The sequence below is a fragment of the Medicago truncatula genome, chromosome 5 (assembly GCF_003473485.1).
Source record: "Medicago truncatula cultivar Jemalong A17 chromosome 5, MtrunA17r5.0-ANR, whole genome shotgun sequence".
NCBI classification, from domain to species: Eukaryota; Viridiplantae; Streptophyta; class Magnoliopsida; order Fabales; family Fabaceae; genus Medicago; species Medicago truncatula.
In genome coordinates, this window is record NC_053046.1 from 39,021,154 (window position 1) to 39,141,125 (window position 119,972).

Consider the following 119,972-nt stretch of genomic DNA (forward strand, 5'->3'; position numbering starts at 1 on the left):
ATATATATATTATTTATATTTTATAGAACAACATTTCATAAAAAAAAAACATCATTTAATTGTTTATAAGAATCAAAATAGTAACTTTTTTTTACATATTATCGTAAAAAATAATGAATGTTCTCAATTATGAGTGATAAAAATTTAAAAAAATAAAAAATTATTTCTTGTTGACACTTTTGATGAATAAGATTTAGTTATTATAATAAATGATAAAAAAAATAATATTTTTCTTAAAAAAACAACTCATTTAACTATGAATTTAAAGAATGAGTGTACCGGTATATATATATATAATACTACATCCCTTAAACTGGGAAATTCAGATTAATTACAAACAGTTGTAACTACATATTTGAAAAGACCCTCATCCAATTAATTCATTCTTATGCGATTTGCGATGGCTCTGTTGTTCGTTCTTTTCAATCTTATGTCAAACATATGTTCAACATGTCTTGCAAGCCATTCGGGTTTACCAGTGAAGAAGAATACATTATATCCGAATAGCAACCCGAAGATTGCCCCACATGCATATCCGATTGCTACCGCTTTCCAGCCAAATCCTGATTCTTCTTCATCTTCAGATGTTGAATGAGGTGGCCGATCTTCCTCATTTTTGCATGATTTAGACAATGGAAATCCACATAACATTGTATTTCCTTCAAAAGAATCATTTCCAAATGTATTAAACTGTTGACCTTTAGGTATGATTCCCTCAAGATGGTTTTGTGAAAGGTTTAAGACTGAGAGGAAGTTCAAATTTGTCAAAGCCACAGGAATCTCACCCTTCAATTGGTTGCATGAGAGGTCCAACCACTCCAAATTTCTCAAATGACTCAAAGATTGTGGAATGCTACCTGTGATTCCATTGTTTGAAAGGTTAAGTCCTTTGAGAGAATTTAATTCTCCAATGACTTGTGGAATTTCACCTTCAAACATGTTATTTGATAAATCAATAGTTGTGAAAGCAGTCAATATCCTTGTTAGCTCCATGAAAAAACCTTTCACTGTGACCACAACAGAATCATTGTAGTAATAAGAGTCACCCATGTATTGCAAACCAATTTGGTCGTCACTCACATTCATCATTCCTTGAAAGTTCTTGATGCATGATGTTGGCAAGGGCCCACTAAAATTGTTGTTAGAGACATCAAAAATTCTCAACTTGGGAAATGTATGCTTGGTGCTAGAACAGGTGATTGCACCATGAAGATTATTTGATCGTAAACTTATCACCTGTAACTCTGGTAGAGTTTCTAGCCAATCAGGAAATGTATCCTCAACGTTGTTGTCACCAAGGTCCAAAACTTCAAGATATGAACAGTTAGCCAAAGATTGTGGTAATGGTCCTTCCAATTGGTTGCCATTCAACTTTATAGTCTCAAATGCATTTCCTTTGGTAAAGGTTCTAGGAATGCTTCCATAGAGGTTGTTCATTTGCATATCCAATACATGAAGAGAATTTAATGTTCCCAGGCATTGTGGAATCATACCTGTCAAATTGTTGTGAGCCAAATCGAGCATATAAAGGGAACTGGCATTGCAGAATGTTGAAGAAATGTATCCTGTGAAGTTGTTATTTGAGAGTGAAAAGTATTGAATGCCAGAAGGTGGAATTGGAAGATCTCCTTGTAACTTGTTGAAACTGAGGTCAACGGACCAAATGTCCTTCCATGAGTTTAAGAGCTTCTTATGAAACCATTTGGGAATTTTCCCATGAATGTTGTTGTTGGAGAGATCTAATGATTGCAGATTTGGTAGTTGCGCTAGGAATTTAGGAAAACTATTAATATTAGCAGAGGATAAATCTAATGAAAAAAGGTTGGGTAAGATGGAGTCAGCACTGCTATCAGTGTTGATAGCAAGAAAAGTATTGTGTGAAAGAACGAGGGAATTTAGTTTGTTTAATTTTGAAAATTGGTGAAAATCCACAACACCACTCAAGTTTGTTGATGACAAAATTAACTCGGTAAGATTTTGGAGTTGAAATATTGAATTTGGAAAATGACCTCGTAGGTTGTTATTAGAGAGATCCAAATATTGCAAAGAATATGTTGAAAACTCACCAATGAACCCTGTGAGGTGGTTGTCGCTGAGGCCCAACTCTAACAACGAAGGCAAAGAATAACACCAATGTGGAATTGTTCCATTTAACATGTTAAAGCTTAAATCCACAATACTCAATTTTGAACGTTTTGTGATTTCAATTGGAATTGGGCCAACTAGTTTGTTAGATGATAAATATAAATAAGAAAGATGAGGTAGATGAAAAAGTGATGATGGAACTTGGCCTGTTAGGTTGTTAGAGGAAAGTGCTAAATATTCCAATTTGATTAAATTTCCATAAACATTTGGGATGCTACCGCTAAAGTTATTCTCTGCAAGATCACAATGAATGAGGTGTTTGAGGTTTGAAAGTAATGGTGAGATCTCACCGTTAAGCTTATTTTGTGAAAGGTCCAAATATGTTAGTTGGGTGAGGTTCCACAAAGATAGAGGAACAATCCCATCAAAATTGCAATATGAAAGGTCTAATTGAGTAAGAGACTTCAATTGACCTATGGAATAAGGAATTTCACCTGAAAAAGCAGAGGAAGAGAGGTCCAAGTACCTTAGAGGAGTGCTCCAGTTGGACTTTGGAAGTTGACCACTAAGGTTATGATTAAATGACAAATCCAATCTTTGAAGATTAGGTAAAGAGAGGATGTCACTTGATATATTTCCTTGCAACACAGTGTTTCGTAGACTAAGAGAAACCAAAGAGGATGACAAATTCTTTAGCATTGACAATGAGCTCTCTCCGATTGAAGACATGTTCACTCCATTAAGATGAAGATCCCTTAAATTAGTAGCATTATGAATGAGTTTCTTCCAAATGAATGAATTGAGTTTCAATCCCACGTGCCAGTTTCTGCTGAGATCAAGTGATACTAATTTTGACAAATGAGAGATTGTGGAAGGAATATTACCATTGAGGTAACATTTTGATAGATTTAGATGTGTGAGTTTCACTAAATCTCCAACACCAATAGGCATTGAAGACAAAGAAAAATCATTAAAAGCCAAGTTGAGTTGTTGAAGGTGTTTAAGCTGAAAGATGGTGCTATTGGGATGTAATTCACCTTTTAGATTGTTGCAACTGAGGTCCAGACCAATCACGTGATCTGACATGGTGTCGCACGTGACACCATCCCACTCACAACAATCTGTACTGTTTTCCCAAGATTCTGTCTTGAAAGAAAAAGAGGAACAACTAGGACCAAAGTATGAAATAAAAAAAGGATCAGGTTTAGATGAAGTGTTGACAGAAAAAGAGTTTTTGAATTGTAACAAGGCAGAGTTGTCATGTTTGTTGCACAGTGAGAAAGTGTAGGAAGTAAAATGAGTAATCAACAACAACAAGAACAAGAAAAAGTGAAAGGTAAAAAAGGATCCCATTTAGAGAAACTTACACTTAATACTCTCTTCTCAGTATTCTTTCCTTTTTCCTTTATGATATGATTTTGGATGTACTAATTGATTTCCCTCTATTTAGTTATATTTATAAGATGGGTTTGTTTTGTAGTAAGTGCCGGTGCTTATCTTCAACCGTATGAGGCACTCCAGTTAGAAGACTGATTTTTTTGTGGTTGCAATTTTTTAGTGATGGAGTATTTTGAGTCCATTATACTAATTGACGATAACATTCATTTATTAGTATCTTAAAAAAACATTAATTAATTCATTAGTAGGGTCAACCAAACATTTATGAATTTCTTTTTGAGTAAAGTAATATTTTTTTATTGAAAAAATTACTTTAACAAATTAATTCTAAAGTTGAATGAAGAGTTACCTTTAATTTAAAAGAAATTAAGAAAATAAATTGAGCCAATGAATGAAAGGTATTTTGCGTAGAAAAACGAGTAAACGTTTTAGAAATTGAGTCTTGCGGTGCTCTTGTTAGGTAGTAGCTAGGGAATGTCTTCTTCAACCGTATGGAGCACTCCAGTGGAAATATTTTTTGTGGTTGCAATTTTAATGATACGATAATTAATTCATTAGCATCCACACAAATATTACAAGACTTGACTCTAGCCAAATGAGACAATTCCATGAAGAAAAATGATATTGGAACAGATACTTTTTTTTTTATAGAAAGATATTGGAACACATATGTGACATCAAACAAGAGACGTCTACACATGTCCTTTTTTAATATTAAAAAAAAACTTTTTTAAAATGGAGGAGAATTATTGTAACACAAAAATTAAGTTGTGATATTAACTTTTTTCACGCGCAATCCATAAATTTTTTCGAGGAAAGACTCGTCACCCTTGACCACATTGCGTGGCTAGTAGACATGTCATACATGGAACCATGATGATCTTGAGATTTTTGAGTAAATGACGTGCACCCACGCCAAAGGTTGACAGACAAGTCTGTTGTACCATAAACTCGACCACGGGTATGACCCCCTGCAGACTCGGTCCACAACCCAAGTTTTGTTCCTCCATCAGCCTCTTGCACACCATCTCTAGTTGTTTCATCAATCTGGGCTTGTACTGTACTCAAAAGGAACGAACTATGAAGTAGTTAAATTATAGTCTTAACCATTGATTTCAATTCAATAGTTATAAATATTGTTTCTTAGTTTTTGCTCTGTTTCTATTGTAAATATTGTTTGGACTTTGCTGGTTCTTTCTTAGTACATCTTGTGCTAGGAAAGACTCATTAATTTCGTAATATATTCCATTTTAGCTTCTTCAAAAAAATTCAATAGTTATGATTTTGCATCATATTCTGAGCACTCACCATTTTAGAGGAGGCAAATCCAAAAATAGTACATATGCCCAGGTGGAGGATCTGATGTATTAACAAATTTGCTCAAGATTTGTATCTCACTTTCTCAAAGGAATAGTGATGTCATCTTCTAACTTCACTCACTAAATATCTGTCAGAATTTGTATAGACCGTAAAGATTTTGAACTCTTGATTGAAGGGTGTTTCCTCACTATGAAAGGAAGTCATGTTGTCTTATTGCATTTATCATCTGGTTCAAAATATTGGATTAGCAAAAGGCAAGTAAGTTTTGACTCGACCTTAAAAGGTCAATATGTATACAGTAGAAACTCTTTAAATTAATACTCGGTAAATTAATAAACTCTCTAAAATAATAAATTTGTCCGGTCCCGACTTGGGCCAGTGTAAAAAATTGAATAATTCGATAAAATAATAAGATAATAATTTTTTGGGAGATCTCTTTATAATTTTCAGTCCCAAGAAAATCATAAATTAATAATTCATAGAAACTGAAAAAAAAAATATATTACCTTTTGTTGAAATATGATTCAATAGTTGTTTGTTTTCCTTTAAAGTTCAAGTCTATTTGGAGCTCATCTCTAACTTTTCTTATTGCATCCAATAGCTGAGGTGTTGTATTTTTGTATTGTATCATAAAGTTGTGAAGAGTGTTCGACGCCATAAGTGCTTCCTTTCGCGTAACAGGCTCCAAAGACACCGTATCATCTTCATCGTCATCCTCTGCATTGTTCTCAATGATAGTACGCACAATATATTCTAAACTCTGAACCTCCGAACATGCTTCATTTGCACCTGGGTAGTTCATTAGATTGTCGATATCCATCTTATTACAATAGCCACATTGATTGATCATAGTCTGGAGGTCTTGAGTTTCTTCATCAAAAGTGGATTCATCCAAATTTCCTACAACGTCACTAGCTGAACGAATTTTACAGTGTCGAAAGCAATTCGCTATTGTTTCTTTTCGAACATCTATCGTCCAAGCTGGGGTTGCCAAATTGATAGCAACAAGGACATTTATCTTCCCTGGATCAGATTGTCCCACCTCATAACCTTCCAATATTTTGCGGTAAAACCTTCTACGGTAATGCATCTTGAAAGCTTTTATTATCCCAGCATCGCAAGGTTGAATCTTTGATGTCATTTTGATCTGACATAGTTGATTTTGCAACACCTTTTAGATGAGAAGCCATCTCGTGAGTGAGATATGGTTTGAATACTTTTAACACATTCATGTAATTTATATATGCCAAACTTGCTTAAGAATACATTGAACATTCCACTTGTTTACATTTACTATACACTTCAAAAGTCAAAATTCATATTTCCAATGGATATGAATACAATATTTATTAATTTACATTGAGTCCCAAGATTTGGTGCAACGTAATTCTAAGAGACATAGACTAATTTGCCTTTTTGTTTGGTATGTACAGTATAATTACTTAAAAACTCTTTAAATTAATAATTATTAATTTATCGATAAATTAATAACTCTCTAAATTAATAAATTTCTCCGGTCCCGACATTATTAATTTATAGAGTTTATACTGTAGTAGGTGAGAAGGTTCTCTTGATTTTTAATATTCTTGCCACCAAATTATAGGATTTTAATGCATATTAATGGCTACTTTTTCTTTTAATTTGTGGATAAATTATTTTAAAGACATTTGATTTAACAATTTATGTTACATTGGCTAAATAGGTGGTACGTGAGTTAAGTAATTGAAAGAAGAATGATTAAATTGTAAATAAAATAATGTATATAAAGGGTAAAATTAGAAAGATAAAATCTACATTATTTTAGACAAATGTTAAAATTGTTAGATTGATTAGTGCTATTAGCTTGGTTCGAACGCATAATCCTCCATTTATGTAAGTGAGTTTTCAAGTGGTTATATCACTTTATCTATTGAAAAAATAGAAAGAAAAGTCATATCAAAAGTTAATAGTTCCTTTATATATAAAGTAGATTTAAAAAAAAAAAAAAAAAAAGTATAAAGTAGATATAGTTTTTATTTTTTATTTTTTATATAGTATAAAGTAGATATAGATTTGTTTCAAAAAAGGTAGATATAGATAACAGGTAGGTATATCGCATTCATTCAACAATTGGGTGACTACTCACTAATGAGTATTTGTTATGAATACTTTTTTTCTTTGGACATTTTTTCACATGAATTCCTAAAACTATTCCTTATACAATTACTTGGATCCCTTTTTTGGATCTACTTACATATACCTAGGTTCATGTTTTACAGGATATGTTGAAGTCAATTATCTACGCACATAAATAATCATGGACCCTATGCTACAAGAGAAAACTATTGAGGAACTTTCTCCACCACAGACAGACCCACTAGCCTTTATGAATTATGACTAAGATTTTCACATTCAGTAGGTAACTTTACTAAACAACTTTAACATGAGATGTCAAATAAAATTGTACTATCAATGTCACAGAATTATATTAATAATCAATGTCACTACTTCAGTTTCAAAGTAGACACCTCAAAGAACAAAAAATCTCATTCATCATCAGCTCCATAATCTTTCCCTCAAACTTGACAAGGTAAGTGCTTCTTATTCTGTTGCAACCTTGTCTAAATGACTAGAATTAGTTGTAGCAGTAAAATTATCACAATCTTGTTGTCGATTATTTCCTTCTTCTATGGTGCTACTGCTCTTACCTCTGATGGTTTGACTTTGATGTCACTCTTGACACGTTGGACCTTTGTTCCTCCGCTAATCAACTCTAGTTGGAAGGCTTCTGATTCCGATCCATGCTCATGGGTTGGTGTTCAATGTGACCATACTTATAATGTCATTTCCCTTAGCCTCACTGGTCATGGGATTATTGGTCAACTTGGACCAGAAATTGGTAACCTTTATCACTTGCAGAACCTTTTGTTGTTCGGTAATGGTTTCTCAGGAAACGTGCCTTCAGAGTTAAGCAACTGTAGCTTGCTTCAGAATTTAGATCTTTCTGAGAACAGATTCAGTGGAAGTATATCATATAGTTTGATAAAGTTGCAAAATTTAAAGTTTTTAAGATTGTCTTCCAATCTTCTGACTGGTAAAATTCCAGATTCTTTATTTGAAATTCAATCCCTTGAAGAAGTGAGCCTGCACAATAACCTTCTTAGCGGCAATATCCCAACCAATATTGGAAACATGACTAATCTATTAAGGTTGTATCTACATAGTAATATGTTTTCAGGGACCATTCCTTCATCTCTTGGCAATTGCAGTAAACTTGAAGACCTTGATTTGTCTTTCAACCGTTTGAGAGGTGAAATTCCGGTCAGTATTTGGAGAATTCAAAGTCTTGTGCACATCTTGGTTCACAACAACGATCTCTTTGGGGAACTACCTTTGGAAATCACAAACCTTAAGTGTCTAAAAAATGTCTCATTGTTTGAAAATCAGTTCTCAGGAGTCATACCTCAAAGCTTGGGAATCAACAGCAGCATAGTGAAGTTGGACTGTATGAATAACAAGTTCAGTGGTAATATCCCACCAAATCTTTGTTTTGGAAAGCATTTGTTAGAGCTCAACATGGGAATCAATCAACTACAAGGTGGCATACCTTCTGATCTAGGAAGATGTGCAACTCTAAGGAGGTTGTTTCTCAATCAAAATAATTTCACCGGGTTGCTTCCCGATTTTGCAAGTAATCTTAACCTGAAATACATGGACATAAGCAAAAACAATATTGGTGGACCAATTACATCAAGTTTGGGAAATTGCACAAATCTCGCATACATTAATTTGTCAAGAAACAAATTTGCAGGACTCATACCATTACAGCTTGGAAACCTTGTGAATCTTGTGATTTTGGATCTTGCTCACAATAATTTGGAAGGTCCTTTGCCACTTAGGCTTTCAAACTGTGCTAAAATGGATCGTTTTGATGTGGGATTCAATTTCTTAAATGGATCACTCCCATCAAGTTTGAGAAGTTGGGCACGCATAACTACATTGATTTTCAGAGAAAATTACTTCACTGGAGGTATCCCAGGGTTTTTGACAGAATTTAGCAACCTTCGTGAGTTACAACTAGGTGGAAATTTGCTTGGAGGCGAAATTCCTCGATGGTTGGGGACATTGCATAATCTGTTCTATGGATTGAATCTGAGTTCTAATGGATTAACAGGCAGCATTCCTTCAGAAATTGGGAAGCTAGGACTGCTGCAAAGTCTGGATATATCCTTGAACAATTTAACAGGAAGCATATATGCTCTTGAAAGTCTTGTTTCGTTAACTGATATCAATGTTTCTTACAATCTCTTCAATGGTTCTGTACCAACAGGTCTAATGAAGTTACTGAATTCCTCACCATCATCATTCATGGGTAGTCCTCTCCTATGTGTTAGTTGTTTGAGTTGCATTGAAACTAGTTATGTAAATCCATGTGTCTACAAGTCAACTGATCACAAAGGTATCGGTAATGTTCAAATTGTGTTGATAGAACTTGGATCCTCAATATTTATTTCTGCTCTGATGCTAATAATGATTCGAATGTATCTCCTTAAAAGATATAAGCAGGAATTCAAGATGTCTTGTTCCCCACTGGTCATGGTGTTGAAGGCTCTGGCTAAACTATATGATTGCTATAATTTTGGCAAAGGAATTGTGTGTAAAACCCAAATGACATCTGATCTTAAGCAGCAGTCGTATAGTGAAAGACAACCTGCTCCGGCGTCTGATCTTAATCTAAAGCCTGATATTGAAAGAGGAGCTGCTCCGGCATCCGATTTTAACAAATGGTCTTATTATATTGAAAAAGGGGTTGGAAGGATTGGAGTCACATATGCTCGCGAGTTCAATATCTCATGCAAAGAGAAGCCACTTACTCTTAAAGATGCAGTGTTGCAGGCTACTGAGAACCTAAATCAATGTTATATCATTGGCAAGGGAGGACATGGTACTGTGTACAAAGCCATAATTGGTCAGCATGTTTTTGCTGTAAAGAAGGTCGAATTTGGGTGGAACAAGAAAAAGCGGCTAAGTATCATACGCAACGAAATTGAAGTCCTTGGGATGTTTAAGCATCGAAATTTGATCAAACACGCAGACTACTGGATTGGAGAGGAATATGGTTTAGTCTTATATGAATTCATGGAAAATGGAAGCCTTCATGATATTTTGCATGAAAAGAAACCCCCACCACGATTAACGTGGAATGTTCGGTGTAAAATAGCAGTCGGAATTGCTCAAGGACTAGCATATCTGCATTATGATTGTGTTCCAAGAATAGTGCACCGAGACATCAAACCAAAGAACATTCTCGTTGACGACAATATGGAGCCTATTATAGCTGATTTTGGCACTGCCCTATGCAAGCAGATATCTGAGGATTCTAATAGTCATTCTACAACTAGGAAAATGCTTTCATCGCATGTTGTTGGTACTCCTGGATATATTGCACCGGGTAATTAGCTCTTTCAGAGCCAATAGTAAATACTAGTTTGATTTCTAGGATGTGATGATGACTTTATTTTGCAACAAAGCTTGAAAGTGGAGTTGTGCAAAATAGTATTCTCTAACATGTTTGCATTTTTGACAGAGAATGCATATGTTAATGTTCCAGGAAGAAAGTCTGATGTATATAGCTACGGAGTTGTTTTGCTTGAGCTAATAACCAGAAAGAAATTGTTAGTTCCCTCTTTAAACGATGAAGCAGAGGAGACCCCCTTAGTGATCTGGGCTAGATCTGTATGGCTGAAAACAGGCAAAACTGAGAAGATTGTTGATCATTACCTTGCAAGTGAATTTCCCAATTCATCAGCACTAGCCAAGCAAGTCTCTGCAGTCCTTTCATTGGCATTACGATGCATAGAGAAGGATCCACGAGATAGGCCGACCATGAAAGGTGTTATTCGTTTTTTTAATAACAACTTGTTTAAGCTGAGGTGTGATGAGGTTCAATATGGCGATGGACTTACAATTAAACTGATGGGAAACGGTAAGATTGAGTCTGTAAAATTGGTCAGGGTAGCTGCTCTAATTCTTCCAAAAATAACTTATGCTTGGCGTCATTTGACCTTCATTCCCTCTATCAATGGTCCAATACTTACCAAACCTTTCAACTGGTTTTTCCTATCGCGTTGGGGTCAATATAGACACCTGCAGAAATCCCTGGACCCACAGACCAAATCATACTACTATATAAACACCAATCAAAATGAGGACACTGTGCAACTTAGTGAATAGTGGTGTAAAAAACTTGCAGCATTTCAGAAATTGATGTGTACAATAACATAGGAACTTAATCTATCTATTTGTAATCTATAATCTCTAAGGGGCAGCCTATTAGAGTGCCATGTCAATATCCATAGTTAACCATTATTCAATATCAAATTTTGCTAACTATTCTAATATTTAGTGCTGATATGTCAGTTTTGGATTCAACAAATTTGTTTTTGTACATTTCTTCCTCCCAGAATTAACTTTGTTTCATTTAGGCCAAACTTGCACGGTGTTTCTGGAGGATTGCTTTCAAGCTTTTTATTTTTTTGATTATTATTTTGTAAGATCAAGCTTTTGATTAATATACACAACTTTGGCACATGTAATGACTTAGTTATTTTGTGCTGCCATTCTGAACTGTGACTCTTGCATGCTATAATGTTTTATTGAACTAGATGGAATATTACTATTGTTTCCATAATTTGAAAAAGTATTCTTGTTATTCTGTTTTGGTTGTTTAACTTACTATGGTGCATCTTGTTGGTAAAATAAAAAATAAAAAAATCTGTGAAGTGCATCTTTGAGTAAATTTACATGGTGGAGACAAATATTTGTAGATTAAATATGATATAAATGTTTGTTTGGAACATATAATTGTTATCTTATGAATCTTGCTAACTTATGCTCTTAGAGCATATGTTAAAAAACTCAAAAGTAGAAATATTCTCTTAATTTTGTACACTCAATTCACTAAAAATTAAATTCAATGCACATATTCCAACAAAATAATTTTTTATTTGAGTCTTTAATAAAATATTCTTTATTTAATTCATTTACTTGTGGCACAAGTCATCCTTATTGAATGGTATACCATAAACATGTTTTTTTTTTACTTGTGGCACAAGTCATCCTTATTGAATGGTATACTATAAACATGTTTTTTTTTGAGGTAACTATAAACATGCTTTTATGGTTGTGAATGTAAGTTTATGCGATAGATAAAAAGAGTGATATGTTTATCAACATTGTCCCTTTTTACATTGTTTGTTTATTACCTTTCCACAAATTTATGTTGATATATTTATCAATTTTATTTTGATCAGGCTTACAAGTAACACAACATTTTGATTCAAGCAAAACATTTAACCACGATGGTTTTTCAAGTTGTTACGAATCTCTTCTTGAAATCGAGCACGAGGTGATTTGATTCAAGCAAACATTTAACCACGATGGTACAAGTCATAATTGTATTAAATGTGATTTATGGGATAATTGATATAGTTGGGTTATTTTTAGTAAATGACTTTAAATTAACTGAAAAATACATCTAAATGCAAATTTGTGGTATGGAATCAAACCTTGAATATAATGGTTAAACCTCTTTGTCAAAAATAAAATATTGCAAGATGACTTGTATATTTAGAGATCAAGAGACATAAAGCTTATATCAAGAGGAGAGGTCTCCCCCCCTCAAAAACAAACAAAGGAGAGACATAAAATTGAGAAGACTTCATAAGAGAGAGTAATAAATGATCAAAGGTATGAGCCGGTCTTACTTCAACACAAATATAAATGAAAAATATTTTTGTACACTTATATAAATGTAAAAAAATAAATGAGAAAGAATTTCGTCACATCATTCAATTACTATCTCTTTTAATTTTTTCAATGTATGTGTATAAAATATGTCGAAATGAAAAGCATCAATTATTTGGATAAAAAGAAAGCACCCATAATCATTGACATGATAAGCTTAGCAAACCTTTGTTTTTTGTGTGTGAATAATGAAAAGGAGAAACACAGGGCCCTACGCTTAAAGAGAAAAGTACAACGAATAACATCCTCCACCAGACTACATGATATAGCACGTATGACAAAGATTTTTTATTCAATGAACAACTTTAACATGATATGTCAATTAAAAACTGTAAAAACAATATCACAAAGTTATACAAACAAGATGAAAATTGAATGAACTAGATAAAATAGGAGGAACACTAAGACACTGCTTGTTCAAAGTAGAACAATATCATTCATCAGCTCCCAAAGCTGTCCCAGAAAACGTGACAAAGGTAAGTATTTGTTCTGTTTCAAGTTGCAACCTACAAACCTTGTCCAAATGACTAGAACTAGTTGTAGCAGTAAATTCATTACACTCTTGTTGATTATTTCCTTCTTGCATAGTGGTTTGACTCTTACCTCTGATGGGTTGATACTGTTGTCACTCATGACACACTGGACTTTTATTCCTCCTTTTATCAAATCTACCTGGAATGCCTCTGATTCAACTCCATGCTCATGGGTTGGTGTTCAATGTGACTATAATCATCATAATGTCATTTCTCTTAACCTCACTAGTCGTGGGATTTTTGGTCAACTTGGGACAGAAATTTTGAACCTTCATCACTTGCAGACCCTTGTATTGTTTGGAAATGGTTTCTCAGGAAAAGTGCCTTCAGAGTTAAGCAACTGTAGTTTGCTTGAGTATTTAGACCTTTCTGAGAATAGATTCAGTGGAAAGATACCATCTAGTTTGAATAAGTTACAACTTTTACGGTTTATGAGTCTCTCATCCAATCTGCTTATCGGTGAAATTCCAGATTCCTTGTTTAAAATTCCATCCTTGGAAGAAGTAAACCTGCACAGTAACCTTCTTAGTGGTCCTATCCCGACCAATATTGGAAACTTGACTCATCTATTGAGGTTGTATCTATATGGTAATCAGTTGTCAGGGACTATTCCTTCATCTCTTGGTAATTGCAGTAAATTAGAGGACCTTGAATTGTCTTTCAACCGACTGAGAGGCAAAATTCCGGTCAGTGTTTGGAGAATTTCAAGTCTTGTGAACATCTTGGTTCACAACAACAGCCTCTCTGGGGAACTGCCTTTCGAGATGACAAAGCTCAAGTATCTAAAAAATATCTCATTGTTTGATAATCAGTTCTCAGGAGTCATACCTCAAAGCTTAGGAATCAACAGCAGAATAGTGAAGTTGGACGGTATGAATAACAAGTTCAGCGGTAATATCCCACCCAATCTTTGCTTTGGAAAGCATTTGTCAGTGCTCAATATGGGAATCAATCAACTTCAAGGTGGCATACCTTCTGATCTAGGAAGATGTGAAACTCTGATGAGGTTGATTATCAATGAAAATAATTTCACCGGGTCTCTTCCTGATTTTGAGAGTAATTTGAACCTGAACTACATGGACTTGAGCAAGAACAATATCAGTGGACCAGTTCCATCAAGTTTGGGAAATTGCAAAAATCTCACATACAGTAATTTGTCGAGGAACAATTTTGCAGGGCTCATATCGACAGAGTTAGGTAAGCTTGTGAGTCTTGTGATTTTGGATCTTTCTCACAACAACTTGGAAGGTCCTTTACCACTCCAACTGTCAAATTGTTCTAAAATGGATCAGTTTGATGTGGGATTCAATTTCCTAAATGGAACACTCCCATCAAGTTTGAGAAGTTGGAGAAATATAACCACATTGATTTTAAGAGAAAATTACTTCACTGGAGGTATCCCAGAGTTTTTGGCAGAATTTACCAACCTCCGCGAGTTACATCTTGGTGGAAATTTGTTTGGAGGCAAAATTCCTCGATCGATGGGAACATTGCATAATTTGTTCTATGGACTGAATCTGAGTGGTAATGGATTGACAGGTGGCATTCCTTCGGAAATTGGTTTACTCGGACTGCTGCAAAGTCTAGATATATCCTTAAACAATTTAACAGGAAGCATAGATGCTCTTGGAGGTCTTGTTTCATTAATTGAGGTCAATATTTCTTTCAATCTCTTCAATGGATCTGTACCAACAGGTCTAATGAGGTTATTGAATTCCTCACCATCATCATTCATGGGTAATCCTTTCCTATGTGTAAGTTGTTTGAATTGCATTATAACTAGTAATGTAAATCCATGTGTCTACAAATCAACTGATCATAAAGGTATCAGTTATGTTCAAATTGTAATGATAGTACTTGGATCCTCAATATTGATTTCTGCTGTGATGGTGATAATATTTCGAATGTATCTCCATAGAAATGAATTGAAAGGGGCCTCTTATCTTGAGCAACAGTCTTTTAATAAAATAGGAGACGAACCTAGTGATTCCAATGTAGGGACCCCATTAGAAAATGAGTTGTTTGACTATCATGAGCTAGTTTTGGAGGCTACAGAGAACCTAAATGATCAGTATATTATTGGAAGAGGAGCACATGGTATTGTGTACAAAGCCATAATTAATGAGCAGGCTTGTGCTGTAAAGAAGTTTGAATTTGGATTGAACAGGCAAAAGTGGCGAAGTATCATGGACAACGAAATTGAAGTCCTTAGGGGCCTTAGGCATCAAAATTTGATCAAATGTTGGAGCCACTGGATTGGAAATGACTATGGTTTAATCATATATAAATTCATTGAAAATGGAAGCCTTTATGAAATTTTGCATGAAATGAAACCCCCACCACCCTTAAGGTGGAGTGTTCGGTTTAATATAGCTGTTGGAATTGCTCAAGGACTAGCTTATCTGCATTATGATTGTGATCCACCAATACTGCACCGAGACATCAAACCAAAGAACATACTTGTTGATGACAATTTGGTGCCTGTTATAGCTGATTTTAGCACTGCCCTATGCAAGAAGTTGTTAGAGAATTCACATAGTTATTCTGAAACCAGAAAATTGCTTTCATTGCGCGTTGTTGGTACCCCTGGCTATATTGCACCAGGTAATTTACCATTCACTCACAATTAATGTTGATTCTGACACCCCTTTAATAGCCAGTAATACTTTGATATCTAGGATGTGATGACGAGTTTATTTTCAAACACAACTTGGAGGTAGAGTTGTGCAAGATAGTATTCTCTAACATGTTTGCATTGTTTTCTGTGACAGAAAATGCATATAAAGTAGTGCCGGGAAGAAAGTCTGACGTATATAGTTACGGAGTTGTTTTGCTTGAGCTAATAACCAGAAAGAAAATATTACTTCCCTCTTTGAATAATGATGCGGAGGAGATCCACATAGTGACCTGGGCTAGATCTTTATTTATGGAAACAAGTAAAATTGAGAAGATTGTTGATCCATTTCTTTCAAGTGCATTTCCCAATTCAGCAGTGCTAGCCAAGCAAGTCAATGCAGTGCTTTCATTGGCATTACAATGCACAGAGAAGGATCCACGAAGGAGGCCGACCATGAAAGATGTTATTGACTTTTATAATAACTACCTGTTTAAGCTAAGGTGTGATGAAGTTCAATATGGTATAGGACTTTCAATTAAACTGATGGGAAATGGTAAATTGCTGGCTCAAAAGGTTGTTGGCGTATTGAATCTAGTTCTTCCAAAAATAACCTATGCTTGGCCAATTTTGATCTTCCGTCCCTCTATCACCGGTCCAATACTTACCAAACCTTTCAATTGGTTTTTCCTATCACGTTGGGGTCAATATAGACACCTGCAGAAATCCTTGTATTCACAGCGCAAGTCACACTACTTTATCAACACCAATCAAACAGAGGCCACTGTTGAACGTAGTGAATAGTGGTGGAAAAATATTCTGAAAGTTGACAAAAGGGAAGTGGGAGCTTAAAAGAAATAGATGTGGATGGATAGTGGTCTGCACTCTGAAAGTGCCAACCAGGGATTGTTGGCAAATTGTACCAGGATTTATCTGAAAAATATGAATAAGTTACGAGCCTAGTGTATCTATTTATAATCTTTAATTTCTGATACGCAGCCTATTAGATTTAGAGTGCCATGCTAGCATCCATAGTTAACTATTTCTTGATTATCAACTTTTCCAACTAATCCACTCTTTAGTACTGATATGTTAGTTTTAGATTCCACAGATTTGTTTCTGTACATATGCACACTTCTTCCTCCAAGAATTACATCTGTTTCATTTTGGCCAAACTTGATATGCGGCCTATCTGGAGGATTTCTTTAAGCTTTTGATCCATACACACAACTTTGGCACATGTGAGTGAGTTTTTAGTCATTTTGCGCTTCCATTCTATACTGAAATACAGCTTTGAAATTTTTAACTAAATGACACTGATAAAAGTTGTTATAGATTTGATAGTGCAGTTCAAAATTGAACTTGGTTTGCATGCTCTTAATTCTGAACTGGAAAAACTATTGTGGATGAAATCCTTTCTATGTTATGTAGGTTTTTTCAAGAAAGAATTAGCTGCTTTAAAAACACAAATAAAAGTTCATGTGTTTGTTTTCTCCTGAATTTTGGAGCTTAAAAACTTCATCAAACAGTATAGGAAAAACAAATTATATTTCTGTAGCTATGCATGAATAACATTTAATTTGGTTTCTTAATTTCACATTCTTCTGTGTAAGCAATATAATTACCAAATCTATCATACCTTTATGTTGTTTTTTGGACCAAAATTGAAAAATTAATAGAAAAGAATGGTGTGAATACAGATTATTTAACAATCTGTTTGGAATTCTTATTTGAAACTATGAATGAATCAGCTTATGTTGGTATTATGGTGAGTATGAGAGTATGTTAGAATCACGGCGATCCACCGTGATTTTCCAAACATACATAGCAATCTACTTTGAAACTCCAAATCCCTTTCTGTTTATGAAACTAAAGTTAGGTTTTACTTTTTTTTACATGTACCTAAAACTTAAAATCGCTCAAGTCCTAAGAAATATTCTACAAAGTTAAACCCCTTTTTTTTTTTTTTAAATCAACTTATCATTCACGCACAAGCCCAATATCGAAAAGTATTTGACCAAATGGTTAAGGGATTCAAGCATCTATCATTTAGAATCCATCTTTGCTCCATTTAAGAACGCTTCATTTATCCCTTTTCACTTTATTGACGTGTGACATGTGGCAAGTATACAATCAACATGTGGCAACACATCAATAAAATGAAAAGGAATAAATGAAGCATTCTTAAATGGAGCAAAGATGGACTCCTCAAAACAAAAACAAAACTACCATTTATTGCACACCATGATTCTTGTTTTATAAGAACACAAAATAGATTATAAGAAAATAAAATAAAATAAAATAAAATAAGGATTAAACATATTTAACCTAAAAAGAAAACAACAAAAATAAAAACCCTTTTCATGTGTAAATTATATTTTCAAATATTAGTTAATATTAACAATATGAAAAAGTTTTAAACTAAAAGTCACATTTGAGATGAATGAATTAAATTTTAGTATACCATGACCATAGCCCATCACTAATATAGAGAAATACTAACCGATGTCTCCGAAACACTGATTTAGGAAACAAATATAGTAATATTGCATTGAAAGTTGTGCAATCAACTCTTCAAAAAGTATTACTTCTATTTTGATTTCTTTAACTAATATCCGGACACCGGTTAACAAGACCCTAAAAATTATTACGTGGGGACTCATATAATGTCAGTCTACTGTCCAACAACCTACACGTTGGCAACTTGGCATATTAATTAATTTACTTTTTCTCCCATAGTTGATTGCTTGGTTGACTCAGAACAAAATATTGTCATTCATAAACCCTATAACTTTGTGGTCTCTTTCCTTGTAATTTCCTTTATCAGAAGTTTCACAGAAATTCTAAGAGTTTACCATCCAATTTCCTTGTCATTCCTTCAAGATAGCTTAGTTTCAAAGTAAGCACCTCAAAGAACAAAACAATCTCAATCATCAGCTCTAAAATATTTGTGACCTGACAAGGTAAGTTCTTCTTATTATGCTGCAACCTTGTCTAAATGACTAGAATTTGTTGTAGTAGTAGAATTATCAAACTCTTGTTGATTGTTTCCTTCTTGCATGGTGGTTTTGCACTTACCACTGATGGGTTGACTCTGTTGTCACTCTTGACTCACTGGACCTTTGTTCCTCCTCTCATCAACTCTAGTTGGAAAGCTTCTGATTCAATTCCATGCTCATGGGTTGGTGTTCAATGTGACCATACCAACAATGTCATTTCCATTAATCTCACTAACCATGGGATTCTTGGTCAACTTGGACCAGAAATTGGAAACTTTTATCACTTGCAGAACCTTGTATTGTTGGGTAATGGTTTCACAGGAAATGTCCCTTCAGAGTTAAGCAATTGTAGTTTGCTTGAGTATTTAGACCTTTCTAAGAATAGATTCAGTGGAAAGATACCATATAGTTTGAAAAAGTTGCAAAATTTAAAGGTTATAGGACTGTCTTCCAATCTGCTGACTGGTGAAATTCCAGATTCATTGTTTGAAATTCATTCCCTCGAAGAAGTGAGCCTACACAGTAACCTTCTCAGTGGCCCTATCCCAACAAATATTGGAAACTTGACTCATCTATTGAGGTTGTATCTACATCGTAATATGTTTTCAGGGACTATTCCTTCAGCTATTGGTAATTGTAGTAAACTAGAGGACCTTAACTTATCTTTCAACCGTTTGAGAGGTGAAATTCCGGTCTTTGTTTGGAGAATACAAAGTCTTTTGCACATCTTGGTTCACAACAACAGCCTCTCTGGAGAACTACCTTTTGAGATGACAGAGCTCAAGTATCTAAGAAATATCTCATTGTTTGATAATCAGTTCTCAGGAGTCATACCTCAAAGCTTGGGAATCAACAGCAGTATAGTGAAGTTGGACTGTATGAATAACAAGTTCAATGGCAATATCCCACCCAATCTTTGCTTTGGAAAGCATTTGTTAGAGCTCAATATGGGAATCAATCAACTACAAGGTGGCATACCTTCTGATCTTGGAAGATGCGCAACTCTAAGGAGGTTGTTTCTCAATCAAAATAATTTCACCGGGTCGCTTCCTGATTTTGCAAGTAATCTTAACCTGAAATACATGGACATAAGCAAGAACAATATCAGCGGGCCAATTCCATCGAGTTTGGGAAATTGCACAAATCTGACATACATTAATCTGTCAAGGAACAAATTTGCACGACTTATACCATCAGAGTTGGGAAACCTATTGAATCTTGTGATTTTGGAACTTTCTCACAACAACTTGGAAGGTCCTCTGCCACATCAGCTGTCAAACTGTAGTCACATGGATCGTTTTGATATAGGATTCAATTTCCTAAATGGATCACTCCCATCAAATTTGAGAAGTTGGACAAACATAACCACATTGATTTTAAGAGAAAATTACTTCACAGGAGGTATCCCAGAGTTTTTAGCTAAATTTAGAAACCTTCGTGAGTTACAACTTGGTGGAAATTTGCTTGGAGGAAAAATTCCTCGATCGATTGTAACATTGCGTAATTTGTTCTATGGGTTGAATTTGAGTGCTAATGGATTGATAGGTGGCATTCCTGTAGAAATTCAGAAACTAAAAATGCTGCAAAGTCTGGATATATCCTTGAACAATTTGACGGGAAGCATAGACGCACTTGGAAGTCTTGTTTCATTAATTGAGGTCAATATTTCTCACAATCTCTTCAATGGTTCTGTACCAACAGGTCTAATGAAGTTATTGAATTCCTCACCATCATCATTCATGGGTAATCCTCTCATATGTGTCAGTTGTTTAAGTTGCATTAAAACTAGTTATGTAAATCCATGTGTCTCCAAATCAACCGATCACAAAGGTATCAGTAATGTTCAAATTGTGATGATTGAAATTGGATCCTCTATATTGATTTCTGTTGTGCTGGTAATAATAATTCAAAGGCGTTTCCTTAGAAAGGAATCAGATACGGAAGATCTAAAGCAATGGTATATTGGTAGGGGAGCTGGATTGATTGGAACCAGATATGCTTACGAATTCAACGTATCAGGTGAAGATAAACCACCTGACCTTCAGAAACTAGTGTTGCAGGCTACAGAGAACCTAAGTGATCAATATATTATTGGAAGAGGAGCACATGGTATTGTGTACAAAGCTTTGCTTGGTCAACAGGTTTATGCTGTAAAGAAGTTTGAATTCACAAGCAACAGGGTAAAGCGGCTACGTATGATGTGCAATGAAATTGAAGTGCTTGGAATGTATAAGCATCGAAACGTGATCAAATACGCTGACTACTGGATTGGAAAGGACTATGGTTTAGTCTTGTATGAATTCATGAAAAATGGAAGCCTTCATGATATTTTGCATGAGAAGAAACCTCCACCACTCTTTACGTGGAGTGACCGGCTTAAGATTGTTGTTGGAATTGCTGAAGGACTAGCATATCTGCATAATGATTGTGACACACCGATAGTGCACCGAGACATTAAACCAAAAAATATTCTTATTGATGACAATCTAGAGCCAATTATAGCTGATTTTGGTACCGTCTTATACAGGAAGTTGTCTGAAGATTCTTATGGTCATTCAGAAACCAGGAAAATGCGTTCATCGATCGTTGTTGGTACCCCTGGCTATATTGCACCAGGTAAATAGTTCTCAATCCGCGCTTACTGTTTATTCACGCAACGATAACTTTACTCCCTCCGTCCCTCAATAGATGACCTACTTGACAATATACATTATTGACTTGACATACTTTGACCATATTTTTCTACTAATTCACAAAGAAAAATAATATCATGTAAGATGTTGTTGGATTCGTCTCGATGAATATTTTTAAAATATTAAATTTTCATAATTTTTTTTTGTAGAGAATTGAAGATATCAAATATAAAACATATGCATTGGTACGTGTGTCAGAGTCAACTAGGTCATCTATTGAGGGACGAAGAGAGTATTATTTTTCAACATATCTTGAAATGAGTTGTGCAAGATAGTATTTTCTAACATGTTTACATTGTTTCCCGTGACAGAGAATGCATATGCAATAGTGCAAAGCAGAAAGTCTGATGTATATAGCTATGGAGTTATTTTGCTTGAGATAATAACAAGAAAGAAGGTGGTAGTTCCCTGTTTGAATGATGATACAAATGTGACCTCTTTAGTGAGCTGGGCTAGATCTGTATGGCTGGAAACAGGCAAAATTGAGTACATTGCTGATTCATACCTTGCAAGAAGATTTCCCAATTCAGCTGCGCTGACCAGGCAAGTCACTACAATGTTTTTATTGGCATTGCAATGTACAGAGAAGGATTTACGAAAGAGACCAATCATGAAAGATGTTATTGGTTTGTTTAAAATGCACTTGTTTAAGCGGTGTGACGAGGAAGAATATGGTGATGCGGTTGCAGCTAATATGCTCCCTAACATTCCATTTGTCAGCATTGACCACAATCTACATGGAGAAAGCAGTAGGGCAGCTGCCCAAAGACAAAGAGAAGTTATATTTAATATGGAGACGGATCCTATGGATTATTATAGTGACTTTGGCTTTTGGCAGGACACTGAACATGAACCTATGGATTATTATAGTGACTCTAGCTTTTGGCATGACATTGATCAATTTCTATCTGGATTCGGTGTTGAAGATGATTGGAATCTCAAACCAACAATTTGTATTGATGGGCTTTTAGTTAAACTGATGGGAAATGGTAAGATAATAGCTGAAAAGCTTGTGAAGGTAGCTGCTCTGAATGTTCCAAAAGTAACCTATGTTTGGCCTTGTTTGATTTTCCTTCCCTCTGGCGTTGGTCCAGTAGTTACCAAACCTTTCAATTGGTTTTTTCTCTCACGTTGGGGCCAATATATGCACCTTCAACAATCCTTGTATTATCAACCCAAATCATACTTCTTAAATGCCAATAAAATCAATGCCCTTCAGGACCTAGTTTTGGAGGCTACAGAGAACCTAAATGATCACTATATTATTGGCAGGGGAGCACATTGTAGTGTGTACAAAGTTATACTTGGTCAACAAGCTTTTGCTTTAAAGAAGTTTGAATTTGGAAGGAACAATAAAATGCAACTAAGTGTCATGTTCAATGAAATTGAAGTCCTTGCAATGTTTAAGCATCAAAATTTGATGAAATACGCACACTACTGGATTGGAGGGGATTATGGTTTAGTCTTATATAAATTCATGGAAAATGGAAGCCTTCATGATATTTTGCATGAGAAGAAACCCCCACCACCCTTTATATGGAGTGACCGGCTTAAGATTGCTGTTGGAATTGCTCAAGGATTAGCGCATCTGCATTATTATTGTATCCCACCCATAGTGCACCTAGACATCAAACCAAATAACATACTTCTTGATGATAATATGGAGCCTATTATAGCTGATTTTAGTACTGCCCTGCTATGTGACATGTCTGAGGATTCTTGTAGTCATTTTGAAACCAGGCAAATGTTTTCATCGCATGTTTTTGGTACCGGAGATTATACTACACCAGGTAATCAATTTTCAAAATAACTTACTATTGCTTTGCTAGGATGCTATGATATCTTTTATTTTTTCGACAAAGATTGAAAGTGGAGTTGTGCACTATAGTATTCTCTAACATGTTTGCATTGTCACCTGTGACAGAAAATGCAAATGCAGCAATGCACAACAGAAAGTCTGATGTATACAGCTACGGAGTTGTTTTGCTCGAGCTAATAACCAGAAAGAAAGTGTTTGCTCCCTATTTTGATGATGAAACAAAGGAGACCAGTTTAGTGTGCTGGGCAAGATCTATATGGCTGGAAACAGGCAAAATCGAGAAGATTGTCGATTCATACCTTGCCAGTTCATTTCCCAATTCAGTGGAACTAACCAAGCAAGTCACGTCAATGTTTTTATTGGCATTGCAATGCACAGCGACAGATCTGCGAAAGAGACCGACCATGAAAGATGTTATTGACTTGTATAAAAGCGACATGTGTAAGTGGAGGTGTGGTGAGGTGGAAGATGGTGATGCATTTGTAGCCAATACAACACTACAACCATGTAGTACTTGTAATATTTTCTCTGATGTTCCAGTTGTTAGTATTGACGACCATCTCCATGGAAAAGTTACATTTAATGTGGATGCCGAACCTCGAGATAATAGTGACTTTGGATTTTGGCAAGATGCGGATAAATTTCCACTGGGAGTCTATGATTGGGATGATTGGAAACTCATGTCTAGACCTGCAGTTGGTATCCATGGACTTGTAATTCAACTAATGGGAAATTGTGAGACAGAGGTTAAAACAGTGGTGGTAGCTGCTCTAATTGTTCCAAAAATAACCTATTCCCAGCCTTGTTTGATTTACCTTCCCTCTATCACTGGGCCAACACTTACACAACTTTTCAATTGGTTTTTCCTCTCACAGTGGGGTCAATATATGTACCAAAAGAAATCCTTGTATTATCAACCTAAATCATACTTTATACATGCCAATCATATAGACTCCCTTCTTTTTTCTTTTTTTGAGGGAATATAGACTCCCTTCTTGTCGCTACTATGGAGCCTCTTATATCTCTCATCTTGTGTAAGTAATATACTGTTGAGCTCCATTCTTATTTTTCCTTTTTATTTCTTCTAATAATGTGTAGAACTAGTTATCTACTTAAGTCACAAGTGAGTAACTGTTCAATTATTCCATTATCACCATTTACACTATCTTATTTATTCATGAAGACCTCTCTGATATTCTGCATTGATTGACCAAAGGGATGCAAAATTGTGTTGTGTGTAGTTTGCAAGTAGGATGAAATCGATTTCACTTACACTAAGATAGTGACCTGTCAGAGTGGACTAATATTACTTTTTTTTTAAACAAATAAGTAAATATTAGTTGTTGATATATTAAGTTAGTAATCATTATTAGAGGATAGAATAATCCAGGCTGGCCTCACTAATGGTTAGACTCATACCTAAAAAATAAGTCCCTGTGAGCTTAGCTTGATTTGGTCGGGACATTGCGAAATACATGCAGGGATCGAGGTTCTATCCCAACCATGTAGTCCTTCTAATATTTTCCCTAACACGCCAGTTGTCGGCATTGACTACCATCTCCATTGACAAAACAGCATGGGCTGCATCTCCATTGATATAAATATATGTGTGTATATAGGATATAGGTATCATGTATTTGGGGAACAAAATATTGTTAATTCATGATTAGGAGGTTAACCAACATATATGAAAATAACCAAATCTTAGCAAACTACACAAATGGATACTAGATATAACAGAAAATATATGACTTAATTTTATCTATCTCTGACTTTCTCTTGTAGGATTATAAGTAGATATGAACAGAACTGAAGCTGTACCTTTATTCGCATTGCAGATTGATCTTTTTCCTGAGAAATTGTTTTGCACCTGCTCAAAAGCAAAAGTATCATTTACAATTTTGTAAATGATAGGGATGAATTGAATTTAAATATCCTCTGAAACTACACCATACTAAAGCTGAATTTATTAATCAGCAGCTCCTTTTATGCATTTTGTCAAAAAGCTACGAGAAATTCTGTTGCTATGAATTATTCAATGCAAAGACAACAATAACAGTTTGACTGAACACAACTTAAGAGTAATGATAATAAGGAAATTGGAATGTAATTAAACATTGTCTTACCCTCTGAATTCAATTTGATTCAACCGAAGCGAATGTGATGTCAACAATAATGTCATTGCAATTCAACAGATTAGAATAACTTTTTTTTACAAAGAAATATAAGAAAAATTACAATCCAATAAGTTTAATTTATTTTTTTAAATTACATTCATTTGTACAGATAGTTCTCTGTCTCACTTCAACAATAGTCAATGCAACTGGAAGCATCTAATCTTTGAGAAAGCACATGTACAACCTCTGAAAACTTGGTAATAAAGGTTTAATTTACTCTCACAAACAAAGTCATTAATTTTGAGCCCTCATTTGAGCTCTAAATAGACAAGATAAGTAGATTAAATCAGAGTGATATGTTAACGAATTATATTTAGCTTTTTTAAACTTCATGCTAGAGACCAAAAACAATCTTTTTATATTTTATAAAAGTCAAATAGATATTTAGGAATTTGATCTATAACATTATATTATTTTCCATACACACCGGCCATAGATTGGACTCTAGATTAAATGATTATGAGACTCAAACATTGACCACTTGTGTCATGTTGATACTTATTATTTCATAAAGACTTGACATATTTAACCCAAAAAGAAGAAGAAAAAAACATTTTAATGTGTAAATAATATATATAATTTATAATATGAAATAGTTTTCAAAGTGAAAGTCACATTAAAAATGAATGAAAAATAATAATAATAGTACACCATAACCTATCACTAACTTGATAAAATAATATTTTACTTTGTCTCTTTTTTTACTGGGGAAGGTTAAATTTTATGTAGTGAATAACAAGAATGCCAAAGGCCAACTAATTTGTGGTATAATTGGATGAACAATTTCAGAAAAATACAAAACAATTTTAAGCTGTTACTATTATCAACAAATGTGTGTCAGAGAATAAACTTGTATGTTTGCAGTATTGACTTCATCTTATTTCCCATGCATGGTTGACGAAGACATATAGTGTGACTTCTTTTATAGATAATTCTCCCTAACTTTGTAACCAAACTCAAAGAACAAAACAACCTCATTCATGAACTTAGTTTCTTTCTCTGTAACTTGACAAGGTAAGTGTTTCTTATTTCATTGCAATTTACAAACAACCTTGTCTCAGTCTCAATGAAAAGAACTAGCTATAGCAGTAGAATTATCACACACTTGTTGACTATTTCCTTTTTGCATGGTGCTACTGCTCTTAACTATGATGGTTTGACTCTGTTGTCACTCATGACAGACTGGACCATTGTTCCTCCTATCATCGACTCTAGCTGGAATCCTTCTGATTCCAATCCATGCTCATGGGTTGGTGTTCGATGTGACCATGCCAACAATTTAATTTCCCTTAACCTCCCTAGTCAAGGGATTTTTGGTCGGCTTGGACCAGAAATAGGAAATCTTTATCATTTACAGAACCTTTTGTTGTTTGGTAATGCTTTCTCCGGAAAAGTACCTTCAGAGTTAAGTAACTGTAGTTTGCTTCAGAATTTAGAGCTTTCTGAGAACAGATTCAGTGGAAAGATACCATATACTTTGAAAAATTTGCAGAAGTTACAGTTTATGGCATTGGCTTCCAATATGTTGACTGGTGAAATTCCAGATTCTTTGTTTCAAATTCAATCCCTTGAAGAAGTTAGCCTGCACAGTAACCTACTTAGTGGTCCTATCCCAACAAATATTGGAAACTTGACTCGTCTATTGAGGTTGTATCTATATGGTAATCAGTTGTCAGGGACTATTCCTACATCTCTTGGTAATTGCAGCAAATTAGAGGACCTTGAATTTTCTTTCAACCGTTTGAGAGGCGAAATTCCGGTCAGTGTTTGGAGAATTTCAAGTCTTGTGCACATATTGGTTCACAACAACAGCCTCTCCAGGGAACTACCTTTCGAGATGACAAAGCTCAAGTATCTAAAAAATATCTCATTGTTTGATAATCAGTTCTCAGGAGTCACACCTCAAAGCTTGGGAATAAACAGCAGCATAGTGAAGTTGGACTGTATGAATAACAAGTTCAGTGGTAATATCCCACCCAATATTTGCTTTGGAAAGCATTTGCTAGTGCTAAACATGGGAATCAATCAACTTCAAGGCAATATACCTTCTGATGTAGGAAGATGTGAAACTCTGATGAGGTTGTTTCTCAATGAAAATAATTTCACCGGGTCTCTTCCCGATTTTGAAAGTAATTTGAACCTGAAATACATGGACATGAGTAAGAACAAAATCAGTGGACGGATTCCATCAAGTTTGGGAAATTGCACAAATCTTACATACATTAATTTGTCAAGGAACAAATTTGCACGGCTCATACCATCACAGCTGGGAAACCTTGTAAACCTTGTGATTTTGGATCTTTCTAACAACTTGGAAGGTCCATTGCCTCTTCAGCTGTCAAATTGTACTAAAATGGATCATTTTGATGTGGGATTCAATTTCCTAAATGGATCAGTCCCATCAAGTTTGGGAAGTTGGAGAAACATAACCACATTGATTTTAAGAGAAAATTACTTCACTGGAGGTATCCCAGGGTTTTTGCCAAATTTTAACAACCTCCGCGAGTTACAACTTGGTGGAAATTTGTTTGGAGGCAAAATTCCTGCGATCGATTTTATTATTGCGCAATCTGTTCTATGGATTGAATCTTAGTGCTAATGGATTGAAAGGTGACATTCCTTCAGGAATTGACTGGATAGGACTGCAGCAATTGCAAAGTCTAGATATATCCTTGAACAATTTAACAGGAAGCATAGATGCCCTTGGTGGTCTTGTTTCATTAATTGAGGTCAATATTTCTTTCAATCTCTTCCATGGTTCTGTACCAAAAGGTCTAATGAATTTATTGAATTCCTCACCATCATCATTCATGGGTAATCCTCTCCTATGTTGTTCGAGTTGCATTAAATCTGTTTATGTAAATCTCTGTGTCGACAAATCAACTGGTCACATAGGGATCAGTGAACTTAAAATTGTGACGATAGTACTTGGATCCTCGATATGTATATCTGTACCACTGCTAATAATAATTCGAATGTATCTCAATAGAGATGAATTGAAAAGGACCTCTGATCTTAATAAAAGGATTTCTAATAAACGAGGAGGAGGAAGGAAGCTGCCTGACCTTCATAAGCAAGTGTTGGAGGCTACTGAGAACCTAAATGATCGGTATATTATTGGTGGAGGAGCACATGGTATTGTGTACAAAGCTATAATTTGTGAAACTGTTTGTGCTGTAAAGAAGGTTGAATTCAGACGGAACAAGCAAAAGCGGCTAAGTATCACGCGCAACGAAGTTGAAGTCCTAGGGATGTTTAAGCATCGAAATTTAATCAAATGTTTGGACTACTGGATTGGAAATGACTATGGTTTAATCTTATATGAATTCATGGAAAATGGAAGCCTTCATGATATCTTGCATGAAAAGAAACCTCCACCACCATTAACGTGGGATGTGCGGTGTAAAATAGCAGTCGGAATTGCTCAAGGACTATTGTATCTGCATTATGATTGTGTTCCACCAATAGTGCACCGAGACATCAAACCAAAGAACATACTTGTTAATGACAATATGGAACCTATTATATCTGATTTTGGCACTGCTCTATGCAAGAAGCTGTCTGAAGATTCTAATAGTCACTCTGAAACCAGGAAAATGCTTTCGTCGCGTGTTGTTGGTACCCCTGGATATATTGCTCCGGGTAATTATTTCGTCATCTACAATTATTGTTGATTTTCATACCCCGTTCTTAGACAATAGTAATTTGATTTGTAGGATGTGATAATGACAACACAGCTCAAAATGGAGTTTTGCAAGATAGTATTTTCTAACATGTTTGCATTGTTATCTGTGACAGAGAATGCATATGATGTAGTGCCGGGAAGGAAGTCTGATGTATATAGCTACGGAGTTGTTTTGCTCGAGATAATAACCAGAAAGAAATTATTAGTTCCTTCTATGAATGATGAGGCAGAGGAGACGCACATAGTTACTTGGGCTAGATCTGTAATGATGGAGACAGGAAAAATTGAGAACATTGTTGATCCATACCTTGTAAGTGCATTTCCTAATTCAATAACACTAGTCAAGCAAGTCAATGCAGTGCTTTCATTGGCATTACAATGCACAGAGAAGGATCCACGAAAGAGGACAACCATGAAAGTTGTTATAGGCTTTTATAATAAGAACCTGTTTAAGATGAGGTATGATGAGGTGCAATATGGTGATGGACTTGTAGTGGAACTGATGGGAAATGGTAAGATTCAGTATAAAAAAGTTTTTGGCATAGCGAATCTAGTTGTTCCAAAAATAACCTATGCTTGGTCTAGTTTGATCTTCCGTCCCTCTATCACTGGTCCAATACTTACCAAACCTTTCAACTGGTTTTTCCTATCACATTGGGGTCAATATAGGCACCTGCAGAAGTCCTTGTACTTACAGACCAAATCATACTCATCATACTCTATAAGTATAAATACCAACCAAACCGAGGCCTCTTTCCAAATTAGTGAATAGTTGCTGAAAAATTTCAAAGGTGGGCGGCAAGAGCGTAGAGAGCACATCATAAATTTATGTGGATAGATGGTGGACTGGATGTGACAACCAAGGGTTATTTGCAAATTGTAACGGGATTTATGTGTACACGTCAAAACTTGATACACAATTTTGGCACATGTGAGTGACTTTTAGACATTTTGTGCTTCTATTCTGAACTTGACTCAACCGTGTTATCATGTTTTATGAAGATGTAAGAAGATTGCTGTTATTGTTTCCATAGTCAAATACAACTCTGAAATTTTTAATTCAACCATACCACACTGATAAAAGTTGTTGTAGATTTGATTGTGCAGTTCAAAATTGAACTTGGTTTGCTTGCTCTTAATTCTGAACTGGAAAAACTATTGTGGATGAAATCCTTTCATTAGTTCATGTGATTGTTTTCTCCAGAAATTTGGAGCTCCAAAAACAATGGACTAGATTAATAAGACTAGAGTCAAACATCCAAAATTTTGAGATCAAATTTGACGGCAAGTTAGATGGTTAATGCAGTTTAAAAATGTGTCGCAGCTAAAAATCATTAACTACAATTACAAGGGTGTATTTGAACACCAATTGTGGTTGATGAATATCATGTATGTATTACCAACTCTCAATTTTAAAACACTCACCTTCTACTATGTTTCGATGTTTGAAGCAAATTTACTTCTAAAATTATTTAGTGAAGTAAAGAAAAAACAAGGACTAGGCGACTGTAGGAAATACTACGTTTACATCCCAAGATTCAAACATCAAGCGATGTGTTTAGCATAAATATGAATTCTTATATGCTCACACTATCAAAATAAGATAGTATTTGGCACACACATACAAAAATATTTTTTTTAATAATAAAATGGAAATTGATAAAAAAAAATATTGAATGTTTTGAAGATAATATTTTATGTGTTAACCAAAAAAAAAAAATCTCTTTAAACGTGTCCAATCACTATTTATTTGGTCTTGTGATCATAGTAGAAAACCTTTTAAATACTATCATTTTATATTTTTCAAGAATAAAAATGATAGTTTTTCTGCATATACCTCAATTTGAATTCACTCATTTTTTTTCATATGTAGAAGCTAGATATCAAACAATATAATATAAGGTAATCAAAATTCTATCTCTTTATAACGACTCAACATAGAAATATTCAAAGACCAGAATAATCTCTCAATACATTAAAATTTTAAAATAATCTTTGATTGTGCACTTTGTTAGTCAAAATAGTCAATAACACTAAAATACTTTGTTAATACTGTCGTATTAGCTTGTTAAAAAAAATATTGTCGTATTAGTCCTTCAATATACATATTTATTATCATATCCGTGTGAAAGTTAATATTGACATTGAAATACTATTTTAATGTTAGAGACTATTTTGACTAACAAAGTATACAATTAAAAACTATTTTAAAATTTTAATACGTTGAAAACTATTATGACTACTCGTTTTACATTCACGAATCAAAATGACTATTACCTCTTAATATTAATAATATGAAATAATTTTAAGCTGAAAATCACATTTGAGAAAAATAAAAATTGCAGGTAAAAACATATTTACTTTTTAACAATAATAATATTTTTACAAATCCCCTAAAAAAACTAATAATATTTTCCTTTAAAAAAACAACAACAACAACAACAATAATAATAATAATAATAATAATAATAATAATATTTTGACACATAAAAACCCTAAAAATCTCAGAAACACAAATTGGATTAGAGTCAGCCACTGAACTTAACTGCCGGAAAACGCAACCGGAGTTTGCTCGTCGGCCGTCGGAAAATCGTTCAGGTTTTCATTTTTCTATCTGTTGAATCGCCCGTCACGATGCGGTACCATCGCGATTTGTGCCGCAAAACAGAAATGCTTCTTATTCTGCTTCCGAATTTAAGTTCGTTTCTGTTTTGCTTTTTTTTTTTTTGGATTTTTAAACGCAAGTTTTGGGTTTTATTATGTTTTTTTTAGCAGTTTTTCAAGTGTGAAAATGTTCATTTTACAAATTTTTCGGAATATTCTTTCACAAAGATGAAATGTTCATTTGAATTTTTGTTTTTTGTTTTTTTTGGAATTTTCAAGGCAAGTGATATTTTTTAATTATTTTTTGAAGTGTGAAATTTTCATGTTTGATAGCTGTTCTGATTTTAATAACATTTTATTTTCAAGATTAAACAGAGTTTTATTGTTAGGGGTGTTCATGATATTGCTCTAAATTTTAATTATGTTTGTGATTGTGATTCCAGGGTAGAAAGAAGCAGAGAAGAAAATGAATAAGGATAAGATTTTCAAGTTGGCAAAGGGGTTCAGGGGAAGAGCAAAGAATTGCATTAGGATTGCTAGGGAGAGAGTGGAGAAGGCGTTGCAGTATTCTTACAGGGATCGCCGGAACAAAAAGAGGGACATGCGATCTCTTTGGATCCAACGGATTAATGCTGGCACCCGCATTCATGGTGTATGTCTTCTTTCTCCATTTATCTATTTACTACTAACTCGTAATCTTTTACTCTTCAATACAATGCATACCAATGCAATGCACTGATTAGTTTGAGGAAAATAGTATTTCCTATACAAATATTCGAAAGCACAAAAAGATAGTGAAAACAATGTGTCATATGAAGCCGGACACGACACTGACACATCGACACCTGTAATAGTTTGAGAAAATGAATTTATTCAATGTAAGTCACGTTCAATTTGAAGAGTTGGTACTACATAGCTGTATATATGTAATTATTAGTGAAAATAGGAAATATAAGCAGAAAATGTTTTGCCATGTTAAACAAGCCTTAATATTTCTGCTGCTGTTTTCATCAAAGCTCTATTATTGATTAACATCTTGGTGATGGAAATATCATGATTATGGACCTTGTTCTCCTCATTCTGATATCTACATGTTCAACTTAAGTACTATATCCACTTGACATGTCTGACAGTAAAAACTACACTCTATATTTTTAAATTGCTGCTTATTTAAATAAGCCTTGCAGAATATATAGTCATACTGTATTACCATTCAAAAGAAAATTTCTGATTTGTCAATTGTCATGATGTTTGTTACCCGAGATTCTTTGCTTTAGCATTGTCTGGAAACTTTGGACTGATTTCCTACCCTTCATTTTTATGCTTATCTTTCTCCTGTTAGTCATATTTGATTTGCTAAATCACTTCAATCAGTGATTCCTTTCTCTAGTCTTAAAATATCCAGGATCTTCAAAAGTTGAATGTGATTGAATTTTGTCTGTCTATTGCAATCTTCTCAATTCCTTTTCACTTATAGTGTGTTTGGTAGAGGTTAAATTGAAATGGAGAGAGGGGAACGAGAGAATTAGTAGAGACACACGGAACTTCTACCGTTTGGTTTAGCCTAGATATTGAAGAGCGATTAAATTACCGCGTGTCTTGCCATTTATGTGAAGAAATTGGGAGAGAGAGCGTCTTCTTTCATCATTCCAACTTTGCCCCTGTCCTCAACGATTAATTGTAGCTCTGTTTCAAAACTTTGCTCTACATTTTCCCGAATGAACCATGGCATGGAATTCGTTCTTCGCCAACTAGGTGGCTTTGTTACCATCTATTGCATGTATTATCCCCATCTCGTGAGGACTCCTATTGGGTGAAAAAATTTAGTGGTATTGACGATTTTGTTAAAGCTCGGTTAGTTTTAAATGAGTTTCTTAGAAGCAAATTGGTTGACTTAGAAGGAAGTTTGAATTGTTAAGTGAACATGCATCTGGATACCAAAATGGCCATGGACTGCATACCATACGTGTGAGTGATACTTTTTATCCTCAAACATTAAGTTAATCCTGCATCTGGAATGTGTAAATTTTCTCGCGTTAATGCCTCCATGGCTCCTTTTATGTTTGAAGCATGGACCTATTCTTCTGCATAACTTTTTAAACAGCATGCAGTTTCGGTGTGTGTGATCTTCTGATATTTCCTTTGTCAAACTGATTTGCCTTCTCTTTGCAGGTCAATTATGGGAACTTCATGCATGGGCTGTTGAAGGAGAATATTCAACTTAACAGAAAGGTTTTATCAGAGATATCTATGCATGAACCCTATAGTTTCAAGTCATTGGTGGACATATCACGAAATGCATTTCCTGGAAACAAGAATGTGGTTGTCCCTCCAAGAAAGGTGTCCTTTTAGAGCAATTGGCACTTCAGCAAACATTTAGAGGTAGTTTATGTCAGAATGGTTAATGTATGTTTCAGGATTACACTACAAATAATGAACAGTTATGTATGCCTATGATTCATACTCTTGAGTAGTGCTTCTTAACCACATGATTTTCCCTCTCTGGTTTTCCTTTAACTTGCTTTGATTTCTGTAATATTGCACAATTACAAAAATGAAGCTTAGTTATGATCGCCATTAGGCTCAATGATAAAATAGAAAATTCTTCAACATTTACATATTTTCTACTCCTTAGTCCCTTCTAAACCAAAAATTACATCTCAATGGCATTAGGAGAGTTGATATTATGGCTCTCCTCCTCAAGGGAAAAAAATCCAAGTTTATTTCTGAAATCGAACATTTGGGAGGCAGCCAATATGTGTGTAAAAAGTCCGATGCCCCAATTCAGACTCATAGATTAGTTGAAAACGGAAAGCATGGCCAAAAAACTTCAATCAACTAAACTGGATTGTTGAAACTAAATGAATTCAAATTGCACCACACAAGAATAAATAGTTTAAACCAAATTCACACAGAGCTGTTTCTTTTTTTTTGAACATTTTTTTTACGCATTTCCTTTGAACATGTATTGCCTATAATAAAACATATGACATCAGACAATTCCGAAGAGATGGACCTCACTTTAACAATTTTATTAATGAATAATAATAGCAAAACTCTTTTCACTTAATTTACACCTTATGAACAATAATACCTCACATAATATCTAAAATATTGCCGTAAGATGCATCATATATATAGAAAAAATTATACAACAGAAGTTCAGCATGACAATATTGCATAGAATCTACTCTGCTATCCAGCTTATCCTTTTCCTTTGTTGCAAAAGCTACCCTTCTGAGCTAGCCTGTGTATTATTGTTTGTATGTATACCTCAAATTATTCCAGTCCACTACTATTTGTGATATTAAAAGACCACATATTACTATTTTTTTTGGGTGAATCACCACTTTTTGGCTTGTAATTGAATTTGTTATGCAGCAGAAGAACTTGATGAACAAAGCATATACCAAAATTTGTGATGTAAATATCCAGCAAAATAGACCCTTGAAATGATTTGTTCCTCGTAAAATGAATAAGAAAGTTGCATTTCCATAAGAAGGTAGCATTGAAGAATTTAGAGGAATGGATGGATGATGCTTCCTGTGTTGTTTTGATTTCGTTTCGTTTGGTTTCGCTTGGGGGTGTATGACAAAATGGGTTGGGGTGTATGAAACAATTATGTTGGGCTACCGGTTAATGGGCTGGGATTTATGCAGGGTGCATAAGGATGCCTTATGCATGATAACCGCACCCTTTTACACCCTGCTCATCTTCCATTTCAAATATCTTTCTACAACGTCTAGTCCAATGAGTTCCTTTACCACAGGCATGGTTGCAGGAACCCGTAACTCAAATGTTGAATCAGGTTCATCCAAGTTGCGCCATGAAAGAAGCTGTTTCCTTGCCTCTTTGATAGCTGCTCTTGTGGCACAGTGAACTGAAGCTGCTAGAAGTAGGGGCGGCTCGCCAGAAGCTGCAACACAAATTTCATTTAATTTTTTCAATTAAGAATTTTAAACTGACAAATATCATTTAATGAGAAAAGGTTTTAGTAGTTATTGAGAATTTCAAACTGGAAAACATGAACCTTTCACAACTTCATTCACTCACAAAAATAACAAAAGTTGCGACATGCTTACAAGTTACAACCAACATTACATTTTCTCATACAATGATTCAGATAAAATTGACTTGATTATTGTTATTTAACTCCCTATTTCAAGTATGAGTGCTGTGACATTATGAAAACAGTATTAAAAAAGGATTTGACTCGTCTAAAGCGAAAAATTTAAGCATTGATATTACAACACACTCGTTATTTATTATACATGTGTTTAATATCTTACCCTTAAGTTTAATCAATGGTTGATTATACTCATTTTACAATCTACAGTGAATTTCTCATTTTAGAAGAGCCGGATCCTAAAATAAATACTAATACGAAAACATAATTTAATGCATATCCAGAATTTTAAGAACTTGATCCATACCCTTTGAGGAAAGCACACGATGCTGGTTATGTCCACTGTTGAAAATTTCAACATTAAACTGTTGAGGGATAGTGTCTATTGTAGGGATTTTGTAGTTCCATGTGCCATCTGCCAACGATAAACCATTAATGTCTGTTTCATATTCTTCAAGCATGAAGAACCCCAATCCCTGGACAAAAGCTCCTTCAATCTGCAGGATGGTATCATATTGTTATTAGCTGATTCAAGAGAACAAACCAAATCGGTCTATCCCTTTGCGCATTTACCTTACAGTGTTTGGTCCAAGGGAGGGTACGAAAAATAACCCTCCTTGTTATGTTTGCAAAGGGAGAGGAGAGAAAATAAATCTAATCTACAAAAATAGAAGACTAAAAATATTAATAGCTGCGGAATAGAGGGATTAAATAAAATATTCTTGTGCCTCCAACTCTTATATTAAGATAGCCCTTGATTAGGGTTGAGCTTGTAGCATACCTGTCCTAAATCCACAGCAGGGTTGAGACTTTGTCCACAATCATAGATAATATCCGTTTGAAGAAATTTGGTTTCACCAGTCAGAAGATCTATTTCCACCTGAGAAATAATTTCCATTTTTTAGAATGATGGCATACAATAATTCAGCTCAGTTACTTCAGTAATACGATTGGTGTGACAATTTAAGTACTTTACATTTAATAAAAGTCGCTTTTAATGAACTTATACCATTAAGGTTTGAGATGTGCATAGAAAAACATATTACCTCACTTACTGCAGCACCATAATTAACGTACATCATCGAGTTATTGCTGGGTACGTAAAATGAAGACGCTGATAAGTTCACAGATTGCATGTATGCCTGCAGATTGATAAATAGTCAGCAAAAGAAGAAAAATAATTATCTGCCCTCAACTCCATTGCACATTTAGTCCCTCAGTATTTTCCAGTTTAAAACGGTTGGATATTCTCCCATAAATTGTGAACATGCTAAGTGCCACTTTCCGCACACATACTATTAGACCTCAACAGGAAAAGGTTGAGGCAATGTATCTCATGCACAATTACAAATACAAAGATATACCTCATGCACAATTATAAATACCATGATAGATGCATCAATATGAAATGAAAAATACAAGTTTCTATAAATAATGCAGACAACGGTGAAATTTAAACATAAATAGTTTTTTCATATGGATCGTAAAGAGAGAAACCAGATAAAGTACTATTTCCTTCATGTTAACACTCATGATTAGGATGTTCTCAAAACTTCTTGCTGAAGAGAAATCTATCAATATTTGAAATTAAACCCTGTTAACATAACAGTAATGTAGCTACCTGAAGAATAAGTGTCTCCCACTTGATAGAGCCCATTTCTTCCTGCAGCTTTTCCTTGAGAGGCTTCAACCTTTCAACCAAGATATTGCAGCTAAGCCTAACTGCTTCGCAGCTTGCCTCTGATGTAGTACTCCCAGCAGTGAATCCCCCTTGAATCAAGCTCACTGTATCAGCTTGTACAACCCTTACTTTGTCCAAGAGACTTCCAGTTCCATCATCACATTGAATTGTACCGAGGGCGAATGCAGCCATTTGTTTAACCTTTGTCCAGAGACCCTGACCAATTTCAATTCCACCAACTTCAACAACAACAGAACCATCCGACAGAATACTCACTTTTCCAGGAGTTGGTCTTAGAGTCAGTTGAATAACAACTGGTATTCGAGAAATTCCCTTTTTTTTCCAAGTACTAATTCTGTTAAACTCTTTCACCATCTTGATTCTTTGTTCATAATTTGCAGCAACGGCTAACTTACTCCATATTGAAGGCAAGGTATACTCAAAAGGTTCGCCTGAAGAATGCTCATAGAATGACTGAAGACTTGTGTGTGTGTGAAGATTAATGCTTCTCACAGAATCTACATCCATTGAAAGTGTAGCTGCAACATTTTCTACTATACCTTCAGCAATGAATGATCCCTGTAGTTCCCCGGGGCCCCTCATTGCAGATCTACTGGGAAGATTTGTTCTGCATACCTTTATATCAAAAGATAGCGCACCCCAGTCATACTTTTTTAGTCCACCAACTATGCTAAGTGGCAATGCTGCACTTATATCAACATATATACCAGCATTGATCAATATCTCAAGCTCCAATGCAGTGATTTTCCCATCATTCTTAAACCCGACACTGTATGTTATCTTCATGGGATGCCTTCCTCCCGCCATTATCATATCAGTCTTTCGATTTAGATACATCCTGACAGGGCGGCATAATTTCTGTGCAGCGAGTGCACAAGCTGTAGCAGTCTGCATGATATGGTTGTCAGTACTTCTTCAGACTTCAGATATATTTGTCTATATGTACATAATTTTCATGTGGTTTTAATAAGACTACTTGGATTTAATGTGGAATAATTAATGTTGAGCGGTCTCAAATTCAATTTCAAAGGGTATCTTAGATTTCTTTTCTTCATTAGCTTTTAATATCAGTGACTTCTCCAAACTACAGAAAATCCAGCAGTCATGTTTACACACTGCAATACTTAGCAGTTAATGGTACTACAAAAGTGATTTTTTTTTTATTAATTTTAAATAAATTAAAAAATTAAAACATAACTTCAGACTTACAGATATTGATTTTATGGCCTTTCCTCCAAAACCTCCTCCAACCCTTCTTGTTATTACTCGAACATTACTTTCAGGAATACCAAGGCATCTTGCAATAGTAGAATGAGTGAACTCAGGGCATTGACTTGAAGAGTAAACTGTAATGCAATTGTCTTCATCTGGCACAGCAAGTGCAGTTTGTGTTTCCAAATAGAAATAGTATTGAGACCCAAGTTTCATCTGGATTTTGCATTGAGATAAATAGATGACAATGAATAAATTTGACCAATAGATATATAACCAATTACACCTTAATTATACCGCAGCAAAATTATACATCTGATTAGAAACCAACGTAGATGACCATAAAGTTGTGAAATCAGAGAAGGATGTGAAAGAAAGAAGAAAAATAAATATATTCCATGTACCTCAGCAGAAAGAATCTTGCGATCAGCTTCTGCCATTCCTTTTGATATATCACCAACATGTTTTGGGTAGAGAAAAGGAGGAACTTCAAAAAAGCTTGATCTTTTAACAGCATCTTCAACAGATAGAATAGGTGGTTCAAGATTTTCAATATCGTAATCGACAATGGTCGAGTTTGCTGCCATATCTGCAAGTTTCTGACTATCTGCAACCTATAAAACCTATTGGTGAGTAATAAGGTAGTGTGTCGCACATCAATCTCCAAAGTAATGAGAAATAATCTCATAAATTGTTGGATCGGCAAAATGAGAGATTTAAGAACTAACCACAAAGGCTAGACGTTCTCCAACACATCTGGCAATCTCTTCTGTAAATAAAGGTTCTGTGCCAAATATTGTCTTTGCTCCAATGTTTTCCCCACCACTGGGAATGTCTTTACTTGAAATGATGTCTTTCACTCCATCCAGCTGCAATTCAGAGCTGAGTTTTATACTCCTTACCCTTGCCAATGGTTTTTCACTATAAATATATGCTCCATGCAGGCAATTTGGTGGTGAAGGAATGTCGTCCACAAATACAGCCTCTCCTGTGTACGATTCATTCATGAATATTTGATACTTGATAGAAATTAAAACAATTATTTAGAAAAATTCATATTTGACAAACACCGAATCAGAATAAAATAAGTGCCATGACTCATCCTCTAGAAAATGGAATTTTGCATGAATATAGATACCAAATTCTGTCATGTAAATATTTAAGCTCGCTACTTTGAAAAATTGGTAGAAATGCAAAGAAAGAAAATAAATAAATAATAGAAATCAGTCAGTATATTAAATAAAATCTTTCCTTAAAAAAAATTAATTCACATCTAAATGACACAAAACAAACCTGAAGCTTGAAGTGCAGCTCCCGATTTAATGATTGGCTTTCCAATGGGGTGATATTCATTTCCTGCTTCAAGGACTTGCTTCCCAGATGACAATAATGTTGGAGTTTTTTCATGATGGACCAGCTTCTGATTCTCTTCCAATTCAAAATCCTTCACATAAGGCCTTTTAGAATATCCGTTTACGTAAAAGTTGGTCTCTCCATCAGAATTTTCAATTAGAGAGTTAAAAAACTGAAAAACAAAACCAGCTGCTAAACTTGAACGGTAAGTTGTTTTTGTGTTTTCGTCTTTAGGTACAATAGTGGCTGTAATCAAATTGACAGCTTCATACACAATGCCAACAGTTAACATCTTTCCTATTAAAAACTCCTCAACATTTTTTGCTCTGATTGCTTGCTTATTCCCACAAGCACCAAAAGACAGCCTACAAGCATCTATCATGGACCCACCAGAATTTTCACTTGGAGACACCTCAACAAGGAAAGCAGCATTTAAGTATGGAAGGGCATTTCCAAGCGGTCTAGGAGAAGCTCGGTAAGTTTCAAAGTGGAATCTATTTCTTCGTTCCGAAGACGTACTTTTAATAGTTTCCAAACTTGGAATTTTAATGCTTAAAAGTATACTTTCCAAACTTAATGGTGGTCTTTCCAGAAATTCCTCCAATGTTATCCATTCAAATTGTGTGCCATTCATTATATGAACCATTGAGTTCACTGCAAGTAGTATTGTAACAATATCCGAGGGAAAATTGTTCTTTTGTGCCATCACCAAATTGCCACCTACACTGGCTGTATTCCGAATAAACCCAGTGGCAACTTTACTCATATGGTCAGCAATCTTTTCAAGTATCATTACAAAGTCTGAGATAAAGTCACTCTTGCTTTGCTGCTTTAGTACTTCAATAGCTTTAGATATGGTTACTGCTGCTCCAATTTCAATCCCTGATTGATCCTTTCTGATCTTTGAGAGCTCAGAAATGCCCTTCAAATCAATATATTTATCATAGCCTTCGTTATCTTTGTAATATCCCATACCAGTATTATTCGTGACAACTTTTATCCTGACTCCATTGGCATGGTTTAAATTCAAAATGTTCTGAAGCTCCTTTATACTGGTGGGCCTGTGCCAACTGTGTTTCTCAGAGGCTATGAACAAATCATTCTTTATTTCCTTCAAAAATATAGGAAATTTAACATTCTTGTGCTGGTGATCATATCGAGGCATTTTACTAAGCTGTAAGTCCTTGCTTTCTCCTTTTCTCCAGAAAGAGTTCAACCCCAAATCCTCCATATCAACATCAGCAGCAAAACTTTTGCAGGCATCAGCAATGGACCGATAACCAGTGCAGCGACAAAGGTTCCCTGCAATAGCCTTTTCAGCCTCAGAAACAGTAACTTTTGAGAACCCGGAAGGTGGCTCTTGACAATTAGTCTTCTTCTCGGCATTAACAAGAGTCCCGAAGAGTGAAACACACATTCCAGGGGTACAAAAGCCACATTGAGAAGCATGGAATCCTGCAAATCTTTCATGAATTGGATGCAATCCTTGTTTGCTATTTCCAATGCCTTCACTTGTTGTTATTGAACATCCATGTATGCTACAAAGTAGTGTGAGACAAGAGTTTGCCGTAAAATCCTCGACTCTGTCAACTAAAGGATCATATTTTGAGATTAAAACTACACAAGCACCACAACCACCTGCAACCAACAATGCCAAAATGTAAATTTCAAAGCTGAAATGAAAATTGAGCGCAATTTTTCATTACTTATTAAAAGTTAACATCAGAAAGAAAAAAAGTTAGTAACAATAATAAGAGGAACCATTATTGTCAAGAGAGATTGTTTTGCATATGCTTTGATTAAAACCCAGTCTCTATTATCAATTGTGGTGAGAGGATTTATACAGATCAGCACAAAACAGAATAGGATTAACAAACACAGAACTAATGCTGACAGTTGATGACAGAATAACCAACTGCTAACAAACTTTGAGTTGTTACAGATGATGATTATCCTATACTCTAATACACCCCCTCCAAACTCAAGTTGATTAATTGAAATTCAACACTGAGTTTGCTAAGAATTTCTGGAAAACAAGTGTAGAAAACAGGTTTGGTGAAAGAATCTGCTAGTTGATCAGATTGCTGGAACATGACTGACAATAAGTTGTTTGGAAATAACTTTCTTGCATGTAAGATAGGATTGTGGCAGAGGAGTATAACACTGAGATTATAACAAAATAGTGTGGGAATTAGAACAAACTATTCCCCTAGCATGCCGAAGAGATTGATCCAAACTATTCCACAACTAGATAGTGGAATTTGAACAGATTGCTATTGTCTCCGGATACGTTACATAGTATTATAAATGTAATCAAATAGCCCCTATGACGACATTATAGCACTGTCGAGTAAAATTTTAATAAACCGCTGTTTCTTGAGATACACAAAATGCTCAATTTTCGGCTTCAGTGCAACTGGTGTTTGTTTCTTAGCAGACCAGGAGATCAAATTAGGTCCACAATAAAATCATTGATATAACTGAAGGATATTATTATTATTTACACAATGATCAAAGTAATCCCACTTTCAGAAAGTAATTTAATTCTTCTATTATCTTAGCTTTGAATCTGTAAGCTTTTTAACAAACAACCATAAACATGCATCACAAATCATGAAATCTTCAAATTCTCAACCATCAAAAAAAAAAAAAAATCAACTTTTTATTGGAAAATAATTCCAATAAAAATTCATTCAGGATTTAACTAAGCTAACATTCATAATCATGAAAGTATGACATTAATTTCATTGAAACAGAAATAAAGCATAATAATTCATTAAAACTTCAAAAAGACAAAGTCAAACATAGAGAAAATAAAAACTAATGTATGATTATACCTTCACCACAACCGAGTTTAACACTCTTGAAGCGAGTTTGAGTACGCAAGAATTCAATCAAAGTGGTTGATGGGTCAACTTTGGATAGCTCAAATTTTTCACCATTAACACAAAAAATCAAACTTGTTGTTTGATTTTTCTCACTCTTATTCACTTCCATACTTCACTAAACTGGTTTTGAGTTTTCAGGTAAAAATAAGTTATAATGTAAGTGCATTCATTTGTAGTATTTATAATCGCTTATTGAGTAATAGTAATAGCTTATTGAGAATAAGAAGAAAAAAGTGGAAGTGAATTAAGTTAGTGAGACTGAGACGGCAGGGTAGCGTAGCGTGGGAACGTTTGAAGATACTCACTCACTCACTGTCCTTCCCACCGCCCCAATCTCACTCTTTACGGTCATGTGTTTCTTTCTCTACTTTCCACACAAATATTTTTTTAATTGACCTGAAGATGAATATTATACTATCCGATTGCGATCTTTAAGTTGAACTATGGTTAAAAGAGGTTTAACATTGTTGTATTCTCAAATGAAATTTAGAACGTTTTTATAAGTTTAACTTAATTGAAAAGGATAATGTATAATATATTCAAGAGTTTTTGAACTCCAAACACCACCAAATAAAATGAAATTTAAGACATTTACTTTTTATTAAAGAAAAATGACATTTGTTTGAAAAATGTTCATTTGATTTTTTGACTAAAAAAATATTTATTGTAATTTCTTTGTGATCACCTGGTGAATGACTTATAAGAGTTTTTCTACTTGCACTCTAATTAATCATGATTGCACCCCAAAATGACAAAATTATCCTTTCATAAAATTTGATTTTCAAAAAGCCTATTTCTTCTTTTTTGGTTACACCCCAAAACCATTCTTCCAAAACCATAATTCTCCAATCAATCGATTGTGTTCTGCGAAGATTTTCAAAACCATACTTTCTCACGTCTATTCATGATTTCAAAGAAAATTCGAAGCAAATCAGGTTAGCAAGTGTTGTTCTTCAATCGATTGTGTTTTTCTTATTATGGGTTCTCAGTTCTGATTTTGTGCTTTCCTTGTTCTGCGATTCACAGTTTTGCGATTTTATAAACTCAGTTTAAGTAGGCTCATGTAAACTCAGTTTAAGTAGGTTCATGTTAACTCAGTTTAAGTAGGTTCATGAAAACTCAGTTTAAGTAGGTTCATGTAAACTTAGTTTACATGAACCTACTTAAACTGAATTTAAGTTAACCTTGTCAATGTAAATTAAAACTGTAATCGTACAATGCATCATTGCAGTTGAAGGAAAAAAATTGAAACTAGCAAATAGAAGAAGAAATTCACTTACTTATATCCAATTGAGTATGGATGAAAAATATTTTGATTCACTCTTTAATTTTTATGGAGATTGATATTGAACATCAAATTGTTTGATCGATCGCTTTGTGGGGTGAAAGAGAGTGAAACTCACTGACAATGAATAAAATTAGGGTTTTAAAAAAAATTATATAAAAGGGCAATTTTGATATTATAAAAAAAAATTAAGAAAATTTGGATGTAACCAGAAAAACATGGGGTGTAAATAGAAAAACTCGACTTATAATCGACCAAAAGAATTATTCATTTCGTTTCTTTCGACTATAGAGAGAATGAAAAGAAAAGACTTGTTCTTATCTACCAAAAAGAGATACTTATTTCTCCTTTCTTAATTAAGGAATTTAAAGTATAAAATGTTACTTGAATAAATTAGCGTGGTTGGAATGTAATATAATTGTAGAGTTTGAAGGTGGCGAGTTGACAGTACGAACAATTTTACACATATAATTAATCAAAATATTTAGAATTGTCACATGAATTAATGTTTTTAATTTACGTGCTAATTCGAAATATTTTAACTGGTTATGTGTGTAAAATTATTTTGGACTATCAACTTACCACCGTTAAACTCGTGAAAAAATAGGGTGAGGAATGAGAAAAATGGTTTTTGAGAAATGTAAATGAATATGAACAAGGGCATTTTTGATATAATGATTATATTTTTACTGATAGATTTGGGTCTAAGCGGAGTTTTTTTAGGAGTGATTATAAAAAGTCTTTAATTAATTCCGGTCATAAAAATGTGTTATCGAACAACTTGTCTATTTTGTTCTGATAAACAATTTGTTTTGACAAGAAAATGGATGATAGAAACCTTTGAAACGTGAAAAGAGTAAACGAAAAAGCTTTTTTTCTTCTTTTTTTATAAGAAAAGAAAAAAGAGCATTGAATTTGACCAGTGTTAGTATTAGTAGCATTTTATAAGAAACCAAAAAGTAAAGATCACAATAGCAAACTCACAAACAAAGCAGAGCTTTTCCCTATAGATGAGGTGGCTGGCACCTTCATTTTCTATTTTTTATTGATTTAATGACTTTAACTTGTTTGAATTGACTATATGAAATATAATATACAATTCAAATTAATCATTAATATTATTTATACATATAATTCAATATTATGATGCATTGTAGATTTATTTTTCTTGCAATATTTGCAATCACTTTCTAAATGGCCTATAATCTATATCGTGATCTCATTCAGAATAAATAAAGAGTAATCCACTACTACACGTTTTTAATATAATTTTACTCCTTCGTTCCATCATTTTATTGAAAAAAACGTCTTATTCTACATGTCATTTTACAATATCCAATAAAATGTTGCTTATTTTAGATTATTGTAAAATTATCCCATTTTATCATATCAATAAATAATAATCAATATATGGTAAAAAGATTATTACTATTATTATTTGCTTATGTAATTTTATAATATTTATAATAATAAGCTAATCAAAATTTAAAAATTATCCCCCTAAAAAAAATATTAAAGTTATGTATATGTAATGAAACACAAAGTATACAGACAACCATGTCATGATATTTTATATAATTAAAATAAAACACAAATAATACGAGTCAAAGACTCTGCATCATGTGTTCTTTGAGCTTTTTATTTTATCATGGACTGGATTGTCATATCTACTAAACTTTTCTCATACTGAGATTTATACTTGAAAAATGAATGTCCATTGGTTTGGGCAAAATATATTAATAAACATAACAAATACTTTTATTTTGATTTCAAGTCAAAATAATCACAAATCTTTTTTAGTTGGGACTTCTTTTTCTTGCTTCATTTTCTCTTGTCATTATTTTTAAAATAACATCTTTGTCGCTCAATCGTTCCATTTTTGGTATTCAAAACATTAGTATATTATATGTTTCAAAAAAGTGAATTTGTTGTTAAAAATTGTAAGAAAGAGATAAACTCAAAATTTAAGAATCGTTAATTGAATCAAGGAAGAGTTAGTTTAAGAATCGTCATAATTGAATCAAAGCAAATTGAATTTTATCATTTAAGAACTTATGCTGTTGTAATAGGATTATAGGGTTTCTTTTATTGAGTTGTTGCTTGGTGTAGAGATATCGTCCGTTATAACTTTTAAGGCTCTTTTTGTATACTCTTTTTCCTCCTATGTAGGGCAAATGCACCTTATGCTAGTCTTGCTTAATAATATTTGCTGATTAAAGAAAAAATGCCGAGTATTCTTCTATTTCCTTTATTTCCACTAAATGGTTGTTGAACTAAAGAGTATTTTCTATACATCAATTATTATTGAGTAAATCATGCAAGTACCATTTAATTAATAGCATAGGCCCACTTATTTTGACAAGATTCAAATGAAATTTATCTAATGATAACCTGATAAGTGTCACAAATAATGCACTGGTTGTAGGGACACAGTCAACAGAAGCTGCAAGAAGCAAGGGTGGCTCACAAGATGCTGCACCAACATAATAACTTGAGCTTTCTCAAATTGATCAAAACCCAAAATTAACTTACATGCTTCAACAATCAATTATTCTAATTAGTTCAAATGATTCCATTTAGTGAGAGAAGCTTTTAGTTTTTGTAATTATGAATTTCAAACTGAGAATACATGAAACATTCTCATTAAATCACAAAAACAACATGAGCTGTTACATGCTTACAAATTACAGCCAACAACCCATTTTCCCATACTGTTATAAAGATAAATTGAATTGGTTTTTGTTATTGAACTCCCTATTTCAAGTATAAGTGATAGTATAAAATTATGAGGACAGACTATTAAAAAATGGTTTGACTCGTATAAAGTAAAACATAAAGCATCGATATTACAACACATTCATTATTTGTTACGCATTTACATAATATCCATCCTTGATTTGTTAGTTAATGGTTGAATGGTTGATAATATATTACTCACTTCATACTCTACGGTGAATCGCTCACTTTAGAAGAGCCTGATCCTAAAAAATCAATGATATGGGAGGGGGTAAACTGAAATATCGATGATATGGCAGGAGGTAAATAGAAATTCTCTCAAATTATAAGGGGCAAAAGTACCTTAAATTTTGTAATTTGATGACATGAAGGTCCAAAATCAAAGAATCTTCAAATTACAAGGTTGGAAATCTAAACAATTTTTTTTACAGGAGATAAACCGAAAATCGTTAATATTACAGGAGATTAAACATATATTAACCCTTTTTTTATATCAAGTCCTTTTACATGGTCCTTTAAAAAAAAGTAATTTTATATTATTTTTTTCTTTGGTGAAAACTACCTTTAAACAAACTTGTTACTTTTTTTCTCTCGTAAGTTTAGCTCAGTTGATAAAGACAAAGTTCGAGGTTCAGATCTCAACCACCAAAAAAAACTTGTTACTTTTTAGTTAAAAATGAAATTTGTGAAGTTTATGTGTTAACGTAATAAATTTTTATTATATTGTTCGTATTCCTGAAAAATAATAAGAGTGTTAGTGTATGTCTTTAACAGTAGTTTGTTAGTTGTAATAATGTAAGAGTTTTCTTTTGATCTAAATACACCACTCGATCACTAATATAAGCAAAAAACCATTTTTTAGATACATTCAATTAATATTGTATATAGTCTTTATTATATGTCACATTCATCATTAATTGAATATATCTAAAAATGAGATTTTTGCTTATATTAGTGACCGGAATGTGTATTAATTTATAAGTTGAAAAACATTAAGAAAAAATTGTCATAATTCTGACAATCCCAACTGATTTTAAGTTAATTTTTAACTATCTCATGTGTCCGTTAATGAGTTAGATTTTAAGTTGGTTATTTATATTTTAATTTTTTAAATATTTAAACCTAAAATAAACATAAATACCTTTTGACAAATTGATAATATTTTGAACATCGAAAACATAGATAAGATAAGAACATAATAATTGTTTTCTAGAAAACTACACTTAAACAGAAACAAAATTTATTGGGAGAACTTGTATATCATGTTTGGAACCATAAGTGTCTTTTTTTTGGGAAGGAAACCATAAGTGTTTGATTTTTGGATGTTTAGAGCCAAACAAGCTAAAACTTCAATCTTCAGTGATACGTTATTTGCAAAATAAATTTGAAGGATAAAAGAATATTCTATTATTTTGGTATATATTTTATTCAATTTTAAAGGATCAAAAGTGATTTTGCTTTTAGAATTTATTCCCCTTGAAGCTATAATTTATAGTATTTATTCATATCATGAATCACAAAGTAGTGATGTCAGGTGCATTTGAATGCAAATAATTATTTATTATTATAAAAAATAATAATATACACAAATAAAGCAAGAGACTATGCAACATGTGTTCTTGAGTTTTCATTTTATGGATTAGGTTATTAGATCTCGCTTTCTCATCCTGATTTTTCTCTTCTTCTTAAGACTTCGGTATATTGAGGAAAAACCTTTGAAAATTTAAAATTCGGCCAATTTATAACTTAAAAAGATAACGTTCATTTTCATTGATATGGGTCACTTGTATAATACATATAACTCGTTAAATAAATTATATAAAATAGGCCTAAGATATTGGTTAAATTAATTTATTCAAAAATTAATGAAAATTAGTCACACAAATATGTAAGTGACCGAAAAATTAGTTTATAGGTACTGTTTAATATTTACTCATATGGTTAGTTTTCAACGTTTATGGTATATTATCTAATATCATTCGAAGGTAATTTAGACCTCATCTAGCTAAGATATTTCATAAACAAAATAAATTTAATTTTTGACCCTTAAATTTCACAATTATACTATTTTGGTCCTCCAAATTTAAAACAAGCTATTTTGACCAAACTTTGAATTTTCTTTTTCTTTTATACATGACATGTTCTGATTTGTCGAAGTGAAAATTAATTAGGTGCCCCTAACATAGACAATAAAAGGGTCCAATGGTGGCCCTTTGAATGAGGACATGCTATAGTCAGTTAATATTTTTATATTCATTTTTATGGCGCTCTTTCTTTTTCGTCTGCAATCGAAATGGTTTTTATGGTTTTAATTTCTGGATTCTATTGATGAGTGAGAAAATAAAGTACCCATAAACATCCCTCTTTTTAATTGTTCGGATCCTTAACGGTTGTTCGGTTTATAGTTTAACCTCTTTTTTATTTATAATTCTTGTACCACTGAAACAAAAATTAAAGCTTCAATCTTTTCCTTTTAAAAAATCTCAACTTAAAAGCCACCATTGCAGCTAGTACCAACACAAGTATGATATTATTTTCCTTCAGGAAAGAGATCTATTGGGCATGTAATTCTTGTTTGAGATTGTTACAAATGTTGTTCATTATAGGAAAAAACATTTTATTATTGTTTAAAGTGAGGAAGAAAAGTTTCCTGTACATTTTAAATTGCCCAAAACCTCAAATTTATTTGTTATTCGGAAAGCTATTTATGCAACTGGAGAAAAAAAAATAATGAATTTTGGATATGCAAGATAGAAATCAGACCTTTTGTCAACAAAGAAGAAGATGGAAACCGGATCCACAAAGTTGGTACCCTTTATAGACGGTAATTTAATGAGGTTCATATGTGGTCCTTTTAAATGGAGGTCCATATTAGGCAATGGTTGACCTTAAGAATCGTTATAACTTATCATTTAAAAAATTTCTAGTAATAGCTAGAGAAATTCTAATATGATCAGAGGACCAAAGAAAAAGTATTTGGTCACACACACATAAAAAAATATATTTTTAATAATAAGGAGGAAATTGATAAAAAAAGATGATTGAATATTTTGATGAGAATCTTTTTATGTGTGTGTGTCCAAATATTATTGATTTGGTAACAAAAAAAAAACATTATTGATTTGGTCTTGTGACCATGGAAGAATATCTGGTAATAGCTATGCAATCTCCTTGGTTCAAAACATTAAAACTAGGGTTAATGGTGTTTTATCCCCTGTAAAATATTTTTTTTGATTTACCCCCTGTAATTTTTTTTTTGAATACCCCCTAATAGGTCATAAAAAAACGAAAAAAAGTGTCGTTTTTTTATGACCTATTAGGGGTATTCCAAAAAAAAAAAAATTACAGGGGTTAAAACACCATTAACCCTTAAAACTATATTTTTTTCTATGAAGCACCGACATAAACAAAGACACAAGACAATAACAATACTAACAATTTAAAAAACAAATTAATTGAAAGTAACCACTTTGCGTGATGTCATGTTGGACCCCAACACATGTCGGACACGGAATACGCATAGTGTTGTGATTCAAAGCATGCTTCATCATCTTTGTTAGTTCATATTCAGTAATTTCTATCATTCATACACAAGCCCTTTTGATGTTAGCTGTGGAAAACTCCAATTGTTGTGCTTAATCTTTTCTTCCATTAATCAGGCCTGTTAAGTTTAGAACAATCTATTTAAACGGATTAGTGTATAATATACTCTAATTAGAACTTTGAAATATATCAAAAATATTTTCCATTCCATACAGCCTTTCCTATACATCAATTATTGAATGCCACAAATAGGCCTGCCTTTTTTACAAGATTCAGATGAAATTCATTTAATGATAACTTTATACAAGTGTCACAAATAATGCATTGACATTGAATTATTGAAAGCTTTCATTTACATAATAATGATGTATGATTGAGTTCCTTTACTTGTTGTCCATTTTCCATTTCAAGTATCTTTGTACAATGTCTAGTCCAATGACTTCCTTTACTACAGGCATGGTTGCAGGGACCCCCAACTGAAATGCTGAATCTGATCCATCATCTGAGTTGCTCCATGATAAGAGCTGTTTCCTGGCTTCTTTGACGGCTGATCTTGTGGCACAGTGAACTGAAGCTGCTAGAAGCAAGGGTGGCTCACCAGATGCTGCATGCAAGCAACAAATATTCATGCATGATTTTAAACCAACATAATAACTTCAGCTTTCTCAATCTGATTAAAAGTCAAAATTAACATACATGCTGCAACAGTCAATTATTCTAAGATAGCTTATCAATCTGTCTGAGAGAGTTTACAGAAACATTTTATGTTCATAAGCTTTTTTTCAACTTAATTTCACAAGCTTTCCAAGATATATAGCTTATGAAAACAACTTATGTATGATATGAAAAAGTGGTTGGGGCTTTTACGGTAGGACAGACAGCTCTAAAAGTTGCGTCAAGCAAAGTGGCCAAACATGAGAAAGCGTGTTCTGACAATCAACATGTTTTTATACCATTTGCTTTTGACACTTTTGGCTTCCTAGCACCAGAGGTTGTTGACCTTCTACATAGAGTTCAAAGGGTCATGCAGAACAATGTCATGACTTCTAGGTCTATGAATGTTGTGTTTAAGAGGATTGATTTTGCTATCAAAAAAGGCCTAGCGGTGCAACTTGTTACCCGTTTGTCTTTCTATTCATGTGTATTTAATCATTGATATATACAGAATATGAAAACAATTTGACTTTATTTTAATTTTTTTTTAATAAAAAGAACTTGCATAGTTGCATAAGTACTTATGTGATAAGGATCATGCTATAAGCACTTAATTAAGTGGTTTATCCAAACAATTTATTTTTGTTTTCTTTTGTCAAGCAGTTTATTTTAAAGTTACTGTTATGGAGATAAAACATCAGATTTTTTCTTAATAATCCATAATGTCCCAGGGTGGAACTTTAGTGACCTTGGCCGGCAGTTGGCCGGCAGTATGTCGTGCTAGAGGTCGACGTGTTTAGGGTTTAGGTCGAATGAATGACTTGGTTTTTCCTTGGCCATTGTCCCTTCATAAGGTAGATGCGGCTTCCTGAAATCCGGCGGGGATCACACATCATTAAGGTCCCACAATTAGGTTAAGTCATGTCCCTCGCAGGCCTAATATCGTACTCGGGTCTTGTTCGGATCATGCATCATTGGGCCTAGTCGAGTACCAAAGGAGACGACCCGAGTACGGGGAGATGGGCTGATCGGAATAAGGATGGCCCAAGGACTTTCAGTTTTCTCTATGTTCAGCAAAGATTCTATGACGGTCCACCTAGTTTTTTTGGATGAACAGTTAGAAGAATGCTTTCAAGTAGGTTTATTCTGATAACAGTTAGCTAAATTGTTAAGCTCACAAAATTCCATGTTTCAACTTTCAAGCATAAGATACATGCATTATAAGGGGAAAAACAAAATTGTAGACAATATTTTAATACTTCAATTTTGGAGAAGTTTTTGGTCATACCCTTTGAGGAGAGAACTCTACGTTGGTGATGCTCACTGTTGAGGATTTCAACATTGAACTGATGAGGAATAGTGTCTATTGTTGGGATTTTGTAGTTCCATGTTCCATCTTGCAAAACCAAACCATCAAGGTTTGTTTCATACTCTTCAAGCATGAAAAATCCTAACCCCTGTATGAAAGCTCCTTCAATCTGCAAGATGCAATTATATGATTACCAAAGGATATCATGAAAACAAACCAAAGCATTCCATTCTTTCTGCATTTCACAATTTTATTTTACTTTAAAAAAAAAAAAACTCAATTATTTTGCAACTAAACAAGAAAATGTAAATAAACATATAACAGAAATCATCGTGGAGTCGATTTTTAATATAGTTATGATATCAAATTAGGTTTTCAGTTAGACATGTTGTGCCTTAGTCAGCCTTGCATAAAAGGCCTCACTGACGAAGCATTTACACAAAAGCAAAAACCGAATACTACACTGACATATAGACTGGTAAAAATTTAACAAAATTAAAGTGATTGAACGTAATCACATTTGTGTCGAACATTGGACGCACCTTCAATTTAAACTGTCGATGCTACATAGGGATTTACAATACGTATGTGTGCATTACCTGTCCTAAATCCACAGCAGGGTTGAGACTTTGTCCACAGTCATAAATAATATCTGTTTGCAAAAATCTGGTTTCTCCTGTCAGAAGATCTATTTCCACCTGAAAAGCAATTTCCATTATTTAGTGTAGCATTATATGATAATTTGGTTCATTTACTTCAGTAATATGGCTTGTGTGATTCGAGATATTATGCATAAGAAACAAACTCACCTCACTAACTGCAGCGCCATAATTGATGTACTTAACGGAATTACTACCGGGCACAAAATATGAAGAATCTGATAAATTCACAGCTTGCATGTATGCCTGTACATTAATGAACTGTCATATAAAGTTGCATAAAGATATCAACAGATTATCTCGCACCTCTTAAGAAAATTAGTTGATCATATTTAATTTTCTCAAAATAATAAAAAAAAGAAATTGTATTATCCAAATTGTTCCTCATGGAACTTGTTCAAAGTAGGGCTAGAGCATTTTTATTTTACACTAGTTACCTGAAGAATAAGATCCTCCCACTTGATAGAACTCTTTTTCTCTTGGAGCTGCTTCTTGATAGGTTGTAGTCTTTCAACCAAGGTATTGCAGCTAAGCCTAACTGCTGCACAACTTGCTTCTGATGTAGTGCTCCCGGCGGTTAATCCACCTTGAATCATACTCAAGGTATCAGATTGTACAACCCTCACTTTATCCAAAAGGCTTTCAGTTCCATTACACTGAATTGTACCAAGCGCGAACGCAGCCATTTGTTTCACCTTTGTCCATAAACCCTGACCCATTTCTATTCCTCCGACTTCAACAACAACAGAACCATCGGATAAAATACTAACTTTTCCTGGAGTTGGTCTTAGACTAAGCTCAAACAACACCGGTATTCGAGATATTCCCTTTTTCTTCCAAATGTTAAGTCTGTTAAACTCTTTCACTTTGTCTACTCTCGGTTCATAGTTTGCAGAAACAGCTAACTTGTTCCATATTAAAGGCATGGTATATTCAAGTGGTTCACCACAAGAATCATCATAGAATTTCTTTAGACTTGTGTAGGTGTGAAGATTAATGCTTCTAACAGAATCCACTTCCATCGAAAGTGTAGCTGCAACATTTTCTATTATACCTTCAGCGATGAATGATCCCTGCGTGTCACCTGGCCCCCTCAGTGCAGATCTACTAGGATGATTTGTTCTGCATAACTTTATATCTAAAGAGAGTGCACCCCAGTCATACTTTTTAAGCGCACCAGCTATTTTGCGTGGCATTATTGCGCTAACATCAGGATAAATCCCAGCATTGACCAATATCTCAAGGTCTAATGCAGTAATCTTTCCATTATTCTTAAATCCAACACTGTATGTTATCTTCATTGGATGTCTTCCTCCGGCCATTATCATATCTGTCTTTCGATTAAGATACATTCTGACAGCTCGCTGTAATTTTTGTGCTGCGAGTGCACAGGATACAGCACCCTGCAAATGACATGACATGTCACGCACACAAAAGGGAGAGGTTAAAGCATGTGATATACTTTAAAACAAGAAGAAAACAAAAATGACAAAGGATAAAAATATTTCATGTTGGTAAGTAAATAACACGCTACACAAAAATATGATGGAGAATCCCAACAAAGTACTATGAAGAAGCAATTGATTTCTTAGTGTATAATTGGTTCCACAGTTAGATCGGGCAAAATTTATTTTAGCGGTACAGATTTGATTTTTACATGTTCAGTTGTTCTGGAATAGAATTGTTTTTTCTTCAAGAACTTATTCTAACTTGAAGCTAGAATTTAGAGTTTTTGCTCCTAGAATGAATTTTTAGCCTCAAATTTATTGTTTAACTCACTTTTATATGAATGAATCCAAACATAAACCACTCTACCTTCAACTGACTTTCAGCGAGAATCGATTTTACACAAACAATTCGTTCAAAATCCACCTTTAGAGAATCAAGTCATACTAAAAAACTGATAGAACTTTTATAATAAAGAATAAAATTTATAAAAAAGAAGTGAAAACTTACAGCTATTGCTTTCATGCCCTTTCCTCCAAAACCACCTCCAACCCTTCTTGTAATTACTCTAACATTATTTTCAGGAATGCCAAGGCATCTTGCTATAGTAGAATGTGCAAACTCAGGGCTTTGACTTGACAAGTAAACAGTTATGCAATTGTCTTCATCGGGTACAGCGAGCGCGGTATGTGTCTCCATATAGAAATAGTATTGAGATCCAAGTTTTATCTGAGTTTCATTGATAGATGATGACGGTGAATATATTTTATAAATAAAAACAACATTCATTATTCATAAGCTAATTTAAACATTATATCAAGAACTACAAACAAACTTATTCTGCGTGTGTACCTCAGCAGAAACAATCTTGTGATCTGCTTCAGCCATTCCTTTTGATACATCACCAATTTGATTTTTTGGCCGTAAAAATGGAGGAACTTCAAAAAAACTAGATCTTTCAACAGCAGCTTCAACACTTAGGATAGGTGGTTCAAGATTTTCAAGACTGTAATCAACAACAGAGGAGTTTGCAGCCATATCTGCAAGTTTCTGAGTATCTGCAACCTAAAGAAGCCATTCAAAGACAAAATGGAAGTTGTAAATATTTTTTAATATTTTTATTCGGCCTATTAATCAGGCTCGTCAGGTTTAGATTAGAACAGTCTATATAAAAGAATCACTGCTTGTGATCTAATTACAACTTTGAGATATATCAGAAATATTTTCAACACAGAAGATAGTTCATTTTGGATAAAAATACGGGATTTAAGAACTCACCACAAATGCAAGACGTTCGCCAACACATCTAGCAATCTCTTCGGCAAATAAAGGTTCTGTACCGAAACTAGACTTTGCTCCAAGATTCTCCCCACCATCGGGAATGTCTTTACTTGTAAGGATGTCCCTCACTGCATCAAGTTCCAATTCATGCCCAAGTTTTATACTTGTTATCTTTGCCAATGGTTTTTCACTATAAATATATGCTCCATGTAGGCAATTTGTTGGTGATGGAATGTCATCCACATATACAGCCTCGCCTATATGTGATTTATTCAGAAATATGGACATGTTAACAGGAATAATATGTAAAAGAAATAATTAACAGGAATCTGTCAACAGCATCTAATTCAACACTTGATTTGAAACAAACCTGAAGCTTGTAGTGCAGCGCCAGATTTCGTGATTGGCTCACCAATTGGATTATACTCAGTGCCTGCTTCAAGGACTTGCTTCCCGGACGATAATAAAGTAGAAAATTTGTTATGCTTAATCTGCTTCTGATCTTTTATGTTAGAAGCCTCGGCCAAAGGCAAATGAGTATATCCATTTAAATAACCATTGCTTATCCTTGCAGGACTTTCAATCATTGAATTAAAGAACTGAAAAATAAAACCAACTGCTAAACTCGAAAGGTAACCATGTGTCGAAGTTTCATCTTGAGGTGTAATAGCGGCAGTATCCGTAAGCAAGTTGATAGCTTCATACAGGTTGCTAACACTTAATAACTTTCCTGATAAGAACTGCTCAACATGTTTAGCTCTGATTGCATGTTTATTCCTAAAACCACCAAAAGACAACCTACAAGTATCTATCATGGTTCCATCAGTATCCTTGCAAGGCGACACCTGAACAAGGAAAGCAGCATTTAAGTAAGAAAGCGCGTTTCCAAGCGGTCGAGGAGAAGCACGGTAGGTTTCAAAGAGGAATCTACTACTTCTTGTCTCCGAAGATTCGCTTTTATAGAGTTCTGTACTAGGAATCTTAATGCTTAAAAGCACACTTTCAAAACTTAACGGTGGTCTCTGAAGAAACTCCTCCAATGCAAGCCATTCAAATTTTGCACCAGTCATTATGTGAACCATTGAATCCACAGCAAGAAGTATAGTAACTATATCCGAAGGAAACTTATTCTTTTGCGCCATCACGAGATTGCCACCTACACTAGCCGTGTTCCGAATAAAACCTGTCGCAACTTTGCTCATATGATCAGCAATCTTTTCAAGTATCATCACAAAATCAGAGATAAAATCACTCTTGCTTTCTTTCTGTAATGCTTCAATTGCTTTAGATATACTCACCGCTGCTCCAATTTCAATCCCTGATTGATCCGTTTTGATTTTTGATAGCTCAGAAATTCCACTTATATCAATATACTTATCATAGCCTTGTTTATCTTTGTAATATCCCATACCAGTATTCTTAACAACAACTTTTATCTTGGTTTCATTGGCATGGTTTAATTCCAATAAACTTTGAAGCTCCTCTAAACTAGTAGGTTTATTCCAACTGTGTTTCTCAGAAGCTATAAACAAATCATGTTTGACTTCCTTCAAAAACATAGGAAACTCGATATTCTTGTGATCACGATCATATCGAGGCAACTTATTAAGCTTTGATTCTTTGCTCTCTCCCTTTTTCCAGAAAGAGTTCAAACCAAGATCCTCCATATCGACATCAGCTGCAAAACTTTTGCAGGCATCAGCAATCGGTCGGTAACCAGTACAGCGACAAAGATTCCCTGCAATAGATTTTTCAGCCTTGGAAACGGTGATTTTTGAGACACCAGGTGGTGGGTCAGGAAAATTGCTCTTGTCAGCATTGACAAGAGCACCGAATAGGGAAACAGACATTCCGGGAGTACAAAAACCACATTGAGAAGCATGGAATCCTGCAAACCTTTCATGAATTGAATGGAACCCTTTTTTGCTGTTTCCAATGCCTTCACTTGTTGTTACTGAACATCCATGTATGCTGCAAAGTAGTGTGAGACAAGAGCTTGCGGTAAAATCCTCGACTCTGTCGAGCAACGGATCATATTTGGAGATTAAAACTACACAAGCTCCACAACCACCTGCAACCAACCATCCCAAAGCATGAATTTCCAGAGTTGAAAAGAAAATTGAGGACTATCACGAGTTTAGCAATTACATTCTAATTCTTTTCTGAAATCTTGTGGTGAAAGAGATTCAATTTCTTCTTTAAAATATGAACAAAAAAATTATTGATAAGAGTTGAAGGATCATAGGATATGTATATAAACATTCCTTAGGCCTTAAACTATGATTAGAGTAATCAGAGTTTCAATATTTAACTCTTGTATATATCTTTGCTTCTGATTTGTTTATTTCACCAACTCAACTTACAGAATCATAAAAAGTATTTATATTAATCATACTGAAACATAAAGAAAGAATAATTCATTATCATTAGAATCAGTATCGAAATTGCTGAAACTTCAAAAAAACAATACAAAGTCAAACAAAGAAATAAAAAATAATTATCAAGTCTGTACTATCAAGCTTCTTGAAATTAAAGTATCAGAAACCAAATCCAAAGAAGGCAGAAAAATTCAATATATATACCTTCACCACAACCGAGTTTAACACTCTTGAATTGAGTTTGAGTACGCAAAAACTCAAGCAAAGTGGTTGAAGGATCAACTTTGGATAACTCAAACTTTTCACCATTGACACAGAAAATCAAACTTGTTTGATTCTCACTCTTCTTCAAGTCCATACTTCACTTATGATTTTCAGACAAATACAACTTCAAACTCTTATCTGTTTGTAAAATTTCAATCTTATAAAGAAAATGATAATATTTTATCTTATAAAAAATTATATTTTAGAAATGTGGTGGTGAGGTGAACAAAGTATCATTCTTATATCAAATATCATTATCAGTGTCACTAAGTTTCATTTTCAACACAATGAGTTAGTGAGTTTGTCAAAAAGAAAATCTTAAAGATTGCTTACGTCCACTATTTTGTCCTCTAATGGTTACCCATGAAATCCATGTTTCATAGTTTTATTTTATGTGTATAAAAATTAATTCTAGGAATATTCTCTTTTTTTACTACCACTCACTCTCATGGTGGAGAAATAAGAGTGTGCCACATACCAATGTTACTTTATAAATATTTTATTTGATATATGTTTTTCAAAATGTGTGCCACATGGTACACACGTGCTATCTAAATTTTTAAGTGGGTCTCATCATTTTATGTAAAATTCATTTTTAAAGTATTATATTCTATGAATTTTATTCAATAAAAAAGTGAATGTGAGAAGATTGAAAAAAGAATCCATAACACTCTTATAAAAAGTTAGTGAATAGTAATAATAATACTCCCCCCGTCCCAAATTGTATGACGTTTTAGGCATTTCACACATATTAAGAAATGCAATTAATATTGTGTGGAAAAGAGATATTTTGAGTTGTTTTACAAAATTGTCCTTAATAAATAATATGGGAAAGATAAATGAAAGAATTGAAAGAAGAGAATAATAAATAACTAAGGTTATAATAGGAAAAGTAACATTAATGTTGCATTGGTATTGTAAAGCGACATATAATTTGGGACAAAAAAAATTCCCTAAAGCGACATACAATTTGGGACGGAGGGAGTAGAAGAAAAGTTTTGTCCACGTTTAAAATTAGGTTGGTTCCATCTAATAAAAAAACTTACTCATGATAAAACTTACCTCCTAGTCTTACATAATACATATGTTGCGGACTGGTAGAAGAAATCCCATCCTATCCTAATCCTAATTAAACCAAGTGTAATGGGATATTTGAAAGTCAAGTTTAACATGTTGAACCATTAGAAGGGGGTGTTGAAAATAAGAGAAAAATGATGTGGAGGAGAGAGGAGGAGAGAGGAGTTGAATGAGTTCAACATTGTTGAACTTGGAGAGAGAATTATTTTGTGGATAAAGTGGGTGACATGTGTAATCTTCTGATTGGTTATCTGAATTTTTATCATCTTAATAATTTGAACTCAATTATTTGATTGTAAAATAATTTTTTTTAAATTTTTTTTTTATCTATAAATAGAGACTTGGTTAATTTGATTTGGACACAAAAAAAAAACCAAATTTTTCACTATCTTAATTTTGTTATTATCTTTTCTTTTGAAATTTTAATTTTTTTTAGTGAAAATAAATTATTTAAATAAATTTTGTTTTTCCAAAATAACTAAAAAAAAATTGTTAAGTGTTTATTATTTTAATTTAATTATAATCGATAATTGTAATTTTATGTAAAAAAACAAAAATATAAAATTATATAAGAATATGAAATAAAAAGTGGTGGGGAAGAGTGTTGAATGAAAAACTATTGGAAATGGTAAAAGTTGAATGAGCGTTGAATAAGAGAAAAAATGATGTGGAGTGTTGGGAATTGAAAAAATGGGTGTTGAACGTTGTTGAATGTTTTTCACCATTGTAGATGGTCTTAGATTAACCTTGTAGTGCTATGATAATTTTATCCTTGACATACGCGACATTCTTATGTACATTAATTTATGCCTCTAAAACTAAATGCATATTTTGTTCTTTGGTACACATAGCTGCAAGGTTCTAAGTTCAAATCTAATGAAGGTGTTAAGCTTTGCAATATCAACTTATATTTGAATACATTTACGTAAAAGTGAGTTGAACAATACATTTCAATGTAAAAATCATACTCAAATTTGATATAGACTTAAATAATCTAAGCTAACCTAAATAATGATCTAAGTCAAAGCAACTATAGGGCCGATACTTGACACCTTATTTAGTTGTATGAGATGACACTTAACCTTGTTGCATTTGAGACAAATGGAATTTCATTATAAACATCAAAGATTGCTTACCGATATTATTTTGTCCTCTAATGGTTACCTATGAAATCCTTGTTTCATAGTCTTATATGTGTACAAAAAGTAATACTGAAATATTCTCTTTTTACCATGGTCTCTCTAACATTCATTTGGGAAATTCCTATGGGTCTCCCTATTTTGATATGGAATCCATTTCTAAAATATGGACCACATAAATTGACTATTACTTTTTCCACCCTATTGCCTTCTCGCGCGCCCTGCAAAATTTTCAAAAATAACCATGGTCCGGATTATATAATGCGGACCAGATTGTTAGTGATTTCTGAAAAAAAATTAAATCCGGACCAGATGGTATGTGCTTTTTTGTGTATTTCTTTGATGTCAAAGGTCTCAGTTGACCGTTATATGAACCCCACACAAGTTGCAATGTTATTGCAGGGTTCATATGAACGGTCAACAATGACCATGACACCTCCAACACCCCTAAAAAACTAAAAACATTTGAAGAAAATGGAAGAAAAGATGTGAAGTGAAGAATGAAGGTATTTGTTGAAGATGGAAGCCTATTTATAGCTTAAAACAAGTCTTAGGTCATTACTATAGTCAATGAAAACATGTTAGTGGTTGTAACCGTCCAAACCCACATTAATGGCTCTCTTTCAAAAGAATCCAATGCTTAAGCTTTCCGAATTTTACATTCTGGAATGCCCTTAGCCCTACAGGAAGTGCCAACTTTTCTCTCGTTCACCATTATCGCATTAATCCGGAAAATATATTCCGAAAAACAGATGTGCATTCCGGATTTTATATTCCGGAATGCATCAGTCATGGCCGGTGGTCTGCACCACACATTTTTGTCGGTGGCCAAGTCAAAAAAACGCGTTTTACCACGTTTTTTTACTACATTTATGGCCTCCCAACTGTTTTTGACCCACCCCTCCCTATAAATATCCTTCCAAACCCCACCATTTCTCACATCATCCTCTCCCACCCTCTCCTCCTCTTCTTCCTTTTACAACCATCGTTTTCCAACGTTGGCCTTTCATAGATAAGGGTCTCGTTGAAAATTTTCAGGGTTTGTATGAACGGTCAATAAGGATGGAACCGCATTGCAATGAAGTGCGGTTCATCTGAGGGTCATGTGGGTCAGTGTGGTTCTTAACTTGGTATGTCTGGTCATAAGTTTGAGCACCCCCCCCCCCCCCCCTCCCTCAGGGGCATTCTTCTCTTCTTCCCGCCCTCCTCCTCTGGTTTTCCTCCAATAGGGAACCTACTGATATGTCCTATCACATAGCAGTGGTTAGGCTCTTACGAGATTAGAAATAGATTTAGGATCTTACGTAATAAGCTTAAAAAGCTTGAAAATTATTGTAATGTATTGTTCAAATATTAATAAAATGAGTTTTTTTTTTAATATTTGTGTCGTTTTATTTCTGTTTTTTATTTTATTCGCATTTTATTTTACGAATTGTAAAGCTTAAAATTGCAAAAATTCTGGTGAAACATTATTCCGGATTTTCAAATCCGGAAACATTTGCAAAATTCTAACATACAATTCGAAAAACAAAATCCGGACTAGGGGTAAAATTGAAAAAAAAAAATAGGGCGCGTGAGGAAAGGCATAGGGTGGAAAGAGTAAAACTCACTTAAATTTCACTCAATAGAATAGTAAGTGTTAAGCAATGTTAAAAAAGAGATTGTTCATAACACACATATGTGAATAAATTATACACAGTTTATAAATAGTGTTTATTCTCGTGAATTTAGCTCAGTTTATAAACAATACATAAAAGATGTAAGGTCCAGGGTTCAAACCCCGACCACCACCAAAAACAAAAAAAAACTATACACAGTTTCAAACTCTTTAAACACTTCATAAAAAAAACTAAACACTATTTATCATTATTAACAGATGAATAACAAATTTTTTTTACAATAGTGAAGGAATCACATATAGTAATTATATTTTAAAATGTATGTAGTCGATGTTCTAAAATCTACAAAATGTTCTTTTAATACAAATTATTTTATTTTTTTAGTTTTATTAGTAAATATCTTTAGAGGACTTATCAGCATGATTCATTAACTAAAATGAAATATTTGTAACTTAATAATTTAAATGAAACATGTTGTAAATAGAGCATTAATGAACTCCTTTTAACATTCTATGATCGGAGATTAGTTTTTATTTGTAATTTAATAAAATATATATGATGAATATATACCTTCACCACAATTTAACACCCTTGAACTGAGTTTGAGTGTGCAAGAACTCAAGCAAAGGGAGTGATGGGTCAACATTGGATAACTCAAACTTGTCACCATTGACACAGAAAATAACTCAAACTTGTCACCATTGATTGACACAGAAAACCAAATTTGTTTGATTCTTCTTACTCTTCTTCACTTCCGTACTTCACTAACTTTCAAACTCGTCTATTTTTGTGTTTCAGTTATAACTGGCTAAGGTTCTCCTTCATTATTTTTGTAAGAAAAAGTTTTATTTTTTATTTTTTAAAGTAATAACAATAATAATATGATAGAAATGTGGTGGTGAGTGGTGAACGTGTATTCATCGAGAAAGTTCCTCAAAACATGAGATAGATTAGAGATACCACTTTTCTACAAATAATAGAAGAAAGTTTTGCCACGTTTAAATTTGGGTTGGTTCCAATTAATAAAAGCCTTGTTAACAAATGTCTCCGACACTTTTTAAACATTTTAAAATAAACAATTAGGTTTTAAAAAATTAAATATTTCAATTTTTAATATATTAATTACACGCATTTTTATAAATACTTATTATTTATGATCTTAAAGAGTGTCTGACACCCATTACCTATATTAGTCTTATATAATACATTACATAGTGGACTGGTAGAAGAAATCTTAATCCTAATTAGATTAACCTTTGTAGTGTTGTGACCCGTTTATCTTTGACACACACGGCATTCTTATGTACATTAATAATTTATGCATCTAAAACTAAATGCATATTTGGTTCTTTGGTGATTAAAATTGATTTTGTTGTTTGTAAATAGAGTGATAAGCATCACATAAAACACACATAATTGCGAGGTTAGTAAAGGTGTTCAACTTAGTGATATGGACTTATGTTTGAATACATTTGTGTAAAAGTGAGTTGAACAATAAATTTCAATGTAAAAATCAGGCTTAGATTTGATATAGACTTAAATAATCTAAGGTAACCCAAATAATGATCCAAGTCAAAGTAACTATAGAGCCCATATTTGACACATTGTCTAGTTGCATGAGATGACACTTAGCATTGTTGCATGTGAAACAAATGGAAAAAAAATTCACGTGCTTAAAGTGACAAGTAACATTAAAGAGTAGCATGTAATACATTTATCTTCTTGCATGTAATTGTTTTAGTTGTCCTTCACCTATAAATAAATGTACGTGTACTCGATCATCAGTGTAGTTGAATAAATCAAGAGTTGGTGTGTTAAAGATAGTGTCTTTGTTTTCCTTCCATCTCCTTATTAGAGAGTGGTTCGGTGAGTTGTGAGGAAAAATAGTGACTAAAATTATCTTAGAATAGAGGAGCCCTTGAGCAAGGGAGAGCCAAATTTGAAACCTTCATTCTTTGTCCAAACTCCCAGAAATAGACATTGTCATCTTGTTCAAGAAGTCCAAAAATCTTTCAATACAAAAATTTACGGTCAAATTCCACCATGCACATCGTCAACAAGGATGTCTTCACATGCATTCCGATGAAGAATACCATCCACACCCTCTATTCAACTCAATAGACACCATCATCCACTTGTATTTTGACATGTGTCATTATTATGATGTCACCACGCCACACCACCTCACATCTTACCATCCACATCATTTGTTTTAGCCAACCACATGTTGCCACGTATCAACAATTACATATTATCCTTAGACAAAAAATTACCAAAATTACAGTTAAACCCCTAATCTTTTGTATTTTTACTTGCTTGCCCCTCAACTTTCTAAAGATTGCATTTTGAGCCCTTAACAATATCAAATTACAAATTTCTCATATTATGGAATTTATACTCTTAATTACCCCTGATCTAAAATTGTGATTGTTTTAAACAAAATAAAAAAAGTGCTTATTTATTAGATAATTCTTACTATGCTTTGTGGCTAAAATTAGTATAATCTTCCGCATTAGAAAAGAATTGTTTTACTTATGAGAAGATAATTGCAGTAATGTGAATGTGCAAGCATAGAAAAATCCTAACTAGGAAATATTTGGTATTTAAGCATGTCCAATAGCGACACACCGCTCTTTTATGGGAATGTACCTAGTGTATTATTTACAATCTACCATAATTATTCTAGTTATAAGGTACTTACTCCTATTTCATCCTTTTAAAAATGCCTCCAAGAAGACATAATGAGCAAACTCTTAGAAGATTTTATGTGTTAAAAAATAAGAAGAAAAATCTAGCAGCTAAAAGGATCCGTGAATCCACAACAAGCACTGTTGTGATCCCAACACAATTAAACTCTAACGGACCTAGTAGCGATTCATCATCATTGAGAAATTTTTGTCCACAAAAACAATCATTCAAAGACAACTACATCGAGAAGATATTCTTGCTTTTGAAGGAAAATTGAAGCCAAATGAGTTTGTTGATTGACTTCAAATTGTTCAACTCCAACAATATTAATCATTGGATGATGTTATTTGCCTTGCTTTTATAAAAAAAATGTTATCCATAGATATTTGTATATACTCACGGATACCTCTAAATCTTTATAGGCTTAATTGCACTTTTGACCCCCTATCTTTTCAAAAGTTGCGATTTTGGCCCTCTAACTAATTAAAATACAAAACAGTCCTCTATGTATTGGATCTTTGGCAGTTTTGGCCCCCAAGACCAATTTTGACTTGGTCTTCGCTGATGTGGCAATTTAAAATAAATAAATATTTTTTAAAAAGTAAAAAAAATTAAATTAAATTTTAAAAATAAAAAAATAATTTTTTTAATTACAAAAATAAAAAATATAATTTTTTAAATAATAAAAAAATACAAGTGGCGTCCACGTGTGCGTTGACCGAGTTAAAATTGGCCTTGGGGGCCAAAACTGTCAAAGATCCAATACATAGGGGGATGTTTTGTATTTTAATTAGTTAGGGGGCCAAAATCGAACTTTTGAAAAAATAAGGGGCAAAAGTGTAATTAAGTCATCTTTATATTACTCACTTAATGGATATCAGCTTTGCTATGAAGAAGGCACACATATCATATTTATCCAGCGAGGTGGATACAGATATCCATTTACATCTATAAACAGATCTCCTAATAAGGTTGAACTTTGCATTCCCGCGCATGTGGGACATAGATCAAATCCTTACCAATATCAACTAGATTAACCTTGCTTTTCAAAAAATTAATTAGAGTAACCTTGTAGAGATATGACCATTTAATGCTTGATATACCTAGTGTTGTGTGATAAACTCATAATGCGTTCTTTAAACTAATGTATGCCTTGTTTAGGTGTGCTACACCAAATTTATATACCATCGGCTATGGAAATTGTGGGGCAATGGTCGGACAATTGTTGGATCAAGGGGAGGGCCCAAATGTGATTTGGGAGTACGATTTTGTGTTCATTCTCCGCTAGTGTGTTGTATCTTCAAGGGTTTTAAGGTTTACTTTGTTGTTAGTTGGTAGCAAGACCAAGTCTTGAAATTAAAGCATGTTGTGTCTATGACCTCTAAGAATGATGTCCTTGATAATAAAGAGATGGATCCTTGACGTTCTTTTCATGGGGCCTTGAGCTCAAGTCGTAGAAGGATCATTTAAACACCTTTAAACTTGGGGCCGTCGAGAAAAATGATTTATAGATCCTTAAGATTGGAGGTCGTGAAGAATTATTAATGTCTTTTAAGGTTAGACTTGAGAATAATGATCAAGGCCTTTGAGGTTGGAGGTCGTGAAGAATGGTTGTAGGCATTTGAGGTTGGAGGCCGTGAAAAATGATTGTAGGCCTTTGAGGTTGGAGGTCATGAATGATAAATGGTCAATCTAATCCTTAAATTACCACCTTTTCACCAATTTGATGCCTAAACAATTAAAATCAATTAAAAAAGAAGAAGATAAAATTATGATTTTGTCCTTGTATTTTTATTGGAATTACGAAAATGCCACTGTTGTCATTTTTATATCAAGATTTGTGTGTTTGTTTATCATTTCTGATTTAGTTATATAGTAGTGACGGCCAAATAGACAAGCAATGTATAGATTAAGGACATGAGGGGTGTTATGGACACCTCTTTTTAACACTTATTCTTTTATTTGATGAATCTTTTATTTGATGAAATTTACATGAATACTTCACTTTAAAAATGTGTCGCAGCACTGACATCCACATCAATTAAAAGAAAAAGTGTTAGAAGGATTAGGGATATTTTAGTTGATGTTCATAGTCTAGATACATTGGGGATTAGTGCTCCTGTTCCTGTTCCTGTCCCTGTCACTGTCAAGAACAAACTTCATTTTCGTTCACTATGTCCTAAAACTCCACGCCGCAGCCGTTATCTCGTCCGCCTCGGTTTAGTTTTTCCGTCCCCATCCTTTGTACTGTGTTCATATTAATTATACAAGGTAATTTGTTTTCATATCTCGTTTTCTCCATTTTTTAAGCTTTTTTCATTGTTGTTGTCATTTTATATCATTTGTTACCTGATAGCTTTAGATAGATGAAAATAAACAAAAGAGCTTGTGAATTTTTATTATTTTGTTTGTGAAATTAGGTTATGTTGTCTGGTTTTTGATTCAGTAGAGCTTTTCAAATTGGGTTATAGCAGAGCTTCCTAGATGTTATTTTTCAGACCAAGTCATCTGATTCAATCGCACAGTTCAATAAGTGACAAAGTGGTTCGACCAGGGCTACCGGTCCGGTTTTTTTTTTATATTTTACCTAACATATGATAGCATAAAAATGGTTTGAATTCCGGTCCTTTAACTCCTTCACGAGAGTTTGAACTCTTGTTCTTCCACTCCTTTAACCCTAAGTTCGCAACTTCGCATTCTAACTTTCCAGCCACTTTTTTCCCCTTACTAGTTGCTCTTCAGAATGTCTCTTCTTGATTAGTTGAGAAGTTAATGGAATTATCTATCCTAAATCCTAAGATACAAAAGCATCAATATTCTCTAAATTTACCTCATATCAATTGATGAGATTATCATGATCATCGAAAGGTCCAATAAACTCTTCTCCGGCGTAGTTGTAAATTTGAGATTACAAATCATGAATCAGTCAGAAGATCTATTAGTGAATCAAATCTTATTATGAATAGTAAGATATATAGATGATGATCGTTAAATATAGGATACTTTTAGTAAAAACATTTGACATAGCAAAAATATTATTAGTTATACGAAGTTATACATCGCATATGAACCTCAAGGTATAAATAAAATGACAAAAGTGAAGTGATTGGTTATACTAAGTTGACAAAAGGTTACCGACTCAATGTTGTAATGGAATGTTTAAATAAAAATTACTGCTGTCAAAAATAAAAAATTTCATGTTTCTCCTTTGATCCAAACATACCTCAGATAGATGGCACTAACTATTTTAATTTGATATTGAAACATTGCACCAGGGATCTCCTAGGATTTTTTTTTCTTAAAAATTGTTTGTATTGGTTACTCTTCAGGGGTTGTAAAAGGTTGAGAGCTAAGGGAAAACGGTTAGTGGCAGATAATCTTGTTCTTCCAATGGGATGGAGATTATTCTCTTACAATAGCCTCTCTTCGTCTCTGATGAGGGTTGCAAAACCACATAGGGTACCACTCTCACAAAGGTTAAGACTATTATCGATTCTGTCATGCATGCCTTTGGAGATTTTTGCCTTGTTGAAATGTTGGTTTTAGGTCATTTTCAATGACAATGAAATGTCTTATCTGTGTTGCTCTTTCAGGTCAAAAATATTTTATGATTCAGGTCCAGTTGTACTGCAAAATTGTTGTAATAATGCCTCTCTGCTGAATTTTCAAGGTTACCTTTCAGATAGAATTTTTTTTAACTTGACTTGAACCTGTTGTGCTGTGGTAGTGTTATTATTAAAACCACCCGTTTGTTTTATTCATCGCTGAATTTGTGTAAGAACAAAATTCCTGGTCTAACATAAAATAGAAAACCCATTTTATAATATCTTTTTTAACTAATTCAAATGCATCCACATATTTCCACTAGGTTAGGAAGATTTAGCAATGTATATCCTTTGGTTTCCATCGTCATTTAATATGTTTTTCATTGATGAAGATTTTGCTGAGAATCATGAATGGAATAGGGTTATTCATTTCCATGTCTCTATTGGATGATCTGATTTACCGCCAGAGTTAAAGATCCTAATTTTGTATCGCTTTGATCTTATTTAAATTGATTTTATTAAAACAAAAATCCAATCATCAGACAACATGCTTCCTTTGTAATCTTCATACATACAATTGATATGTGTTATCTAGTGTAAGTTCCTCTGAGCTGATGGATTTGACTTGCAGTATTGAGATCGTATGCTCGTGGTGCACGCAAGCCCTATGATCTCTTTGGAAGTAGAAGACCAGGGGATGAAGACTTTAAGAAAACTTGGGCAAAGGAAATGGATGAAGATAACACTCTATGGACAGGAAGTGAGAATGAAAGTGATGAAGAAAAGGATTCAAAGAGTCGTCTTCATAAAGATATTAGGAAAGCAAGGCAGCAAGCAAAGGAACATGCTGATCTAGTTGATGCTGATGACAGTGATGAGTTAAGAAGTGTTTGGTCCGGCAGTGACGAGGAAAAGACATTGTGGACTGGGGATGAAATGGACACCGATGACGATGTTCCTACAGAAGCTTACCCAAATGAAAAAAGCGATAAGTACATAGATAAGATTTTCGAGTTTGATGAAATGCCAAAATACAGAACCATCTCTGAACTTTTGAAAGCCGAACAAGAACCTGAGGAGCTGTCGCCAGGAAAGCAAGCAAGGAAGATTGCAGTTGAGAATGCTTTGAAGAAATTAAAGAAAGGTCCAGACGGGAGGTATACAAATGCATGGGAAGTTATGAGTGATCTAGATATTCTAATTGGAGCATTTGAAAACGTTGTTTCGGGACCTGAGTATGAAGAGCTTAGACAAGGGGGTCCTAAACAGCTAAATATTCAGTTTTTTAAGGACATTCAAGCGCGAATGAGAGATCCAAATTACAAATTCTCACCTGAGTTAAAACTGAAACCGAAGAGTAAATTTGTTTCTAGAAAGAAATTTCAAAAGACAGAGTCTAGAAAAAGGAAAGCACGGAAGAGGTAAAGTTATAGCATGTTGTCTCAAAATCGAATTCAAAAGTTGAGCTTGTAGTGTTACTGTGCCTTTTAACTGTGTATGCAACTTAAGATATAAGAGTAATATATTGAAATTGATTGATCTTTTGTTATTTTTCCCTGAAATGGTATCCACTTATGCCATACATACTGTTGTGGAAGTAAACTCCTAGAAACAGGACTTACCTTCAAATTGTAGTTCAAATTATGTTTGGTTAGTTTTTTTAGAGTTTAGGGTTTAGGGTTTAGACCGGACGATTTCTTTATTCTTACAGATGTCAAAGTTTGGTAGCTCAAACCTCTTACCATTAGAACTTGTTTGGTAGTCAAGATAAGATAATGATGGTATATAATAGTTCTATCTTGTTTTAATTTATAATTTAATTTAATGACGCATGAACATGATATTGATCATATCACCTTATTACCTCTCTTGATTTATTTTTTTCTTTCATCAAATGCTGTAATCAATTTTTACTGCTCAATATTAACTTACGCATCCTTGAAATTCCCACGAAGATGTAAAATAGAAATGACTTTAGAAATTCAAGTATACTATATTCAAAGGTTGACTTGCAAACTTTGTTAACAGGGAGAATATTGTTATTGTTTAAAGATAATATTGAGAAGAATAATACAAAACCCTCACCAAAGAACAGTTGGAAGTTGGAAATTAAATCCTTAACTTTGCACAAACTTAATCAATATTACATGCATGTGGAGAAAGAACGTGACTAAACAATGCCTAGCAAATAAGTAAGGTATTCTTTAGAGACATATTTTGTTACAGGGAAACCCAATTTGAGATTTTCCTTGACATAAATCAATCCTTACACGAAAAGGAAGAACTAAATTGGAAGAAAATATAACCCATCAATGTGTATATATACGTAACATAACCCCATATTTCATTTCATTCACCAACAAGAGCTTAGACAAATTAAGCTACCTTTGCTAGAAACATAAAAGCTAAAGAGAAACCAATTAAGCAGAAAATGTCTTTTGATCAAAAGACACGTGAAGCTGATCGTATCTATGATGAATTTGAACCACCCTCTGATTGGGATCATGAGGATACAAGTGACACACTTATTCTTATGCTTCCAGGTTAGTTCATTTCTTTCTTCCTCGTGCCTTTTTCATATAATATATAGTTTATAAATATATGTTGGATTAAAATTTATTACTTAGCTATATTGTAAAAAGTAAAGAAATAAAAAAAAATGACTATAAAAAATGTCACATACAATGCATTGAATTTGATATTCAAATAACACAACTATGATTGGTAATACGTGCAGGATTTAAGAAGGATCAATTGAGGGTTCAAGTAACCTCAACCCGGGTGCTAAGGGTTAGTGGTGAAAGACAAATGAATGAGAAAAAATGGCGTCGATTTCGCAAAGAATTTTCAATACCACCTCATTCTGATACAAATAACATTGGTGCCAAATTTGAAGCTGGAATCTTATATATTAAGCTTCCAAAACTCATCAGCCAACAAAATATAGTTCCAACACCAACCAAACCAACAACACAACAAGAACCTCAAAAGCCTCAGCAACCAGCAACAATTCCTCAGAAACCAAACACTGCTCCTCAAGTTTCTGATCAGAAAAAACAAGTAGTGCAACAAGAACCAAAGAAAGAAATTGAAGAAGTGTCTCAAAGGAAGGGAAAAGGTAAAGCTGAGGAATTAAAAGAAGATATTGATGATGTGAATAACAAAGTTGCATCAAAAGTTGCTGAAAAAAAGTCATTGACTATGGAAATGGTTTCAAGACAGAGACAAGAATATGTGAATGCATTATGTGGTTTGGTTGATGAAGTTAAGAAGCAGAAGAAGCTGGTTAATTTGTTGGTGCTTGTGTTTTTGGTCTTGCTGTTTGGTCTCTATGTTAAGAATGTAATTAATTCATTTTTTTCAGGAGGACACAAAAACCAAGAGTTGTAATTTGATTAATTACAACTCAATTGTGTTATGATGTCAATAAGTACGGTATTGATAGAAGAATTATCAGCATGTGTAATAATTGTATAAGAATAAAGAATGTTTATGTTTCTAATTATTATCTGCATGTGTAATAACTGCTTAAACTATGATTTATAGCATGTTTGTTTTTACCGCAAATTGACAACATACACGCGTTTAATGTTTTTACGGCAAATTGACAACATACACGCGTTTAAAGTAGAAGCTAGCAACAGTGGTTTCATAATTTTCACGTTTAAAGTGCATTGGGAAGTGGAAATGAGCCTCCAAAAACTAATCCAAACACACATTTAGTGATGGACCGATTTGATCTAAAAAAGTCATCGTGAGTGCAATATGCGTAATTCATATTTTTCATCCATATTTTTAGATAATATGAGCCATTGGAAAAAGAAAAAAAAAAAAGTCATTTGCAAATTATTACCTTGAATGGTAACTCAAGGTCTTAGTTTGTGTATTCACATTAAGAAGTGAGAATTTTCATTCACTAGGTCCTAGTTTGTATATTCTCATAAACAATACCTTTTCAATAAGAAAAAACTTATATAATGTTATATTGGAGATTATACCCGTTTTAGCTGGGTAATAACTATATGGATATTGGAAATTGGAAATGAGCAAGGGATTTTTTTTTTTTTTTGGTCAAGTGGTAGCAAGGGATTTAATACCATGGAAATAGAATTTGAATTGATAAAAAAAATAATTTAAATGTACATTTTACGTATGACACTAACATCTATACAATTTTTTTTTTTTTTTTTTTTTTTTTTTATGTTGGGTCTAACTCACTCTTATAAAGTCGATTTGTAACGTGAGTAATGATAATTTTTTTAAGCCCTGACTTTATTTTTATTTGATACAGAAACACAATATTAAAAATTGGAAGTTATAGAAACCAATCCAATTTTTTCTTTTATGTAAAGCCAAATGCTCCAAAGTCTAGTTAACTAATCTATTTTTTTTTTTTTATATGAAACTGATGTGATAATTTTGATATGAGCTTGGTTCATGTTGTCTTGTTCCAACAAATTCACTACAAAAAGTAAATAACAATATTATTTAACTCATACGATATTCTTCCCCTTTTTTCCTTCTGGGCATTTAGAAGAGGTCATTTTCATTAAATAGTTTAAATTAAATAGTTAGCAGATTAAATTAAATAGTAAATGAAATAGTTTAAATAAAAATGATATTTTTAATGATATTGCTAATGATATTTTGGACACTATTTTTTCATAAGAAGCTATCGCACAATTTTCATTATTTTACAATTATTTTAATTTTGTATATTTGTTTATTATATTGGTGGTTGATTGATGTTATTTATGACATATATATTTGGAAGGTTTGTAGATACTTGTTAGATTATTATTATACACCATTGTTCAGAATTTTAAATTTAATTGCACATCCACGAAACTACATTCTCTAAATTTGTAACTATTTTATTTTGTGAGTTTTATAATATATGTAACTTGCTATAATGATAGAATTGCAGCAAGTAACAATTATGAATGATGAGTCGAAATATGCCAAGCTTCAAGAAGGAATGGGCTCCTGTAGCTTGAGCATGTCCCAAGCCTCAAGAGTTAATCTTTGCTCAAACACACCGAGTACTCAATCCGTCAAAACTTAATTAATATGCTCCACAATTAAGTGATAATGCAGTCATTTTTAAGGATAAGAAAAAAAATCAAATTCAATGAGCATTTTGCACATAAGTGCAAAACTTCATGAATGTATTTGCAAAACGTTATGTTGACTAACAGAAAAATTTAATGAAGGGGGTAAATTTATTAACGTTGTGCAGATTCAGGAGGGTAATTAAAGTTTTGTTAATTTTAAAAAAGTATTTGACGAAACTTACAATTTCATGGATAATTGCCTATTTATTCATATTACTTCCCTTTTTGCCTTCTGAGCTTCTAGAAAGATACTACCTAGTATTGGAAGCAACTTACAGAAGAGGTCATTTTCATTGTGTATATTAGGCATTGATCTTTCTTAAACTTTCTTTAATTATATGATATGATTAGTGCAAGTGACAAGGGATTCCTGTTGAAAATTAGGTCTTAAATAAAACGAATTTCATAAATCATATTTAATAATCATGAATCAACAGCAGAAGTAAATAAAATGTTGAACATGATTATGATCGGATCTACGACATGATTGATTTATCAAGAATATTAATAATTGTTGTTGGTGTCATTAAAAAATAAAAATTTAGATTATATTTTTTTGTTATATTTGTTGGTGTCGTTGAAATAAATAAACAAGGTTAATTTGGTTCGTTATAATTTAAAAGCAACAAAAATTTATATTTATATTTTTAATCAAAATCAAAATTTCTTGTTCAAAAAAAATTAAAATCAAAATTTCTTAAAAAAGAAAATATCATTCATAATTTTCAAACTTTAGTACAATGAAAAGAGTGGTATTATAGAATAGAAGTATAAATATATTAGTTTAAATTTCTATGATAGTAGTGGTGTTGTTTATTTTTCAATGAGATACTTAATTATTTTTTAGTTAATAATTTAAATAATATTATAAAAAGATTAAATTAAATAGTAGTAAATGTAATAGTTTAAATAAATGATAAATTTGGAATTAAAAAATTCAGCCCAAAAGGAATATGCCTTTTTATATCGGAACATATAACTATAGAAGATTATAGAATATTTCTTTCAGAAAAAAAATAAAAGACTGTAGAATATTATTTAGACTCTCTCAAAACAAAAAAAAAAACAAAAATTATTTAGAGTTGTTGTTACTCATGAGTTACCTTTTTTTTTATTTTAGGGCTTTATCCAAAAAGGGAGCCCTTCCAGAAATTCTCAAAGGCCCGAGGCAAGCTCAGGCCCAGAGAGGGTTTGGAAATAGTTTCCAACCAGCAATAGACGCGGCTCAGTTATTACCTCGTTAGCTACGTCATTGCCTCAGTTAATACATGAGTTACCTATTATGTCGTACATAAGATAAAACCATAGCTTATAGTTTGTATTTCACTCTATTTGAACGACGTTGCTCTTACTCCATCAATACTTCAAAATTCATACACCATCTCAGTGTAAGGTCAGTTCCTCATTAACCATCTCATTTTGCCCCCTAACTAAATAAATGGTATATGAATCGAAAAGATTAATGTTTTTGTCAATTTTCTATGATATCTCGTGTTGCTAAGGATTATTATTATTATTATTTTGCGATATTGCTAATGATATTTAGGACACTATTTTTTCATAAGAAGCTATCGCACAATTTTCATTATTTTAAATTTTTATATTTGTTTATTATATTGGTGATTGTTCGATGTTATTTATGACATATGTATTGGAAGGCTCGAGTGTGTTTTGCTTTGACCTCTCTTAACTCACTCCTCGTTGATATGCCTCATTATTTTCCAAGTAATACAAGCGTCAAATTATACGTGGATGGAGTGTGTCATTGGTGGGCGAAAATGAAATATATAATAAAGTATATTTGGTGTCATTTGACATGAGTAATGAGAGTTTTATTAAGGTTTAATAGCAGTTTTTGTCTCCTAAGAAAAAATTACAAAACCGCCCCCTAAGTTTTGCAATTGTAGCTGTTTTGGCCCCCGAAGACCAATTTTTAGTAAAAAAAAAAAACATGTGGCGCCTCACTTAAGGTGCTACGTCAGCATAGACCGAGTCAAAATTGGTCTTGGAGGCCAAAACTGCCACATATGCAAAACTTAGGGGCGGTTTTGTAGTTTTTTTTCTTAGGGGGCCAAAATCGCAACTTTGAAAAAGTTAGGGGCTAAAACTGCTATTAAGGCTTTTATTAAACACCAATAGTCTCAAACATTGATTCTAGATTATATATAAGAAAATTGGCATTGTTAAATTGGTTCATTGCTTGGATCACAAACTATGAAAAGACAAACAATTTTCACCTATCAATTTTAGAAAAAGTTGGTGTGAAAGAATCATGAATCAAACTCATGATTATTGGGCCATTATCCTTCGTAGAACATCATATCGGAGTGGGGAAAAATGATGACATATTCTTTTAAAAAGAAAATGACGAATTGTAGAGAAAATGTGGCATATAAGAAGAACTGGAGAAATTGCAGAGAATTCACGATTATCTTATGTGCCAACCAACAATCAATCACCCTTTGCATGCTTCAATCACCCTTTGAACACTTTATAACTATAAATTTTAGAAATCACAAATATATTATCATACAAATCTCTCTGTCCCGTCACCCTTTACATCCTTCTTTACATGATGAAAATACTTAGTTTATCACTTCTTTTTTATTAGTCAATATCGTATATTCATTTGAGTACGATTATTCTATTTTATAATTGTAGTCAAACGCATATGTGACATTGACTAATAGGAAAAGAAGTGACAAACTAATTATTTTCATCGTGTGAAGAAGGATGTGAAGGGTGACGGGGCAGAGAGATTCGCATGATAATATATTTGTGATTTCTACAATTTATAGTTACAAAGTGTTCAAAGGGTGATTGAAGCATGCAAATGGTGATTGGTGGTTGGTTGACACATAAGATAATTGTGAATTCTCTACCATTTCTTGGAACGTTTTGCTTCCTAAAAAATATAGCTGGGCAGCTCTAGACACATCCCCCAACTCATAGTATAAAATGATGTCTTTGTATCTATGTTCCAAGACCGTACAACTCCTACCAAATGATGATTGTATTTCAGATAACTGGATTACCAACATCTCATGTATTTTTTTCCCAACAAGAACACAAACCACCCATATTATTGCTCAAATATTTCTTTGGAATCTACCATGAGCCCCTTCAACTATCTGTTGGTGGCTCTTCATGGACGAAACTGGCAAGTGCACCAAATCGCAACAAGTAGTAAAGAAGTAAGTTGTATCGTTCTCTACAAAGATTGTCGTTCAACTCAATAATTAACAAAACTTATTTTAAAAGTGAAAAGTAATAAAAGATAAATAGAATTGCAGGGTTGAATTATCCTGCTCAATGCAAGATTAGGTTCTTGGAGGCTCAGCTTTATAGAGCTGTTTGCACCTCTCAAAATCGTCTCTGTCTAAACCCTTACCACTAAGCTAGTACCTGAAGTGTATATGGAAACCTAATTGAGCATGCAAGAAGATAGAAAAAAGCTATTAATTTGTCTGTTAGTAGTTATTTTATGACATGTTAAGTTAAAATAACTTCATTAAAGGAAAAATAAAATGCAAATACTTAATTGAGCAACTTAAGTTATATGTGACACCTACCATTTGTTCCTTTCAAGTAAGTGACGAGAAGTTTTTGTTTTTGTTTCTTTTCTATATTTTTCTTTCTATTGAGTGATGGTTTTTTTTTTTTTTTAAATATTGGTCTCGAGCTAAGTTAGAGTGGACTTAAAATTTAAAACTGACTACCGTATCAATTTATAATTTTTGGTTTGATTTTAGTTTTCAGGTTTATCGGTTTTATCCGAACCATTTACGTCTCTAATGAGATAGTCCATAAATCCATTTGAGAGTGAAAGACGCTAATATCATCAAAATGTTTACTACCAAAAATAGAATATATTCATATTCTATGTTTTTAACTTTTATTTAATAGCAGTTTAATAAATGCTAAAATCCCTATCTTTGTCTACTAATAGAGGAATATTCCTCTATGATTATAAACATTGCCAAAAACACAAGGTCATTCCTAAGACCAAAGCATATAATTTTTCTTGCATCATAGACTTGACTACAGAGAAACAATGTTTGCACGAAAAGAAAGTAATAAAACAAAATAATAAATTACAATTACCCATTTAAAATGCATAATATTGTCCAATCGAAGCATATAAAAGCACACTGGCATAGCTTTCATTTTCAATCATAAATAGAAAGAACCAAAACACAAAATAATATCAACAACAAATAATTTTTTGGCAAGTATGGATCAAAAGGCACAATCAACACCTGATCGTGTTTACAAAGATTTGCAACCATATCATGAATGGAATGAAGATGAAACAAGTGCCACTCTTGTTCTAATGCTGCCAGGTATATGTTTAACTTCTCTCACCTCCAATTTGTTTGGATTTTTCAGATTTCATAATCTTTTTGCCCTAACTTTTGTATGTATAAAATCATATCTTAGATAAATACATATTTTTGTATAATCGTATATTGCAAGCACATAATATTAGACATATCGGGCTAGCAAGTACAACTCATTTGGTAAAGAATTGCATAGATATTTCATATGTTGAGACGCGGATGAGTTTCACCGCATCACTCTTTGAAACAAAAAAGAAAATGAAATATTAAACATATCATGAGTTTAAAGACTATCACATTAGTGTTATTTAAACAATTAAAATTTGACAATGTGTTTAGCGCGATTCAAAATCGTGGTTAGTCATGTTCAATACTCCTTCCGTTTCATAATACTTGTCTATTTTGAAGAATAATTTTGTTTCACGATACTTGTCACTTTCAAGTTTCAATGCAACATTAATTATTGTCTTGTCAATAATACCCTTGCATATTTATTGCAGAGAGTGAAAAAAAATAGAATGAAATAATAAATGGTTAAGGGTATTATAGAAAACACACATATAATTTCATCAAAAATATCAAAATTTATTTAGTTTCTTGGTTACTGCAATTTCTCCAAAATGGATGTGTATTTTGAAACGGAGGGAGTATATGATTAATGAATATAACTAATGAGTTGTAACATATTGTCATACTCATTAATCATCAATTGAACCTAATCATTTAAATTGTTGTCCTAAATTTGTTGTCAAATATTTGTGTATCATTTCTATTTGTTTTAAGCCATTTCTCATTTTCTTCTATATGTATGTATATACTATCCATTTCAACAAAATCAGGATTCACAAAGGAACAATTGAGAGTGCAAGTGACTTCAAAAGGTGTCCTAAGGATCAATTGTGAAAGACAAGGGATTGAGAATATATGGCATCGTTTTGGCAAAGAATTTCCAATTCCTCCATATTGTGAAACCAATGACGTGAGTGCCAAGTTTGAACGTGGAGTGCTATCAATCATGTTTCCAAAGCTAATAACCCCAGCTAATAAGCCTCAAGAACAAGAACCTATCACAAATCCACCCCAAGAATCTTCAATGCCACAACAACTTAGTGATGAACCTAAGGCACCAACACAAGCACAAGTGGTTGATGATCAACAAGAGTCATCACCAAAGAAAGAAGAACCAATTAATGATGAAAAAGAAAATAACAAAATAGAAGAAAAAGTTGAAAATGATCAAAAGAAGGTGAGGACTAATGATGAGTTGCTGGAGACAAAAGAAGTTATTAAAACTGCTGAGGGTAAGGGAAAGAGACAAGGCAAGATGACACAAAGATTGAAAACAAGGATTTTAGATTTTAATATAAGTTTGAGATCAAAGGATGATAAGGATGTTAACCAATTAGGTTTTGGTGACACAAGGCCTAAGAAGGGGAAGTTATTGGTGAATATGATTGTGGCAAGCTTGTTGGTTTTGGTGCTTGGGGTGTATGTCAAAAATGCATTGTGGTCATCTCAAGGAGAATCAAAGGAATTTTAATCTCATATGCATATTCATTATTGTAAATGCATAAATAAACTCAATAAAGAAGTAAAACAACTACTTTGATTATGAAGATTGATCAAATCACACGGGCGTTTATATTTAATACTTGTACACCTCTTAACACATGTATTATAAACTCATTGTTGCATTGTAACCAAAAAAACAAGTTGTTGCATTGAAAGTTTATATATATCATTTCATTTTTTTTATATCAATCTTAAATTATTTATAAGTCAATGAGATAATGACTTGTTTGTTTTTATTGAACACGGAAATACAATTTTGCTATCCAACCAACCGGATAGACATCGGAGAATGTGTCTATATACTTACAAAAATTTGATTTGATTTTTGTCAAAAGGTTTCTTAAAGCATAATTATAGGTGCTTTGCAAAAGCACCGTGGTATAACTGAGCCAAATGAAAATATGTTAGAAAGCAACTGATATTTAGCATGCAAGCAAGTAAGAGCACCTCCAGCGGCTTCTTTTTCAAATTCGTCCGCCAGGTTTAACATCAAATATGAGTTTTTTATGCCAAAAATCATCCAAGGAGTTGGACAAGTGTAGTAATCGTTACTTCAGAAAGTAACGTTACTTTGAATAAAAAATGTAGTTGAGTAGTTTAAAATATTTGAGAAGTGTAAAGTAATATAATATATAATGTGGGTCTCATTTATACCACCAATATGGGTGGCATGGATGTGGTTGCTCTTAGCTTCCATAGTCTTTAAAATTAGGATTAAAATTCAGATCTTAAATCTCAACTTTTATATACTTTAATACGTGCCTATCAAACACTCGTAGGTATATACTTTGGAATAGTTTATTTAACTTTTAAGATACTTGAATATGTCATTTATCTTAGTTGGCATAGACATTGCCTAATATATGCAAATACAAGGGTCGGGTCTCGAACCCTGGATACTCTATTTATTTACTTTAAAAATTGAATTTCTATAAATTAACTTTTTGTAAGGAAGTCCCGTTATTTGACGGATATAAGGTTAGTTTATCTTTGTATACACCTTTCTTTTTATGGAAATGATATATGTTTCGACTAATTACTCACGAATCCATCTCGATGGCTAAATCAAATTGGTTGGCACAGTACCTTTGCCATATTCCACTATGTTTTCCGGATGGTAAGAGATTTTAATTGGTCGATGAAAAATCGTGAACCAGCAACACTATTTTTTATATGCATTATTCTTTATTTTTCACTACTAAATATTACTTTCCCTTGGTTCTTTATTATAGGAACATTTAGCAAAAATAATCATTAGTATAGAAAAGTTGTTAGGGTAATAAATTTATCTGAAAGTGTGGTAGTTTTACATATTTATTTCTGTAATTATTAAAATCATAAAAGAGAGAAAATATATTTAAAAATTTTTAATGACAAATTAAATAAGGTTATGTCCACAAGTCTTAACACAACTAATAAATGTACACACAAAAACAAAGAAAGGAAAATATTCTACTAACGTTCTACCATATTAGTCATACTTATTTTTTTTCACAATTTTTTACGTTATTTTTCTAGAAACAAGTCACCTAAAAAGTTGTTGGAAGGTACAATTTATATATGGGATAATTAGTTTGTCACAAATCAATTAATTAAGTTTAATACTTTTTATATGAATATACTTTTATTTTTTTTTCCCACCAGCTTGGTAATGAATTGATGAGTGCACTTGACATGCATGACTGAGTTTTACCGGATCAAATAATAGGTTGTTATGGTCGCAAGAGTGGAGGAAACACAGTTTGTGTTCAAACTTTGATATGCGTACATGTTTTAGTCTTACTTTACATATCTATAGAGATCACGATATTGTTGAAGCTCTTGGAAGAGATGGAATTATACCAAAAAGATATAGCTTTTATACTTTACGCAAGGTTGTTAAAGTAATAAAAGATGCTTTTGGCGTTGAACCTACACATGTTTGTAGATAAACTATGTTTGTGGATGATGAACTTAATTCAAGAAATACATTTGTGTTTAGACAAGCAGAGAATCAATTTGAAAGATTGTCAACAAAATCATAAGTGTCGGAGAACTTTTCAATGGTTTTCATGAATAAATAACTAGACTTTTGAAAATAATGTGTGACACAAAGAGTTATCATGAATAAATAACTAAACTATGGTTTTCTGGTGTTAATTTGGATGAACACATTTAGATTCTCCAAAAAAAAAAACCATGGAGTTCTACTCCCTGGTGTGAATTCACCAAAAAGAAAATTCGATTTTTTTTTTTTGTGGTTGGGCATTATCCCATTTCTTTCTAAAAAGAATAACTATAAAGGTGATATATAATCTTAGTGTAATTTTTTTCTTCAAATTGTACCCTTAATTTGAACTCTTTTATTGATAATTTATACTTTTTGAACAAATCAAGTAGTTTTGGTAAAAAAAAAAAAAAAAAAATATTTATACCTTTTGAACTAATCAAGTAGTTTTGGTAAAAGATTAAAAATCAACCAAATAATAGGATTTAAATTATAAATCAAATCTAGTTTCAATCTCAATAAAGCAAAATCTAAACCCATTCTTAAAATAAATATAACAATACCAAATGACAATTTATTCAAAACTTCAAGCTTAATTTTTATGGAAGCCGATTATGATCTTCATTCGAGAAAAGCATAGTGTTCGTACGACGATGATGATACTAATAATAGTAGTAATAATAGCTCCTCGTGTATTTATGATATTAATGGAAACATATAGAATAAATACAATAGTATCCATAAAATTTGGTTGGATAGGTACGCAACATCCAAATTATTCAATGTAGTGTCATATTTTTCTATAAATTTATTTAAAAATAAAATAAAATTGTAAATAAGTATAAGGGGTACCGATACTCAACCAAACTTCAGCTACCTAAGATTTTACCGACATTTTTTCAAAAAAAAATAAAAAAAATATTTTAGCAAGATTTAGCTCGTGTCTTGAGCTATATGCAAAAGCTCTAGACTGGTCTGTCGGGGAAGAGATTAACACCAAGAACAAAATCTTGGCTTTAGGTTTTAGCATTACCAAGGTATGAGGTTACCTCATTTGCTACCAAAGCATATTATTTTTCTTGATGCACCAGACAGACTAAAGTCATAAACAGAAATAACATAATGTTTGCACGAAAAGAAAGTAATAAAATAGTACATGAACAAAAATTTGCGTGCATAATGTATGCTAAATACGTCTCTCATCAAATCAATTACTATAAAAGGAATACCATGTCATGACCAATTCATATACCAAGAGGCAAAGGTACATAAAAGCAAAAGAGAAACAAAGCACAAATAATAAATGGATACAAAGACACAGCCAGAAGCTGATCGTGTCTATGAAGACTTTGAACCATATAATGAATGGGATAAATATGATGGTCGTTTCACTGTTATGCTACCAGGTAAAATGTTATTTCAAGTTTTCATATCTTGGACTCATCTTGTCAACAAAATGATTTTCTCCCAAATAATATACATTTTTTAGTGTAAAGTCACACAAAATAACTCATAAGACAACTATTTTCCATATTTAAAAGCCCTTTGTTTTTCATTAATTTGAAGGTGCATCAATTAAATTTTTATCTATTTTCATATCCAAAAAATACATTCTATATATTTTCTTAACATGCAGGATATAGAAGGGATCAAATGAAGGTTCAAGTGACCTCAAAACCTGCCCTAAGGCTGATAGGTGAAAGACCGACCTTCCAGAACAGATGGCGCCGTTTTAAATTAGAATTTCCCATTCCTTCTGATTATGACACGGACAGTGTGACTGCGACATTTGAGGGTGGCAAGCTAACTGTCAAATTTGCTAAACTTACTAATCCTAAGGAAACAACAACAAATCCACCAGAAGAAGCTCCAAGACCAAAGGAACCATCGCAAAAGGTTAATGAGCAAAAGGGTACACCAAAAGCTAAAGAAGAGAAAGTAGAAACAAAGGAAACAACAACAAATCCACCAGAAGAAGCTCCAAGACCAAAGGAACCATCGCAAAAGGGAACCCCAAAAGCTAAAGAAGAGAAAGCAGAAACAAATGAAACAACAACAAATCCACCAGAAGAAGCTCCAAGACCAAAGGAATCACCACAAAAGGCTGATGAGCAAAAGGGTGCTCAAGAGGGTACCCCAAAAGCTATAGAAGAGAAAGCAGAAACAAAGACTAACGATGTCTCTGATCAAACGACACCACCAAAGGAGAATGATACAATAACCGAAAAGAGAACAGAAGCTAGCATAGACAAAGTGGCGGAGAAAGTGAGGACTAATGGCTCAGCTGAGACAATAGAAGCAGCAACATCTAATTCTCCTAAAACCAAAGATGCCAAGTTTATTGCTAGATGCAAAACCAGGCTTGTAGATTTCACTCTCTCTAAGGCTCTCTGTAATCAGGATGAAAATGAAGCCCTTGGAAATTCGACCACAGGTCTTAAGAAGTGGAAGAGATTGGTTGCATGTGTCATGCTAATCTTATTGATCGTGGGACTTGGGCTTTATTGTAGAAATACATTTGGATCGTCTCAGGGAGAATTGGACCTCGAAGAGCTGTTATTATTTCCTTACTGATGTACTAATATTTGTAAACATTGCATTATATTATATTCATATGCGTTTAAATGCATATATCAAATAAAAGAATAAAATTATACATAGAGTTCAGACTCTGTAAACTGTACTTTAGTTCAGTTGTCATGTAGACATGCTGTATATTTCATAAACAGACATCTATATTCTCTTTTATTCCATGACATTTTATTACAATACGAAATATTCACATAACAAAAAGGTAACTTTATCATAATTTGTTTATTTCATTTCATCCATTCAGCTCACTATCGGATAGTAACTACATAACCAATCTCCTCTAAGGATGCTTGGGGGCAAAAGGGGGAAGCAAGCGAGAAAATGTAATCAAATTTACTTACAACAGGAACAAGAGACCTCAGAGCCCCCAGCACCAGTGGCTGACATATAACTCCGTTCCCAAACATCTGTAGGAACTGCTTCAGCGTGAGGAATGTGCCGAGGATGTTTTTCTCTCTTATCCCCCCTGAGCTGCTTTAGACCATGCTTAAGTGCTGGCAATAAGGCTTCCGTACATTCAGCAACAGCATTCGGGTTTCCCGGCATGTTAATGATCTGAATATTAACAAATCAAATACAACTTAGCCAGTAAATACAAGTCTTAAGTCACTCACTATATGTATGAATTCAGGTTATACTATTTATAGCAAGAATCAAATCATGCAAGATTTCGCTTACTAGATATGATACAGCACTAATGCAGCAGCAGTCAGAAACCAACTAGGACTCATGAATACCCAAGCCAAATGATTCAAAGATGTCAAATACACTTCGAGCATTTTTCATTTCAGAAAATATTATTTGTTTCCACTTTTAATTACAAATCTGTCATTCTGTCACCTCATCATATATTTACTGTCCAATTTTGAAACATTTATGCAGGCTGAAAACAAAACAAAAAAACTATTTGTACTATTTTCTCAAACAAGTCACAGACGAAGTAATTAGGAAAATTTAAAAGCAGATCCTATATGAAAAGTAGAAGCTTAAAAGCCTATATGATGATTAGAATTTTCCAAGCGAGAAGAGTGAAGAAAAAAGGCAATCTACGCACATCAAACTAATGTCAAACAGCACATGGAAACAAAGCAGAAATTCTTATCTTCTACGAGACTGTAGCAAACCACTCGGTACATTCAATGCCCCTTTTGGCATTAACTAATATCAAGTCTGCTCTTTAGTTTGGCATCAACTTTGTGACCTCTTCCAAATAATGATTAAAAGAGATGTATCTAGATGCCATTCAGCCTTATCCAACTTGGAAGACGATGATTTAACAATTATGACAATACTAGTGGATATAACTTTTTCAATATCATACAAAATGCTGATGCACATGAGATAGCATATCCAGATCTAGCGTTATTGAGAACAAACTCTAGGTTGCTCCATTCCTCTAGCCTCCACAGAAATTTTTTCTTTGGTTTGAAATGCACTAGATTCGCCCAATTCACAAGTAACAACAAAAACCTATAGCTAGCCTTATTGGACAACAACAAATATGTTCCGTAAAGAATTTGTAAGATATATAAAAAGAGCCGCAAAGCAATATCAATTGTACCAATAAAACGGTGAAATTGTTTTGTAGAGAGCCAAATTCATTATACTTTTAAAGTAGATATAGATTTTTTGTCGTTTTTTCCTTACCAAGGTTGATCCTCTGATTCCAGCTGCAGATCGTGAAAGCATTGCAGATGGAGTCACCTATTTATGCCAAGAAACGACAACAAAGACACATGAGAAGGTACTGGAAACAGTACTAAATCTATTAAGAAGCAGGACAGAGAATACATTTGATATCAACAAAATTAAGCTTAAACAATGATAAATATCAACAGAGAATACATTGTTTAATAGCATCGTTCAAAAAGACTGAAGAGCAAATTAAGAAAATAAAAGGCCAATCTTCCCTTAAACAATGATAAATATGATCAATTTTACTTGCATAAACTTTTATACACAAGCTCCTAACTAAATCATTTTTTTACTTTGTTATCAAGTCAATGTGTTTCAAATATCACTTCTAGTCCAAATCGATATCATTGCAAGGAGCTTGCTATTAGCAGTTTACAAACGCAGCATTATTCTAAATAAACAGGCTTCTTCCGTTTCAAAGTAACATAGACATAATGATAAAAATTTATGGCTGACAGACCAGCACAACCAATCAGTCTAGAAGTGTTCTTTGAACATTAATTTGGAAATAAAAACGGGTAAAAAAATCAGAAATTAAGAAAATGAGAAACCACGCCATGCAAAGGACATAACTATAATTTCCAAGTTGACTAACATAAGCATAGCTGCTGATACCTTTAAACTCTCTTGCATCATTACATACAAAAGACCAGGTGTTTCTTTTTCGATCAACTCTTTCGTAGCTTCCGGCGTTACATCTCGCGAGGTAAAGCCAGTACCACCTTGATTGGCAAAGACAAAAACAATGGACGTTAATTCAACACAACTATAAGTTTTACTCTAGGCAAGTTTGGAGGGGAGGGGAGGGCTTTGGATGAAATGAAGGATCAGATCAGGTGGAAAGAATCGAGTGTTTTGGCAGAGGAGGGCTTTGGGGGGTTTAATTTTCTTCATAATACAAAATCAACCTAATTCGGGGAAACTCAAAAGTTGTATTGGAGGAGGGTTTTGGAGGGTTTATATGAATTCTTCAAATTCAATCTATATTGTTATAATACTCTTAAAATTAAAAATTTATCAATTATAAACATTAATTTATCATTCTCTAAAAAATACTCTTCCAGAAAATGTGAAAGCTTTCTCAATTTTTCTTTATATTTCCCACCCCCCAAAGCCCTCCCCTCAAAACTCCCAAACAAAGCCTTACAGAAACTGATAGGTTAGATAGAAATGTACCAAGAGTAATTATAAGATCCATTTGTTCATTATCGCTCCATCTTCTTAGAATGTCCTGAATTTTTGCCACATTATCTGGAACAACAGAGGTTGCTACAACTTTGGCACCTCCTAGCCTTTCTGAAGAAGAATTAATAACAGAAACTGCCCTGGGACCACTGTTTAATTGGTAAAGTAGTCAGCAAACTTTGATGTTAATACCAATTATTTAAAAACTAGTTTGGACTGTCTGGTTGAACCAATTATGGTTCAATTACTCCACATATTATATTGTCCAGCTCAGTCTTGGTTTGACTAAAAATTTAACTAGTTGAACTAATCAAATCATGACTTAGAGATCTTGCTAGTTTGATATACAGCACGGATTTTAAAACATTGGCGAACATACATAATTGCATTTTTTTTTACTTTAAAAAGCTTGCTTTTATGTAATCTGATATCTTCAATCAAAATAACTATTGTTATATTACAGACTGGAAAATACTAAGAAACTTCAAGTAATCCATCTATTCCGTTCCATTTCCACTAACTTCGGTTTGGGGAAAATTCAATAATATGAAGCTTAAGCTGATACCATGTAGATTAAGCTGATTTCTAAAGCCAATAGATTAACACCTAAAACAGAAAAAACAAAACCAAAATGCTTATCTTCTAAAGCTCCAACTTCACAACTGTTGCAGAACACTCAGTACATCCAATGCCCCTTTTGGCATTGGCTAATATTGAATTTGCTCTTTAATTTGGCATCAATTTTGTGACCTCTTCCAAATAATGATTAAAAGAGATGTATCTAGATGCTGTTCAGCCTTATCCAACTCGGAAGAGGGTGATTTAACAATTACGACGATACTAACTTTTTAAATAACATACAAATGTTGTAGTACATGAGATATCATATCCAGATCTAGCTTCATTGAGAACAAAAGCTAAGTTATTACTCTATTCACAAGTTTTAAAATATTCAAAAGACACTCCCTAACCTTTGTATTCTCCTATTTATGCACATACTCTTTAACTAATCCAAATAACTAACTATAACTAATCCAGATAACTAACTTAACAACTCTTAACTACTCTAATTAGTCATTATTCTACATCCCAACACAACTCAAATGTTACACACAAGATAAGTGGCAATTCAATACTGCGAAGCCTGAGGTGATACCACATACATAAGGGCTAAGGCTGATTTCTAAAGTCAATAGATCCACACCTAAAACAGAAGAAACAACACGAAATTTTTATCTTCTAAGCTCCAACTTCAAGACTGTTGCAGAACACTCAGTACATCCAATGCCCCTTTTGGCATTGACTAATATCAAGTTTGCTCTTTAGTTTGGCATCAACTTTGTGACCTCTTCCAAACAATGATTAAAAGAGGTGTATCTAGGATTCTAGATGCCATTCAGCCTTATCCAAATGGGAAGATGATTTAAGAATTATGACACTACCAGTTGATATAACTTTTCCAAGAGCATAAAAATGCTATCGTATATAAGATATTATATAGAAATGTAGATTAATGAGAACAAACAATATGTTGTTCCATTCCTCTAGCATTCACAGAAATTTTTACTTTGATTTGAAGGGGTACACTAGATGCAACCAATTAACAAGTAACAATAAAAACTCATAGCTAGCCTTATAGGACAAGAATAAATATGTTAAATATGGCCAATAATCCATTAACCTTTTTATAATCATGTAAATTATTAGTTGTATATAAATGGTGAAGAATCAGAAGCATCTAGAAGTTACTTCATCGAGGAATGCAAAAAATTCGGTTTTAGCCTTAAATATTCCACATAAAATTGTTTGGATACCACAAAAATCAATCAATGTGCTCCGCTTGTTTAATAATGAAATCCAAATTGGTTACAAAAATGCTTAGTCCTGATCTTCCACACTATGTATGTCTCTTTGTTTGCATGCACCCATATGAAATATAAGATGAAGGTCAACAATACCTTCGATCAGGTCCAGCCCCCGCAGCAACTGTATCACTTACTGTAAGAATAGCCACTCTGAGGTCAGCACTGCCAGAAGAATCTGTAGTTATTTTATTTGATTTAATTCCTGGCGGAGCAAAGTTTGAGTCTGATGATATATGATTCTTGGCAAAATCCACAGGTGTTAGGTTGGAAATTATGATAGCGGCCACAGGAGTCCCAGCAGATACAACACTGCCTGTTGCTGGAAATTCCAAAAAGGCATTAGCTGACTTCATACTAAGTAGTCGACTGCTCCTCTGATGACCAGTGCTCTTGGCGACAAAACTGAAATTCATTGGCGGCAAGTAAAGCTCATTCATTAGAGAAACCCGGTCAAATATAGGCATAGCAATTATGCCTGTGGAAAACAAATACATGCGCAAAAAAACATGTGCCATAAAGAAAAGAATCAATAATGAAATTCATCATTAACTTACCCAGGGCTGCCTGTTCCATCATTGTCAGTCCATATAACAGTGGCACGATGATATTCTGGTCTAAATTGATCTGTCTTTATGGGTTGTTGAAGCCGAGCTTGTACCCTGCACAGAAATGAATGAATGAAATCATAGAGAAAGCAGGCATGCCATCACAACAACAAGTGTTCTTTTGAAGTTTATGTACCTCAGATGATGAGGATTTGTCCACCCTGCAAGCTGGCGTATAGCAGGGACCACAAAGAGATGAAAGCAAACTGAAGAACTGACAGGATTTCCAGGTAGTCCAAAAGCTAGAATTTTACTTTCTGTTGATTGAGAGTCAATCTCTGCAAAAGTAAACGGCTTGCCTGGTTTAATAGACACCTGGAAGAAAGATCAATCCTGAGTTAAGATAACATGATTTATAAAATCACACCCACCAAAGCATTAGATAAAATTTTACTATTTCTACAACTGCAGAAATACAACATACACATTGCGCCACCAAACCAAATTACAGGATTGTCGGAATAAACAATAATAATCAAATAAAATTGTGACATTACCTTATCAAAATGTAATTTTCCTCGCTTTTCAAGCAAAGGCCTAATAAAATCTTTGTCTCCCATTGAAACACCTCCTGAAGTTATGAGAATGTTGATTCCAGAAGCAAAAGCCTTATCCAAGATCCTTCCTTGGGATTCTTCATCATCCTTAGCGATACCAAGGTCCACAACTTTGCAGTGATGCTGTACTGCGGCTGCCAGAAGCATGGCACGATTAGAGTCCCTAATCTGCATAGGATCTATATATTAGCTTATGTTTGTTTTAATAATAACATAATTACATTAACCAAATAACTCTTGTAAACTACATCCAAAATCCAAACATATAGCCAACAAATGGGTAGTTGAGCAACATGGTAAAGCAAGTACAATGCTGTACAACAAATTTTGAACAACACGCACATATACATAGTAAAAAATTCATATCCTAAACATATATTTATTATAATCCAAATGCCTCAACAGGTTCGATTTAAGCTTCAATTGCTCGGCCTCAAGTGAGTTGATTGAGCATTAAAGCTCCAAGAGAATACTAACAATGTCCACAATAAAATTTGTGGCTAGTTCAACCCTCATTCATCAACATATTATGCTAAAATATAAGCACATAGTGACATTAATGTCTGCAATCTTGCTATGTGCTTTGGTTTTAGCTTAGCAGAGTAATCTGGATAAATATTAAGACATCCTTATCGTTTTTTTTTAATCTGATGAGTATTAGAACCTATAAAGAAATAAACAAAAGCGCTGGGGAAGGCTACGATGAAAAATGAAAACCAAACATGCATTAGCAGATTAATGATCTATTAAAGAAAATGTCCAAATTGGCAAATTTAGAAATTTATTCAAGCCATTGTCTCCCCTGTTACTGTTCTTTTAAATCAAATCTTCTCGGTAATATGAAGTTTATAGGTAATCTGCATTATATTACACTAATAATCATCGAAGAAAACTCAGGAGCTTACCTAGAACTTTGATTAAAGTTTAAAAACCAGCTTACACATCATCATAGTTTTAATAACTACAAACAATATTGTTCCTGCTACGCATCTTTGCAAAAATTTAATCAACTCATCTCACAAGTCCTAGTCCTCCATAACAATACCTGACCACGACTCAGATGCCCAGTAGATGGCTCCACAAGCTCATCGCCGGTAGAAAGAACAGCAATAGTTGGAGTAGGGTACACCTGCACCAAAGCATAAAGGGGCATATAAAAATTTCTACATAAAAGGAACTAAATAAAAACTATGTTCCATTATGGGAAGCTAACTTGAGTACAGACTACAGACTCTACCTTAACCGTCGTCGCACCAACTGCAGCGAGCAAGCCAATCTCGGAAGCACCTAATATTTCTCCAGATGTTAAGACCACTGCATCTTTCTCAATATCAACTCCCTATCAATCAACACTTTTTTGGATGAATGAACCACAAAATCATAGATCACCTAATATATCAAAACATCAATATTATAATACATAGAATGCTAGGTACTTAAAAAAGTGAAAGAATATGAAGTTAACTTATTTTGATCAACAAATAGAAGTTTATGTTCATGAATATTGAACTTGTGCGTTGTCTGATGCCATTAAAATAGTCACTATATAGATAGAGCAAGTTCCCAACGATTAGTGTATCTATAGTATACCAATTATTTATCTTATATGTATGTGACATCTGAGGGATTCAAGTTCCCACCATGTCACGCGTTTGATACAGTCACGAAATCTTAACCGGATAAAAAATCAGATGGCCCATGTTATAATTTTGGTAAATCAGCGAAAAATTAAACAAAAAAAAAGTTCCAATGTGATTAGTCAAACAGTCCAGACTCTGAGATTGCGTGTATGCAGGAAATCCAAATCTGGTGAATGAGAGGCCATAGCCTCAAAAACAATCCCACTCAAAACAGTGCATGTGTAATGTATTGTGCTTATTTTTATATACTCATAAAATTCAGGAGAATTAGGGTCTGTTTTGATTGGCTTATTTGAGCGTACTGGCATAAGCATTTGTAACATTTCATAAGTTGTTTTTAGATTATTTTTCCATAAGCTCTCCAGGATATATAGCTTATTGATTGAACGAAAACAGTTTAACTTTAGTTTATCTTATGTTGTAGAAAGAGCTTATCTATAGGCGCTTATGCTTAAATTTTAAGCTGCCAGATAAGTATTTCATACAAACAGGGCATTAATCTATAGGAGAGTTAACAACATGCATACATACCACTGGGCGTATATCATTGCCTTGATTGGTTTTGACCAATATTCTGACCCGGTCAATCTCATCCGAAGCACTGTTGACTTTTTCAGTATCTTCAACCTGAACAACTGCATCAGCACCATCAGGTATCGGTCCTGATCCAACACAACAAACAATCACAATTTATCCCCTGTTTGGATAAACAGCTTAATTTGTAGCTTCTAGCATAAGCACTTATTCAAAAGCTACTTCTATAACAAAAAAAAAAAAAAATTAAATTGTTTTCGTATAAGCTATAAATTGTTTTCATAAACTTTACAAACCTCCGGTCGTTACATAAGCAACAGTTCCAGGGGTCACAGTAACACCAACGGCATCATCACCAGCTCTTGACTCCGCAATCACCGGGTATTCTCCAGGCCCATCCGCAGCAACAACCGCATAACCGTCCTGTTCCAAAACCAAAAAGTTTAGATGAGTGAAGTGAAATGTGAAGAAATAAAGGAAGGAGAGGATAGTAAAAACGAAGAAACCTTGACGGAAGCAGGGTAAGGAGGTAAAGGATCAACGGCGTGAACGTTTTGTGCTAAGACTTTACCAAGAGCTTCGTGAAGTGAAACGGAAATTGGTGGAAGACGTTTAGCGGCGTTAAGAACAGTTTCGAGAGCGTGAGTGACTGAGATCATTGTGTTCGATGTGATAGATAGATATTGATTGATACTGTTGCTATGTTTTATTTTATTTTATCATACAGTATAAGGTATGGATGAACATAAGAAAGGTGACGGTTGTCTCTTCAAAGTACCAGGAGTCGTGAGAGGAGATTAGATATATTGCGGGTTCTTTTCCATTTTGAGGGGATTTCTGATTGCTATGCTCTTCTTTTTTTGTTTCAGTTTTGACATTTCAAATTTATTATTTTCTGTAAGCTTTCCATTTTTTATTTTTTTTTTGACAAAGAAACTTTCAATTTTGTTGAAAAAAGAAATTCGAGAAATGGTCCAGATTCATTTTGGTTTGTGGGTCGGAATGAAATTAAATTAAATTGGGCAAATCTTGACACGTTGAAATTGTTTAGACGACACACGACAATAGTAGAAATTAAATGATAAATAAATTAGTCATATTATTAAACCGTTTTTTTTTTTTAAGTATTTATGTGAACGTGTCTTAATTTTTTTAAGGAAAATCATAAAACCAACGACAAGTCAAACATCAAAAATAATGAAGGTTCATTTTTACGCCCACCACATCCCATGAATTCCGTCAAATTCGGAAATTAAAATGTACTTCATCCATTTTAAAATATAAGTAAAATTCACTTTTTAAGTTCATTCATTTAATGATGTATGTGGTCTTGTACTGTCATAACAAAAACTTTTTTGTCTAAAAAACTTTTCTTTAAACAAAAAAACTCAAAAAATAAATTGTTTACAAGTTTAATCGATACACATCGATTCAATGATGTATTGTCATAACATATAATGAGTTCAAAATATACCTCATTAATTGATGTGGTAATACATCATTGAGTACATGTGAGTTTTTATACCTTCACAATGTATATAAATTAAACTACTTTTATTTATACATTTTTCATATAAAAAATACTAAAAATATTTGATTAATTATCTCTGTCCTACAACAGGTTTATGTTTGCTTAATCATAAACAGATAAAAATAAAAATGTTAGTTTGCTAGATGTTATATATAAAAAGTTATAAGTAAAATAAAGAAAATCGTAATTCTATCAAATTATGGTTATATGTGTTCAAAATATCATACATGAAAATTGGAAAATAATAATTTAGAAGTGATGCACATTCTTGTCAAAAAGAAAGTGATGCACGTAGTAGTACTCATAGATGCAAATGAACAAAAAATTATATTATAATAAAATTACTTTTATTTTAGAATGGAAAAAAACTCAAATGTCACATTTTTTTTTATCAATGAAAAAAACTAAAAGAGCGACCAGATGTCAGAGAAAAAAAATTAAAGATTGGAGAACAAAGTTCCCATAACACAAGTTAAATTGTAGCTCGAGAGAGGAGATTGACAAGTTGGAATTATGTTTAGTTTGCGAAAAAACAATGTGCTAAATTTAGCAAGTCGATATGTGCAAGAGTTTCCTTCACATTAAGTATAAGCAAATACACCATCTCAATCCCTCGTCGTAAAGGAATGAATGTTATTACTAAGAGGAGTATAAAAGTAAATAGTCGAGACTATTCTCTTGACAAAAGTCAAAATTGTTTGAAAATCTGATTCACTAATGATGTCTCGAAATCTATGACCCCAAGTAAGTTGCAATCCGTACGAAATAGCATGAAGCTCAACAATGATATTAGTAGTATGATCACAACATTCTGCAAAACCAATGATCCAAACACAAACATCCGATGAAAAAAAAATATTATGTTGGGCGATTGCATGCATGTTGAACCATTAACTAAGACCAGCTTCATAAGGATCGACATGTAAATCAAGCTTGAGTTTATGTCAAACTTGCATGGCCTTTGAACAATCACGCAACATATGTAAAATGGTTTTCAACTAAGCACCACATCTATAACAAGAAGCATATGATGAGAAATGATGAGAGCATTAAACTTAATCTGTTGACAACTTGATGAACATTTTTACTGATCTTCTATCCAACGCAAATCAATTAGGTTTGATCGGATCCGGTAATCAATTAGGCTAAAACTGGTCGACCCATCCCATGTACACAACAATATGCCACGTCATGATATAGCCCACAGAATTTCACTTTCTAGAAACTTCAGGGACAAACACGTAATTTCAAACCAAAGGCTACATTACTCAAAACCGTGACGTAGCCAAAAACCATCGTCATATTCCGTCAACCCAAAACACTTCTTCCCCAATTCAACCCTTCACAAAACCCCCAAAATCAAATTCAAAATCCCTAAATAAACAACCGCCATGACCGGAAACGCATCATCTCCGACACCGTCACCGTCACCGGCGCCGTTATCCTCCCCAACGATCTCGCGCTCGATAACGCAAACGGTTAACGGTTCGCACAAATTCTTGATCCAAGGGTACTCGCTTGCGAAGGGAATGGGGGTTGGAAAACACATTGCAAGCGATGTTTTCACCGTCGGAGGGTATCAGTGGGCGATCTACTTCTATCCCGATGGGAAGAATCCGGAGGATAATTCTGCGTATGTTTCGGTTTTCATCGCGTTGGCGAGTGAAGGAACGGATGTGAGAGCGCTTTTTGAACTCACGCTTGTTGATCAGAGTGGTCAGGGGAAGCATAAGGTTCATAGCCATTTTGATCGCTCTCTTGAAAGTGGTCCTTATACCTTGAAATATAAGGGTAGCATGTGGTAGGGTTTTGATTATTTATTTCAATTTTGATTGTTTTTGGTTTAATGTTGATCATAGTGTGGGAATTTCGTTGTTTGAATTTGATGTGAGTTTTGGGGTTTTTAATGCATATGATGAAATGATAAACCAACACAAAAATAAAACTAAGCAAATTAAGGGTAACAGAGATGAGGATGTTGTAAACTAGACATATAAACTTAAAAATTAATTAAAGCATTAGAGAGAGAGAGTTGGATAGTAGAAAATTTGGTGAAAACTATGTTTAGGTGGTTGGACATTTAGAGAGAGAAGACGTGTGGATACCCAAGTAGAGTAGATCAGATGAAGGGGAGTCAAATAACCAGAGGAAGGCCTAGAAAACCTGTAAGAGAAACTGTTTAGAAAGATATAGAGATTAATGAGTTGGATTGAAATATTGTATTTGATAAAACATTACGATGTTGATCCATGTGGCCGACCCAACTTAGTAGGGTAAGACTTGGTTGATGTATGATGAAGTGATGAACAGTGTAGTTTTTTTATAGAGGATGCACAATGTAGTTGTTCCTATTTAAAATATTTACTATATCTGTATTATTACTCCTTTAAAAGAATGTGGTTTATCTTTTTTTTCGGTTGATCTTGCTTGATTATTTTGTAATTTGCTTACCAAAAACATTACATAGGTGAATTAGAAGGATTTTTTTAGTTATATGTGTATATGAAATATAACTTTATATCTATGGTGTATATATATGAAAGATAACTATATAACCATATGATACATGAAGGCTTCATTGGCAAAAAGACTCTATCTTTGTTTTCCTTTCCAGTGAATTTTAGTTACTGGATTAGTCTATGCAGTTGTGTGGGGATAACTTTGTTTCCCAAAATCTGCCTTTATCATTTATATTGTTTTTTAAATCAAGGACAATGCATATGTTTTAAAAAATTGTGAAAGAGGTAAATTATCATTAATTAAAGTGGTATTCACAGTCATTTTACATCTGCCTCCGATGGGGGTTTTGAACTCCGTTCTTTGAGTTTGAAAATATCGAACTCTTTCCTCTGAGCTGTAACCTTGTGGACAAGGACAATGTATATGAATGTACAATGTTGCGTCAAGATTTGTAAAAATGTTGATCTTGTTTATTTGTTTTTGTAGGGGGTACAAGCGTTTTTTCAGACGGACTTTACTTGAAAGCTCTGATTTCCTCAAGAATGACTGCTTGAAAATCAACTGTACAGTTGGAGTTGTGGTTTCTGCTGTTGATTGCCCGCAACTTAACTCTATCCACGTCCCAGAATCTGACATTGGATCACACTTTGGTGCACTATTGGAGAATAATGAAGGTTCAGATGTTACTTTTGATGTGGCTGGGGAGAAGTTTCCTGGTCATAAGTTGGTGTTGGCTGCTAGATCTCCAGAATTTCGATCTAAATTTTTTGATGGCACAGATATGGACACACAGGAGGTTGTTGTAACAGATTTAGAACCAAAGGTTTTTAAGGTAAAAACTATATATTGCTTTTTTTTTTTCTTCTTTTTTTTCCCTTTCACTATCTTCTTTTCATGTTTTTGTTAAGCATGGCTAGGATCTACTCTGTTATTATGTGTTTTTCTGCAGTTTTTTCTTGTTTAATTCTTCTTTTCTTGATAAGAAAAGATTTTATTTGGGGGAAGTACTACTCGGGAGGATAGATGTCCTGATTTTCCGCTTACTTTTACAGGCCATGCTGCATTTTATCTACAGAGATTCCCTTACAGAAGAGGTGGACATGGTTTCATCAACAACATCTAGTGATTTTCCAGTTTCCGAGACATTGATAGCAAAATTGTTAGGTGCAGCAGACAAGTATGGCTTGGAGAGGCTTAGACTGATGTGCGAGTCTCGTCTTTGCAAGGACATTGGTGTGAGTTCCGTAGCCAACATTTTGACCTTGGCTGACCATTGCCATGCCACAGAGTTAAAAGCTGTTTGCCTAAAATTTGCAACTCAAAATCTAGCTGGTATACCTACTTACTAATCACTTGTTTTTGTCTGGTTTGCGTGGGTAACTGTGCTAACAATTAACATTAACATTAACACTGATGTTTTACCTTAAAACACTTGTTACTGGAAAGTGACAAAATATAAAAGAAAAATGCATCCAGCCACAAGTTTCCTGCTAGTTAAACAAAGTTGTTTGACACACACGAGTAGGTATGCAGCAGAAAATGTAGATTATATATTCCAAAATAAAACTTACGTTCCTAAAACATTATGATTCGGTATAATTTTACATTTTGGGGATCTTTGCTCTCAACTTGCCGATCTAACTAGTTACGGAATTAATGACATGGCTAATTCTATGGCGGGTTTGACCATATATGTCGGTCAAATGCAAACTAGTTGGAATAAGGGATAGTAGGGATAATGCCATGGCAATGCCATTAAACACGAGTACTGAAAAATATATGGGTGGGAAGAAAAATTGAATTGACAACATTTGTTTAGTATTTAATTTTGTGTTAAAGCGTTATTAGTGACTGTATGCTGCCACCTGTTCAAAAGGAAGTTAAATCCTTCAAGCTTTTACTGGAACTGAAAGACCTTAGTTAGTTATTAGTTATTACCATAACGATGTATTGCTGACTTGCTTTCTTGATTACCAAAAATGGAAAAAAAATCTGACATTGGCAGCTGATGAAATTTAGTTTTACTGACCCTTCACGTGTTTCAAATGTTCTTCTTATTTTGCTCTCTGATAGGTGTTCTCTTCCACTCTAATCATGTGAAATGCTGTTGGGTGATTTTGTTTTCTTATCCTTTCATTTATTTTTTACTTTTTCAACCTGCTATGTGAAAGACCTTAGTTACCAGTGTTTACTATAGCGTTACATTGGTTACTCACTTTCCTATTTACCAAAATTGGAGATAATATTACTTTAGCAGCTGATGAAATTTTGTTTTACCTAGCCTTCATGTGTTCCAAATATGTATGTTTTTCTCTCTTCTAGTTTTTGTTCTCTTCCAATCTAATCATGTGAAACATTGTTGAATGATTTTGTTGTCTTATCCTTTAATTTTCTTTACTTTTTCAACCTGCAATGCGTAACATGATTTTTGACAAGACAGTATGACATCATTTGATCTATATAGTCAACCCTGCTTTGTGGGAAATGTTTTTGCTGTTGATTTTTATTTTTTTTTGACCTTGTATGCATTTTGAAACATTTAGACCCATATAAGCTCCTCCTTCCCTCCTCTTGTTATTTCTTTTCCACCACTTTCTTTTTTATTGATTGCTTTTCCCTTCTCGATAATTTGGACTTTTTTGTGCTTATATATTTCTATGTCAAGCATCACATGTGTTCTACATTTATTCAATTTATTCATGTACTTTCTGATGTCTTTTATGTAACCTGAATAGTGAATACAAATGATTTTGTACCTTGACAGTCATTCAATGAGGTCAGACCATTGTAGAGAACAATGAGGCCTGAGGGTTTCTATCTGTTTTTCTCTTTTGTTGAAATTTTAGATATAGGTTGGTTGGCCATCTTTTGATCCTCTGTTCTAAATCCATGTTTAATCATGCATTGTTAAAACTTTTGGGCATATAAAATTATTTTAGTCTACTTTGTACTATCCACATGCTTGATGAGATGGTTCTTTTGGTTTGGACTTGTTGCAGCTGTCATGAGATCGGATGGATTTGAGTCTATGAAAGAAAAATGCCCATGGCTACAGTCAGAGATCTTGAAGACAGTTGCTGGCTGTGACGGTGATAGTTGCAGTACAGGGGAAAAATCTCAGAGTGTGTGGGCCCAACTTTCAGATGGCGGTGACACAATTGGCAGGAGAGTCAGACAGAGACATTGATATCTGTTGTCTCGCATTGGTATCTCTGATTCTTTTGTAAATGATTGAAAGTGATAATGTTAAAAGAATGGGGATAGGAAAAGGCAAAAGAGAAGGAAAATCTTTTTCCTGCCAACTTCTCTATGTTTCAATAGAAAGTGCTTTAGAAAAAAGAAGGTAGACTAGATGCTATGCAGGTTATGTAAATGTCTCCGATGGGGTGTAAGTTGTTTAGTGCAGAGTAGTTATTGAAAATGAGCTCTTCTGCAATATACTTTTGTAGAGGATCCAAGTCCATCCATACTTTTGAACTGGATGCCATAGTTACGTGACTTTATATATCCAACTGCTTTGTCTCTTGATATCCTTTGTTCAAACCCTAATGTTTGTAGAACTAGGTTCAATAGAATGGTTGCTATACCTTGTAAAAAATATTCATTTTGTGAAGATTTTGTTTTATGCTTTCATTAAACCTCATAAAAAGTGTTAATGTTTCTGGATGGCAATATGCATGACTACCTTGTTAATTCATGTTTAAGTTAGAAGGTTGCTCTACCCAAGTGTTTATGTGTTGAAAGATAGCAGAATGGATGTAGTGGTTTCTGCAAACAGATTGACTGCGTACAGTTTTTTCTTGTCTGTCTCATTGTCTGCATTCACGCAGTGGGGAAATCAAAATAACTATTCTTCAAGCAAAATAAGATGGGTGATTGATACAGATATTGAATTTAATTTTTTTCTGCTTGGTGCGATTAGGCTTGAAGTTGAAATGCTCCATTGGACAAAAAAGTTTGAGCAAAATTTATACTACTACTACTCTTTCAAAAGTCAGCACTGACAAATTACTTGCAGTTACAGAGATTGAAAATTTCACTTAAAGCAAAAGCAAGTTTCTCCTTTTCCCCAAGTATTTGCCTATAACGAGATGCTGCTCTTTGAGTTTTTATAAGAGTACCTTTGAACAAGTTTCTATCTTGTAAAACAGTGCAGTGTATAGGTGAAATACAACTCTTCCACTTTTCGTTTTTTCCATTCTCAAAATAATGAAATACAAAAGTAAGTGTAGGGCGAGTTTTAGCATGGGGACAATTGCCATCTTAGATCAATTTTGTTTTATTTGCTGTTATATGTACACCCTGCATTTTATATTTCAATTTATAGTCCTACTCAATTATAATTTGACTCAAATTAATTTACTTGTACTTGACAAAAAAAAATTACTTGTAAATACATTATTTTTGAATTTTTTTGTCCTACCGACTAGAATTAAGATTTTTTAAAGTGAATAAGTAGGGTGTCTTAGGTTTGAACCCCGACTCCTACATAATAGTGCATGTCCCTGTCAACTGGGCTATGCTCACGGGACTGTAGATACATTATTTTTTAATCTCCCGTTTAAAAATCTAATAGGTCCAACTCATTCTCAATAATTTTTTTAATTTGAAAACGTAAACATGTTTAAATCTGGGCTAAAAAAAAAAAAAAGACATAAATATATATTTACTACATTATTTAGAAAACATAGACATGTTTAAATCTGGGCTAAAAAATATATGACGTAAATATATATTTACTACATTATTTATAAATAAATAAATTTAGTTTGTATCTAACTTTGTAATATTAATCCCTTCCATAAAACTTTTTAATATTAATTAGGGTTAAATAAATTTTTGGTCCTTATAAATATAACGAATTTTGTTTTTAATTCTTATAAAAAGTGACATGTTTTAGTCCTTTCAAAATATTTAGCCCCCATTAAATTAAAATTAAAATTGATATATTATAAGTAAATATGGCTATAAATTGGAATATAAAAATGTAGGGTGGACAACTAATAGCAAATAAAACAAAATTGATCTAAGATGGGGAAATTTGACAATTGCCCCATGCTAAAACTCGCCTATCATCTAAATCATCACCATCATCCTTTAAAAGGACTTGTTTGAAACGATTCAAACACTAAAAGGACTTGTTTGAGACTTTTGAAACTTAAATAACTTGTTTGAGACTTTTGAAACTTAAAAGGACGATTTGGGAAAAACGAAAAAGAACTTTAGATGCATTTGACCTTTAATTTAATGTTATACGTGGACACGTTTTTGTTTAAGCATTTATGTTTTTTATACGTGGACACGTTTTTGTCAAAGAAAAAAGAGTGTAATGCCTAGTCAAAGGGCACCACTTTTCTTGGCTCCCAAGGAATTCGGAACCATATTTATTCATCTTACAACTATGTTTTCACACATTGATAAAAACTAACGCACACAAACCACACACAATGGTTACCATGGAGATGTGTGATCATTGTTGCATGATTCGTCAAACTATAGCTTATTTAAGCGACGGCGTATATTTCAGGTAAAGTCACAATCACTTTTTTTTTTTAGATTATTGTTGATCATCTTTTGTATTGTTGATTCCTCACTTATCTTTATTTAGATTATTGTTGATCCAAGTGATTTTCAATGATTTCATTACAGCTGTTGTACTGACTGTGGGAAGGTTCTAAGTGAGTCAATTCCTCAAAGCTCGAAGACAAATGAAAGTGATGGAACAGTGAAGAGAAAGAGAAAGACCACTGGTGTAAAAAAGACTCAAAAGGAAAGAGCAATACGGGAAAGAACAATACGTAAGTACTCTTTCTTTTGCTCAATTAGTTGAAAGTGTGTCTAAAGATCTAGTACTTTGTAGTCGTATCCTGTGTCCGGAGTATGTTCGGTGTTGTGTCCAACACCGACATGTCATAGATACTTGTTATTTGATTTGTTTTTTCCTAATTATTATTGGTGTCAAAGTGAATGCCTAGGATCCTTGTTTGCGTCGGTGCTTTATAATGACAAGTGAAATTGAAGGGTTTAAAATGGGGGAAATTGAAGACTTGATCTTTGTTTATTTCCTAATTAACATCCCAAATTGTCTAATTTACTATGTTGCAACACTTTATATTGAAGTCGTGTTATGGGTTCGACATGTGTTAGTGTCAATGTCCGTGTTTGCGTTAATACTCTATAATGATAGTGAAATTGAAGACTTTATCTTTGTTTATGTCCCAATTCATACCCCAAATTGTGGCCTTTATCATCAAGAAGAATTTTTTAATCTATAATACACTTTATAATTACCAAAGGAAAACTTGGATATGTTGCACTAATCTGTGCTTTCTAAGGCCTAGTCACATATTCTCTCATATTTGAGTCTATTTTTTAGTTTTGTTCAATTCATCTTTAGTATTCATCCTTCATTTTTTTTTCATTCAAGCAATCTTTTTCATTTGATGAATAAAATAGTTTAACTGATATTGTGTTGTATTGATACTCTTTGCAGTGACACAAGCATACACTTCATGACAAGTAATATTGGAGAAGCACATTCTTTTGGCTTTAATTTGATTTATATTTGTTTGACATTATTTAGAGGGATGATTGTTCCTAAACTCTTTGCAATAAGTAGTTTCAACTTGTAATACTACTCCTATAACCATTGTTTGGTGTAATACTTGTTCTATTCTTCTATCATGTTATCATAGAAGTCTACCTTCAATTATAAGGAATGTGGATGAAGAAATTGCCTTAAGATTATTCTTTTTGTGGGTAAGCTTATTGTTATTGATGCATTAATAAGTATAGTTAAGTTTAACAAACACAATCATCTGAGAGTCTGAGAGCTAAATTAACCAGTCCATGACTCCTTGTTCTTTCATTAAGCCTTAGCCTGCAAAATTTGAGAAAAGAAAAGCTCCAATAAACACATTTTTACTGTTAGAATGGAAACTATATTACAGGCTTACCCTTGTTTCTGCCGTTATGCTTATGAATACATTTAAATTTATATAAGTAATTGAAGTGTATCAGTATCACTGTCTAGTGTGTGGAATTGGCTAAAAGTGAATATCAAGAACTTTAATTACACACTTTGAACCAATGGTGTATGTAATCAATCCACTGGTGTATCATGGTGGGGGTGATTGTGCATTAAACATGGAAGCAGACTTGTGCAGGGTACAATTGTAACAATCAAAATGAAAAGAGCAGCATAAATTGAAACTTTTTTTCTTTTCTTCCTATGTATCATATGCTAGATTTTACCAAATCGATAGCCCACATCATCAACTACACCCTTACAAGCAAGGTCGAGACTCTAGATTCTAGAATATGTGCACCACCCAGACTAGGATAGTACATCCTTCAAGAACTACAAGTAAGACCTACAGTGAATTAGTAAATCAATCATAGCACCAAATGATTTTATTAAATACATTGATCATATGTACAAAGTAGTGATTCAATACTATGAAGAGATGACATGATGGCAATGACCTCTAACAAGAAAAAAGATCATGCATCGGAGGATGGTTAAACAATCACGAATTACTAACGTAGTCTAATATATGATGAATTACTAATATATATGTGATAGACGTTTGAGTCTCTTGATCAATTGGTTAGAGATTCAATCTCTATAAATAAAATATATATATTGGAAAAAATAAAACTCGATTACCTATCTCCAAAAATTAGTTTCTATCTGACCAGTCAGTTTTTTGTAGATGCATTCCCAAACTTGTGCACTACATAACCTCCTTGATCTTTAAATACTTGTTGCATAGTCCGTAAAGCTTGAAGGTATTAAATTTTCTCATAAGTTCAATTTTTTTGTAGTTGTTTGACCATTCACTTTTTTGTAGATGCTTTCTTCATTTATGCGAGTGTGTCCAATATTATTTTTTATTTGTATTTGTGTTCAAGCAAGACATGCTCGCTCATAAATCAGATCATATACTCATTGGACAAATCAATTCTTCACATGGTCACAAATCTAAATATATAATGCTTAGACATATATAAAAGAGACATTTTTAAAAACAATAATAAATGATCTTATATTTTAGGAATATACGTCTCCGTGTCTAAGCACTATATATTTAATCTTGTGACTATCCAAAACTTGCTCCTTGGGCACAAACACAAATAAGTTTGTTTTTGACCATACACGTAAATAAGAAGAAAAAAAAAAGGTGAAAATAATTTTCTTTTTGATATGCAAATATTAATTGTCATTGTAATGTTAGATTGGACGAATAAATGTTAGCAACAAGAATTGAACTCGGACCTCCTTCATAAACTCCTACATCATCCCAACTCTTTTACCATTTGACTACACCTAAAATAGTTTTCTTGGAAAACTGACTCCATGTTAGTTTTCTTGGCATTCAAGTCACCTAAGATAGTTCATTGGTGTCTTAGGAATAGATGAGATAATTGTTTGCATATTTTGTCTAGATTTAGGTTTCATGTGTCTCATATTTATAGGGAAGGTAATCATTATGCAGACCAATTGGTTGGCATTGGGTTGACTCTTTCTACACATTTTTAGTACACTGATGTTCCTCCTCAGACTGGTGTTGAATTTGTTAGAAACAAAACTGGATTTCCCAACTTTAAATTTTCTTTAAGTCTTTTGAGGTTTTGGTCTCTTATCCCCCTCTCTCTTATTTCTTATTTTGTAACTTTTTCTTTTATGGAATGAAGTATGGGGTAGTAACCTCTTTGGTTACCTCTTTGGTACCTGCTTCCTTTGTTAAAAAAAAAGACTACACCTTTGAGGAAAGAAAATGATTAAATGATATGATCAATTTTTTTTATTTTTTTTATTTTACGTGTTTCTAAATATTTTTGACTTCTAATTATATTCAATGTAAGACTTATTTTTTCAAATATGTATTTAATGCAAGACTTAATTTCTCAATTATAATAACCATCTAAGCCCTCATATTACTGATTGATGAGACTTTTTTTAGAGCTATATTTTTTTTAGTCTATATTGTTCCTTAATCTTTTTTCTGATCTTCTGATCAAATTTTAAAAAAAATCTGATGAAGTAGTCTGAAAATCAAATTTCCGACTGAAACACAACTAGAACAACTAAGAATGATATGAAACACAAAACACACTACACTAGAGTAGTAGACTATAACAATTAAACAAACTATACATATCACGGAACAAATTTAATCTTTCTGTTGATAAAATTTAGATTATATAATTCGAATATGTTTTTCCAATGAAGTTTTTGGCCAAAGAGTGTGTATGGAGATCCACTAAGTGTTTTTTTAAGGAAGATCCACTAAGTAGTTTAATTTCCCATTATTTTATAATAAAAAAATACAAACACTTTAGATTTGATAATCCAATTCGGTGAAAAATGCATTTTTTTCATAAAAATTATGGAGGAAAACCTCGTTTCAGATTATATGATCAAAAACCTCAAAAATATTTTTGAAATTTTAAAGGACTGCGAGATGAACAAAGATTGAAAAAGAAATTGCTTTTAATTTGACTGTTTATTTTCTCATCCTACGAGTTTCTCGCGTACCCTATGCAATTCGGATTATAGAATCCCATAAAAAGCCTTCAAAACATGTTGAAATATTTCGTATTATAGAATCCAAATAGGACGTGCGAGAAACTCACACGGTAGGAAAAATAATGGCGTTTTAATTTTGTAGATATGGGCCGTATGGGCTAGGTATTGATGGCCCATCTAATATTTGATATGCAAAGAAAGAGTTGATGACTGAACCCTAGTTCTTCTCTCTTCACATTTTGCATTAGTATCCCTCTGCGCAACCACCACCGTCTTCCTTCCGAGTGTCGACCACCATCACCGGTCGAATTACAAACCTTCATTTTCACCGGCGAACATCTCAGCTCGGTACTCCACCGAAGAGGTATATTCTCCACCTCTGTTCTCATCTCTATTTCGTCCTTTCTTCAAAATTCGAGACGATAATAGGTAAAAGAATACTTTTGGTCAGTGTTGTTGGATACAGCTATAGTGGTGCTATTCCGCTATAGTTGCTATCGTAGCGCTATTCAGTTGAAGCAGTGAATTGCGTTGCAGACTTTATTTGGTGTCTTTTTTATTTGGTTTAAGGTCTCAAAGCTTCGTAGAGGTGCTATCACACTCAGTTCTGTCTCTCCCTGTATCAACTTTTTATTATGTAGATTTGAACAAGTTTAATAAAAACATACTCTAGTAGTAACCAGTAAGTAGTCAATCTTTTGTGCATACAAAGAATGATGTATGTGCTCTTATTGTGCAATTTGTGTTACATATGATGCTCTCTGTCTGTAATAAAAATGCAAACGTGCTACAAATTGATTTCCTCTGTAATGTCTTTATTTGTTATTTTTTGATGTGTGTCAAGTATGTGTTTGATTTTTTTCTTTCTCTTTTATGTTTGATTTTTGGATCATGTGTTGAACTTGGTGTGTTACTGGATTAGAAGGAAGAATTATAAAACTTTTGTCATTTAGAAAGTGGGCATGTGTGCGAAGTTTTGGGACTATACTGCTTTATGGTTTGATGTTAGATCAAACACAATAAATAACTGGGTTCTAGACAGGGGTATATACTTGGTATCTAGCTTATACCTTTTGGTTTTGTTCAATTTACAATGTGCTTGCATAATGCAGCATTGCATGTACTTAGGTGCCTAATCCACCGTACGGGCTAACCAATGCTTAACTTAATCAGCAGGTACAGAAAAGCTATGGACGAGAATGATGTATCAAATGAAGTAGTGAAAGGGAAGAAGAAAGGGAAGCACGATAAACCAAAACCATGGGATGACGATCCTAACATCGACCACTGGAAGGTTGAGAAATTCGATCCATCATGGAACGAAAGTGGAATGCTTGAAGTCAGTTCCTTCTCCACCCTCTTTCCTCAATATCGTGAAAAATATCTTCAAGAAGCTTGGCCACTTGTTAAATCCTCCCTCAAAGAATTCGGTATCTCTGCTGAACTCAACTTGGTATGTATGCTATTGATATTTTACTTCACGCGCTTTTTAGAATCTCTAATTGATTAATTTTTACTCATTGTTAATGCTTTCTTTGTTTATTACTTTCACAATTAACAGGTTGAGGGTTCAATGACAGTTTCAACAACCAGAAAGACTAAGGATCCTTATATTATTGTTAAAGCTAGGGATCTTATCAGACTTCTTTCTCGAAGTGTTCCTGCTCCACAGGTTATTCTCATTATACTTTTAGTTGTAGTATATTATAAGTTATACGATTAAGAAATATCTACTAGCATACTGTTTGGGAGAGCTTATAAAAACAGCTTACATGTTATGAAATATCCATAAGTTGTTTTCAGCTTATTTCGATAAACATTGTAGGGTAACTTTTGAAAATAACTTGAATTTAGTTTATCTTTTGTTATAGAAATAGTTTATGCGTAAGCCTATATGATAAGAGCTTATGTTATATGTGCTTATTCAAACATGTAAAAAAAATTCCGGGAATCAAACCGGGTCTTAGTCTCTACAAAATATATCTTACCTAATATAGTCCTTCGTTAATGTTTAGACTCTAATTTGTTGACATCGGGACTAAATGCTAGATGTTAGTTCTTAAATTGTTGACTTCAAGACTAAAATTGATGAATTTAAAAACATATTTTTGTCTGGGCTAAATTTGATGAGAGATTATTTTGTAGGTGTTTAAAAACATATTTTAACCATGTCCAAGTATTTATATGGGTGACTTAAATTTTAGTGTTGTTATTTTATTAATGGTATATGAAATAGTTGGTTGTGTTAGAAACTGTGTGACTCCATTGATGGAGCTTGAAACAGTTAGAGGAGAGAGAAAATGAGAGAGGGAGAAGAGAGAGAAAAATGAAATCTAACTGAATTTGTTATTATCTGAATTGTGTTGATTACACTGAAGAGTAAAGTATATATAGTGACTTACATTGATATGCCAGCTGTACATAGCTCTAAGCTTAAACTAAGATCACTAACATAGTAATGCTAAGCTAAACTCTTAAGCTAACAACTCTATATCTCTAATAGGTTGATTTAGGTGTTTGTCTGTTGATTGTGTTTTTCAGGCAATAAAAGTACTTGACGATGAAATGCAATGCGACATCATTAAAATTAGTGGGTTGGTTCGCAACAAGGTAACTTCAATGAGCTGCCTCTCTTATTTTAATCGACTCTTTTTTTACTTGTGGGGTTTGTTATGCAAATTGTTTTTTTGCTACTCCGCAATCTGCAAATTGTACTTGCTGGTTCTTACTGTTGCGATGTTCTCTTGTCCTCCCTTCCTTTCTGGTTTTCTTTATTTTGTTTTAATCTTAGAATATTGAAACCTATGTTAGATTCTTATTTGGTTTGATTCTTAATCCCTTGTGTTGGGTATGTTTGCTGTTCAGTTACCAAATTGGATAACAGTTTGGTAAAATTGGACTGAAAATATGTGCATCTAGGGTCAAATCCAAAACAGGTCAGGTTATGTGTCTTTGTATGAATAGTTGTTTACCCCTGTTAGCCATCGCAACTGTGATTTGCTGCAATGGCAGTTGCAATAAAGAAAATCATGTAGTAGTCACCGGCTGCAGTACAACAACGCTGCAATGCTTCTGTTCACGATTGACTACCATGAAAACAGTATTAGGATTGACACATGTTTCCCAGACTTCTGGAGCAATAACTATTCAACCTTAGTGACTTATCCTTCTGAGGCACCAAATTAATAAGAGTAGAATTTATTAGTTAGTTAATTCAATTAATTTTGTTTGCAGTGAAATTCACTAAACACTTTTAGGACACCTTGTTTGATAAAGTACTGAAATTCCCAAAATTTTGTAACAAAGAACCATATAACCCCAGAGGTTTTTCCTTCCATGCTCCAATAAACTCTTTGGCCTTTTTATTCAGCATTCTTGCTCATATAGACATTGTATATAGCCTGATAGTTTTCAAAATAGAAACGTTTCAAAGAAATTAGCCTGATGGTAGGAAGCTTCCATTGATATTTGAATGCAGGAACGATTTGTAAAAAGAAGGCAACATCTTGTGGGTCCCAATTCTTCCACCTTGAAGGTATATTGTGTGTAGATTTTAGCACTGGGGATTGTTTATTTATTTATTTATTATAATTTGGTACTGCATAGCTTTTCAACTCATTTTTCTCCAACTACAATGGTGCAGGCTCTTGAAATACTCACAGGTTGTTACATTCTCGTCCAGGTAATATTAATTGTTGCCTCAGTTTCTAAAGGCTGGACATTTACTTGCACAAAGATTTGGGCTGAGTCCAGAATCTAATTTTGCTTGTAATTTCACAGGGAAACACGGTTTCTGTAATGGGTTCATACAAAGGTTTGAAGCAAGTTAGAAGGATTGTTGAGGAATGCATGCTGAATAAAATGCACCCTGTCTACAACATTAAGGTTTATAAAATTGAATTTTCTCCAGCTTATTTTATAGTATAGATTTCAGGTGTAGAAAATATCTTATTTATTTTCACCTTGTCAGATTCTTATGATGAAGAAGGAACTTGAAAAAGACCCCGCACTTGCCCAAGAGAACTGGGATAGGTTTCTCCCAAAGTTTAACAAGTATGGCTTTAATTATTTGATAATTTGTATATACAGAGCATGCATCCTCTGCATCAGTTTTGTTGATGCCTCACTTCTTTTTCCAGGAAAAATGTAAAGCAAAAGAAGGTTAACGCTAAACCGAAGAAGCCGTATACTCCTTTCCCTCCTCCTCAACAGCCTAGCAAGGTGAGACAACAGATTTCTCCTTCCATATTGGATTGTTTACATTATTTAACTTACACTAGAGAGTTCTCTCTTCTATCAGATATTTTCTTTGTTTGTCCTCGTGAGCTTAGCTCAGTTGGTATGGACAATGCATAATATATGCAAGGTCCGGGGTTCGAACCCTGGCCACCACAAAAAAGAAAGATATTTTCTTTGTTTACTTGTGAATTAAATTCTAAGGCGTGCTTGGTCATTTATGTGATATTTCAGGTTGATATACAATTGGAAACTGGGGAGTACTTTTTGAGTGACAAAAAGAAATCGGCAAAGAAATGGCAAGAGAGGCAGGTGCAGCAAGCAGAAAAAACTGCTGAAAACAAAAGAAAACGAGACGAGTCCTTTGTCCCACCCAAGGTCTTGCGCTGTTTTTTTTACATTTCCACAAATTTAGGTCATTCATTCTGCTTTATAATTTTCTATATGGTATTTTATCAAACTTCTATTTGCACTCTTTAGGAACCTGCAAATCTGGTGGGTAACTCTGAGGATGCTAGTAATAATGTAGCTGAAATGGCAATGTCCTTAAAGGTTAGAGGTTCTATTGGAATTTTCATTTGGCATGACAATTTTTCTTATTCTGTTATTACAAGTTTTCTTTGCCAAACTCTAGTAGTTTATCTTCAATGGACAATTATCTCACTTGAATCCAAACCGGTTCCTCCACAGGAAAAAGCTAGGAAGTTTGGCAAGCGCAAATCGGAAGAAAATATAAATGCCGAGACATATATTATGGGGTCATCAGACCAACCATCAAAAAAGAAATCTAAGAAGCAAAAGTCTTGAGTGTGTTCTTCATTTTAGAGATGGAATATGTGCACATGTGATGTGAATTTAATCCATAAATTTTGATCCAATATCTGTAGTCTGTAACATGTTACTTCTGGTCCTTATACAATTTTCCCTTCAGAATCAATGTCGCACACTTGGGTATATCCAATGTCTTCTTGAGTAACTTATGACATACATTTGATTTATTTGCTAAATTTGTTGTACTATTTTGGGAGTTGTGGAAGTAGAATTGAAACATTTTAATCGAAACTTTACTTATTTTCAGTGAATAGATAACCAATAAAAAAAATGTTATAAGATAAGGGTAAATGGTTTTTGTTGTTGTGAAATATATATTTGGTCTCTGCAATTTTTCAGTATAGATTCCTCAAAATTTTGAAATGGTTGTATTTGGTCCCCATGTCTTGTACGTCCATGTTTTTCTTTACTTCAAGGGATGGCAAAATACAGTGAAGCTCACACCTCAATTTCCACAGGTATCAACCAAGGGCTTAACCTGAAAACCACAATATAAGCTTCAATCAAGCTCTTACCTCAATCTGTCTCAAAACTAAACCCTGATTGTTGTGTTTTTTCCTTCTTTTCGGTGAATTGTTTTAGTTACTTTATTAATTTCCAAGCACACCCCAAAAATATCCTATTAAACCCAATTTTAATCAAAATTTAATAATAATGCTGAGACTGCCCTTGTTCAAATAAATTGAGTTTATGTAAGTAAATTGATTTTTACGTAAGCTGCACAAAAACTCAGTTTACCTAAGCTACATAAACTAAGTTTGTGAGCGCTAAAACATTTTGCGATGAATATGGGAATGAGAGAAATGATTGAAGGGTTCTGGATACAATAGGAAATTTATTTCATTTTAAGCACATATTTAGTTTCAAGAATTTTTTAGGCTGTGTCTAGAAATTGTCTTTTTTATTTGAACTTTTTTAAAAATGAATTTGAACTTAATTTGAATATCTATATATTGCAGCACATCACATCACATCAGCACACAAGCCTAGGATATTAGCACCACCATTAGATTATTATTTTCTTAATTTGTCTTGTATTGTAAAAAAATTACTCCCAAAAGTTAGATGAACGCGTTGTAGCAGTCCAAATTATGCTATCAGTATCAGAACGGGAGTTGAGGGACATCTGAAGTACTGCATCAACATCATTTTGGTTAAGGATAAAATTGACAAGATCATACCTTCATGAATTGGTAAGTGGATCAAACAAATTAAATATGACACAATGTTTGATCGGAGATCAGTCCAAACATTGATTTGAGTACCCGTGCCAATGTGCCATCTATAACCAAGGGAAATTAACAGAATAGAACTACATATACTCTTCAACGTAAAGTTTGCACTATGGCCTAGATTCGCATCCAAGAAACCCGACTTGGAAAAGTATTTAGCTTTCTGTAATTCAGTCCACCTTGTTATATTCCTGACCCCCCATTTTACATGTAGATGTAGTTGAAACCCAAATCCACACATGACTTTATTCATAATTTTTCAACCATCCCTCATTAGAGCAGTCAATTTGAATAAATAATACAGTACATACTAATAGTTTGATACATGCATGTAGCCAACTCCACCTAATGGCAAAAGGCTTTGATTGTTGTTATACTTATATGATGAATGCACTGTCTTTGATTGGTAGTCTCTATGAAGTGAGGAAGCAGATCCCCTTTGACTTGATTTCTGAAATGTCTTTGTTAGATGTAATATAATTTATGAACCTTAAGCTACTGTTAGATAAAGCCTTAAAGGTCATACAATCTAAGTAATGTTATTGAATCAATATGGATATAGTAATGACTGCGATACTCGATGAAAGTGAAGACATTTCCTCGAATCTACTTAGGCCTTTATTAGATAGTGTAAGAAAGAAGAACCAGGTAACATGAAGTACTGTGATTATGTTGCGATGTTTCAGGTTCAGGTAGTTGAGAACAATCTTGATGTACCTAAAGGTGCAAATGAAGAACCATGTGACGTAAATTATCCTTTTCCTTTCTCAATTAGCTTTGGAACGGTGGCTGGGTAGCTAGGGTTTAACTTGAACGGCAAGCTATGGTGGCGAGGGCGGCATTGTTCCTCCCCAACGAATTGATTGCGGAAATACTCTCTCTTCTCCCCGTCAAACCTCTCATGCGATACAAATGCGTCAACAAATTTTTCAAAACTCTCATCTCCAACCCTCACTACAAAGCGTTTATTTTAAAATTGCAGAGAGAATAAATGTGAGAAAATTAGAATTACTAATAGAACATGGTGGTTGCGGGCAAAGGATTACGTTGAAAGTTTGGTTCCGACTCAATGAAAGTGAGTCTCTCTTCCTCATATTACTTGCTAGAATTCATGTTACTGCATGTATGTTTCCTACTTGCTTTAAAATCCTTGTTAGTATATAATTAGACTGCTTTAATATTTTGCGTGATGACTTAGCCGCTTAGCATTTTTGTATTGAACATTATTGGAAGTTTGGCTTTTATGAATTGGATGAATTTGTCTTGATTTTTCTGGTTATAAGATGCTCATTATTGGAAGGGTCATTAATATGACACTAATGGATTTAAGTGAGGCTTTGACTATTCAATGTCTTCAATTTTCTAGTTTTAATTGTCGAACATAATTTGGGTTAGAATGTTTAAGATCTTGATTGTTCTATGTATTGAGTTTGACTATTCTACTCTTAGTTGTGTTTATCATCAACTGTTTTATATTGAGTTTAATTGTTCTATTGTGTGTTTTGGGTTTTTGTTTGGTTTTCTACCAATAATGATGTCTCTTTTACAATCCATCTTGTCTCTTTTTCAAGGAGAACCTCTTTGGCGTTGCAAATATTTTGGTATCACAAATGATGGTTATTTTGTTAGTAGAGCTGATTTCGCGACCATATCGCTCTAACCCTTCAGAATGCATTTTTATGTTCTTGTTACTGGTGTTCTAATTATTTTACATACTTTTGTTCTGCTATGATATCTCTGCAGTGAATAAAATAATAAATTTCATCATTTGATTTTATCTTGTAATTGGACCAAATTTAATAGTTAGTAGTAAATAGCTTCAAGAGACAATATCAGACATACTATGAAGGCATCAATCAACAGGAAGGTCCAATTTTCCATGGAACATTCAAACAATGAGGAAAAAGGGCAAAACATCATGCATACCTTGGAAAAAATGGCCAATTAGAAATAATAATAATAATTAAATTGAAAATATGACTTAAATATTTTTGGTCCTTTATATTTTACCAAATATGTGTATTAGTTCTTTATCCTATTTTTAGCACGTTTTAATCCTTTATCTTTTTTTAAAAGATTCACGATTTAGTCCTTTAGTCATAAATCATAACATAAGTTCATAGAAGTTTAATACGTGTCAATTATGGTATCAATAACATAAAATCATGTGACATAGAGAGGGGAAAACGACATCATTTTTTAGAAATGCTGGGAATATGAATTCTGACAACAAAACAAGAACATAAGCATTTGAAGGAAATTTTGTTGTGATGTCTTCAAAGGATAATGATCTGTTGAGATACCTTTCAAGAAGATTAAATTGATGCAACACGATTGACAAACTAAAAACCATGTGGGTTTAGTTTACACCATTCTCACATATAGATTCAACAAACGTGAATCTTTTAAAAAGGATAAAGGACCAAAACATGTTAAAAATAAGATAAAGAACCAAAACTCATTTTTTATAAAAGATAAAGGACTAAGAATATAATTAGTAATTTTTACTTTGAATATTGTGTAATTATGACTTTTTCATATGTTTGACTTGCATTTCCAAGATAAAATTTCTTTCTGTAGGTTTTTTAAAGTTTAAACGATGCCCTTAGGATACTTTTTAGCAAGACCCTATGTGTAAAAGCATCAGGGTGAAGGTACCGATCCAAGTTAGCGCTTTGAAACACAATCTAGCTGTCAAAATATTTCTAACGGTCACAAGTTTTTTACACAACTATGCACAGATTAGTAACATATGCCGTCAATTGCTTTAAATCAAAACTAAAAACTCGTTTGCCTCTTCTACTTCCCGCTCTGAATATCTGATTACACAACTATGCACTCTCATTCTTCACATTCATTCATTCACATTCAAAATTCAAATCAAGAAATAAAGAAAATAAGAGTTTAGCTAGTTAAAGAAAAAAAAAAATTCTATGCTTTTATATTGCAGCAAATCGTGAAGTTGCATCTCCTTGATACCTACATTTCAATAAATCTCTGTCACATTAGAAATGACAAAATTTGTTATCTGAATGTGAAAAAGTTATCAGATTATATAACTTCCTTTTATTTGGTATAGATGGATTACGAGAATTGCTAAGTTATTTACATGGAAGCCACTGCAGCTATTTTGCATTGGTATGGCGTACTATGGTTCATGGGTTGGCGGCTGTGGCAGCACCAGTTTTGCAAGTTTTACAGAAAGAGGTCCATCAGAAATAATGAACTAATAAGCAATAAGTTACAAAAGTAATTTTTCAGATAAGTAAATCTTTTAAAAAAAATCTTACATTACATCACCTCAGCACAACATTTTGATTTGAGCATGTCAGGGTTCAAAGTTCAAGAAGGCATCCATGACGCGAGAAGAGTTTTCTATTTCTTACACTCATAGGAAAACTAGGTGGAGCAGCTATTTCTCAAGGATGGGCTTAAAACTACCATGGATGCAACAACATTGCCATGCACTCCACTACAATCATCCAAATTGATCTCTCTGAGTTTGGTGCAATTTTTGACCACATGCATCACTCCCTTCTCGGTGACATTCGTACAAAGTTGCAGCGTGAGTTGCAAAAGCCCACGACACATCTTTGAGATTACATAGAGTGTTTGATCATCAATTCTTGTATGTGTCAAGTCCAACACCTCAAGGTTGGGAACTTCAAAGTCGATTTCAAGTGACTTAAGACTCGAACAGTTGGTTAGGTTTAAATGCCTAATCTTAGGACATCTCCTTAAAACCTGAGCAACACATTGGTCGGTTATGTAAAGAGCAACGGGTCAAATCAAGAAATTGCAGATTGGGGAAAATGGAAGCAAACAGTATATAAGGTTTTCATCTTTCAAAGGAAAATTGTTGGAGAGACAGAGAGACTTGAATTGAGGATATACAAGAGAATCCATGGAAGAATTAGAGTTGTTGGTGGAGGCCATGAATTCGGGCCCAGTACATGCGAATTTGAGTTTGACCTCACTAAGTGAAGGACAGTTCCTAAAGAGTGCAAAAAATGCAGAATATGAGAGCATAGAACAATAGTTGAGGTTTATTGACACTAAATCAGGAAGAAACAAAGACAACTCAGCGACATGGTGATCAGTGAGAAAATCAGTTTACACTTGTTCTAATACTAGTTGAGGTTTATTAACATTGTTATTAGCATTAGAAATAAGTAAGATAATGGATTTTTTCTAGATTACCCTCTCTTATTTAGAGGGTATTTTACCCTCTCATGATATCAACCAATCAAAATGTAATATACATTGGCAACATTAAATGTCATAAATGAGTCAATTTTTTTTCTAAAAAAAGAATCAATTATAATCATAAGGTAACTTTTAATTTTTATTTAAATATAGACATGATTACATTAAAGATCTTTTATCTTATTTATTTGTTACACTTGAGTCTTTATCTTTATTTTTTTCCGCTTAGGTCTTTTATCTCTTATAAGAGCACATATACATCCTTTTTCTCATTTTTTTATTAAAAAAATACATAATATTATTTTTTAAAATATCTTTTTATTAAAAATGAAACAAATCCAGAAATATGATGAAGATGTTCATCATCTTCATCTTCTTCCTTTGAATCTTCATCATCTTCATTGGATCAAAAAAATTTCTACACAAATATATCTTCAAATATCATGAATTAATGTTATATTCACATCAAATATTCTTTTAAACACAAAAATCAAACCGCTATAGAGAAAGATATTTAGTTTCATCACAAAAAAAAAAAAATAGTTATATAAATTGTCACGCTGTATATTATTATTATTATTTTCTAACTCAATATTCAAGTCCGACATAAAAATAACCCCAAAATTGATAGCAGCTTTGCACATCAATTTTGTTATTTCCAGAACAATCTTAACTTTCGTAAAGCCTAACCCTTCCGCCAGTGACTAAGCCTCCACCATCCGCCTTGCAACATTTGTGAAATTAAGGTTTTGATTTTTGTGTTTAAAATAAGATTTGAGATGAATATAACATTAATTCACGATATTTGGAGATATATTTTAGTAGATTTTTTTTTTTTATTTAAAGAAGATGATGAAGATTCAAAGGAAAAAGATGAAGATGATGAACATCTTCATCATATTTTTGGATTTTTTTCAGTTTTAATAAAAATATATTTTTAAAAATAAAATTATGTATTTTTTAATAAAAAAAATGCGAAAAAAGATGTATATGTGCTTTTAAGATAAAGGACCTAAACGGGAAAAAATAAAGACAAAGGACCAAAGTGTTACAAATAAATAAGATAAAGGAACCATAATGTAATATTGCCTTAATTATATTTAGGTGTTCAATCTTAATTAATTTACACTACATGACTAGCTTAGAACAATTAAAATTTCACATCAAATTTCTTTCATCTGAACGTTCTTAAATTTATCAGTTATATTCATAAAATTTATTCCTCCCATTTTGATTGTTCAATTTTTTCGTTCCAAACTGCCGCATTTTTCAATTTTCGTGAGAATCGTCATGATTTCAAATATCGTGAGAATTGTCGTTATTTTCAGTACAATGTCAGGTATGATGACTTGATTTTTCTTTTTGATTTGATTTTTTTGTTGTTGTGAGGTAGTTAATTATAACAATTGAGTAAATCATCCGTTGTACTTTGAGGGCTGCTAGCAGGTGTTGCCGCTGTAATGTTGTGGGAGTTAATCATCCGTTGTACTTTGTGGGAGTTACCTTATGATTAAGATTAACTCTCCTAAAAAAATAATAATTAAGATTAACTCTTTTATTTTTAGAAAAAATCTACTCGTTTATTTGACATTTAATGTTACCTATGTATATTACATTTTGATTGGTTGATATCATGAGAGGGTAAATTACCCTCTAAACAAGAGAGAGTAACGTAGACCTCACCGAGATAATAGGATTCTTACTTGTCTTTCTAGAATGAATGTTTGATCTCTCCTTTTTTCGGACTCCCTTGTCCGTCATTTCTCCCTCTCTTTAAGTATGTTCCATTTTGTTTTCAAAGTATAGAATGGGTGTGGGTGAAAAAGAATAGGAACCGGTTATTATAATAACATTGTCACTAACTTATTTCCTAAAAATATGGAACATAGTGGAAAATGAGATTGGGAAGAAACGTGGATGTTTATTTCCACTAGTTAATCAGTTCCTTTTTCCTATGCTTCTTTTTGCTTACCTACTTTCTTGCTAATCTTATTATATAGTATTACTTTAATAAATAATTTTTTTTTTTTGAAGGATACTCTAATAAATACTAGCTAGTAATATCTAGTGGCACATATTTTTCAACTAATGTGATTAAAATAAATAAAACAAGACATCATATATATAGAGATAAATCAACTCTCGACAACCAATCAAAGTATCAAGAATTATCTATTAAGATATATATTTTTTGGATAAACATTTTTATACATTATAAATAAATAGAATAAAATATTGAAGACATAGAAACATCATCCCTTACTTAATTAATATCATAAGATGATAAAATTAATTCGTAGTTTATAAGGTTAAAAGTAATAAATATATAAGTATTAATATATATATATATATATATATATATATATATATATATACACTAGAAGAAAAATCTGGGATGTTAATCTAGAAGTCCTAGCTCAACTGGCAAAATGTCGAAATTGTTAGGCCGGATGCCATGATCGGGGTTCGAACCCCGATACCTCCACTTGTGTGTGTGAGTTTATAATGGCTTTGCCATTTCGTCTATCAACCAAAAAAAAAAAAAAATATGGGATGTTACAAAAATTTTGAGCATAAAACACGGAAGGTTGGGAGAAACAAATGAAAATCATTAAATAGTGGGTGAGTGGAATACATGTCATGAGTGTTGGGGCCGACCTAACAGATTAAGAGGCCTATTTAATGTGGCATTTAAAATTATTATTTTTAATAGAATATTTATATAAAATCAATTTTGTTGAGACCAAAATTTGAATTCATGACCAAGAGTAATTGAGGTCTTTTTTATAGTGAGTTAAGTTATACAAATGTCTGCAATTTATCTATCATATAATATACTTATAAGTTATAACTAAATTAATTTTTTAGAAGCCTTTTTTTTCATCCAAAATTTTGAAGTCTAAAGCCTTTGTTTGGATTGCTTTGACCGGCCCTGATGAGTGTTGCTTGGTATTATTTCGCATTAAATAGCATTTTTCTTTCTTTAAATATTGCATGAACAGACAAAACAATACAGTTATAATTTCTTAGAGCTCAAAATAATACTAGTTGAGATGCCGATGGTAGATTGACACTAAGAAATTAACCCTTCCGTTCCGACCATTTAACTTAAGCCACGTTCTTTTCTTTTCAATTTGCGGGGTTCACAAAGTTGTATGATTTGACACAAACCTATTCATGAGTTTAGATATGCCAGTATATATTGGTTGATTTACATGCAAGTCACACGGTCAATGTCTGTAATTTGTTTTTTGTTTTGGATCGTTCCCATAAGGCCAATGGGTTTCTTTGAAGGATTCATTTGTCGTTAAAAGGGAAGTGTACCCATAGAAGAAAGTTTGAGGCATGAAAAAAGTTTTAAAGATGTCATCAAACAAAAACTCTAAAATTAATTGGAGAAAGTCTCCAAAACAAGAAAATACATCGACTCAATCGAAATGTTAAAGTTAATAGGCTAATTTGCACTTTTATTGCCCTCACACCAATTATGGTTGATCCGGTCAGTCCAACTTAAATTTAAAACCTTACAAATACATATCTCATCAGTGTGGGAGTAGTACCACTAAACATGTGATTATCGTTAATCAAATCAACAAGAATCTTCCATGTGCAACCAACTGAATATAGGTTTAGATAAATGGG

The 119,972-nt window shown here is 33.3% G+C and overlaps 14 protein-coding genes, 1 non-coding gene and 1 pseudogene across 20 annotated transcripts; 11 read left to right on the forward strand and 5 right to left on the reverse strand.

The window, feature by feature from the left end:
* Positions 1-325: 325 nt before the first annotated feature.
* On the reverse strand, positions 326-3,272 carry LOC11421434 (receptor like protein 27). Its single transcript, XM_003616996.3, has one exon. It carries the CDS (start codon positions 3,169-3,171, stop codon positions 376-378), a length of 2,796 nt encoding a protein of 931 aa, XP_003617044.2. The 5' UTR covers positions 3,172-3,272; the 3' UTR covers positions 326-375.
* Positions 3,273-7,194: 3,922 nt separating this feature from the next.
* Positions 7,195-11,218, forward strand: LOC11435193 (leucine-rich repeat receptor-like protein kinase PEPR1). The gene is made up of 2 exons (XM_003616998.4): positions 7,195-10,234; positions 10,370-11,218. Exons 1-2 carry the CDS (start codon positions 7,408-7,410, stop codon positions 11,014-11,016), a joined length of 3,474 nt encoding a protein of 1,157 aa, XP_003617046.1. The 5' UTR covers positions 7,195-7,407; the 3' UTR covers positions 11,017-11,218.
* Positions 11,219-12,951: 1,733 nt separating this feature from the next.
* Positions 12,952-16,993, forward strand: LOC11434711 (receptor-like protein kinase). Its single transcript, XM_003616999.4, has 2 exons — positions 12,952-15,725; positions 15,893-16,993. Exons 1-2 carry the CDS (start codon positions 13,112-13,114, stop codon positions 16,537-16,539), a joined length of 3,261 nt encoding a protein of 1,086 aa, XP_003617047.1. The 5' UTR covers positions 12,952-13,111; the 3' UTR covers positions 16,540-16,993.
* Positions 16,994-18,496: 1,503 nt separating this feature from the next.
* On the forward strand, positions 18,497-24,411 carry LOC11434252 (receptor-like protein kinase). Its single transcript, XM_013598847.3, has 3 exons — positions 18,497-21,350; positions 21,739-23,217; positions 23,352-24,411. The coding sequence occupies exons 1-3, from the start codon at positions 18,734-18,736 to the stop codon at positions 24,230-24,232; spliced, it is 4,977 nt and encodes a 1,658-aa protein (XP_013454301.1). The 5' UTR covers positions 18,497-18,733; the 3' UTR covers positions 24,233-24,411.
* Positions 24,412-26,360: 1,949 nt separating this feature from the next.
* On the forward strand, positions 26,361-30,208 carry LOC11420903 (receptor-like protein kinase; annotated as a pseudogene).
* Positions 30,209-31,574: 1,366 nt separating this feature from the next.
* LOC11432309 (50S ribosomal protein L20) lies at positions 31,575-34,229 on the forward strand. The gene is made up of 3 exons (XM_003617002.4): positions 31,575-31,706; positions 32,156-32,364; positions 33,885-34,229. The coding sequence occupies exons 2-3, from the start codon at positions 32,179-32,181 to the stop codon at positions 34,062-34,064; spliced, it is 366 nt and encodes a 121-aa protein (XP_003617050.1). The 5' UTR covers positions 31,575-31,706; positions 32,156-32,178; the 3' UTR covers positions 34,065-34,229.
* Positions 34,230-34,712: 483 nt separating this feature from the next.
* LOC11430619 (abscisic-aldehyde oxidase) lies at positions 34,713-43,361 on the reverse strand. The gene is made up of 10 exons (XM_024784688.2): positions 42,943-43,361; positions 40,046-41,743; positions 39,481-39,740; positions 39,157-39,366; positions 38,750-38,968; positions 37,460-38,428; positions 36,885-36,980; positions 36,620-36,718; positions 36,146-36,335; positions 34,713-35,628 (listed from the first exon to the last, which is right to left on the reverse strand). The coding sequence occupies exons 1-10, from the start codon at positions 43,100-43,102 to the stop codon at positions 35,411-35,413; spliced, it is 4,119 nt and encodes a 1,372-aa protein (XP_024640456.1). The 5' UTR covers positions 43,103-43,361; the 3' UTR covers positions 34,713-35,410.
* Positions 43,362-50,725: 7,364 nt separating this feature from the next.
* On the reverse strand, positions 50,726-58,756 carry LOC11431387 (indole-3-acetaldehyde oxidase). Its single transcript, XM_003617005.4, has 10 exons — positions 58,489-58,756; positions 56,277-57,977; positions 55,904-56,163; positions 55,478-55,690; positions 55,136-55,354; positions 53,617-54,582; positions 53,330-53,425; positions 53,120-53,218; positions 52,500-52,689; positions 50,726-51,161 (listed from the first exon to the last, which is right to left on the reverse strand). Exons 1-10 carry the CDS (start codon positions 58,640-58,642, stop codon positions 50,941-50,943), a joined length of 4,119 nt encoding a protein of 1,372 aa, XP_003617053.2. The 5' UTR covers positions 58,643-58,756; the 3' UTR covers positions 50,726-50,940.
* An 8,300-nt stretch (positions 58,757-67,056) lies between these two features.
* LOC11423228 (uncharacterized) lies at positions 67,057-70,392 on the forward strand. Of its 3 annotated transcripts, XM_003617008.4 has the most exons (4): positions 67,057-67,342; positions 68,401-68,547; positions 68,665-68,741; positions 69,248-70,392. In XM_003617008.4, the coding sequence occupies exons 2-4, from the start codon at positions 68,462-68,464 to the stop codon at positions 70,039-70,041; spliced, it is 957 nt and encodes a 318-aa protein (XP_003617056.1). In that variant the 5' UTR covers positions 67,057-67,342; positions 68,401-68,461; the 3' UTR covers positions 70,042-70,392. The 3 variants fall into 3 exon arrangements, with proteins under 3 accessions (XP_003617056.1, XP_013454304.1, XP_024640318.1); XM_013598850.3 differs by lacking the exons at positions 68,401-68,547; positions 68,665-68,741 and having other exon boundaries at positions 67,066-67,342; XM_024784550.2 differs by lacking the exons at positions 67,057-67,342; positions 68,665-68,741 and having other exon boundaries at positions 68,410-68,547; positions 69,248-70,245.
* A 563-nt stretch (positions 70,393-70,955) lies between these two features.
* LOC11434253 (inactive protein RESTRICTED TEV MOVEMENT 2) lies at positions 70,956-72,124 on the forward strand. Its single transcript, XM_003617009.4, has 2 exons — positions 70,956-71,159; positions 71,354-72,124. The coding sequence occupies exons 1-2, from the start codon at positions 71,048-71,050 to the stop codon at positions 72,004-72,006; spliced, it is 765 nt and encodes a 254-aa protein (XP_003617057.2). The 5' UTR covers positions 70,956-71,047; the 3' UTR covers positions 72,007-72,124.
* A 2,726-nt stretch (positions 72,125-74,850) lies between these two features.
* LOC112422334 (U4 spliceosomal RNA) lies at positions 74,851-75,000 on the reverse strand. Its single transcript, XR_003012698.1, has one exon. It is a non-coding gene; the product is annotated as a U4 spliceosomal RNA (small nuclear RNA).
* A 2,878-nt stretch (positions 75,001-77,878) lies between these two features.
* Positions 77,879-79,797, forward strand: LOC11420904 (uncharacterized). The gene is made up of 2 exons (XM_003617010.4): positions 77,879-78,073; positions 78,910-79,797. The coding sequence occupies exons 1-2, from the start codon at positions 77,965-77,967 to the stop codon at positions 79,608-79,610; spliced, it is 810 nt and encodes a 269-aa protein (XP_003617058.2). The 5' UTR covers positions 77,879-77,964; the 3' UTR covers positions 79,611-79,797.
* A 3,070-nt stretch (positions 79,798-82,867) lies between these two features.
* LOC11432310 (proteoglycan 4) lies at positions 82,868-84,291 on the forward strand. Of its 3 annotated transcripts, none has more exons than XM_039834848.1 (3): positions 82,868-83,035; positions 83,266-83,636; positions 83,733-84,291. In XM_039834848.1, the coding sequence occupies exons 1-3, from the start codon at positions 82,933-82,935 to the stop codon at positions 84,201-84,203; spliced, it is 945 nt and encodes a 314-aa protein (XP_039690782.1). In that variant the 5' UTR covers positions 82,868-82,932; the 3' UTR covers positions 84,204-84,291. The 3 variants fall into 3 exon arrangements, with proteins under 3 accessions (XP_039690782.1, XP_039690783.1, XP_003617059.1); XM_039834849.1 differs by having other exon boundaries at positions 83,266-83,541; positions 83,638-84,291; XM_003617011.4 differs by having other exon boundaries at positions 83,266-84,291.
* On the reverse strand, positions 84,232-93,166 carry LOC11421435 (molybdopterin biosynthesis protein CNX1). Its single transcript, XM_003617012.3, has 13 exons — positions 92,809-93,166; positions 92,599-92,725; positions 92,300-92,430; positions 91,366-91,467; positions 91,174-91,257; positions 90,069-90,296; positions 89,708-89,886; positions 89,521-89,625; positions 89,060-89,368; positions 87,093-87,250; positions 86,532-86,638; positions 85,869-85,925; positions 84,232-84,776 (listed from the first exon to the last, which is right to left on the reverse strand). The coding sequence occupies exons 1-13, from the start codon at positions 92,959-92,961 to the stop codon at positions 84,555-84,557; spliced, it is 1,962 nt and encodes a 653-aa protein (XP_003617060.1). The 5' UTR covers positions 92,962-93,166; the 3' UTR covers positions 84,232-84,554.
* A 1,951-nt stretch (positions 93,167-95,117) lies between these two features.
* Positions 95,118-99,965, forward strand: LOC11421436 (BTB/POZ and MATH domain-containing protein 4). Its single transcript, XM_003617013.4, has 4 exons — positions 95,118-95,634; positions 96,780-97,125; positions 97,346-97,625; positions 99,293-99,965. Exons 1-4 carry the CDS (start codon positions 95,225-95,227, stop codon positions 99,478-99,480), a joined length of 1,224 nt encoding a protein of 407 aa, XP_003617061.1. The 5' UTR covers positions 95,118-95,224; the 3' UTR covers positions 99,481-99,965.
* Positions 99,966-106,029: 6,064 nt separating this feature from the next.
* Positions 106,030-111,128, forward strand: LOC11435195 (KRR1 small subunit processome component homolog). 2 transcript variants are annotated; one of them, XM_024783356.2, is made up of 12 exons: positions 106,030-106,189; positions 107,002-107,278; positions 107,387-107,497; positions 108,367-108,435; positions 109,304-109,360; positions 109,469-109,507; positions 109,606-109,710; positions 109,796-109,878; positions 109,965-110,046; positions 110,296-110,439; positions 110,542-110,613; positions 110,752-111,128. In XM_024783356.2, exons 2-12 carry the CDS (start codon positions 107,015-107,017, stop codon positions 110,866-110,868), a joined length of 1,143 nt encoding a protein of 380 aa, XP_024639124.1. In that variant the 5' UTR covers positions 106,030-106,189; positions 107,002-107,014; the 3' UTR covers positions 110,869-111,128. The 2 variants fall into 2 exon arrangements, with proteins under 2 accessions (XP_024639124.1, XP_024639125.1); XM_024783357.2 differs by having other exon boundaries at positions 106,999-107,278; positions 110,752-111,022.
* Positions 111,129-119,972: the final 8,844 nt, after the last annotated feature.

Bases quoted from the DNA above. Each gene is read 5' to 3' on its own strand.
- LOC11420904 (XM_003617010.4), top strand. From the start codon at position 77,965: ATGGATCAAAAGGCACAATCAACACCTGATCGTGTTTACAAAGATTTG. The intron at 78,074-78,909 runs GTATATGTTTAA...CAACAAAATCAG, and splicing joins TCTTGTTCTAATGCTGCCAG to GATTCACAAAGGAACAATTG.
- LOC11434711 (XM_003616999.4), top strand. From the start codon at position 13,112: ATGACTAGAACTAGTTGTAGCAGTAAATTCATTACACTCTTGTTGATT. The intron at 15,726-15,892 runs GTAATTTACCAT...TTTCTGTGACAG, and splicing joins CCCTGGCTATATTGCACCAG to AAAATGCATATAAAGTAGTG.
- LOC11434253 (XM_003617009.4), top strand. From the start codon at position 71,048: ATGTCTTTTGATCAAAAGACACGTGAAGCTGATCGTATCTATGATGAA. The intron at 71,160-71,353 runs GTTAGTTCATTT...TAATACGTGCAG, and splicing joins ACTTATTCTTATGCTTCCAG to GATTTAAGAAGGATCAATTG.
- LOC11421434 (XM_003616996.3), bottom strand. From the start codon at position 3,171: ATGTCAGATCACGTGATTGGTCTGGACCTCAGTTGCAACAATCTAAAA.
- LOC11432310 (XM_003617011.4), top strand. From the start codon at position 82,933: ATGGATACAAAGACACAGCCAGAAGCTGATCGTGTCTATGAAGACTTT. The intron at 83,036-83,265 runs GTAAAATGTTAT...CTTAACATGCAG, and splicing joins TTTCACTGTTATGCTACCAG to GATATAGAAGGGATCAAATG.
- LOC11431387 (XM_003617005.4), bottom strand. From the start codon at position 58,642: ATGGACTTGAAGAAGAGTGAGAATCAAACAAGTTTGATTTTCTGTGTC. The intron at 55,355-55,477 runs GTACACACGCAG...AATGAAACTCAG, and splicing joins ACAAGATTGTTTCTGCTGAG to ATAAAACTTGGATCTCAATA. The intron at 52,690-53,119 runs GTAATGCACACA...TGCATCTTGCAG, and splicing joins CTGCTGTGGATTTAGGACAG to ATTGAAGGAGCTTTCATACA.
- LOC11421435 (XM_003617012.3), bottom strand. From the start codon at position 92,961: ATGATCTCAGTCACTCACGCTCTCGAAACTGTTCTTAACGCCGCTAAA. The intron at 92,431-92,598 runs GTTTGTAAAGTT...GTGTTGGATCAG, and splicing joins TGCTTATGTAACGACCGGAG to GACCGATACCTGATGGTGCT. The intron at 87,251-89,059 runs GTATTGTTGACC...CCAATTAAACAG, and splicing joins GGGGCTGGACCTGATCGAAG to TGGTCCCAGGGCAGTTTCTG.
- LOC11435195 (XM_024783356.2), top strand. From the start codon at position 107,015: ATGGACGAGAATGATGTATCAAATGAAGTAGTGAAAGGGAAGAAGAAA. The intron at 108,436-109,303 runs GTAACTTCAATG...ATTTGAATGCAG, and splicing joins GTGGGTTGGTTCGCAACAAG to GAACGATTTGTAAAAAGAAG. The intron at 109,508-109,605 runs GTAATATTAATT...GTAATTTCACAG, and splicing joins GTTGTTACATTCTCGTCCAG to GGAAACACGGTTTCTGTAAT.
- LOC11423228 (XM_003617008.4), top strand. From the start codon at position 68,462: ATGGGATGGAGATTATTCTCTTACAATAGCCTCTCTTCGTCTCTGATG. The intron at 68,548-68,664 runs GTTAAGACTATT...TTGCTCTTTCAG, and splicing joins AGGGTACCACTCTCACAAAG to GTCAAAAATATTTTATGATT. The intron at 68,742-69,247 runs GTTACCTTTCAG...TTTGACTTGCAG, and splicing joins CTCTCTGCTGAATTTTCAAG to TATTGAGATCGTATGCTCGT.
- LOC11430619 (XM_024784688.2), bottom strand. From the start codon at position 43,102: ATGGAAGTGAATAAGAGTGAGAAAAATCAAACAACAAGTTTGATTTTT. The intron at 41,744-42,942 runs GTATAATCATAC...TGTTGGTTGCAG, and splicing joins TAAACTCGGTTGTGGTGAAG to GTGGTTGTGGTGCTTGTGTA. The intron at 36,981-37,459 runs GTAGCTACATTA...ATCAATCTGCAG, and splicing joins GGGAGACACTTATTCTTCAG to GCATACATGCAATCTGTGAA.
- LOC11434252 (XM_013598847.3), top strand. From the start codon at position 18,734: ATGACTAGAATTTGTTGTAGTAGTAGAATTATCAAACTCTTGTTGATT. The intron at 21,351-21,738 runs GTAAATAGTTCT...TTCCCGTGACAG, and splicing joins CCCTGGCTATATTGCACCAG to AGAATGCATATGCAATAGTG. The intron at 23,218-23,351 runs GTAATCAATTTT...CACCTGTGACAG, and splicing joins CGGAGATTATACTACACCAG to AAAATGCAAATGCAGCAATG.
- LOC11435193 (XM_003616998.4), top strand. From the start codon at position 7,408: ATGACTAGAATTAGTTGTAGCAGTAAAATTATCACAATCTTGTTGTCG. The intron at 10,235-10,369 runs GTAATTAGCTCT...CATTTTTGACAG, and splicing joins TCCTGGATATATTGCACCGG to AGAATGCATATGTTAATGTT.
- LOC11432309 (XM_003617002.4), top strand. From the start codon at position 32,179: ATGAATAAGGATAAGATTTTCAAGTTGGCAAAGGGGTTCAGGGGAAGA. The intron at 32,365-33,884 runs GTATGTCTTCTT...TTCTCTTTGCAG, and splicing joins CTGGCACCCGCATTCATGGT to GTCAATTATGGGAACTTCAT.
- LOC11421436 (XM_003617013.4), top strand. From the start codon at position 95,225: ATGACCGGAAACGCATCATCTCCGACACCGTCACCGTCACCGGCGCCG. The intron at 97,126-97,345 runs GTAAAAACTATA...TTACTTTTACAG, and splicing joins TAGAACCAAAGGTTTTTAAG to GCCATGCTGCATTTTATCTA. The intron at 97,626-99,292 runs GTATACCTACTT...GACTTGTTGCAG, and splicing joins TGCAACTCAAAATCTAGCTG to CTGTCATGAGATCGGATGGA.